The sequence below is a fragment of the Phascolarctos cinereus genome, unplaced genomic scaffold, assembly GCF_003287225.1.
Source record: "Phascolarctos cinereus isolate Bilbo 61053 unplaced genomic scaffold, phaCin_HiC Scaffold_5;HRSCAF=322, whole genome shotgun sequence".
Taxonomy (NCBI): Eukaryota; Metazoa; Chordata; class Mammalia; order Diprotodontia; family Phascolarctidae; genus Phascolarctos; species Phascolarctos cinereus.
Genome location: NW_027555958.1, coordinates 211085101 through 211194209, shown reverse-complemented (window position 1 = coordinate 211194209; position 109109 = coordinate 211085101). Strand labels below are relative to the sequence as shown.

Sequence of the window (109109 nt, the reverse complement as noted above, 5' to 3'; positions counted from 1 at the left end):
ACTCTCCTTAAAAAAAAAAAAGATGAATATTGACAAATGAGGGATGACTGAACTGCTGCAAATAAAACTATTTCAAACAAGTAACATTAATTTTGTGTTAAATATTGGTAGGTTAAGCACTTCATTGTATGGCAAATGTAAATATTCTTGTGCTCTTTTAAATATTTTTCAATAGTATGTTATGCTTTTTAATGCTTTGGGGAAAAGTTCCATTTCAACCTCGATGAAATAATGGACTAACAAAAAGTCAGTTTTTAAATTAATTTATTTTTTACTTCTTCAGATTTGTCATGAAATTATTTCATGTGATACATTTCAAATTAATTGAGGCCATAATTGTAATCCAACAATTACATACAATGGTTTTCTCATTCAAATGCACAAGATCATGTCCAAATAACAAAATTATTAAAGGGGCTCAATTTTCCTTTTAGTCCTGACACTACTAAATTTTAATGACCATTAATCAGCATCCCACTACACATCTCTCAAGATGAGAAGGGATGGCCAAATTATTTCAGTAGTGGTGACTGGAGTTTAATGACATTTAAAAATTTTGTTGATGGAAATTACTCAAATGGATACACTTCAGTGTTTTGAAAATAAAAATCTAAATGTTGACATCTTGTTCTCCAGTGCAAATGGTATTCAGTTCAATCAATAATTAAGAGTATTTGATCTACATGTTCATTAGACCATTATGCAGTGTTTCACAATTCTTCTGAATGTTTTTACCCAGCTAGTTAATTTTATTTTTGGAGAAAATGGATATCCTAATGTCATATCAATGGCAGCATTTTCAGCAAGTAAACAATAATTATTTCAGAGGTTCAGAAACTGTGAGGCCAACAATCAATGGTATTACTGTTATACACTGAAATGTTCACTTAAAGTAGTACAACACTTTTAAGTGGGAGAATTAACTCCTAAGGCCAATTTACTATTTTGAAATCTAAAAAGATCATGATTCTTAAAATTCAGAGGCACAATGGAGTACATTAATGAGAGAAATTTCTCTTTGAGCATTAAAATTGCCCAGCTTGTAAAAGCCAACCACATTTTTTCATCCCATAAATATGGAATATCACTCACCCTCTTTTTGTTAGTGTTAGCTTGTATTTTAGTTTTTCCAAAATACAAGTGTGCTATAAATTTGAAGTAGATAAAAAAAAAGTAGCCCGTTTGAATGAGGCTTCACTTAAATTATATTGTCCTATACATACCATTCTATATGCTATTTAACCAGTAGACAGACTATTCCTGACAAGGAAAATGAGTACCTGAGGAACTCTCAAATATGGCAATTTTTCCTCAGCATGTCAGCATGCTAAGTATTATTAGTTAAGTTTAATTTAAAAATTAGTTTAGCAGCACAAATGTACAATAACCTGGAACCTGAAAAGGGCTGTTTTATTTATTATCTGTGCTTTAATTTGAAGTTTTAAAATAAACTTAAAGAAAACAAAATATATGTTAAAGATTTTAAAGTTCAATTAATTTGGGAAATGTTTTCACAATCTGATTTAAACAGTTTTTACCCTACTACAAAATCGAAGCCAAGATTACATTTTGAAGTAATGACAGATATAGTAAGAGAAAAGTATAGTAGTACAAATGAATGTTCTTCTGCTTTTGTAAAAAGAAAAATAATACATAAAATCTTATTGCAAAAAGACTATGGATAAATTGGAACCCTCATCAGCATGTGCATTTAATACATAGCAGAATAAAAAAAAAACCATACATATTCAATTGCTGCTACCTGAAACAAATTCAATATGTTCTCGTGTGTGTATGTGTGTGTGTGTATATGTGCATACGATGAATGATTTTCTTAAACTCAGATAATTTCCCACAAAAAAAAGACTCTGATGTAAAAAATTATATAAGGGAAGACAAAACACTGTAACAAATATGAAATTTTTAATGTTGGGGACTAAAGTTTTCTTCAATGCATGTCCCCACTGCCAGCAATGGGCTATATATTATTGACAACTGCCATAACAAGAATTAAGTATTTTATTACTATGTTAATAGGTGTAACTCCAGATTATTCTAGTGTTTGTAGAGCAAATAACCACTTGGCATAAGATGCTTTTGAAAAATTCCAAACTGTCAGTCTAGGATTTCATTGATTTTAGGGAAAAGGTGTCAAACTCTAAAAGAAAAGGATCTCTGCTGGCTACATAATAATTTAGAAAACCACAAATTAACACTGTTTATGTTTTACTGTATTTTTATTTGTTAAATATCCCAATTACATTTTGATCTGATTGTGGGGTAGGAGAGGAGGAAGCCCACCCTGGAATGTTGCAGGTACAGTATGACACATCCAGTTTAGGGAACTCAGCAAAGACCCTCTTATCAAAGCAGGTCTGTCATTGTTCTGTAATTTATGATCTTAGAAAACTGCCTGGGGCATCGAGAGGTTAAATAATTTGCTGAGGGTCACAGAGTCAACTTGTGGCAGGTACAGGACTTGAGACCTTCTAGACTCCAAGGCTAGTCCTCTATCCAACATACCATGTTGCCTTAAAATATCAAACATACCATATGAAAACCTGGGATAGTAAGTTCTCTTTAAAAAAAAAACAACCAAAAAACTAAGTACAAGTAAATGTAAAATGACTTCAGGACACATATATTTTTTCAAGAAACCTTCTTTCCTAGTACCACTGTGAAAGCCTATAACATTCGACTATGTTAAAATGTTATACAGAGAGAGTAAACAAGCCTGTTAATATCTATCATTAACTTATAATGACAAATATTAATAGGATATACCTTATCTATGTAAATAGTCTCTAATCACAATTTTTATACTCTGGCACTTACTGTTTACAATATTAAAATATCTCTTAAAGGAAATTATTTTTGCTTTTTCTGCCAATGGAGCTTTCCAGAAGAAAGGTGCTATACAAATTTGAGATTTTATTATAGAAATTCTTAAGGGATAAGCTTAAAACATCTTACAAATTGCATAAATAAAGGGAAGCTTCTGAGATGTTAGCCATTAAAAAACAATTTGTAAAAAAAAAAGATCTTTTGTGGAATTAAAATTTTTTAAGCTGAGACTTATTTTTAAATTATGCTCATAAATTCAGAGTTTTCAATTTGGAGCTCAGCCAGCAGTTAAATATGCTAGACACGGCATATCACTTCACAGAATCTTATGGATAACCATAGATATGCATGAATCTTAGTAGACACTCTGCCAACCTGTGATGGTACCAGTGCCTCACTATTACAGATGACTATATGAAATAACTATTACATATGTTTTCAAAAGCAATACTATTATCCTGAAATAAGCTCATTATTACTGAAGTATATGTTCCTCTTTTTATACAACTTTTTTGACTAGAAAACTTTTAAAAAGATATCCTTAATCAATAAAAAGTAAGATAGTTTGAAGCTTTCACCTCAAGAAAATATATGTCTTTTTTTTTTTTTGGCACAATGAATTTTTAAAATCCAAGTACAGGAAGAAGGGATTTCATTTTGCAGAGTATAGGCTTGGAATTTTTCACTTGAAATGAACAGTTAAGTGTGTGTGTGTAGCAGTAGTAGTAGTGTTTTATGCATGTTGGTCAGAAATTTAGTGTCCTTAAGTGAAATACTATACTTACATTCAGCTTAACTTTAGTACCAGATATCTACATGCATACCTCTGATAACATTCATGTATTATACAGATATTGCACAAGTAAAGTTGCCAACACACTAATGCTGTCTGGGCAAGATTCCATTAAAAGAATGCTGCTCCATTTGGTCCATACTTAATATGAAGATCTGTACCAATGTTATTATGCATTGTTTATGTTTTTAATAGCCTTTGAAATTCAGCAAAACCTGTTTTTCATATTTTTAAAATGTTCCTTGAAAACAGGAAAAGCATCGTCTAATTATATGTATGTGTGTGTATGTATGTGCATGTGCGTGCATGCATATGTGTGTGTGTGTGTGTGTGTGTGTGTGTGTGTGTGTGTGTGTGTGTGTGTGTGTATAAAAATTAAAATGAGTGCACAGGGGTAGCAATGATTCCAATTTTGCCACCAGAGGTCTCCCTGTACACACTAAAGAACATCGCCACAACAATATTTAAATTCACCATCTATCAGAAATCAAGTAGGTGCAAAGTCCACTAGAAAACACATTAACATACCATTACAGCTGAGTGTACTCCTTCATTGCACAGCCTAATCCAATTTCTGTCAGTTCTTCCCTCCCTTTCCCCCCCTCTGCTCCCCAAAATGGCTTTAGGGTATACTGCAGCTGCTAAAAGGGCTTCTGTTTTTCTTGGTTCTCTGTTTGTTAGGTCTGAGATTGATGACATCTCCACCATTAAGTGTGCTAGAATTCTGGCCAGAGTGACTTCCACCAGCTGTGTTAAAGACACCTATATAAATTGAGGGGAAAATGCACAGATTATTCTGGGTCAGCTAGGCAGCATACCGATCATCTGACTAAAAAAAGCTATGACTATTGTTATTAGTAAATGTATTTTTGAAAATGCTAATTTCAATGCTCTGAATTATGTATTCTATCCCAAAATTTCAGATGCTACTTTTGAAGGGCAGTTGATTACATTACAGTATATCTGGAGTTCAACTTCATAAAATGTTATTGACAGTTTTTGTTTTTAAATTTTAGTTGAACATTAATAAAGATACTACGGATTTAAAACTTGGTTTTAATATAAACTATTCCCACAGAAACTAAAAAGTGGCTACAAAATTGCTTACGTAATATGTACATAATAAGAAATTGAGGGGATAGACTGAAAAAAAAATTCAAGTAGCCTAATTTCTACTTTCTTAGATAAAATAACTTTAAAATGGGTTATCAGTAAAGTTCTTCCCTCCAAAAAGACAATCAGGATTATATGAAGGCTCTTGTAAAAAGTTAAGGTATCTCACATACCTCTACTGTTCAGATTTCAAATGTGTTAAGAAATTAGAATAAATAAAATCCAGCTAACTGCTCAATATATATATACATATATATAAATCAGGGAATCTATGTCTTTATCTTACATTTAAACATAACTAAGTTTGTACTTTCCTATTTATATTTTACAAAGGGAAAATAAACATATTTTTTAAAAAAGGTAAATGGTCAATTAATGATGAAATAACAGGATGGAAAATAAGGTTATCAAACCTAATATTTCATGTTTAGCACTTACCTATTTTGTTACTACTTGTATGCATTAATTCTGGGTCTTCAACTATTTGCTGTTTGAGTTTCTGAAGATATTTTTCTGCTAAATATTTAAAAACTAAAATGCAAAAAAATGTATTCAGTCAATAAGATTGTGTGAATAAAATATTTCACATATACAATAATCAGCAGAGGGGTAGTTGTAGAAAAAGGGGCACACCAATTCACTTTTGGTGAAGCTATGAATAGGTCCAACCATTATGGGAAGCAATCTGGAATTATACAAAGGGCATAAAATGGCCACATAATTTAACCAAGTGGTTCCACTGTTAGGTATGTATTCTGTTGTTCAGTCATGCCTGACACTTCATGACCCTGTGGTTCATACTGTCCATGGGATTTTCTTGGTAAAGATAGTGGAGTAGTTTGCCATTTCCTTCTCCAGCAGATTAAGGCAAACAGAGGTTAAGTGACTCGCCAGGGTCACATAGCTAGTAAGTGTCTGAGGCCAGATTTGAACTCAGGTCTTCCTGACTCCAAGCCCAGCACTCTATCAACTGAGTTAGCTGTCCGGGTCAGAAACTGACTCAGTTTCCTCAACTATAAAATGGGAATAATAATAGCACCTACCTCCCAACATGGTTGTAAGAATCAAATGATATAACTGAAAAGCACTTAGCACAATGCCTGGCACACAGTAGTTGCTTCCTTCTTATCTCTGTTTCTTGATACATATGATAGAAAGTCAATGTAGTATAGTGGGTAGAACTCTGGATTTGGAGTCAAGAAAATTTGGGTATTTTTAAATCCTCTACTTGACACTGAGCAAGTTACTTCAATTCTGTGGGCCTCATATGTAAAATGAAAGGATTGGATTTGATAACTTTTGAGGTACCTTCCAGCTCTAAATATATGATTCTATGATAATTTACTAAACTAGGGCTCTGTCAGTGAGAGCAAGCTTAATATAAGTGAGTACCTCTGTACTCTGCCTGAATCAAACAACTTCTGGAGATTTTAGAAGGGAGTCCAGAAGAGAATAACCATGGTCACCAGCATGAAGTGAAGTATTCTCTTGTTATGCAATTATACCATATTATTAAGTAAGATTGGATAACAAATATTACTTTGAGGGTTCTTAATTATTTCTTGATGTCCCTAAACATTTCCACTTCTTTAAAACCAAAAGATCCTAATTATGCCATATTTGTATGGAGTGACATAATGTGGAGAGAAGAAAGGATCAAGGAAAAGAGTGCACTATCTAGTGCAAAGACTACAGAGAGTTCAAGAAGGATGAGAAAAGGTAGTTAGATTTGGCAATTAAAAGATGACTGTTAACTTTGGCAAGAGCTATTTCAGCTGAAAGATGAGGTTATAAGCCAGACTACAGAGTTAAAAAGAGTGTAGGAAGAGAGGAAGTAGAGGTAGTAGCTATTGTAGATGGCCTGCTCAAGGAGTTTAGCCCAAAAAGGGAGAAGAGATATGAGATGATAGCTAGAGGGGATGGATGGATCAAGTGAAGGTTTTTGAGGACAGAAGTGACATGGACATATCTGTAGGCAGTAGAGATGCAGCAAGTAAATAGGGAAAGACTGATGAATGAGAGCAGGGATGACAGAGAGGACAATCTTCTGGAGAAGATGGGTTGGAACAGGCTCACTTATTCATGTAGAAGAGTATGCTTTGGCAAGGAGAAGGACCAACTTTTCACGTGGGATAAGTAGAAAGAAGAGAGATGTAGAAGGCATCTAGGTGATGTGAGATGAGGAGGAGGAAATGAAAGAGAACTCTCGGAGAATTTTTCTGAAAATTTTTTCCAAAAATAGGTAAAGTTCTGAGCTTAGGGGGAACTATGGTAGATCTGAGAAGAGATGAAAATGTTTGGAAGATCTGCTATGGTGAATGGAATAGTGAGTTAATCAAGGAGGTAAAAAATAATTGCCTTGAAAAAAAATGAGGACTTAGTTGAGGTTATGCAACATAAATCTGTGGTGGACTTTGTCAGCATGGTTTTATGATTTTCTCTAGCTTTATTCAGCAGCATGTATCTAGGGGCAAAGGAAGTGGATGGTGGGAGTAATCCAAGGCTGAAGCTTGGCAGGAGAAGATTGGGATTAAGGGAGCAAGGGACACAAGAGAAGAGGACAGTCTAGATAGTCAAGGGCTCAAAATGGGGAAAGGAGGAAAAGTGCAGCTACTAAAGGGGTATTATAACCTGGGAAAGAACTAGGGGGTTGAATGAATGCAGGTAATAATATGGATGAAGAACAGAGTTTGGGATTTCAAGGTAAAGTAGAATGACAATAGAGTGTGATCTGATAAGGGAATTTCAGATTTCAATTTCAGACGTGATAACTTGTGAATGATGGCAAGATTAAAGGCATGACCACCTTTGTGTGGGGCTGAGGTATGGGTGGAGGAGTAGGTCATATGAAATGAGTAAGCTGAGAACTGTGAGATTAGGGCAGTGGTGGGGAACCTTTGGCCTCAAACCCACATATGGCCCTCTAAATCCTCAAGTGCAGCCTTTTGACTGAGTCCAAGTTTTACAGAACAAATCCTTTTATTAAGGAGATTTGTTCTCTGAATTTTGGATTCAGTCAAAGGGCTGCACTTGAGGACCTGGAGGGCCATATGTGGCTTCTAGGCAGCAGGTACCCCACCTCTGGGTTAGAGTTTTTAAGGTAGTATCAATATGCATGTTAGTATGAGGGCAAGAGCTGAAGAAGAAAGAAAGACCATGAGCCAGGCAACTGAACTTTGAGGAAAGAGGAAAAGGGTCCTGGAGGTCAGTAGACAAGAGCTACCAGGATGTGGTTAGGTGGCAGATACAGATTGAGTGAACCTTAAACAAACAGAGGTTACTGAGTGATGGTAGTAGAGGGAACAGCCGAAAGCATAGCAATGGGGAGCTAGGATTAGTCCATCACCCCCATCTCAACTATGAGTCAGAAGGAATGAATGAAAGTGTAGATTGTCCTAGAAGGGGAGACCATGTAATCAGAAGGTGGCCGAGTGAGACTCGGAAGATAGAAGGAGCGGGAAAGGAAAAAATTTAACATGAAAGCAAGTTTGTTGCCTATGGAGGAGTCATCATAGAGAACGTAGCAGAAGGGGAGGATAGCTTTAGAGTAGGACATTGTGGGAGCTGGGATGAAGGGAATGGGAATGAGGGATCAAGTGAGGGAGGACAAGGTTTGAGCAATGACAAGCCAGGGGTATAGAATCATTGAGATGAGCAGGGTATGACCTGGGCTGGGCTGTGGGGGCAGAGTTTGTTAATTACTGAGGAATGAGTTCAGGTTGGTTTTCATTATCCAAAGAGATTTCAGGGAGAACTTCTCTCAGGGGCTTAGGCAGTTTAGCCAGTGGACAAGTGCTAGGAGCTGAAGGAATACCACACATTTAAAGCCCTCCACAACCTAGCTCCAACCTGCTTTTCTAGGCTATTCACTATCCTACTTTATGAACTTAATGGTCCAGTAGTCAAACTGACCTTTTTCCTATTACTTACATAGTTCCCTTGCCTCCATGCTTTTAGGGGATTCCTCATCTTAGAATCTCTTAATTCTTTGAAAGCTCAGTTCAAGTACCACCTTGTACCTGAGCCCTTTCCTCATCTCCACAGCTTTTGAAACCTATGCTTTCACTTCCACATTTTTGTATTTATTCATAACAGAAGCAGTCTGGCTTAGGAAGGAGTAGAGTCAACCTCTAAAGTTAGGAAGATCTGGGTTCAAAATCCCATCTCTGGGTTTTTTTTGAGGGTGAGGCAGTTGGGGTTAAGTGTCCAGTGTCTGGTCTCAGACAGGATAAAATCCCATCTCTGACACATACTCAACAAGTCACTTAACTTCTTGGTGCCCCAGGCAACTCACTGAAAGTATTAACTGCAGGGAAGATGCTGATATATATTAGCAGAGGGTTTTTTTCTCATCAGAAATTCCTTATACTGATAAAATCACAGGTTTGATTAAAAAAAAAACCCAACTATTTTGTATATATTTATATTTATTACAAGTTTTTCCCCAAATAGAATATTATCTCCTTGGAGGCAGGGGCCGTTTCATTTTTGGTTTTGCATCCCCAGTGTCTAGCTTGGAGTAGAAGCCTAACAGATGCTTGTTGATTAAGCACTTAAATTGAACTTAAATATTTCTACCTCCACGAAGCCTTCCTTAATTTCCCCCTTGTTGACAATAACTTTTTCCAGCTTCAGTCCTCTTGTAGCAATTTATTTTGTACCTTTCTAATGTATTCATCATTTTATATTATGTTTTATAGCTATAGATATAGCTATATCTATTTATGGCTAATCCCCCTACTAGACTAAGCCCATTGAACACAGGAGCCATGTCTTCTCTAAACTCTGTATCTCATTATCTAATAGAGTCCACTATATATATACATCCTTTAATAAATGCTCATTATATCATATTTTTAGTCGCACAACAAACCCCTGCCTGATGAGTTTAGGATACAAATATAATTTCAATCTAGACTACAAATCTTTTCCAACCTCCCCTCCCCCTCCACAATCTGCCATCAAACTGAATATCAGTTGGGATAGTTAACCTAGAGAAGTAAAGCCTTGGAGCTGAGGTGGTATGGAATATGACTTGCAGGGGTGGAAAGGTATACAAAACATCTAGACAGAACTTCAAATCTTTTTATAATTGTATTGGTTAGCATAGAAACTGGCATATATTTAATCCTACTGACATTCAGAATCTCAAAATGGATTCACTCACAAGTATCTGCTTTATGTGAAAATTGTCCAGATTGAAGACTTACTCTAGCCTAGAGAGCTATCAAAGTGAAGGACAAGTTCAGGAATATATAATGAATCCACTATGCTAACTTCATCATTTTTTTTTAATTAAAAAATTTTTTTTTTATTACTTTTCTTGAATGGGATTTACTTATAAGAAATTGATATGGCAGTCAATTTATTACTTTTTCCTGGAATTTAAAGTAATTCAGTAATCTTTGGTACAAAAGTCTAAAAGAGGCACATTTTTGGAAGAAATATACATCACATACACTATTTATATTATTAATCCACCACTAACTAAAAGAACCAACATTTGCTTTCAAATGTCGTTTAATGATGTATGCTGTATGCCAACTACAAAACTAAGGAGAAAATACTGTATACTTATCAATCAAATCTGCTTTGTTTTAAAATAAAACACAACAGATATATTACTGCTAAATAAACACCAAAATAAAAAATATTTATTAGGTCAATGTAATTATATGAGTAAAACATTTCATATTTAACAATGATACTATAGTTCAGGCTGGAGAGGTTGTGGAAAGACAGGTACATTAATGAATAGTGACAGGAAGGATAAAACAGACATTAACACTGTATAATGAATTTTTTTGAAAAGCAATTTACCTTCAGTTACATTTAGGTCCTCTTTCACTGAAGCTCTGTAGAATCTTAACTTTAATTTTTTTGCCAATGCCTCAGCTTCTTCACTGCACATAAATTCAGAAAATAAAGCACTTATAAAGACATTATTTTCTAATATGACAATTATCATTAATTTTTATTGTTGTTTAGTTGTGTCCGACTCTTCATGACCCCATTTTGGTGGTTTTCTTGGCAAAGATACTGGAGTGGTTTGTCATTTCTTTCTCCAGCTCATTTTACAAATGAGGAAACTGAGGCAAACAGGATTAAGTTACTTGCCCAGGGTCTCATAGCTAGTAAGAGTGTGAGGGCAGATTTGAACTCAGGTCTTCTTGACTCCAATACTGGTATTCTATCTACTGCACCACTCAGCTGTCCCATCAATTTTATACTACTTGCTGAATATAACTTGGGAAAAATGACCAGACCAAGATCTTATTTTAGTCATTAGATTTTAGAAAGGTTTGAGTTTTGAAACCCAACTAAATGAAAGAAATTGAGTAACTACACTGTTAGTGGTGGGGGTCAGAAGTTTTAGTAGTAACACCTTTCTTCATTCTTTGCTATGCCTAAACAAAAGTTTATGTATAACCTAACAATCTCCATTCCCAGTAGCAACAACAATTCTACAAAGCCATCACTCTGTATGTCTGTGACCCTAAAGTCAATTATAACCGGTATGTTCTCATTTCATTTTATGTGAGACTCTTACTAGCAACTCTTTCTAGTCTGAAAAAAGGCAACAAACTAAACTGAAAGTTTCAGGCACAATTACTTCTTATACTCATTCTGGCCACAAAGCACACTGCTTGGCAAAAGGTAAAGTCAGCATCTTCACTGCAATGTACACAAAAATACCAACAAGGACTTCCGATTTTTATTTTACTGGAAACTGTTTTAAAAAGAAAACAAAGCCAAGATTTTTCAAGGTTATCAATAACGATAATTAAGCTATGTTCTGCAAATCTATTTAATAGTAGGATCAAGCTGACTACCAAATTCCATTTGTAGATTTGAATTCCATAGTTCTAAATTGCATAGAAAGAGGTCTTATAAAAAAAATCCCTGATATTCAGATAAGTGCTTTAAGGTTTGCTAAGTGCTTTACATTTTTATTTTATTTGGTCCTCAAAACCACTCTATGAAGTAAGTACTAAAGGTATCACTATCTCTATAATCCAGCTAAGGAAACTGAGGCCAAGATGAAATTATTTGGTCACACATTTAGAGCAGAATTTAATTTTTTCCACTAAACCATAGTACCTCTCATTTATTTACCAAACATCATAAACAATAAGTGACTATTTTGAGAAATAAAAACATTTGAAATAATTTAATATTTCAACATCCAGTAAAAGTATTATAGGATCTGTGGTATCTAAAATGTCTTCAACCACAGAATACTGCATAATCATAATGAAAAAGCTTGGCCCAGAAGAGCTGAGAAAATACAATGTTTGCTTTCCTCTTTGCATAAGTGAGCACTATGGGGTGAAACTGTAATATAGTCTCAGACTGGTGATGGGCTGATTAATTTTGCTGAAGTGCTTCCCCACTCTTACCCCTGTTATTTGTTACAGGGGATAGCTCACTGGGTAGAGGGGGGTCATATTCAGAAATTAAGGTGGTATAAAAATTAAAGATATCAATACATTTTTAAAAATGTCTTCAACCTAAGGATATTAATCATATTATCCTTGCCTATTGACAAACAGAATGCTTTGTAAATCTTAAAGTACTATATGAAAGCCTTCCACCCAAAGCCTTCCTTTACTTTATTGAGGGCTCACAACCTTCCTGATAACTCCATTTTCCATCAGCTGCTCAGCTTGGCTTTGACTCCACAGAACAACATGCCCTTGTGCTGGGTACCCCTCGTGATCCCTCTCTGCTCCCTTTGGTATGTTATCTTCTCCATTAGACTGTAAGCTCCTTGAAGGCAGGGACTATCTTTTCTTATTCATATTCCCAGTACTTAGCATAGTACCTGGTACAAAGCAGGTGCTTAATAAATGTTTATTGAATTAAAACTGAATTGAATATAAATATGAGTTATTAGTATTTGAATTCCTATAAATAGAAAGGATTGAAAAAAAGGATTTAGCATCTGAATGCAAAAGGACCCCTTAAAATATACTTAATCCCCCTCCCCCCATTTAAAATTCAGCACTAACTAGGCAAACCATTCACAGAGAGTCCACATTGATTTCTGTTGTAATGTAGTCTTTAAAAGCAGCTTTCCTAAATTTTATAAGCCAAAGTAATACCAAATTTAATTAATGCTTGGCTTCTGTAAAATTAAAAGAGGGTAGCCATCTTACTTCTTTATACAAGAATCATCCAAGAGGTCAATCTTGTTCTGTACAAGTACTGTTGGGATATCACCAACTTCAGCTACTACTTTCTCTCTCCAACTGGAAATTGCTTCAAAAGATTCCCTGTCTATAGTAGAAAACACAAGTACACAAGCTTGGGCTCCTATAAATGCCAAAAACAGAAATTGTTATTAAAATTAACGAAATCATCATTGAAAAGGAGATTTTATTTTACTTGTACTTAAGTTTGGTTATTTAAAATGTTTTAAGCAGGTTATAGTTTTACACTTTTAAAAGAATAGTTCAAAGCATTGTTCTCTCCTCCCCTCCTCATCTAACAAGTCTTGAATTCCATTTCAAGAATTATATTATGGGAAAACATCTAATTAGTCTAGATTTACTTGTTTACTTGTACCCACTTAACTCACTCTTCCTCCAAAAAAAGAGAACAACCCAAAACTGGGCAATTCACCTCCAGGGAAAAGAGTGTTTTTTAATTGAAGCTGATATTAGGATGGACAACTGCTGCTACGCAAGAAGTTCCACTCCACTGATGGAAGCAAAATACTGTTTCTATGAATCATGACATTTTCTTAGAATTATTCCAAACTTCCTATTAATAGCCAAAACTTTAACCTGACTACTTAATATGCTACAAGAAGAGGGGCTTGTGTTTCACGAGAGAAAAAAGTGTAGAGAACAAAGGGATAGATAATAATAATAATAATAAGAGGAATTGGATTGTAGAAGTGGAAGCTTCAGCAGTAAAACTCTTATCTACTACAGCGGAGGGCTGAATGGTTGTCAAGGAAAGATGAGGAAATTATGCAAAGATAAAGCATTCCCACAAAATTAGGAGAAATACATGTGACATATTAGCATAAATATATACACTTATTTTTAATAGACATTCGTAATTTATTTTAAGGCTAACTATAATTTAAATTCAATAAACCAACTGCTTGTTTTTAGGACAAAGCTGTGTTTATATATTAACAGATACTATAATTAAAATTCATATAAATAATGTGGAGAAAAAAATTGTGTTAGTACATCATTTCTTGGAATCATGAGGCCATAACAGGTCAGTTAACTCATCTTCCTGTTTCCATAGAGTTATGTACATATTTCATGACCGCAGAAAGATAATATTTCAGCTAACATTAAAATCTTTAGGTAGGCTTCTTCAATCTTCCGAAAAGTACAATATAGTTTAGGGAATACAAATGACTTTTGAGAATCGCAAACACTGTTAGATTTCCTAATATGAACTTTTAGTTACCTAGAAAGAAATGGACAATTACTAAAGCTCAACAAACAGTAAATATACCTGCAAAAACAAACAAAAAATAATAATCCCTGACAAGCAATTAAATTCCTAAGAAGCCCAAGATGTACATTTAATAACTATGGGCCAAAACAAAGATTAGAGCATAGGAACAGGAGGACCTGAAATTTTATGGATATCTCCCTCTACCAGTGCAGGTCAGTATTTTCTCCATTAACTTAGAAAGTTGGGGGAGGCAGAGTCAAGATGGTGGAGTAAAAAGCAGGGCCTCGCCTGAGCATTCCCCAAAACCCCTCCAAATCCCTTTAAAAATGACTCTAAACAAATTCTAGAGCAGCAGAACCCACAAAAAGATAGAGTGAAAGAACTTTCCAGCCCAAGACAACATAGAAGGTCAGCAGGAAAGGTCTGTTGCACCAGGGTGAGAGAGGAGCACACTCCAGAGTAGACCAGGCCCCAGAAAACCAGGAGCAGACCTTATACTGAATCAGCAGAGGCAGCGGCAGTGGCTGCTTTCCAGAGCTCTCAGCCTACAGATGGTAATAGGGTCAAACAACTGGTCAGAAGGAGATTATATTTTGCTAGCACTGAGGCAGAACTCGCTTGTTTTGCTCATACTCTGATCCAGGTCACAGTCCTGCGTAACAGTCCCAAGGCAAGGAGGAGCACCAACATAGGAGAACACGTGGCAGCAGTGGAGCAGAAACCCTCCTTATAGTTCCAGGACAAAAAAAGAGCATTTGTGGTCACTCACAGATCAGAGCACAGGCCAAGAGAGTAGTAAACACACCTCTCCTTAGATCATACCACTTTGGAAGAACTGAAAGCTTACAGCTGCCTAGAAACTCTGAAAACAGTTGCACAAAACCCCCTGAAGCTCCCTGGAAGCAGAGCCCTACTTAACAAAGAGTTAAAAGTCAACTAATGGGCTGGGGAAATGAGCCAACAACAGAAAAAAAACTGACTACTGAAAGTTACCATGGTAACAAGGAAGATCAAAACACACACTGAGAAGAAAACGAAGTCAAAGCTCCTCTATTCAAAGCCTCCAAGAAAAATATGAACTGGTCTCAGGCCATGGAAGAGCTCAAAAAAGATTTTGAAAATCAAGAGGGGTAAAGGAAAAATTGGGAAGAGAAATGAAAGTAATGCAAGAAAATCATGAGGGGCGGAGCCAAGATGGCAGAGTGAAAGCAGTGACTTGCTTGAGCTCTCCTCCAAACCCCTCCAAATACTCATAAAAAATGGCTCTGAACAAATTCTGAAGCAGCAGAACCCACAAAAAGACAGAGTGAAACAAATTTCCAGCCCAAGACAACGTGAATGACTGATCAGAAAGGTGCATCGCGCTGGGCTGGGAGCGGCGCGCTCGCCACAGGGAACCTGGAGCAGGCCTCAGAGGACTGAATCTCGGGCAGCTGTGGAGGTTTCCAGATTCCTCAATCCACCAATGCCAAAGACAAATTAGAAGGTCAGCGGGAAAAGTCTGTTTCTGTCGGTGCCTGAGAAAGGAAGGCGGGGTTTCAGCTCCATTCCCCAAGAGCGTGGCCCTGTGGGGGGGGGCTGCTTCCCGAGCTTCCGGCCCACAGACTGAGGGGGAATCCAGTGGCTGATCAGAGAGGGATTGCAGGGATCTCTTTGCCAGTGCTGAGGCAGGAATCTCTTCCTTTGCCCATGTTTGGATCTGGGCAGCGGTGCTGGGGTGAGGAGGAGCGCTGGCTTGGTGGAGCTTGTAGTGATTGCGGAGAGAAGCCCCTCCTCACAGTTACAGGACAGAAAGGAATACTTGTAGTCGCAGGCCAGGAAAGGAGTAAACACCTTGCCCCTTATCATACCACCTTGGAAGAACTGAAAATTTACAGGTCCCTCCCTACAAGTATCTCTGAAAACAGCTGTACAAGCCCCCGAAGCTTGGGACACTACATTCTCCACACTGGAAGCAGATTCGTACCTTAACAAAGAGTTTAAAACTCAGGTAATTGGCTGGGATCATGAGCAAGCAGGGCAAAAAGAGTCAGACTATATTATCTTACTTTGGTGAAAAAGAAGACCAAAATATACAACCAGAAGAAGACAACAAAGTCAAAGCCCCTACATCCAAAGCCTCCAAGAAAAATATGAATTGGTCCCAGGCCATGGAAGAGCTCAAAACCGATTTTGAGAAGCAAGTTAGAGAAGTAGAGGAAAAACTGAGAGTGATGCTAAAGGAGACCCAAAAAAATACTGAAGAAAATAACACCTTAAAAAATAGCCTAACCCAAATGGCAAAAGAGGTCCAAAAAGCCAATGAGGAAAAAATGCCCTAAAAAGCAAAATTGGCCAGATGGAAAAGGAAGTCCAAAAGCTTACCGAAGAAAATACTTCCTTAAAAATTAGAATAGAGCAATTGGAAGACAGTGACTTTATGAGAAATCAAGACACAGTAAACAAATCCAAAAGAATGAAAAATTAGAAAACAATGTGAAATATCTCATTGGAAAAACAACTGACCTGGAAAATAGATCCAGGAGAGAGAATTTAAAAATTATTGGACTATCTGAAACCCATGATCAAAAAAAGAGCCTAGACATCATCTTTCAAGAAATTATCAAGGAAAACTGCCCTGATATATTAGAACCAGAGGGCAAAATAGAAATTGAAAGAATCCACAGATCTCCTCCTGAAAGAGATCCCCAAAGGAAAACTCCTAGGAATATTGTAGCCAAAAATATTACAACTGCCAGAAGAAACAATTCAAGTACTGTGGAAACACAATCAGGATAACACAAGATTTAGCAGCTTCTACATTAAAGGACCACAGGGCATGGAATATAATATTCCGGAGGGCAAAGGAGATAGGATTACAACCAAGAATCACCTACCCAGCAAAACTGAGTATAATCCTTCAGGGGAAAAAATGGTCATTCAGTGAAATAGAGGACTTTCAAGCATTCTGATGAAAAGACCAGAGCTGAATAGAAAATTTGACTTTCAAATACAGGACTCAGTGGAACATGAAGAGGTAAACAGGAAAGAGAAATCATAAGAGACTTATTAAGATTGAACTGTTTACATTCCTGCATGGAAAGATGATATTTATAACTCATGAGACCTTTGTCAGTATCAGGGTAGTTGGAGGAAAAAAATTATATGTATGTATATGTAGATAGATAGATAGAGGGCACAGGGTGAGCTGAAGATTAAGGGGTCATATCTGGAGAATAAAATGAAGGGATGAGAGAGAATTATATTTGGAGAAGAAGAAAGGGAGAGGTAGAATGGGGTAAATTATCTCACAAAAAAAACAACAGAAAAGTCTCTTACAGTGGAAGGGGAAACAGGGGAAGGTGAGAGGGAATGAGTGAATCTTATTCTCATAGGATTTGGCTTAAGGAGACAATAACATACACATTCAATTGGGTATGGAAATCTGTCTTACCCTACGGAAAATAGGGGGGAAAGGGGACAAGAGAGCAGGGGGATGATAGAGAGGAGGGCAGATTGGGAAAGGGGTTAATCAGAAGTAAATACTTCTGAGGAGAGACAGGATCAAAAGAAAGAATAGAATAAATGAGAGGGCAGGATAGGATTAAGGGAAATAGAGTTAGTTTTTCACCACATGTCTACTATGGACGTGTTTTGCATAACTGCACATGTACAACTTATATTGAGTTGCTTGCCTTTTTAATGAGGGTGGGTGGGGAGGGAGGAAGAGACAATTTGAAACCTAAAGTTTTAAAAACATATGTTTTAAAAAAAATGTTTTCACATGCTACTGGGAAATAAATATAGGAAATGGGGTACAGAAGTCTATCCTGCCCTACAGGAAAACAGAAGGGGAAGGGGATAAAAGAAGGGGAGAGAGATAGAAGAGAGGACAGAGTAGGGGAAGGGATATTCAGAATGCATGACATCTTGGGTGGGGGGAGGGGGAGATGGGGTGAAAATTTGGAACTCAAAAACTTGTGGAAGGGAATGTTGAAAACTAAAAATAAATAAATTTCTATTAAAAAAAAAAAAGAAAATCATGAAAAACGAGTCATTGGTTTGCTAAAAGAGACCCAAAAAAATACGGAAGAAAATAACACCTTTAAAAACAAACTAGGCCAAATGGTAAAAGAGGTCCAAAGCGAATGAGGAGAAGAATGCCTCAAAAAGTAGAACTGACCAAATGGAAAAGGAAATATAAAAGCTCACTGAAGAAAATTAATTTCTTAAAAATTAGAATGGAACAAATGGAAGCTAATGACTTTATGAGAAATTAAGAAACAACAAAAACAAAACCAAAAGAATGAAAAAACAGAAGACACTGAAATCTCACTGGAAAAACAGATGGCCTGGAAAATAGATCCAGGAGAGATAATTTAAAAATTATTGGACTAACCATGATCAAAAACAGAGGCTAGACATCATCTTTCAAGAAATTATCAAGGAAAACTGCCCTGATAGTTTAGAACCAGAGGGTGAAATAGAAATTGAAAGAACCCACCAATTACCACCTGAAAGAGATCCCAAAATAAAAAAGGAATGTTATAAGCAAATTCCAGAGTTCCCAGATCAAGGAGAAAATACCGTAAGCAACCAGAAAGAAACAATTCAAGTATCGTGGAGCCACAGTCAGGATAACACAAGATTTAGCAACTGCTATATTAAAGTATCATAGGGCTTGGAATATGATATTCTAGAGTGCAAAGGAGCTAGAATTACAACCAAGAATCACTTACCCAGCAAAACTGAGTAGAATCCTTCAGGGGAAAAAATGAACATTCAATAAGATTAGATGACTTTCAAGCATTCTTGATGAAAAAACCAGAGCTGAATAGAAATAGACTTTCAAGACTCAAGAGAAGCATAACAAGGTAAACAGGAAAATGAAATCATAAGGGACTTAATAAGGTTAAACTGTTTACATTCCTACATGGGGAAGATAATATTTATATGAGTTATATGAGTTTCTTGTTAGGGTAGTTAGGAGTATATAGACGCAGAGGGCACAGGTGTGAGTTGAAAATGAAGGGATGATATCTAAAAAATACAAATTAAGGGGCGAAAGGAATATATGGGGAGGAAGAGAAAATGAGAAGTAGAATGGGGTAAATTATCTAACATAAAAGAGGCAAGAAAAAGCTTTTACGGTGGAGGGGGAACAGGGGGATGTGGCGAGGGGGAGTGAGTGAACCTTACTCTCATCAGAATTGGCTCAAAGAAGGAATAACATACACACTCAATTGGGTATAGAAGTCTATCTTACCCTACAGGAAAGCAGGAGGGGAAGGAGATAAGAGAAGGGGGGATAATAGAAGGAAGGCATATTGGGGGAGGGCATAGTCAAAAATAAAACATTTTTGAGGAGGGACAGGGTGAAAAGAGAGAAAGAATAAAATAAACGGGGAGAAGACAGGATGGAGGGAAACACAGTTAGCAATAGTAACTGTGAAAAAAATATTTTGAAGCTAGCTTCTCTGATAAAGGCCTCATTTCACAAACATATCAAGAACTGAGTCAAATTTATAAAAATGAGAGCCATTTCCCAACTGATAAATGATCAAATGATATGATGAGCTTTGAAGTAATCAAAGCTATCTACAGCCATATGAAAAAATACTCTAACTCACTACTGATTGGAGAAGTGCTAATTAAAACAATTCTGAAATACTATCTCATACCTATTAGATTGGCTAATAGGACAGAAAAGGTAAATGACAAATGCTGGAGATGAGGTGGGAAAAATGAGATTTTAATGCACTATTGGTGGAGTTGTGAACTGATTCAACCATTCTGTAGAGCAATTTAGAACTATGTCCAAAGGGCTATAAAACCATGCATACCCTTTGATGTAGCAATACCATTACTAGATCTGTATCCCAAAAGAAATAAAAAACAAAAAAGAAAAGGACTTATATGTACAAAATTATTTATAGCAGCTCTTTTCTGGGGGTAAAGAATTAGAAATTGAGGGGAAGTCCATCAATTGGGGAATGGCTGAACAAGTGATGGTGATTATGATGGAATACTATTGTACTATAAGAAATGATGCTATCCATCCCCAGAGAAATAACTGATGGTGTCTGAGTAAAAACTGAAGCATACTTTTTTAAACTTTCTTTATTTTTCTTGAGTTTTTTTGTCTATATGTTCTCTCACAACATGACTATTATGGATATGTTTTGCATGACTATACATGCATAACCTATATTGAATTACTTGCCTTCTCAATGGGTAGGGGGTATGTGGGGAGGAGGGGAAGGGAGAGAATTTAGAACTCAAAAAGGAATATTAAAAAAAATTTTACATATAACTGGGGAAAAATAAAATACTAATAAAAAATGAATTTTTTTTTAAAAAAAAAGTTGTTTTAGTCACTGAAAGGCTAAGTGCCCTGCTCCAAGTTACATAGCTAGTCTATGTCAGAGGCAGGACTTTGCTAACTTAAAAGCAATATATAAATGTTAGCTACTACTATTAACTGTATACAGTTTAAATTATTACACAGCATTAGAAACCCTTCAAAAACACATTAAACACTGGAACATCATCATAATACAATCTCAAATTACATGACATTTAAGAATAACAAAAGATTCACCTTTTATATCCCAGTAAAGTGATTTGATTTCCAAAAGTATCAGAAAATATTTAGTTGTAATGTTTACCTAGAAAGAAGTATAAAGGGAAAACTGCTGATTCAGGAGTAAGATCTAGCCTCTGCTCCAATTTTGTCGAGTCCCAAAAATTATGTACTTATACATTTTTTTCTTTTCTCCATACTATTTATATGAAGTTTAATTATGGTAGCTGTTAATGTATAAACACAGCTTTGCCCTGAAAGTAAGGAATTGGCTTATTGAATTTAAATTCATGATTACCCTTAAAATGAATTATGAATGCCTACTGAAAATAACTAGCTGTACACTACTGCATAAGTCACTTAGCCTCCATCTTCTTTTTCTCATCAGCAAAATGAAGAAGTTTGGCTTTCAAAATCACTAAGGTCTGTTACAGCTTTAAGGTTCTATCATCTACCTAAAACAATTAATTTGCTGTAACTTAGAAAAGTATAAGATGATAGAGAATAATGTATAACCTTGTGAAAAGAAAATCACAGCAGACCAATAGTTTCTTTCTAGAATAAAGTAAAAATGAAAACAAGAGATGTGATGCTCTAAAATGATTTTTTATACAATATTTTTTCCCTTCCATTGAACTAATTGAGAAAATGGTAAATTTGATATCAATATTTTTATAAAAAACTATTTTCCTCATCAATGATAGATTATTTTTCTTAACAACTGTTACTTGTTTTATTGATGGCTTTTGTTTTTATATCACATTCACTTCTGAGAATAGATTATTCCTGAAAAGGCTGACTTCCACAAATGATATTCTATATCAGATCAAAAGTATAAATGGAAAAATGATTTGCTAAAGACGGTGGAGCATCCCTGCAGATGTTCCTGTTTACAGATGATATTGTATCGATTACATCAAGTTCCAGAACGTTATAAAGACTCCTAAATAACACTTATAACAACTCAAAAGAATTGAGCCTAATGATCCACACAGAAAAAGGAAGCTAATGAAGAATACTTTTGTTCAAGCTTTGATATGAGCTAGATATGAACAGCTTGTTTTTTCTATATATAATGTAGCTGAACACTAAGCTGAGGCCAGAATTGAAGTTAACAGGCTAGATAGCATTTAGAAAATTATGCATCACTTTCAATGACACCAAGCTTCTCCATGAAACTGAAACCATCTTTTTTGTATAAATATTCTTTTTTCCCCCCAGGCAATGGGGTTAAGTGACTTGCCCAAGGTCACACAGCTAGTGAGTGTTATGTGTCTGAGGTTGAATTTGAACTCAGGTCCTCCTGACTCCACGGCTGGTGTTCTATCCACTGTGCCACCTAGCTGCCCCTATAAATATTCTTACAGAGATACTTTTTGTTGTTCAGTTGTGTCCCACTCTTCATGAGCACTTTTTTGGGGGATTTCTCGGCAAAGATACTGGAGTAGTTTGCCATTCCTTCTCCAGCTCATTTTATAGATGAGGAAACTTAGGCAAACAGGGTTAAGTGACTTGCCCAGGGTCACACAGCTAATAAGTGTCTGAGGCTGGATTTGAACTCATGAACAAGAGTCTTCCAGATTCCAAGGCCAGTGCTCTATCCATTGTGCCTTTTAGCTACCCTTACAGAGATGCTATACGGCTACAAATCATAAAACAGAAAAAACTGAATCAAAATGAAGGTAAACAAAAACACAATAAAGAAAAATAGTAAGTGTATACAGACATATTATCAATCAGAATTTGGCAATATAAGTATTAATAAAGTCTACAAATTTTTTTTTCCAATTTTGATTCTATTTCCAGCTTCTGTGGGAGATTATGGGAGAAGGAATAGAGGAAGAGAATTAAGGCAAATCAAAATAGACTAGGGAGTACAACCTGAAGTGGTAGATTCAAGAAGAAGGAGAAGATATTTGGAAAGGCAGAGTAAATTAGAAAAAGATAATTAAGAGGATAGTGGGTTGGTGGGTGGGACAAATCGGTAAGAGATAACAGGCTGAAAGGGAGGTAGATGTGGAATTGTTATCTAGACTAGGTAAAAGAAGGTAAGTGGGCCTGTCAAGTTGAGGGAGGTATTAATTAGCTATAAAAGTTTTAACCAGGTACTTAGGGTTGAGGTATAAACATACTCAAGCAGTTTAAAAAAAAAAGGCTGAAAGTCTCAATCATCATGGAGAAGAGGGAAAATTGTGCAGTGCCTTGAATCAAATGAGCAATATTTATATCTCTGCCATAGTCAAGTGACTGTTATTTGTGTTCCTTGAGTAGGATGATCTTCCTGGAGAATATGCAGGGACTCAGAAAGCTTCTCCATACCTTCAGGTTGTCAGAGAGAATGAAGGGTTTCTAAGGTAAAGAGAAATGAAGCTTTAATACAGCAAAGAAGGGGATCTGAGAATGAGCAGAGGAGATAGCATACAAGAGTGTTTATACAGAAAAAAAAGAAAAGGACAGCTACATAATTAGAGCTTACAAAAAAGTTTGAGACTCTACCTAAAGAGGAAGGAGCTAAACACTCTGAGTAGGAAGTACCTGTCTGTCCTGCAATGAACAATTATTAAAGAAAAGATGGCTGGCAAACATTCAGAAAGAGAAATAGTGATTATAAAGAGCTAGCACAACTTCATCAAGAATAGACCATGCCAGTCTAAACTAATCTTCTTTTTTGACAAGATTAGTAAACTAGTAGATGAGAATGCAGTGAATAAAGTTTGCCTAGATGTTAACCAAGCTTTTGCTAAGCATATCATACTATCATTGTGGACAAATGGAGATATATGGAGTAGAGATGGATTCTGAGAGGATTAGATGGTAAGACTCAAAGAGAAATCGTTAATGGTTAAAAGGTAGGAGGTCTCTCAGATATCTATGGTTGGCCCTGTGCTGTTTAATGTACTCATACATGACTTGAATAAAGATACAGATAGCAAGCTCAGATAATTTCAAGATATCACAAAGCTAACAAACTGATGATACTCAGGATCCAAAAGGATTTTGACAGACTAGTGAACTGGGCTGAACCCACAAGATGAAATTCAATAAGGTAGGGGACCTCCTTTTAAGACTGTAACATGAAAGCTCCTAGAACACTCCAACTCTCACACACATGCCAGCACAGATCTAAAAGAGCACCAACTTAACAAACACCAGATGGAATAAGGGAAACAACAGGAACTGTACCATTTAGTCCAGGACTTCATACATAGATAATTAGAAGCTTGAAGGCACTCAGAGAAGGATAATAATGTGGGAATCAGAAGCCAGTGCAAATTCTGGTATAAAAGGGTCTGAAGCCAGCCCAGTCTTTAGGACTTTAGCACTGGACCCTCAGGACAGCAGCAAGAGACAGAGCCATGACTCAGAGCACTTAAAAGTAACAGCAGGAGGCAAGGCCAGTTTAACAATAAGAGATACAAGAGGCAGCCTTCCAAGAGGTCCAAGATCATCACAATCTCTAACCTCAGATTAAGACTGACAAGGCCAAAGCAAGGGATAAAGTAAATTCTTGATTGTGTATTGTGCAAGAAGTAGATAGAGACTGGACTTGCATTGGGCCAATGGAAAAGAGAGGCAGAAGGCAGGCAATGAAGTAGAGGATGGAGCCAAGTAAAAGTGAAAACGTTCAGAACTACAGAAATATCCAGCGGTGAGAAGGGATAGGCTAAGCAGAACCCACCTTCCCCATCCAAGAGTATGAGAAAGGTGTAAAGCATGGCTCTAGGACAAAGTCCTAGTCCAAAAACTGAGGCTGGATAGAAGAAGAAATAGAGGGAAAAAACCATAACAGAAAATGCAAAAGGTAAATGCATTTCAGCAAGAGGAGATGATTAAATGATGAAGAAGTGCTTAGATTCTATTAGAGGGAGAAAAGATAGGTATCCTTTTGGAATGGCTCTGGCTTCAGAAGCCATAAGGAAGAAAGAAAAACACAGGATCTGGGGATTAGTTTTGTTTGTTCTTATTGGTTTTAAGAGAGAAAAGAAAAAGGAAAGAAAAAAGAATACAGTAGGGAAGAAATGAAGAAGGGAGAACTTATATCTCATAACTGGGGTGCCTGAGAAAAGTATAAACATGGAGGAGTGGGAAACCAACGAACCTCCATTCTTATTTAGCTAGGCAAAGGAGAATTTGGTGTAGAAAAACATGTGAAAAGTAGACAAGAGGTTTAAGAAAGAGAGTTCATTAGAGAAGGAATAGTCACAAGTTTCCAAACTCCAACTCATCATAAAAGAGAAATTAAGAGAATAGAAAAAGTATAAGAACCAATATTTGAAGTCCAGATGAGATTAAGAGAACAAGAATAAAGGAATAGGATAAGTCTTTTACTATCCTCTTTGCAAAGAGGAGGGTAAATAAAGTAAAAAGTGGAAGAGAATATGATAGAATGGAAAATTACAATGAGACAATACACCAAAACATTTGGCACGTAGCCAAAGCAGTCCTTAGGGGAAAATGTGTATCTCTAAATACTTTCATCAAAGAAAGAAAAGATAGTTCATTAAACTGGACACAGAACTAAAAAAATGACAACAAATCAAAATACCCAGTTAAACACAAAAAGAGAAAACTGTGAAATCAAAGTACAGATAAAATTAAAACAACCAAGAAAAACCTCAACTGAACTGGCAAATAAAACTAAGAGCTAAAAAACTAACAAAATATTAGTTAATATAATCAGAAAAGTACAGGAAAATGAAATTGTCAGAATAAAAAATGAAAAAAAAAAGAATTTACAACAAATAAAGAGGAAATAAAGGAAATTATTCAAAATAATTTTGCCCAATTATAAACCACCAAAACTGATCACTGAGATGAAATGGATTGAATATTTACAGAAATAAAGAATACCTCTACTATATAGGAATAAAACATAGAGAAAAAAGCAACGGAGCAAGGCATAAAGAGGTGGTAGGTTCCCATTCCTTGGGGTGTTCAAGCAGAGACTGAATGAACGCATCAGGTATATTACAGCAAGGGTTTCTTTTGTAGATGTTTCGGACTTGATGGCCAGTTAGGTGCATTCCAACTCTGAGATTCTTTAGGTCTGCCCCACTAAGAAATAGTATAAAAGATGTAAGCCAAGAAATGTCTGCCCAGAAAAGGAGGTGGCTCAGTCATATAGCTTGGACAAGACATAACAGATAAGACAATTTGATGGTACACTGGTACCCATACATTATGAAAAGATGAAGAAGTCTGCTTCTAGCGTACTGGCAGGACATGAACAAGAGCTGTATGAGATAAGAGAGCACTTATGGGTTGAAATCTAAAAAGTTGAAGGAAAGGAGTATCTAAACAGATTAGATGAGATTACAGATTGACTGAAGAATTTACTTAGTGTTAATAGGCTGCATAACATGATACTGAGTACGTGCTAAATAAATTTATTTAGTGCTATGCTATTACAAATACATTATAGTCACTGTTGAAACAAACTAATCCAAAAAAATAACATTTTAAAATTCTAACAGTAAAAGAGGTATTTTACAGGAAATCATTATTCACCTCAGCCTCATTTAGAGACCTGAAGTTTTTATTACTAGCTCCTGACTTTGAAGTTCTAATCTTATAGTTATTGCTCTTTCCACCCTCATTTATCTTCCTCTCCTTTGAATTTATTATTTATAGTTTATATTATCTAATTTAATACTTAGTTATAGTTTCTCTCCTTTTTTGGCAGCTATTTCAAGAATACTAGGTTTATCTTTTCAACTAGAAAGGGAACATCTTATACTTTTATTATGTTTCCCACAAAGCCTAGGATAATGTTGAATAAACAGTAGACACTCAGTAAGCACTTATTGGTAAGGACAGTACAGAAACTTCTTGCTCGAAGAAGACTCCCTTTGATAAGGACTAGACTAGGTCTTATAAAGGATCCCATATCTTTATAATTAGCTATTACTTTTACTAAGCGAGAACCAATACTTTTGGACAAGTAAATTTTGTTCTGATTTCTTGAATAAAAATTCACAGCTTTTCTATGATTTACAAAATTTAGATAAAATAACTTCAAGATGTCCGTATGATTTTTTTTTTTGTGAGGCAATTGGGGTTAAGTGACTTGCCCAGAGTCACACAGCTAGTAAGTATTATGTGTCTGAGGCCACATTTGAACTCAGGTCCTCCTGACTCCAAAGCCAGTGCTCTATCCACTGCACCACCTAGCTGCCCCAATATGATTTTTACTATAAAATAAGGTACTACTAGTCACCTACTTAGGTGTGAAGAACATTAGGAGCTTGGGTTTCTAAAATATGTTGATATTGTAACTACTCCTAAAGAGAAAATATTAGGCAACAAAACTGAATTTTCTTATTTATCCATAAGAACCAGACAAAAGAAGAACAAAACCAAAATTTACCTCGGTAGTAAGCCTTTGTTATTGCATCAAACTCTTCTTGACCTGCTGTATCCCATAACATTAGCCTGACATCTTCATCATTAACCCTGAAAAAAAAAAAAGACATGCTAATTCAAATTTTAAGTGGAAAAATTCAATGAAGTTTCAATATTTTGATTTTTTAAAAACTGAAGTTCTTAAAAATATTACTTGTTTTTACTGAATATCAGCCAACTTAGTAAAATCAGACTTGTCAAGGTTAAATTTCAAGTTTTTTAGCACTTTTAATACTAACTTTGTGTTAACAAATATGTATTGTTTGCTTCCAATTAATCCTTCATTTCATAAAAAGGAATGAGTAAAATAAGAAAATATATAGTAAATAAATATATAATAAATGAACTACCTTTTTAGATAGATTTTGGCAGTGTTGCTTTAACATTAAGTCTCTCATAAGAATCTTTCCCTTTCTTGCCTCTATTTTTGCTTTTACCCTGGCTTTGAACACACTCATCTCTTTTCTACTCCCATCCCTCCCAAAGCTTGCCCTTCCCCTCCTAGCTTATTTATATCAGTTCATGGTACTGCTACCCTACCCATTACCCAAGCTTGAAATTCCAGAATTCTTTTTAAAAAATTATTGATATCTTTTGTTTTTGCTTCTTAACTTTCCCCCATATCTCACCTCCTCTCTCCCTCCTCGATAACAATAGCAAAGAATTTTTTGTTTTCCTCAAAGTCCTCTTTAATTCTTCCTTTACTTCCTGTATACAGTTAATCACCATGTCTTACCACCTGTACTAGCACAACCTCTTTCAACTCCTTCCTCCCTTTTCCACTTCATACTGCTACCATCTTAATTGAAGTTCTCATATCAGTTTGCTTAAACCACTGTAACAGCCTCTTACGTACTCCTCTGCATCTAGTTTCTAACCCTCTTCAATACATCTACCACACATTTCCCTTGTCACTCTCCTGCTTCGCTGCCTACAGCATAAAGTGCAAACTCCATGGTCTGGAATATAAGAGTCCCCACACTCTGGCTCTGACTTAGCTTTCTACATTATTTTACTCTGCCCCTCACTCTGCACACTCTACCTTCCCAGAAAACTGAACAATAGTTCACACTGATTTCACACTGCATTCTTTTGCATCGATAAGCCTGAAAATACTCCTTCGACATCTCTACTCATATTTTCTTCTTACTTTAAGGCCCAATTAATGTGCTGTCCTCCTCCACAAAGGTTTCTCTGATAATCCCAGCTAGAAGTGACTTTTCCCTTCTTGAACTTCTCACAGAACTCTGTTTAGATCTTTCCTGTATACTTATCACACCCCATCTTGAACACAAATTACTATAATATATACTCTGTCACTCTATTCGATTGCATGCTCCCTGAAGACTTGAACTGTTTCTTATTATGCCTATTGCCTACTATGGTTCCTTATACATAACAGGTATTTAAATGTTGACTGGATTTCTATATGATTAGCTATAACCAGCTGGTCGATACAAACTCTTGGGGACACCCAGGAAGGGAAACAGGCTCCTTTATTCACATGGTATCTCCACCCCTTTCCTTGCTGCCCTACTCAAAACTGGGTAGGATCAACAAAAAGTGTTATCTTGTCAAAGTGCTATCTTGTCTTCTCTTTAAATTCAATCCTTAATTAAATTAACTATTCTCTTAACCAACAAGTTTTTAATCCTCTCCAAATCTGTTTTTTACTACCAAATCTTTAACATCAATGTGTTCTCTGCCAACAAAAGGACATCCTATGTCGGTGCAGGTAAAACTTCTTTATACAAGTTATAAATTCATTTTTCTGAGAGCCAAAAATTAACTAAAGTAAGTCAAGTGTCATCAGTGAGTATGCTGCTGGTAGGGGAAAAGAAAAAAGAAAGGAAAGGAAGGAAAGTGAGAGGGGAAAAAAGGGAAGAGAAAAAAAGAATAAGGAAAGAAGTAGCAGAAATAGAGAAGAGGCGCATACAGATAATAAATAGTATAGCATCAACAAATGCCTCATGTGCCATTACTCAACCACTGCCATAGGAAACCTGCCCCTGAACATGTTTGTGAAATTAGTGTTACAGTAATAACTGACCTATATACACAGCACTTTAAAGTTATAAAACACCAACATAAATTATCTCATTTTATTCTTACAACTGCCTAGTAAGGTAGGTATCATAGACATCACCTCTATTTTACAGATAAAGAAATTCAGACTGTTATTTGCCCATGACCACACAGCTATTAAGGGCCAGAAGTTCTAACTCAGACATGTTCCAACTTCAAATTCAATGTTCCCACATCATACTGCCTCTTCATAAGGATATCCAAAACCGAAAGGGTGAAAAAAAAAGTACATACTGGATTTGTCTCTCCAAAAAATCAACTCCAATTGTTTTCTTGTAGTCTTTTGTAAAAATGCCTTTGCAATATCGTTGAATCATACTTGATTTCCCAACAGCTCCATTCCCAACAACCACCACCTTGATGGCCACTTCCACATCCTCTTCCAACATTCTGAGTTGAAGATAAATTTTTGTATCAACACTAATTTCAGATACTTAGATTTCTTCTCCCAAATCTGTAATAAAAAAATTATGGTCATCATGAAGTCAGAAAAAGTTACTAAAAAGTCCACAAAGGAAAATAACTCTAACTTGTTTATCAACATTTACTGACACAAAAATATTACTTAGCTTTATCACGCAACACCATAATGTAGAACCTACTTCTACTCAGTTTTTCTATGAAATCAAATTTTTAGGCCATATTTTGAGATACTGGCAACAAGAACAGGGAATGAAAGTCATTTTTGAAAATCCTAAAATCAATGCTGCTGAAATTCCATTAGAATGAATATCACCACCAAGAAAGGTTCTATAAAATAAAATTATATCCATCTGCTGGGGATTAGGTATTAATAATACTTCTTTGCCAGTTTAGTTTCAATGAAATGAATTTTCTACAAAGAATAATCCACTCCAAGTGCCTTCTCCAGTTCTAGGCCATGCAAGTAATGATTACTCTGTATAACCTAATTGTGTACTATTTGCATAATTGGCAAGGAAAAGAAGAAATCTCAATGCTTTAGTTTCCTTTGTCTTTCTACAAAGCTAAAGTGACTCTTTAATTCCCTCTTCCCTAATCAAATATTCAAATAACCACCACTAGAAAAACTTTACCAACTTATAAAACTGCTCAATAAAATAAATGATTCCAGAACTTAAAAGGAATGGAGATACAAAGCAGACAACAACCCCCTAATTTCCACAATGAATTCAAAGCACTTTCCCCCCCACTTTGCTAATTCAATATAATAAATTATATTTCATCTTAAGGTTCTGAAGTTATTTGAGGGACTGAATACATTTAATATAACAAAAGTCCACTTCAGTAATACAGTAACCAAGAAAACTCTATATAATTATTTTTACCCACATCATATAGTAATTTTAAAAATTAATAACTTTTAAAATATTTCCACAGACACTCAAAGCCTCATATATGCTCAAAATAGTATGCAAGTATACATAAAAGAGAATAGTTTTTATCATAAGTATAGAGAAAGAACAAATAAAATACACAGAGAGGGGACATTAGAATTTATATAGCACCCTGGCTTTATGTACTAGTATACTATTATGCCACAAGAAATAATTAAGGAGATGATTTCAGAGAATCTCAGGAGACTTGTATAAACTGATATGGAATGAAGTGAGCAGAACCAAGAAAACAATTTATACTATTAAAAATTGTTTAAAAAAAAAGTAAACAATTATGAAACATTTAAGAACTTTGATTAATGCAGTGATTCCAGAATTCCAGAGCACTTAGGATGAAGCATGCTATAAACTTTCTCATAGAGAGGTGATGGGACTAAATGTGCAGAATGAGACACATTATTTTTAGACATGGTCAATATGTGAATTTGTTTTGCTTGACTATGCATTTTTTTTTTTGCATTTTGGTGAAGCAATCAGTGTTAAAAGAACTATGCATATCTTAACAAGAGTTTTGCTTTTCCTTTCTTTTTTTTTTTCCAGTGCGGGAGGAGATGGGAGGGAGAAAAAAATATTTAAAAAAAATAAAATTTGATTTTAAAAAGGCATAAAGTCCACCACATCAATGTGTGGATATATGAATACACACACACACACACACACACACACACACACACACACACACACACACACACACACACTCTCCCCATGTATGTAGATAATATGTGTAAGACCTTAAATGACAAGTGAGGCAACTTTCATAGCAGATGACAGATAATAGAATACAAAGAGAACAGAGTTCATAATACCTTATGAATTCAATTGAGTAAGTATTTATTAAGTGCCAATTCCGTTAAACACACTGAAATGACAATTCAGATAATGCAAAGAACTCCATGCCCTCTAGGAACTACAGCTCATAACAGATTAGTATATAAAATAAATATCAAGCAAATGAGTTCGGAGTGGAGTGTTAACAATTAGGAGATAAGTAAAGGATCTTTTGCAGGAAGATCAGCTGAGCCTTCAAGGGAGGTAAGGATTCTAAGAGAGAGAAGGGAAGAACACTCCAGTCCTGGGTGTGCACATGCATAGCCTGTGCAAAGGCAGGGAGATAGAATGCCAAGTTCAGGGAATGCCAAGTAGCCCAATTTGGCTAGAATATAAAATGCACAAAGTAGAGTAACATGAAATCAATCTGGAAAAGCAGGTTAAAGATTGTGAGAGATTTTACATACCAAAAAAGTTTATGTTTCATTCTAAAAACAATGAGGTTCTAAGTGAAATGATATGGCCAAACCTATGCTTTAAGACTCTCACTTTGGTAGCTATGTGGATGAAAGACTGGACAGGGGAGGTACTGGGGCAGGGACACCTATCTGGAGACTATTACAGTCCAAGAGAGAGGCATGAAGACCTGAATTAAGTTATCACTGCTCGTGTAGAAAGGAGGGGATGGATGAAGAGATGTTGCAGACTCAAAACGACTGGGCAGTGAGTGGATTATAAGGGGCTGAGGAAGAAAGAGTTGAAGATGACTTTAGGATTGCAAACTTGAGTGACTAGAAGAATGGTGTGCCCTTAAAAGAAAATGGAAGTTCAGAATAGGGGTGGGAAAGGGGGAAAAGAAAACAGGCTCCATTTTGTACATGTCTTGTATAAAACCAGGGGATATTCAGATGTAAATACCAACAAGCAGCTTATGATGTAGAACTCAATCCCAGAGAAGAGAGGGCTGAACCAGTAGATTCATCTACCAATAACATCTACAAAGAAAAGATAAGTGAACTCAGGTGACAAGACCTCTCTTTATATCTTCTTTGTTAGTGAAAAGGACCCAGGGCATTTTCCTATAGTATAACCAAGTATCATGGGTAAACACAGATGATGAGCCAGCAAAGATGGCTGAGAAGCAGTCAGAGGAAAACCAGGAGCAGGGGGCCTCAAAAAAAAACCCAGGGAAGCAAGAGTATACTGGAGGATGGGGTGATTAAGAGTATAAAAGGATGCATAAATGTTAAGAAGGTTAAGGTAAGAAAAAAGACTATCTGATTTAGAAAGTAAGGAGTCATTTGGTATTATTAGAGCAGTCAAATGGTGAAGTCATAAACCAGTTTGCAAAGGGATGAAAAGTGAATGGGAAGGAAGGGAATGGAGTTTATTTTTTTTCCTAAGAGATTGCTATGGATGGGAAAAGAGGTACATGTATTTGATGACAGTTTGAGATTATAACAGGATCAAGTGAAAGTTTCTTTTAACGATAAGGAAGCTACAGTTACATCTGTAGGCAACAGGAAAGTAAAATATGAAAATTCCTAATTTGCATGTCATCCTTGTTCAAATAGTGTTTAATAATGCTTGTTTAACAGAACTGAAAGCTGATCATGGACAGGAAATGGCAGCTAAAAAGGTTTTGAAAATACAGAAAATGAATATATAAAATATATATTCTACAGAGATATAGACAGAAAGAGGACTGCATAATATTATAAAACCCAACAACTGGAATAAAATAGCAATCAGTACATGACTTAATGGATGAGTCAATAGCCTAGCTCCTCCTTTAATATTTAATTTTGGGATGAAAGTAATACTAAATTCTCACAGGTCAAGCTCTGGCATGCCTTGTTGTTCGTCCTTCCTTTTCGAAGGTGACCAATGACATCATGGTGATGTCTTGATTTATGCATGAACCGGATTTAAGCCTCACAAAGTCATCAGCAGCACTCACTCTTCCTAAGTCATTTTGGTCCTGTGGCAAGACAGAAGTCAGGACTACTGGCAAAGGCCTGGGATGCGGTAAATTGACCTTGGTGTCTTCAATGCCATACCAAGCTCCGAGTGCTCCATAGCACCTGCTTTAGCCACCTTCACGGCCCTTGGAACAAACTGTTCTCATCCACCTATACCATCAGGGGAAGTCTTCACACTCTTGGGATAGACACTCCCTTAATTCACCAAGTGGTTTATGGTCTGTCAGTTACCCTCAAGCTGGTTTAGTCTCTCTCTCAAGACAGTTTACTGGGGTGTGGCTTCTTGGAACCACAGGGGAGAAATGAGTGCCAGGTGGACACCCAAGGTAGATAAGCAGCCTTGAAAAGTCCTCAGCAAGCCCTCATACCAGAGGTGCTATTTCTTCCTTAATACCCATACCCTGGAATACCTCACACCAAACTGCAAAAGTTTCAAAAAGACTCAGGTGACAAACTGTATACTGGTCATCCTGGAACAGTCTAGATGGAGAAACTGATCATCAGAACAGCCACAGCATAATGAATTTTTCAGTCACAAAATCCCTCAAAAACCAATTTTACTGTGTTACAGGAAGGGTATGTAAGGGTATGATTTGTGTAAGCAGAAGGAATTCATATAAAAACAAAATCACCAATACTTCAAGTATTTAAGAAATATTCTCCACAGTATCTATTAGGCCTGTTGCAAATTCTCAATAAAGTTGATGAATATATGAAGTGGCTAAAGTTCTGAGTAGCAGAAACACAGGATGGATGCCTCAGGTAGCTCAGTTCACCACACTGAGGACCTGTAATTTCACTGGTATGAATATTCCCTTCACCCACGCAGATTATAATCCTTCTACAATTTAACAGGCCTGTAGGGGTGAGGGTGGGGTGCTATTTCTGAAAAATTCTTCACCATAAGGCCAAAATGATCATGGAGCCTGTTGAAATATAACTAGGATGGTCCTTAGACAAAAGATATATAGTCTTTCTAGCCTATCCCTGAATCTTTTTCAGCTTGGTAAATCATTAACTCTTTATACTTCAGTATTTTCATCTGTAACATAAAAGGATGAAACTAGAAGACCTGTAACTTCCAACCTTTCTAGCTCAACATCTATGATACTATCAGTGTCCAGAACTTTCACTCTACTGGAATAGCCACTATGAAACCATGTAAGACATGAGCAGAACTTTAGTGAGGTCTGATTTTATGGAAATAGAAGAATTCCTAAAGACTTTTAGGCACGGATATTTTGCAATAATAATCACAGATATTTAAAAATCCACTGTTTTAATTCAGATATTCTTTAAACACAGAAATTATGCTAGAGAGCAACTTAATTTTACATTTAATACACTCCATACATTTATAATAATCTCTCAGATTTACAACCTCTAAATCACTTTGGCATGTTAGAAGTTTTCCCACTGAAATGGGGATCACCATTCATGGAGTGTGCTTCTTTACTGTAATCTCCTTTAATCCTTAACTTTTTTCAAAGCACAGTTGAAGCACCACTTTCTACATAAACTTTTCCTGATTCCTGGCCCCAAGTTAGAAACTCTATTTCTCTTGAAATTACTTTAGATTATTTTATATATACTTTGCATTTACTTACTTGTGTATACGTTGTATCTCCCCAGTAGAATGAAGGCTCTTTGAGGACAGGGATTGTTTCATTGTTTGTCTTTGTCTCCCCAGCACCTAATACAGTGGTTGGTGCTAAATAAATGTCAGCAGAATTGAACTCAAATATCACTGCTCCAAGCCTGAGATACAGGAAGAAAAAAAGCCAAACAACTGGGTCAGAAAAGTAAGACTTAAGAGACTTATAATAGAAGCCAACCAAGCACTTACACTTTAAATGGAACCTAACACATTAAATTGCCAAGTAATTTCAATTCTAACCCAACAACTCCCACATCTGTCCCTTTTTCTCTACTCATCCTGAACTATCCCAGTTCAAGTCCCTTTCAACTCATTTTTTTCTTTTACTATATTTTACTTGGTAATCTCATCAGCTCCCATGATTTCAACTATTATCTCTATGCAGATGATTCTCAGATCTACTTGCCTAGCCCTAACCTCTGTTCCAATCTCTAATCTTCTAATTCCAACTGACTATTAGACATCTTGAACTGGATGTCTTCTAGACATTTTAAACTCAATGTATTGAAAACTGAACTCATTATCTTTCCCCTCAAACCTTCCTCTTCCCAACTTCCCTATTACTGCTGAGGGTACCACCATCCTCTCAGTCACCCAGGCTCATAACCTAGATGTCATTCTACATTCCTCACTCTCACTTCACATTACCAATCACTTGTAGACTCCTGTCATATCTACCTTCTTTCCCTACCTTTACAACATATCTCAAAAATACTCTCTGTTCTATTCTAGCACGAACATCCTCAGCACTACTTACCTTTGGTTCTATTTCCTAGTGCCTCCCCCCACCCCAAGGTAAGCTCCCTGAGAGCAAGGACAAATTTTTTTTGTAATTATATCCCCAGGGCCTAGTACAGTGCTTTGTACATATGACACTGAATACATACCACATGAATATATTAGGAACATTTTAATTTCTGAGATCTTATTCAAAAGAACACTAAATCTGGTGTCAAAGGACCTGGGTTGAATCTGGGCTTTCCTAATTAACATTTGTGTAATCTTTCGATAAATCATCTCTGAGTCTCAATTTCATTATCTATAAAATGAAGAGGTGGGAGTAAATGATCTCTCAGGTCCCTTCTAGCTCTAAATCTATGATCCTATCTCCCTGCACCCTCATCCAATCCTACCCCACCTCATTCCCAGTCCCTATTGTCCTCTGCCCTCTCTCTTCCATTGAGCCTCTGGAAACTACTTCTTCTCTAACCCCACCAATTCTTAACAGATTTCTCTTCAACAAAGGTCTTTGTCTCTCACATTTTTCCCCTGACCACCCTCTACAATGTTATTTGTTCCTTTCATGCCTCAGAACACTAAACCAAGGCCAGGAAGAGGAAAAAGAATACTCCTTGTCCCTTACTGCCCCCTTTCAGATCCTCCCTCTACTTTTATCACTAAGCAGTCTCTCCTGATTTCAGGCTCATTCTATCCAGCTACTTGGCCCAGATCCTTGTTGCTGTAACATAGGTTCTTCCAGGTTGTTCCTCCTCCTTTCCTAAGTATTTCAGTACCTACTTCACAGTTTTCTTTTCCACCTTCACTCTGCCCTCATATTTATGGGCTTCAGTAAACACCCTGATAATCTCTTTAACTCTTTGGGTTCCCAGTTCATTAACCTCTTCAACTCACATGGTTTATATCAACACTCTACCTCAGATTACAAGAAGGTTGACAATCTCACCAACATCCCAAACTGTCCCCACCGTATCTTGAACTACAAAATCCTCCTCTCTGATCACTATTTCCTGTCCTTCCATTTCCCTCTGCCTCATTCCTAAACCTACTTTTTTATCCTCACCTTTCAATCCATCACCTCTCCTCTTGCTTTACTTTCTTCCCTTCACAAGTTTTGCAAGTATAGTTTACAGAATCTCAGAGTCAGAATGAACCTAAAAGGCCATCTAATCCAAAGAGTACAGGAACAGGAATCTCCTCTCAAATATCACCTGTCTTTGCTAGCCTCAAGTCCTTCTGTGAAGATTTATAGTGAGAAGGAAACTACTACATCCTGAGGTGAACCATTTCACTTTTGAATAGCTCCATTCCTGTACTGATGAACAGATAATGTGGAGAGATTTTGTCATGTAGAGAAGGGGAGGTGAGGCAGATTTCTTTTGTAAAGTAGAAGATATGGCCATCTGCTAAGAGACAGAGGGATTGTGGTTATGTTGGGACTTGAAGAGAACTTCTGGAACAGCCATTTTGTTGGGTATGACAGTGAGTCCCATATCAAGCAAGCAAGGAAAGAAAGCAACAATGAAGACCCAGTTAAGATAACTTTTTTTCATTTTAGTGTACCATCATTTTCCATTCCTCTCACTGCCAATGTCTTCCTCCACTTAGACTTTTTTATCCCGTTCCATTTTGTTTTTCTGGGAGCTTAGCTGATAGTTCATTGTCTTTTACTCTACTGTCTTCTTACAAACACATCTGGGGATCTCCTACTCTTTAAAAACTTGACTTGACCCTATCATCTTTTCAATCGATTGGGCTTATACACACTTTCCTAGCAAACTCCTATAATAGAGTTTCTACCTTTATACTTACTTCTCACTACCTCACCCCAGCTGGATTTCTGATGCCACCACTTAACACAAATTAATCTTTTAAGGGTTACCTATGTTCTCAATTGCTAAAGTCATATCCTTTTCTCAATCTTCATTCTCCTTGACCCCTCTGCAATTTCTGGGTGTCAATCAGACCCTCATAGATACACTCTCTTCCTTTGGCTTCCCTGACACTGCTCTTCTGGTTCTCCTTCTACATGACTGCTCTTAGTCCTTGCTGAGTCATCATTCGCTTCCCATCACTCTAAACAGAGGTGTCTCCTAGATCTTTGTCTTAGAGATCTTTTCCAACTTAGTGATATCATCTACTCTCATGGGGTTAATTATTATCTTTCAAATGATGCCTAAAACTATATGGTAAGACTTAATCTGTCTTCTGGACTCCAGTTCCATATCTTTAACTTCTAGATGGCTATCTCTCTCAGCTGGATTTTATATTGGCAAATCCACTTTAAATGATAAATTAAACTAAATTTAACAACTTCTTTTCAAAAAAACCTTCCCTCTCTCCTATGCTTTCCCACTTTTTTTAGCTGTTGCTCAGGTTTGAAATCTAAGTCCTCTTTAGCACTTCCTCCCCCCCCCACTTCCCACATCTAAATAGCTGCCAAATTTTACCACTCTCATCTTGGATCATTATTACAGTTTCCCCGACTCTTTACTTTTTCTCATTGTCTCTAGGTCTCTTCTCCAAGTTATCTTCCCTACTGTTTCCACTCCACTTCCTTACTCACTAATAATAATAGCTAGCACTTACATAGCATAGCGCCTGTTATGTGCCAAGCACTGTGCTAAGCTCCTTGTAAATATTATCTCATTTGAACTTCACAACAACCCTAGGAGGTAAGTACTATTGTTATCTCCATTTCACATTTGAGGGAAACAGGTTAAGTGACTTGCTCAAGTTTACATAACTAGAAAGCATCTGAGGTGTAATTTGAATTGAGGTCTTCCTGATCCTGGCCCAGCTCTCCATCTACTGCACCACCCAGCTGCTTTTCACTGTCTAGACTAGGGGATAAAGTACATACACCTTAGCCTAGGGCTTTAGGTCCCCTACAATCTATCTATGATCTACTTTTCCTTTCATTCAATCCCTTTTCACATATATTACCTTCTAGCCAAATGAACTACTAAATTGTTCCCTAATCTCACGTTACATTCTCCTTCCTGCCCCCATATTTTCACAAGAGTCCCAAGTCCAGAAAATACTTTCTCCACATCCCTACTTGTTGACAGTCCTAAAAACAACAAAAACCCAAAACTAACTACTTTATTAAAAACAATTCGACTATCAATGTAATCAACTAAACTTCACTTTCAATGATAAAGAATCAAGGGAATTGTTCTGTCACTCCTAAGTCTTTATCGGTATTCTTTGTCCAAACATTCTCAGTCATTTTTTCTCTTTCCGTATATGATCTTAGTATACCCTCTTTTTCTTGTTCTGCTTTTTTTTTTACTTTGCATTGACCTACAGAGACTTCTCTTCCTTAGAGATCCAGCCTAGATGCTACTTCCTCCATTAAGCTTTCCCAAACCCCCTAATTGAAAGAGATGTCTCCTTTCTGCAATACAGTACTCCATCTCTATCCTTCATTAGCTGATATTACATTCTACTTTTTGTACATGTCTTATTCCATATATGATTGTAAAGTAGAGACTGTTTTTATCTTTGCATCCCTAACACTAATACCATTCTTTCCAAATGGTAGGGACTTACAATTCTAAATGAAGTAGTAATCAATCAACAAGCGTATCTAAAAGCACCTATGTGCTAGAAGCAATGCTAGAACAAACCCAAAAATGAAACAGTTTCTGCTCTCAAGGAGCTTACACTCTATAAGGGAAGAAAATATGTACTTGTATAAGAACATACAAAATAAATACAGGGTAATTTCTTTTTTTGAGAGAGGAGGAAAGGCAGTAGCAGGTGTATATGTGTGTGTCAAATCAGGAAAGGACTCAAGTAGAAGTTGGTGTTTAAGCTAAGCTTTGAAGGAAATAGGATCCAAAGAGGGAGAGGTGAGAAGAGCACTTGAAAGTACCAGAGAGGAAAGGTCAGTTTAGCTGGACCATAGAGATTATTATATAATATAGCTAAAAAGACAGGTTGGACCCATGTTGAGAAAGGCTTTAAATTCCAGAGGAGGGTATAATTTGATATTGGAGGTAATAGTCCCTGAAGTCTGAATAAAGCACTATCATGGTCAGCCCTCTGCTTTAGGAAAATTACTTTCTCATACCTGTGTGGAGTAACAATATTTGTTGTCTTCAATGTTGAATACTGTATATAAAATGGTATGTCAAAATAACTGAATATGGAATAACTAAAGTTCCTAGGTTGACAGTGACAATTATTTACATAATCAAGTTTATTAATCTTTACAAACGTTAAGAAAGTTCAGGATATTCCCATTTTACAGATCAGTAAATTAGTAAAGAAAGGCAGATCATCTACCTGAGGTGCCACAGATTGCCTGATTTCTAGCACTACACTTAGCATTAGGCTAGGCTGCCCCAACTCAGGCATTGTCCTTATGAATGCAGACAGATTTATAGTTGGGGAAGGTGTCAAAATACTTCTAAGGAATAAACGTTGCCGGCATCCATAAAGCCACAGGCCTGTTTTGGGGTACAGACTGATCTTAAAACCATCCTCCACAGCCACCTTTACCAACTGACCAGAACATGGCTGGGAGCTCTACTAAACGGAGAAGCCGCAGTCCTCGGGTGGTACAAGACTGGTACGCTGATGAAACTTTGCTAAGCATTTACATTTAATCTTTGTTCCCCCTCAGTTCCGCCGTCCTAGGGAAGTGAAGGGAGAGCACCGCAGTCCCCCGCCAGCCTGCGGCCCACGCACCGCCCCCGGGGCAGGATTTTTCACACCCCGGGTCCCGAGGGAAGGCCGGCCGGCCTCAGAACCTCACTCATATTCTCTGGGCTCCAAAGCCCTCGGAGGGTGGGCGAGCGAGGGAGAGGAGGAAGCCGGGGCAGGGGAGCCTTTTCCCCATTAAAGACGCCGGGAGTGCTCGCTGCTTTCCGGGTGACACCGCAGGACGGGGGGGGGGTAGGACCGAAAGCCGCGGCGGGCAGCCCCCGCCCAGAGGGCACTGGATGCTGGAGCCGCCGCAGGTGGGACCAGGCAGGCACCTAGACGCCAGAAGCCCGGCTGCTAGGCAGCGCAGGGCGCGGGGTTCGGGGGCGGGACCGCGGCGCCTGCAGCTCCAAGGGCCGGACCCCCTGCCCGGGCGCCCTGGGGGGTCTCGGGGGGCGGGGGCTGAGCCCCTGTCGCCACCCCGCCGCCACCTCGGCTTCCCTCCCCTCGAAGATTGGCCCCTTCCCCAGAACCCCGCGAGAACTGCAAAGCCCGGGGAATGCGGGAAAGCCCGTCAGGGGAGGAGGCCCCAGTGGAGGAAGCAACCCCCACGGAGAAAAGGGCCGCCCCCCGCTCCCTCACCCAGCGGCTGCGGACTCACCCGCCCCAGCGAGACCAGCTCCTTTCAGTCGCGGTCGCGGCGCAACCACTGCCGCCGCCGCCTCGAGCGCCCGCCTAGACCGGCTGGCTTACTTTTTTTGAAAAAAATGTTTAACGATAACTTTATTAATACCTCGGGAACGTGAACAGAGATGTTCAGGGGCTGCTCCAGCTGCGGCGGCGAGAGCGGGAGAACCTACTCCTCGCCATCAGCAAACCTGCCCAGACGCCCGAGCATGCGCGATGCTTCGCGCATGCTCAGAGCGAGGTTGCTCATTCTCTCTCTACCCCCTCTCCCATTGCCCCCCCCACTCCCCCATGCCTTAAGAGGCGTTGTTGGGGAGGAACCCAGGAAGCTAGGATTCCTCTTCCCGGGTTGGGGTGTGGAGAGAGAGGAAAAAGAAAGCGAGACCTGGCTGGGAGTGGAAACTGGCAAGGAACTGGGAAGGGCTGCCGAAAAGGTAGTGGAAACTTCAGCTGAGATAGGCTTTGCCCAAGTCCCCCGAGGGGTAGCTTGCTCTCTAGAGAAAGTCATAACAAGACACCTTCTTTCCAAACACCGAGTAGCTCTGACCAGCAACATCCGAGAAAGTGGAAAGTATGGCGGTGTCTAAACACAAGAGTGAAATGGGGGAGGGGGGAGGTGGAGAAGCCCTAACAAAACAAACCAAACATTCAGCTTGGTTGCCAGGGTATTTCAGGCTAAAGTGTGGGTTTGTTTCTTTTTGCCTTTTACTTGTCAGAGTTCCTTTTGTGGAGATAGATACAAAAGATAAATTATGTCTATTGCATAGTTAAGGTAGAGTGCAAATACTTCTATCCCTGGAGGATACTACACTGATGGATGGATGGATAACTAGGGGGTTAGCAGTGTTTAAGTCCATTAACGTCCGAATTTCTGTTCTTGGACACAATGGATATTAGCTTTTAGGAGGGGAAGAATCTCCCTTCTCGACCTCCCCCAACTTTTTTTCTTCTTTTGCACGTTGATGTTAATCATTTTACTGTAATGAAGATCCGCTCTTTGTTTGCCTCAGTTCTGTTTACCTGCAGAAATGTTTTGTGTACCCTGTTGAGACCAAACAAATCTACGGAGAAGGGGTCCTCTGAATTCTATTTACACTGTAACTAAAATGTCCAAAGACTCTTTATCAGTGCTCTTGAAAGAATGCTGTGTCCAGTAATGAGATATTCCAAATTACTTCTGGAAAAATGGGTAGGGAAAAGTCAATTTGAGATAATTATTCAACATTACTGCACTGCTCTCTAGGCTGACACAGCAGAGATTTCCGTTGACTTTCTGCTCTATACTATTTAGGGTCACAGAAGGTAGCTGAATGACAAGGAATAGTATATTTTAAAAAAATCAGCACTACTTCAGCACTTCAAGAGAACATTGTTTCAGTTGTGTGGGTACTTCTTTCACCTATGCAGACTCCAACCCCTCTAAGACTGGTAGATAGTCCTCAAGAGTTGTGTCAGAAAAATTCACCATCCTGGTACAGTCTGTTCCCAAGCCTTCTGAATTTAGCCAGGATGGTCCTCAGAGGAATGACTCCTCATGCAGCCATCCTCTCTCCACTGGAATCTAAGTGCAAGACCTGAGACGTTCACTCTGCTACTATAGCCTGGGAGAACTCAAGAATTCCCTCTATGTTAAAATGAAGCCTTCAAGTAGGATTTTAGTGGTGAAAGAAGTCTTAAGGAAGAACCAACCACATTTTTCTTTTTTAAACGATTTTTTTACTGATTTCTTTCATATGTCAGTAGAATTTGTCTCAATATGTCTCCCCCTTTCTCCTCCCACAGCCATCCCATATAACAATTAATATTTTTGAAAAGGAAGAGGATGGGCCCCTAATTCATTGTTGGTGAAATTGTGAACTGATCCAGCTGTTTTGGAGACCAGTCTGGAATTGTGCCCAAAGAGTTATTAAACTGTCTATACCCTTTGACCCAGCAATACCACTACTAGGTTTATATCCAAGGATGATTAGGGAAAAAGGAATATAACCTATATATTCTAAAATGTTTATAGCATAGCACCTCTCTTTGTGGTGGCAAAGAACTGGAAATTGCAGGGATGGCCATCAATTGGGGAATGGCTGAACAAGTTGTGGTATTTGATTGTGATGGAATTCTACTGTGCTAGAAGAAATGATGAGCTCAGTGATCTTAGAAAAACATTTAAAGACTGGCACGAAATAATAAAGAGCGAAATGAGCAGAACCAAGAGAATATTGTATATAGCAACAGTAATATTGTTTTAAGAACAACATAGCAAATAAGTCATTTTGACTATTATAAATATCCGAATTAACTATAAAGGAAATATGAAGAAAGATGCTATCTGCATCCAGAGAGAAATGGAATTATGTAAAGAATAATTTTATATATATATATATCTATTTGTGTCTAATGGTAGCTATCTCTAAGGTGGGGGGAGAGGGAAGAAAAAAAAAGAAATTTACATGATAACTTCATTATATATTTAGAAAGAACAGCAATTGTACATAATAGCTCAACAATTTCATATGCAATCATTTTTTATCATACTATGTTATAGAAATGCTTGTTTTATTCCATAAATTAAAAATATAATAATTGTGGGGGAAAAAAAGAAAAAGAGGAAAAGACAAAATCAGTAAAACTGAACAATATGTTGAAAAAAGTCTGAAATGTACATCACTTTTGGACCTTCCACCTCTGCAAAGCAGTGGAATGAGGGTGTCTACTTATATTTCTTCTTTGGAGTTATGCTTGTTTTTTATTATAAGGATTTAGTTGAAAATGTAATGGCCTGCTTATCAGATATACATATGATGTGTGATTTGCTGGATTACCAATTTGGAAACCATATGATTTTTCAGGAGAGGCAGTATGGTGCAGAGGATAAAAGTTTGGATTCAGAGTCAGGAACACCTGAATTCATATCCTACTTCTGACACCTTCTGATAATGGACAAGGGACTCAATTTCTCTGGGCCTCATTTTCCTCACTGGTAAAATAGAGATAATAATACCAGTAATACCTCTCTTACAAGGTTGTTGCAAGACTTAAATTAGACAATATACATAAAATGAATTGTAAACTTTAAAGTGCTATATAAATAAATGATAATTACTATTATTGTAGTAGTGGTAGCTAGCTGATGAGTAGTCAAGGCTGTCAGTTACTTTTACTCATTCCCACTTTTTTTTTTGTGAGTCAAGCTATTCCTCACCTTGGGCATGATTTTCTTTTCTAGCCCCACTCCCTTTCCTCTGAAACAAAACCCAGGGGGAAAAATTGGCAGATGCCGAAGTTTTGGGAAAGTGCTCTGGTTATAATGGGAATGATTTAAAAAAAAAATATTAGTTGCAGGAATTTACATTTATCCTTACTGACTTTTATCTTGTTAGAATTAACCCATTATTTTTGCCTTAGCCATGCTAAGCAGTTCTCTTAAGAAACAGATTTTCCCTAAACCCATCTTCTCCAGAAAAGGGGAGGTGGATGAAAAGGGGAGAAGGAAATAAACACTCCCCATCTTGGGTCAACACTGTGTGTGTGGAAGAGGAAGGCATTGCTAAAGAGATCAGGAGGCTACAAACCAAATGCTTGATTGGAAGGGGGAGATGGTGGGGAAGAGGGGAGAAAAAGGATATTTCTCATCTTCCTACTCCTCTTTGACTTCTACGGAGTTTTGCTGTAACCTTTGGACAGGAAGAAGAGGCTGATATCATTAGATCTGTTTGTCATCCTAAGGGGTTTTGGGGAAAAGAGAAGCCCTCTAGAGCCCAGGAGGGGAAACTGAAGAGACATGTGCCCCTGCCATGAAAATTGCGAAGGGGCTGTAGACATGAGGTCATCAGTGTCAAATTCCAAATCCAAGGTAGCAGTGAGCTCAGAGAGTGTCAAGGTGGCTTCTGTCTCCCTGGAAAGCACTACCCCTATCCCCTTATGCACAGTGTTGACCCAAGGGGAAACTCTTGGGGATTGCTCATCCCTTTCTCCCCTTTTCCTCCCTCTCTCCTTTTCCGAAGAGTATGAAAGCCTGAGATCTTTCCCCTAGGTTTACAGAAAGTCTCCTTAAAAGCATTGCTAAACCGTGTATCATTGTTTGAGCATAGCAGAGAGAAACAACTGGAGAACAGCAGGGAAGGAAGAGAAATTTAAAATTGTAATATTTTGCCCAAACATTATCTCTGGCTGAGGGCTTGGAGCTTTGAAAGTGAATTATTTATTCATTTTTACAATCTCTTTGGGCAGAGAGAATATTTCATATGAATCAAACAATGACAGAAGTTTTATGTAGTTAAAAATGGAAACTAAAAACAAAATTATATGAGCGAAAAATACCTTGTCTAATGAGAGAAACCAACCACTACAGATTTTAAAGTTTATGCTCACAAATTTGTCATTTTAAAGAGATGGAATAATCAGGCTGGGTGACCAGATAGCTTATATTGTCTGTTTTTTCCCACTCTTCAACAGTCCTTTTGACCTTAAATTACTCTTCGGGTAGCATTTTAAAATACTGATAAGATTAACTAAGAAGTGAGAAATATTTAAATTTTTTGAACTGAGGTCTTTGGGACATCATAGCAAAATAATTGAACTCAAACATAAATTAAGGTTAACAAAACTATCGAATAATCAACAACTTTCCTTCCAAACTAAAAGTGTCCAAATATGTACTTCAAAGATAGAATAAGCGTAATTTTAAAATGCTTAAAAGTTATCTTGCCCAGACTAGTTAAATCTAGACTTGTAGTTTGAATTAGTATGAATACTTCATATTTTTATATTCACTGAATACTTTCTGTTCTTATGAATAGATATGATAGACTGCTATTAAATATACTCAATTGCCTTTGTTTTTAAAACTATTCTCTACTTGCAGTACAGACTTTGGTTCGATATGGTTTCCCTTTTTTAAAATTATGAATGATATTACTGAAAAAGAATGTTTTTAAAAGTTCTTTGGAAATGAATTATTCCTAAAAATAAAATTTCATCTGATTAGTTTAATGGGTAGAAAAATATTGAAGACCATGTGGTATGCTATAAGGGATTGGACTTCAAGTGAGGAGGTTCTTAGTTTGAATCCTACATCAGACACTTATAAATTATATGACAATATGCAAGTCACTTAACCTGGTTGGGCCTCAGTTTCCTCATCTATAAGATGTGGGAGATAGACTTAATAATCTCTAAGATAACTTCCAGCTCCAAATTTATGATTCTGTGTTCTAAATTGGTCCTAGATTATTTTTTAACTTTCATTTATGTGTGTGTGTGTGTGTGTGTGTGTGTGTGTGTTTTAAGGCAATTGAGGTTAAGTGACTTGCCCAGGGTCACACAGCTAGTAAGTGTCAAGTGGTTGATCTGAGGTTATATTTGAACTCAGGTCCTCCTGACTTAAGGGCCAGTGCTCTATCCAGTGTGCCATCTAGCTGCCCTTTATTTTTTAACTTTTAAACTGAAGCATGTGTAACCTGAGTCCAAAAGTCCATTTGGTATGTGACTCTCCTCTCATTGGTAGAGATCAGTGCCCTGTGACTACATGAGGGGAGGGGAAGAATTGGTAAGAACAAGAGAAAGGAGAGCTCCAGGCTTTTGATCTCCACAAGTCTTCTTTGAGTTCTACTGTCTTATCTTTGATTTCTGGCTTCTAGCTTCAAGAGAGAGAATGAAAGATGCTAAAGGAAAAGACTCTGGAAAGAAGCCAACGAGAGAGGAGCTGGCAGTCTTTATCATGTCCCTATCCCCAACTTGCTACAGTAGAGACATGTGAAACTTCCCTTTGGGTTGAGCTGTTACCTAGCTCCCAATGGAAGAGCTCCTTTACTCTGTATTATTTGGTATATATTCTCCTGTGTATATTTCCTTTGATTTCTGTTTTGTAATCAACTTGGGTAAATAGGGTTGGTTTGTTTTTTTTGAAGGGGGTATTTTTCATTTTTGTTTGTTGGCTACTTTCTATATATGTCTTATTGTGGAACTGGTTATTTGGTGGGAAAGGAGTCAAACCTTAGATATAGAGCTTGAGGTCTTGCTTCCCCAATGATGAATAGTGATCAGGAATTTAATTTGAACCTGAAAATCACATGCCCTTCACAGTGCTTCTTAAACTGTGGGTCATGAGCCTATATGAGGTCCCCCGACCCACAGTGTAAGAAGTGCTGAAGGCTTCCTTCCAATGCAAAATGTTTAAGAAATCTTGCCCTAGACTGATAACATTTAAGGGATTAGGTAGAGCCCAGTACTCCCTTCTGTCTGAGGAGAGCAGAGTGGCCAAGCTTCTGGCTCCAACCTTCTATATTCCCTTCTGGGAGAAAATGAAGTCTTCCTTGAACAAGAGAAATGCTAGAGATGTCAGTTCTGCCTCCTTAAAGTCACGCAATGAAACTCCAATGCTGCACTACACATGGTTCAATAATTTAATAAAAATACTCAATAAACTTCAGTGGTTCCCTATTATTTACAGGATCAAATACAAAACTTTCTGTTGGGCTTTTAAGGCCTTTTAATAACCTGGCTCTTCATACCTTTCCAATCTTCTATTTTCTTCTGTGTACTTTATTATACTATTCCTTCATCTCCAGACCTTGACTGTGTTTTTGTTGTTGTTGTTGTTGTTGTTGTTTTTGTTTGTTTTTTACTGACTGTCTCCTATTCCTGGAATGCTCTCTTTCCTACCTTCCTTGGCTTCCTTCAAGTCTTAGCTAAAGTGTCACTTTCTGCAAGAAGTCTTTCTTAAGCTTTATATCTTCTAAGACTACCCCAGTTTATCTTGTATCTTTTAAAAATGTATATCTTATTTTCCCCCCAATTACATGTTAAAACAATTTTTAAACTTTTAAGAAAAAGTTTTGAGTTCCAAATTCTATCCCCCCCTTTCTGCTCTCCCTTCTTCCTGAGATGGTAAGCAATAAGATATAGGTTATACATGTGCAATCACGTAAAACATTTCCATATTAGTAATTTTGTATAAAAATATTCAAATAAAAGAAAAAGAATGAAAGAAAGGGAAAAATAGCATGCTTCAGTCTATTCAAACAATATCAGTTCTTTCTCTGGAGGTAGGTAGTGTGCTTCATCATTAGTCCTTTGGGATTTGCTTGGATCACTGTATTGCTCAGAGTAGCTAAGGCATTCACAGTTCTTCATCAAATAACCTTGCTGTTATTGTGTACAGTGTTCTCCTGGTTCTGTTTACTTCATTTTGCATCAGTTCATGTATGTCTTTCCAGGTTTTTTTGAAACCATCCTACTTGACATTTCTAATAGCACAATAATATTACATTATAATCATACTGTATGTTTTTTTTTGCTTTTTGATGAGGCAGTTGGGGTTAAGTGACTTGCCCAAGGTCACACAGCTAGTAAGTGTGCAGTGTCTGAGACTGCATTTGAACTCAGGTCCTCCTGACTCCAAGGCAGGAGCTTTATCTACTGAGCTACCTAGCTGCCCCCTGTAGGTTATCTTTTTTGTGTGTAGTTTGCAGGTTGTATCCCCATTAGACTGTGAGTTCCCGGAAATCAACTTTGTCTTTCTTTGTATCTTCAGTGCTTAGCACAATACCTGGCACATAGTAGGTATTTAATAAATGCTAGTTGACTGAGTAGTTTGTTAAGTGCTGCAACTGTTGTAGGCATAGTCACGGAATCAAGAACATCCTTCCTAAAATGTGGAACTCAGATCTGAACACAGTACTACTAATGTGTGGTCTGATGAGCAGAGTACCCCAGAACTATCCATTCCTTATGCCTGAAAGCTACATCATTTTTAATGCAACCTAAAATCTGCTTTTGTTTTCTTGGCAGCTGTATCACACTGTTGACTTATAATATGAGTTTGCAGTCCACTGAAAACCTCAGATCTTTATCAAACAAAATGTTGCCATTTCTCTTCTATTTCTAAATAAGGTATACTCTCTTGGACTCCTGGATAGTGTCTTAGCATCAACTTGTGCAGTGGGTCCCCAGACAGCCCTAAAGTGTCATTTCATTGAGCACATGCAATTTTGTAAAGCAATTATCTCCACACCCTCCACATCATACATACATCCTCTCTTATTGCAGATATCTAATCTCAAAAATCTAGGGTAGAGGGGAACAACCTAATATTTTAATTTAGAAATGATATTTAATGGCTGAGTATTTTATAACTATTTGGTTGTTCATCCTAATATGACTTTATTCAATTGGTGGCATAATTTTGTCGTTCTAATGAACCAGCCTATCTCTAGACATTTTATGCATAGACTAAATTCATTTTGCTAATTCCCAAATTTTTTTCAGTTCTGGTCACAAGCCTGGTTTTTTGAAAAGGGAAGCATTAGATATTGAAGTACAAACACTCCTATTAGGTTTTGTTTCTTTTTAAAAACTATTTCCTGCTAGTGTTATTAGCAGATTCTTTTTTGATGCACTATCATGCAGTGTATTTGGTCCATTGCCAATCTGTACACTGGAGTTGGTAATACAATTTTGTTTTGAGTGGGCATTATACTCTCTCTCTAAGGATGAGGCAGCTATTCCTGTCCAATTGGGCTCCTAGGGTCAGGTGGAAACCAGGTAATACATGTGGCCAACAACCTGGTCTTAACTGGCAAAATGGAGCTTAGCTCACCTCATTGTTGTTAAACAATTCTGTTTGTGGGCAAGTAATAAAGACTTGTTTCATACATGATCCATAGTTTAACCTTTCTTCTCCCCACCATAGGGAGACCATAGACATGAGCCAATACTTAAGCCTTAGGCAATTTTTTTCCTGGGGTGCCTGGTGGGGAACGTAAGGAGCCAAAGATTGTGAGAAAAAGGAGTTTGATACCCTCTTCTAGATGGCTAGATTCTCCTGAGACTGAACCTAAGATGATGTATGTGGCCAAAAGAGGCTCCTTAGTGGAGAATGGAGTAAATACAGTACCTTATATATATATATATATATATATATATATATATATATATATATATATATTTGTTTCATGTTGCCTTTGAGCACATAATGAAAACAATTAAACACCTGTTATGTGCAAGCACTATGCTTGCCACTGGGCATATAAAGACAAAAACAAAGCAGTCCCCAACCTTAAGGAGTTTCCATTCTATTGAAGGAAAAAAACATTCACATAGACAAGTAATTGCAAAGTATATTCAAAGTAATATAAAATAATTTTAGGAGGGTGAGAGTGCCAGCAACTGGGTGTGAAGGGGAGAGATCAAGAAAGGTCTCATATAAGTGGGTCCTAAACTGTGCTTTTAAGGAAGTTAGGTACTCTGGGAGAAAGGCAAGAAGGAAGTGCATTTCAGATATGGGACAATCACTTATGCAAAGGCATGGAGCAAGAAATGGAATGTTGAATACATTCAGGAATATCTATCAGGCCAAAGTATATGAAAAGGAAAAAAATATGAAATAAGACAAGAAAGGGAAGAGCGGACTGAATTGTTAAGGGCTTCAAAATAATTGGTTGAAGATTTTGAATTTTATCATAGGAGTAAAAGGGAAGCATAAAAGATCTTTGAAAAATCAGATAACATGGTCAGATCTATGTTTTAGGAATATCAGTTTAGCATTGCTGTGGAAGGTGAATTGAAGGGTGGGGGGAGTAGAGGCAGGCACCTAAATTAGACAGCTATTGTGATGATGACAGCTTCAACTAAGGTAGAGGCTGTGTAAGTGGAAAAGTAATCAAGTATTTTATTTGCCTTTTTTGAAGAGAACATGTGAGTCATTCTTGCATGCACTTTATTTCTTCTGATTTCATTTTCAGGGAGAAAGTTAATATTAATATACTTGTATTCCTCAGGTTTCAGCTCAACATTGGTTGCTGGACAAAGCCATTTTAATTTTTGTCTGTTTTATGAATTACTATGAACATCATCAAGTCCAGTGTTTTTCAAATTGTGCTACAAGGAACCCTGAAGCACCCTATTTTTCAGATGAACCTTGTGGTATTAGTAGATATTAAAATAATTTTAGAGGATTTTACCACAAGCATTCTGTCAAAGTTTTATTTAAACTGAAGGGTTCTACCACTGTGGAAAAGCATGAGAGCGATTGGTCTAGTCTATCCCCCTCTTTAAAGATGAGAAAACTGAACCACAGAAAGGTTAACATTGGTTCATTGACATTGTGCTTAACAGTATAATTAATACTGTGACTGTATCCCTTTGACCTCCTATGAGAATTTATGATGACCATTTTGGTGATTGTATCCTCAGTATAACCCTGCCTTCTAGGCTATGTCTGTGGAAGCTAGTTTCATTATTTAGATTAGATTCACCTGAGGGAGAGAAGCCTCGATGACAGAGTAGAGGAAGAACTTAGCTGAGCCCTCCCCATCTTTTCCCTCCAAACAACTTTAAAATAATGCTTCAAATTGTGAATTCTGGAGTGACAGAGCCAACAAAAAGTCAGGAAGAGATATTCTTCCAGCCCAAAACACTTAGCAGAAAAAGTAATCTGTGACATGGGGGTAGAGGTTGGCCCAAGCCCACATAGGTGCAGCCACAGAGGTGGGACTAGATGGTGATAAAAGCAGCAGCAGCAGTAGCTTTGAAGTTCTCAAGACAGAGATGGTAAGAGATTCTGGCAACTGGTTAGAAAGATTATAGGGGACCCCTGTGACAGCACTGACACAGGATCAGATACTGTTTAGCAACTCCATTGTCTATACTCTGTTCTGAGTCATAGTTCAAGGGTAGAGAGAAGTGCTTTCCTTTAAGAGGGAGCAGGACCCTGAGGAGCAGTACCACTTAATTCTAAAGGAGCAGGGACCCTGAGGAGCTATATTAATTTCAATCCCAAGGGTTCAGAGGTGCTTCTTGGATAAGTACCAGAGTGCAGACCAAGGAGAAGCAGTGACCACACATCTCCCCAGATTACCAACTTGGAAGCACTGAAAACTTCCAGACCCCCAGAACTAGCTCTGAAAGCAGCAGTGCAAAAAAACCCTGAAGCTCTAATCAGTGCCTCTCTACTCCTTAACCTGTCCAAATGCTAGGAACAGAGCCCAACTTTAACATAAAGTTCAAAAGCAAGAAATAGGGAGGGAAGGGGCAGCTAGGTGGCACAATGGATAGAGCACCGGCCCTGAAATCAGGAGTACCTGAGTTCAAATCCGGCCTCAGACCAAACGCTTGACACACTTACTAGCTGTATGACCCTGGGCAAGTCACTTAACCCCAATTGCCTTAAAAAAAAAAAAAGAAAGAAATGGGGGGGGGGAATCAGCAAACAACAACAAAAAAGAAACTGACCATAAAAAGTTACAATGGTAAAAAGGAAGATCAAGACACAAACTCAGAAGACAATGAAGTCAAAACATCTACTAGCAAAGCCTCAAAGAAAAGTGTGAATTGGACACAAACACAACATGAATTCCTGAAAGAATTGAAAAAATCATTTTCAAAATCAAGTTAAGAGTGGTAGAGAAAAAAATTAGGTAAAGAAAAGAAATTATTAAACTATAACAGCTTGGTGAAAGAAGCACAATAAAATACTGAAGACAATAACTTTGAAAAGTAGAATTAGTGAAATGAAAAAGAGGTACAAAAGCTCACTGAAGATATTCATTCTTTAAAAATTAGGATTGAGCAAGTGGAAGCTAATGACTCCATGATACAATAAGAAACAATCAAATAAAGTCAAAAGAATGGGAAAATGGAGGAAAATTCAAAATATCTCACTGGGAAAAAAATCTGGAAATAGATTGAGGAAAGGTAATTCAAGAATTATTGGACTACCTAAAATCCATGATTAAAAAAAAAGAGCTTAGACATTATAGTTCAAGAAATTATAAAGGAAAACTCCAATATCCTAGAACCAGAGGGTTAAATAGAAATTGCAAGAATCCACTGTTCACCACCTGAAATCGATCCCCAAATGAAAACTCTTAGGAATGTTATTGCCAAATTCTAGGGCTCCCAGGTCAAAAAGAAAATACTTAAAGTAGCCAGAAAGAAACCATTCAAATATTGTGGAGCCACAGTCAGGATCACACAAGACTTAGCTACTACATCAAAGGAGCAAAGGCCTTGGAATATGATGTTCTAGAAGGTAAAACAAGTAGGATTACAACCAAGAATTACAAGAGGAAATAGATCACACTAAAACCACACTAGTGGGGACCTCAACTTTTCCCTCTCAGAGCTAGATAAATTTAATCATAAAATAAGGGGCAGCCAGAGCAGTATTTAGGGGGAAATTTTTTTTTTATCTCTAAACACTTACATCAATAAAAGAGGGAAAGAGCAGATCAATGAACTGAGCATGCAACTCAAAAACCTAGAAGAAGAACAAGTTTTAAATCACCAGTTAATGCCAAAATGGAAATCTTGAAAATTAGAGGAGAGATTAATAAAATTAAAAGTTAAAAAAATGATCGAACTAATAAATAAAACTAAAAGCTGGATTTTTTTGGGGAAAATAGATAAACTATTAGTTAATTTGATTTTTTAAAAAGAAGAAAACCAAATTATCAGTCTCAAAAATGAAAAAAGTGAATGGACCACCAAAAGGAGATAAAATTAAAGCAATTATTAGGAGCTATTTTGCCTAAGTATATGCCAGTAAAACTGACAAGCCAAGTGAAATTGATGAATATTTACCAAAATATAAATTGCCCAGATTAACAGAAGAAAAAATAGAATACATAAGTAATCCTGTGTTAGAAGAAGAAATTAAACAAGCCATTGTCAACTGTACCAAACCGGCCTCTAACCTGTGGATGGTCAGAGCCAAATAGAGCACGTTAGAGAGAGGAGAGGAGAGGAGTCAAACAGAAATTTAATTTCAAAGTGAGGGAAACGGTTTGCAAGCAAGGAGGCAGATTAGACACATGTGCCAGGACATCACCCCTAGTTGGGGGGGGGCCCGAAGCAGTGAGGATGAACCTTAATTTATATGCTTGTGGCTACACAAAGAGTCAGTGTAGCGTAGCAACAGTAGTGAGGTACAACAGCACCAATGAAGCACAGTAGCAATATCAAGGCAATGTTGTCTAGCAGGGCTTCATGTCTGGGCCTGTTGGTGCTTGCCTGAGCTCAGAGACCATTAGTTCCAAAGGGTGAGTGCAAAGGATTGTTGTTATGTCAAGCTTGTTGGGCCTTAGCTCTAGAAAACATGGTGTCTCCTAATAGTATCTTGACACCATAAATGGTCTCCCTAAGAAAAAATCCCCAGGACCTGATAGATGTACAATATAAGAAACATTTAAGGAACAATTAAAGCCAATACTATATAAACTATTTGAAAAAATAAAGGAAGAGTCCTTCTAAATTCATTTTGTGACAGATATTTTGATATCTAAACCAAGGAAAGCAAAAACAGGAAGAAAACTATAAACCAATTTCCTTGATGAATATTGATGCAAAAATTTTAGAGAAAATACTATCAAAGATATTATAGCAATATATCACAAGGATTATACACTGTGACCAGTGGGATTTATACCAGGAATGCAGGGTTGGTTCAGTATTAGGAAAACTACTAGCATAATTGACCATATCAATAACAACAACAACAAAAATCATGTGATCGTATCAATTGATTACATGAAACTGAGGACCTAATTAACATTGGGGAGATCACATTAGAATGGGGACTCGAGCCTATGGCATTAAACACCACTTCAAACCTTTGAGGGTACCACTAGAACTCAGAGACAGAGATGTAGCCTAGCTCAGGGAGTCATCTGTGAAAGTGGGCATTGGGATAAAGAGTTTATAAGAGCTATATTGCCATATGTATTTTTAAAAGGTAGGATGCTATAGAGCTCTGGCCTTGGAGTCAGGAGGACATGAGTTCAAATGTGGCCTCAGACACTTGACACTTACTAGCTGGGTGACCCTCGGCAAGTTACTTAACCCTGATTGCCTCACCAAAAAGCAAAAAAAAAAAACGTAGGATGCTACTCAATATTTGCACAGTTGTTCTCTGATTCCTCCTTGTGATATGGAAAGAGCCCATGATTCTGCCAACAGAGTATAAATTCTGGAAGGTTCTGCCATGCTGGAAAGAGGTCATTTATGGTCTTGGTAATAGACTATCTGCTTTCTGAGGACAAGGCCTGTTAAGTATGGAAAGGATCATCATCAATGATGTGGCAACCTATAAAAAAAGGAAAAATACAAAATGTCCCTCAGTTCTGTGTAGTCCTTTTTCACTTCTGCAGTGACTAAGGTAGAGAAACAGAAAAGGCAGCTGGGTGGTGAGTAGATAGAGCTCTGGCCTTGGAATCAGGAGGACCTGAGTTCAAATTCAGTCTCAAACACTTGACACTTAGTATCAAGTCACTTAACCCCAAATGCCTCACCAAAAAAAAAGGTTGACAGAGGTCAGTTTTTAATACTATCAATTTTAATTTAGCTGTTAGTGCTATAAATGTAAGATTGTAGTCCAAAGTTCATGAACACTACTGAAGGAAATGAATTGTATAAATCTTGACTTTCCCAATAGAAACAAAGGTAGACAGAAATCAGTTGAAGTTAAATGAAAGGGTGGCTCATGGGCTGTCCTTGGAGAAAGAAATAAAGTAATTTGCAAGGTTGGTTTTATCATTTGCCATAGGCAATAACGAAACATCATTTCATGGGACATTTGATTATTGCATATTGCAATACTTGAGACAGGTATTTAAAAAAAAATCCATGGAAATAATAGCAACTTCTGATTAAAATGTCCATATCACTTGACCTAGATACCCACTGGTAGGTATGTATTCCAGGGACGTAAAAAATAGAAAGTCCCATATACACCAAAATACTCACAGTAACACTTTTTGTGGAAGCAAAGAACTACCCATTGATTGGAGATTGGCTGAACAAATTAAGTAATATTTCTGACCCTAAGAAATGACAAACATGAAGAATTCAGAGGTAAAGGAAAAGCTTATATGAATTGATAATAGTAAGCAGTAAAACAATATATAACATGACTACAGCAATGTAAATGGGAAAAAACAACAAAAACACCATTACTGAAAACAAATTATAATAACTGAACATGGCCCCAGAGAAGCACTGAGAAAATATACTCCCCTCCCCACACTGCAGAGGAGAGAGACTATGTGGGTAGAATATTGCATATCAAACTTAGGTTCATTCTACTAACTTTTTTTCCCATTTCTTTTCTTTGATACAAGGATTGGTTCATTGGATAAGTGAGTGGGGAGGAATATATTCAGAAATGAAAGTAATAAAAATGATTTAAAAACTTTTAGAAGAAAAAAAGAGTTTATGAAGCGACATCTGCTGCAGGAAATGAAAAAAATCAAGAAGTTCTTTTGTAACAGTGTGTCCCAGTGAGACTTCAGAAAAGCTGAAGGTCAGGAGGGACAAAATGACAGAGAAGCTGAAATGTAAATGCCCCAGGGCAGAGGTGCTAATGAGATATGAGTTCTGGGGCTGAAGGGATCTTGTAGGATGAAGAGGTTCTTGGGGCATGATGGAAAAGGCCAGAGGAGTACAATTGGGTGGGAAATTTAAAATTAAAAAAAAAAAAGGAACCAGAGTAAAGGGTATGATCAAAGAAATGCTCAGTTAAAAAAAGAAGATGGATAGGTTCATCTCGTGAGATTGATGGATAACAGATGGACAGATCATGTTTTCTACTAATAATCTCACAATGTTGGGGAAAAACAGGGAAGATTACCAGCATATAGAATGGACCTCCTGTGGTGAACTTATGGGAGGATATGAACAAAAATTACAAAGGATGGGCAGACACCAATGAATTGTTAATCTGATTCATTGGAGGGAGAATTCACACTAAAGAGATGGAGCATGGATTTATTAGAATATTTGAGTTCAGTGTTTGGGCTATTTGAACATAGAATATAAGGAGAAGTTTGTGGAATAGGGAGAGCCTGGTCTGAGAGTAAATGGATAGAAAAATTTGAGAACCACTACTATAGGGCTCCCTTTTGGAGCTTGGTATAAAAATTTAAAAATAAGATAAAGCAAATATTTTATATTCTAATCTCTTAAAATCTTGAAGTGAGAGATCAAATCTGGTAGAGAAGGATAGCCAGTGATAAAAAGAAAACATTTAAAACAATTGAAGAGAACATATCACTTTAAAAATAGACAATACAAAAATCTCTGTAAAAAATATCAATGTTAAAAATAAGCAGCCTAAAACCCAAGGGAAAAGAAGTTTTTTATTCTTTTTATTCTATTATATAAAATATCATCTGCTAATTAGAGCAATTATAAATGGTAGTATCATTATTCAAGCTTCTATTTCCAGATGGAGTCATCTAAATAACTGCATTCTCTGCTTCAGAACTGGCTGAATTAGAATGCCTCTCAAAGAAAAGGAAAAAAAATCAGAAAAAATTGGATTGGGTCAGCTAGGTAGCACAGTGGATAGAGCACCAGCTCTGGAGTCAGGAGGACTTGAGTTCAAATCCAGCCTCAGACACTTAACACTAGCAAGTCACTTAGCCCCGATTGCCTCGGAAAAAAAAAGAAAAGAAAGAAAAAATTGGATACTTGCTAACCTTATCTTAATAATAGGAGGATTATGTATTGCCATATTTACCATGAAACTTTTCTGACATTCCCTATTACTTCTCCATACAGCTACCTTCAAAAATAGCTTTCATATATCACATCTCATGGTATTTGAGTGTTAAGTGTTGTAAGGACAGGGCTCCTCTCTCTCTGTCTTTCTCTCCCTCTCTCTCTCTGGCTGGCTCTCTCTCTCTGTCTCTGTCTGTCTCTTTCTCTCTCTCACTGTTGGGGGAAGCTGGGTTCATGTCCCACTTTTGTTGCTTGCTTGCTTGCTGGCTGTGTGAACATGGTTAGGTTACTTAACCCCTTTGTTTATCAATTCCCTTCTGTAAAATGGATATTAATAATACCTATAATACCTCTTCAAAGGGATGTTGTGAGGCTCAAATAATAAATCATTTGTCAAACCTTAAAGCATTATGCAGGATGTCCTTAAAGTCTTAACATAGTTTTAGTTGTCGTTTTCTTTCTTCTCCTTTTCCTTCTCCTTCTCCTCATCCTCTTCTTCCTTCTCTTCTTCCTCCTCCTGCTCCTCCTCCCCTTCCCAAGAGTTCAGCACAGGGTTGTACGCAGAATAGCTACCTTATAAATATGTCTTGAATTTATAAAATTATGTTTTCAGTTGCTCCTATTTTATTTGGTTTTGGGGTTTTTTTTGGCTAGGCAATGGGGTTAAGTGACTTGGCCAGGGTCACACAGCTAGTAAGTGTTATGTGTATGAGGCCAGATTTGAACTCGGGTCCTCCTGACTCCAGGGCCGGTGCTCTATCCGCTGTGCCACCCAGCTGCCCCTAGTTGCTCCTATTTTAGAACTCAATTTTCAGGAAATTAACTAGTGGAAATAATTTCTGTGTCAAATTATGTAAAGGGTCATTATTACTCTGATTGGGTCATTATAATCAGTTTCTAATCCATTTTCATGATGACACATTTAAATTTTGGTGTGAATTACAGGAAATGATCATATTTAGCAAGTCAATTCTCCACTGATTAAAAAAAAAACTTATCCCACCACCTGTTACTTTTGTAAGACTTTAATTTCAACTGTGGTATTGTTTTTAGTGATAATATATAGAGGTCCTTCCAAATTTAAGTTAATTTGTATTTTAATTCTATGAGTAGAACTTCAAGATAAAAATTCCAGCTTGAAAAAATATACTTTTTTAACCTTACAAGAACAGTGAAAAATTGAGAGTAGTCTGATATCTTTACTCAACACATAACATGACTTCTTTCTGGGTTGCTGCACAAAAAGACATTTGATGCATAGGTTGGGCTTAATGAATAGAAACAGTTTATTGCTAGAAGGTGAGGGGGATGAATGGGAGCAGGGAAAGGGGTTTGTTCTAATGGCTTTCTACACTAATAGAATCATAAATGTTAGGGTAGGAAAAAACTTTAGGGATTGTCAAATTTCACTCCTTACACACCCAGAAAGGGAAAGTGATTTGCTCAATGATCAATCAACAAGTATTTATTAAGTACCTACTATGTGTCAGGCGTTGTGCTAGGTGGTGCTTGGGATACATATAAAAAAAATTAATGCTCCCTCGTTCTTGAGGAGCTCACGTTCCAAATTGTATATGATAGAGCCAGACCTTGAATGTAGTCATGCTTTTCCATTTACATTCACATAGTCACATAAATACTGATAAATTATAGCTCAGCTTCTTTTGCTTTATCCATCATGATAAATTACTTCATTTTTAAAGCTGGACCCAGTAGTAGATTTCTGGTCTTGTTTTGCTATATCTTGGTACCCTGTCCTCTTTCTCCCAGGACTGTAGCCATGAAATACTCCCTCCAGTCCTGAGAATAGATACCTGCTTCTGAAACATAGTCCCTGGCACTGATTGTCCTTCTGTCTCTTCTTTTGCCTCCTAAGATACAAGGCTACTTATTTGGATCTCTGCTTATTGCTTCATTCTCTGACAACACTCACTTGCCCAGAGTTAACTTCTACCTCCTATTTCTGAGACCTGCCTCTATTATCTACTCATCCCTGGGAGAGGGAGGAGGAAGGAAAACGGGAGTAGCTGTTCCTGTCTGATAAATCTCTTGGTACTAGTAGAAAAGAGAGGGGAGGGCAAATAGCAAAAATGAACACATGGAGTGGATATGGAAAGGAATGTTTCTGTACATATTTACACATTGCTTACATTGTGAAGTCATGTTGTGTTTGTATAGTATATTACTTATGCCTGTCCTTTCTGCCTTTGTGAGCTACCTATAGAAAGGATTATGTCTTTAACTTCCTTTTTCTTTTTCCATGATATCAAGTGGACTCCATCGCACTTGGTGAGTACTTAGAAAATGATGTAAACTAAATGTCTGATACCAAAATTAATATAATTTTAAAAGCCCAAAGAAAAATAACCAATTTTTAAGGCAAGGAATAATTTTTAGAATAGGATGTTTTTATAACTTTTAAGTAGTATTGTATCAATATGTCAGCTCTATTGTACCCATTTAAATGATGTACTATGATTTTTTTAGGTGAATAATAAGTGGGATAATTAGGATTTAAAAGAAATATAGTAATCTGTGGTCTCACTAATATAATTTGCTCTTTCCACAATTTAGATTACAGACCATCCATGCCTTCCCATCCTAAATGATTTTTATCAATGTCCCTCCACAAATCCTCTATATGCAGTCTAAACTAATGCCTGGTGGACTTAACTAGATCTTTTAATGTTTCATAGATGCACTCCATTTGTCCATCTCTTATCCTCAATGTTAATTCATGGCTAGACTCCTTCCTTTTTTGGTCATATGTATCTGTGATGCTGTCATTCACATAATTTCTTGTATGTAAATCATAAGTAATATTTTATTCAAATGAGATCATGGTATTTCATGATTTGTAACCATATAGTATTATGTAGTACTCCCTTTGAGCTACTCCTCAAGCTACACTTGCAGTTTTGGTTTGGGTTTATAGAGGGGTAACTGCTACTTCAAATTCTAGAGGTAACCTTGCTGTTACCTATTCCTACTACTATAGCTCATAAGTGTATTTTTCTTTAACAATTAGTACACTTAATTAGCTTTTGGAAAAAGCATTTATCAAAATGGTATAGTAAGATGAGTTGGTATAAAACATTTTCCCCCAAATCCCTGGGTATATTCTCACAAACGTGCATAGCCTTCATTGGGAGAGTAGGTTCAAAGTGCATTGGATTGAAGCATCCTTGTAGCATATGCAGTTGGCAAAGAGTGACTCACAATTCCTGGTACAGCATTACCCAGAAGTCCTTTATCTTTTTGTGGAATCCTCCTTACAAAGTTCCCCTATATGTGCAATATCTGTACTGGGCAGACCTCTCAGCTGGGCTCTCAGTGTCTGCTCCTTTCTTAAGTCCATATCTGTCATCTTCTTTGCTACTGTGTATGGGGGGTCAGTGTCCTTGAAACTGCCTTCTTTCTTGGGTGACTATATATTTATATCCATGACTGTCTTCAGCTGTATGTCTCTGTCCTTAGATAGATATGTTGTTTTCTCCTAGTCTAGTAGCATTCGTGACTTGGTTGAAGGTGAGAGAGTGGGAGGGAAGAGGAACCACTTGTCTCCAAGAGGGATTCTCTTTCAGAGGCCTGGTTATTCCTTCACTTTTGGTTTCATACATCAACCCCTAGTTGCTGAAATTCATCCAGTTATTTAAAGCCCCCAAAAGTATAGTTAGTTGTTTGCTCAGCCAATATGCTACTCCCTTCTTGACCCAAAGAGGTTTTGCACCTCATAAAGAGATCACAGAACAGAGATATATCTTGTTTTCACCTTAAAACCTTATCATGTGGGATTATGTTGTGGTAGTCTAGGAAAATCCCTTAACACTGATTTTATACTGTGATTACAGTCTGGGCCTTCTGTGATTATATTAATTGAAATGGGAAGGGAAACTGTCTTACATATAGATAATAAGAGAATAATAAAGCCAAAACTCTAAAAATTCATTTCTCAAAATATTTTCAGTGCCTGAATGTCAGTAGATAATTTTTAGATTCCCCTGCTGTAGTTTAAAAAAAAAAAGATTCTCTGTCTTAATTTGCTCATGTACATTGTTTATTCCATTTTCATTTCCTATTTGATCTTATTTGCATATATCACCATAAACTAAATTCCGAACAAGAAACCTATCTCCATTTATTTATGAATTCCATTCGTGATTCTTTCTTATTCTAATCAACAGATTAAACATGATTATATGGCAGTAATTATACTTTAGCCATCATTTGATGCTCTAGGGCAAACTAGATATTATTCAGCAGCAAATTTCAGATAGATTTGTTATGGATGAGAAGAGAGCTCCATTTTATGTAGAACTAATTATAGATAAAACTGCAAAAAACCCTCAAACCAACTAGAAAATATTTTATCCTTTGGTAATCATTTGGGGTTGTAATAGGTTTATCCCTATTTATTGAATTTAATAATCCTTGTGAGAGCTAGAAGACAAAAAGGACTTCTGCATGATTCTGTAAGGCAAGGAAATACAAAACAATAATACAAAATATTTTCACACTGACAGTTATAGAATTAGTATTACTTGATAAAATTGAGAGATTAAAATACTATCATCTCCAAGCTTATGATTGAGTTTTCTACAACTAATACTTTTTTTTATTATTATTTCCCTTAATAACAAGTCATTTATTTAATTTACAGGTGGAAAAAAAACATAGATTGACCCACTCAAGGACACATAAAATATGGTCTAATTTAATTTAGCTACTTTATACTGTAGTTTTAACCACACCTATATGTCAATTTTGCATTATTGATTTTTTTCTATTTCTTTCCCTATGTTTTCCCTCTTTGTTAGTCAAGCAGAATTCCCCCTTCTCTCCTCCTTTTCAGTTAGTCTTATTTATTCATTTTTAAAATTTCAGTTTCTGTACCCCTTTTCAGAGGAGATTCCTCTTTTTCACTCTCTTTGCTATTCATCTTTCTTTTCCATCTGCTGTAGACACTCGTTCTTTGGTTCATAGCCCCTATGCTTATCTAGTCCTTCTATTTTCTGTATTCCTCACAGAATCAGAACTTCTGAGATGCCCATTCTGGATTCTCCTCTCTAAGCAGTTTCTACCACTGCCTTGTATAGCTTGCCCCCCTCCCTCCTTTTCCATTGTACCTCACTCCCAGAAAAATGTTAATTCCTACAGGTTGATAAAGAAGATGCAGGCCTATGGCAAGACTGCATCCTGATTATACAGCCCATCACTTACTTATGTCACCTATGTGACCCCCTGGTCATTTTCTTTCCTTGTTTGCTTCAGAATCTCCTTCCAGGGTCCATGCCCTCCAACTGTTACAGGAAGTAGTTACACATACCACTCCAACTCCCTACTGCCCATGCCAGAGGAAGGATGAGTGATCTATCTAAGCACCAAATCCCTACAGAAAACGTCAGACACAGGGTCTCCATCTCCCTTCACAGAGAGATATTTAAAGAACATCTCTCTTGACCCACAAGAATAGTGTTCATTAATGACACCTTCCCCCCAACCATCCCAGGCTTGCCATTTTCCTGCATGTTTTCAATCTCTCTTTACACACTTCCCTGAAGGCTGTCTTCTGCCTGAGAAAGCACAGGGGTCAACTTCTCCTCATTGCTAGCCCTCAACTTGACCAGGACACATTATGCTCTCTTTTCTGTCACTCTCTTTCCCTCACCCTTCTGTACATCCGCCCATTTTATAATTCAGTCTCACAAAGAACATTGATTGATTCACTTGTAGGTAGGGTTCTGTGAAGTTTAATGTGTAATGCTCCAGGCCCACCCCTTCACATTTACCCCCTTGTGTACATTTTGAAAGAAGTCTGTTAATGGTTTCTCTGATGTCAATCTGTTGCTGTTGTCCTGGGCTGCTGCATTTATTCACCCCTCCTGCATTTCTGTTGTCTGGAATGTTTGAGAAGCAAATGTTTTCGGGTCTGGATTTCTTTCTAAGAATGTTTCAAATGCCCCTTTATTAGTGAGCATTCAAATTTTTTTTATTTATGGTTAAGTTTAGATTTGCAGGGTAGGTCACCTTAGGCTGCTCTTCTTCCATGGCTCTTTGGAACACATTATTCTGATCCCTCTTGCGTTTTCTAGTAGATGCAAAATAATCTGATGTTAGTTGAATTTCCTTTCCTTTGTATTAGAAGTTCTTTTTCTGAATCGCTTCTAGAATTTATAGTTTATACAATTATTAAATTTAACGACCGTGTTTCTTGGTTTGTAGCCTTGGGGTTTTTTTTTTTAAAGAGACCTATGGATTCTTTCATATGGCGCTTTGTTTTCTGTATTCAGAAATTCTGAGCAGTTTTCTTGTATTATTTCTTACATTATGGTGTTCAGATTTTTTGACTTGTGTTCTTTTGGAAAACTTAAGATCCTTAAATTATCTCTATGTGTCTTGTCTTTGAGATAAATATATTTTGTTTATGTGAAGAGCATTTTTTTCTTTTAATGTTATTGTATTCCTTCTCAGATTGTCTTTTACTTCTATAGGAGTATTTGTATTCCTAATCAGTTGTCCTTTATTTTTTTATTTTTGGTGAGACTTGTTACTGTAGATGCAAGTTTATCTATTTTGCCAATTATTTTTGCTGTATAGCACAAAAATTCTATTCTCATCATTCCTGTTTATCTTTTAAGCCACTCAAGAACAGTATGTTGTGATTCCATGCTTTCCTCAGAGTCCACAGGGTCCTGTGCTTCATGTGTTAAATCATTTTCTTTTGTTTTCCAGTATTTATTCATAAATGCTTGAACTTGTTTACTAGATCTGGAGGCCATATTTCCTTTTGCTGTTAATGTCTTCCCTGTTTGTCTATCTGCTTATGTTCAAGATCTTTGAATTTTCTTCCTCCTGAGATCTTTGGCAAATTTAGGCTTCCCCCCCCCCTTATTTCCCCCTATTTTTCATATTTTGATTCCCTCCTTTCTGATGGCGGTTTCTTTGAGGACTAGATTTCAAAGCATCTTAGCCTCTCTCCACATAGTTCACCTGCCCAGGTCTCTCCACCAAGTGATTTTTGGGAAGACAGAATTGGTCCCAGCTAGATGCTGGATTCTTTCCCTCAAGCTTCGTGTAGTGCCATATAGCACTTCATACATGGTATCTTGCCCCAGTTCTTCTGTTCCTTATTTCTCTGACCCACTGGTACAGAGTGCAGCCATGCTGTTACTGTAGAAGCCTGAGTCAATTTCTTCCATTTGGAGCTTGGATGTCCACAGCAGTAGGAAGAGGTAGAAGTCAGGGTGTTGAGTTGACCTCTATTGCAAGCCTAGATACCTGCTTTGCCCTGTTCTCTCTGCTCCTCCATTCTCCTGCAGGGCTCTGTTGCAGCACAGAATTCTACCACTTGGCAATTAAAAAAAAAAACTCAGCAAATTTGCACAGAGCTAGAGAGAGGGATTGGAATTCAGGGTGTAGCATTACCTTCTGTTTCTGGTTGGGTTAGCTTGCAAGGTCTAATCCTCAGAGAAGCCACCATCAGTAATATACTAGGTGATGGAGGGGAGTATTGAATAAATTCAAGTTAAGCTTTAGTTCATGTAATTTTTATCTTCTTTGGTTTCTTGGTGTCCTAGACTGTAATACTTTCTGTTTTGGAGAGGTTCGAAAGGTGGTGAGGAGCAGAGAGAATGTCTAGTCCTATATTGTGTTGGTCATGTGACCTGGAATAGCTAAGATTCATGTAGTGCTTTAAGGTTTGTACTTTACAAATATCTCATTTGATCCTCAAAACAATCTTGATAGGCAAATGCTATTAGTATTCCCATTTCACAGATGAGGAAACTGAGGCCAAGAGAGATTAAGTGACTTGCTCAGGGTCACACAGCCAGTGTCTGAGATGTAAACTCAGGCCTTCCTGACTTCAAATGCAGCACTCTATCCATTGCACCACTCAATAAATTGATGCAGCTGTCTTTTTTTTTTTTTTGGTAGCTCAGGAGAGAGTTTTATGACAAATAAAAAAAGTACTACTTTCCACAGAGGCTAATAAAGATGTATAACTCATTGCTCTAGGAATAGAATAGGCTAAAAAAATAGGATTTTAAGAAAGGCTTAGGAAAATTCATAGAGGGTAGTTGTTTTATGAATTATAAAGGAACTCAAGGGTTGTGCTTACCTACAAAACATCCCTTGATACCACTGTCAGACATTATATTAACCTACATAGACTGAAAGTCTGACCTGGTACAACATTTCTCATGTACTTCATATTCTTTGCAAAAGTCTCATTGCGATATTTTATTGTTTCCCTTTTTTTCTGCAGGTATTTTCTACTTAGTTGGAACTGGGAAGTAAAAGATCTATGTGTGTGTATGTGTGTATACATATACATGCATATATTTATACATATACATATATGTGTATATGTGATTCTGCAAACTGAAATAACTGCTCTGCAACCTATCCAGCATGCTATATAACTGTTAATCTCCTTTTTAAAAAATGTCCATAGTAAGAAAAGTTACTAAATTGCCCATGTTCTTTGACTCAAAGATTATGTAGCCTGGTACCTAAAGGAAGTTATTGCCAGCAAGAAAGTGGGAAGGGGAGGAGAATAAGCATTTCTATAATGCTCACTCTATGCCAGACACTGTGCTGAACTTTTTACAAACATTAACTTATTTGAGCCTCATAACATCTTTGTCAGGTAGATATTATTATTATCCCCATTTTACAGTTGAGGAAACTGAAGCAAACAGAGGCTAAATGACTTGCCCAGAGTCACACAGCTAATAAATATGAGGCCAGGGGGTGGAGTCAAGATGGTAGGGAAAAGGCAAGGACTTGCCTGAGCTCTTCCAGATTTTCCCCAAGCAACTTCAAATAGCACCTCAAAACAAATTCTGAAGTGGCAGAATCCACAGAATGACAGGGTGAAACAGTTTTCCAGTCCGACTGCTTAGGTTTGTGGGAAAGGTCTATTGCACTGGGGTGAGACTGGAGTGCAGTCCAGTACACGCTGCAGCCTCAGCCATACCACAGGAAACCAGCAGCAGGCCTCAGGGACGACTGAATCAGCAGCTGTAGCAGCTACTTCGTGTGCTCTTAGCCCGCAGAAGGTCAGAAGGAGACTTACAGGGGTTCCTTTACTGGCACTAGGTACAGGGCTCTGTTGCGTTACCCTTACTCAGATCTGGGTTGCATTGCTGGGTTACAGTCACAGGGTAAGGAGGAGCACTAGCATATCAGAGCTTATGGCCACAATGGAGCAGGGATCCTGGTCACAATTCCAGGGCAGAAAAGAGTGCTTGTGGTTGCTCACAAACCAGGGCACGGGCAAGGAGAATAGTAAATACACTTCTCCTTAGATCATACCACCTTGGAAGAATGGAAAGCTTACAGATCCCCAGAACAGCTCTAAAAACAGCTGCACAAAAAAACCTGAAGCTTGGAACAGTGTCCCCTCCACCCCGAGAGCAGAGCCCAACTTTAACAAAAAGCTAAAAGTCAAGAAACAGTTTGGAGGAATGAGCAAACAACAAAAACGGCCCTGACCATAGGAAGTTACTATGGTGACAGGGAAGATCAAAACACACAAACTCAGAAGAGTCAAACTGCTACATCCAAAGCCTCAAAGAAAAATGTGAATTGGGCTCAGTCCCCAAAAGAATTCCTCGAAGAGCTCAAAACAGTTTTAAAAAATCAAATGAGAAGTAGAAAAAAAAAGTTGGGGGAAAAAAAGGAGAGTGATGTAAGGAAATACTGAAAAAAAGAGTCAACACCTTGGTAAAGGAGGTGCAAAAAATACTGAAGAAAATAACAGCTAAAAAACAAAATAGGCCAAATAGTAAAAGAGACACAAAAATTCACTGAAGAAAATTTTTACAATCAGTGTTTCTGATAAGGGCCTCATTTCTAAAATATATAGAGAACTAGGTCAAATTTGTAAGAATACAAGTCATTCCCCAATTGTTAAATGGTCAAAGATATGAACAGGCAGTTTTCAGATGAAGAAATTAAAGCTATCTATAGTCATATGAAAAAATGCTCTAAGTCACTATTGATTAGAGAAATGCAAATTAAAATGACTGAGCTACCACATCACACCTATCAGATTGGCTAACATGACAAAATAGGAAAAATGATAAATGTTGGAGATAAAGGAAAATTGTAACACTAATGCATTGTTTGTGGAGATGTGAACTGATCTAACCACTATGGAGAACAATTTGGAACTATAGCCCTTTGGCTATAAAACTGTGCATATCCTTTGAGCCAACAATCCCACTTCTAGGTCTGTATCCCAAAGAGATCATAAAAAAGAGAAAAGGACCCACATGTACAAAAATATTTATAGCAGGTCTTTTTGTGGTGGCCAAGAATTGGAAATGAGGGGATGACCATCAATTGGGAAGTGGCTGAAAAAGTTGTGGTATATGAATGTAATGGAATACTATTGTGCTATAAAAAATGATGAGCAAGTGGGTTTCAGAAAAACCTGGAAAGACTTATATGGTCTGATGCTGAGTGAAGTGAGCAGACCAAGAATATTGTACATAGTAACAGCTACATTGTGAGATGACTAACTTTGATAGACTTAGCTCTTCTCAGTGATGCAAGGTTTTAAGACATCTCTGAAAGTCTCTTGATGGAAAATGCTATCCACATCCAGAGAAAGAACTATGGAGTCTTAATGCAGATTGAAGCATACTATTTGCTCTTTTTTTTCTGTTTTGTTTTGTTTCTTCTTTCTTGTGGTTCCTCCTGTTGGTTCTAATTCTTCTTAATACATGACCCATGTGAAAATATGTTTAATAAGAATGTATATGTAGAGCCTATATCAGATTGGACTCCATTTTGGGGAGGAAGAGGGACAAAATTTGGGACTCAAAAGCTTGTGAAAGTGAATGTTGAAAACTAAAAATAAATTAATTTTTAAAAAAAGAATAAAATGCAACAGAGAAAGAAAAAATTCACTGAAGAGGAAAACAAAATTGGACAAATGGAAAAAGATGTGCAAAAATTCACTGAAGAAAAGAACTCCTTAAAATGTAGAATTGGTCAAATGGAAAAGGAGGTACAAAAACTCACTGAAGAAAATAATTCTTTAAAAATTGGAATCGGGCAAGTGGAAGGTAATAACTCCATGAGACATCAAGAAGCAATAAAACAAAATAAAAAGAATGAAAAAATAGAAGAAAATGTGAAATGTCTTATTGGGAAAACAAGTGACCTGGAAAAGAGATCTAGCAGAGATAATTTAAGAGTTATTGGACTACTTGAAAGCCACGATCAAAAAAAGAGCCTAGACATCATCTTTCAAGAAATTATCAAGGAAAACTGCCCAGATAGTCTAGATCTATAAGATAAAATAGAAATTGAAAAAATTCATCAATCACCTCCAGAAAAAGATTACAAAATGAAAACTTCCAGGAATATTATAGCCCAAAATCCAGAGCTTCCAGGTCAAGAAGAAAATATTGCAAGTTGCCAGAAAGAAACATTTGAAAAATCGTGGAGCCACAGTCAGTAAAACATAAGATTTAGCAGCTTCTATATTAAAGGATCAAAGGGCTTGGAATGTGATATTCAAGAGGGCAAAACTGAATAAAATCTTTCAGGGGAAAAAATGGACATTCAATGAAATGAAGACTTCCAAGCATTCCTGATGAAAAGACCAGAGCTGAATAGAAAATTTGAATTTCCAAACCAAAGTTATAAAAAAAAGAAAATTTGACTTTTAAATACAAGACTCAAGAGAAGCATCAAAAGGTAAACAGGAAAGAAATCATAAGGAATTCAATAAGGTTAAACTGTTTACATTCCCACATGGGAAAATGATGCTTGCACTCCTAAGAGCTTTCTCATTAGGACAGTTAAAAAGACAAAAGGCACAGGTGTGAGTTGAATATGAAGAATGATCTTCAAACTAATAAAATTAAGAGTTGAATCAAGGGAAAGAGGAGTGCACTGGGAGAAAGGGGAAGGTAAAGGTAGAATGGGATAAATTTTCTCACTTAAAAGAAGCTTTTCCAGTGGAGGGGGATGTGGGGGAGATGGGCAGGAGCACTTGAACCTAACTCCCATTGGAATTGGCTCAAAGAGGGAGTAACATACATCCTCAGCTGTGTATAGAAATCTATCTTACCCTACACGAGAAGGGGATAAGAGAAGGGGGGAGCTGATAAAAGGGAGGGCAGATTGGAGAAGTTGGTAGTCAGAAGCAAAACGCTTTTGAGGATGGATAGGGTGAAACACAGAGAGTAGGATAAATGGGGGGAGATTGGATGGAGGGAAATATAATTAGTAATCATAAAATATGCTAATTTATAATAAAATCATAACTATGAAAAAATTTTTTACAGCAAGTATCTTGATAAAGGCATCATTACTCAAATATATAGAGTACTGAGTCAAATTTATAAAAGTAAGAGCCATTCCCCGATTTATAAATGGTCAGAGGATATTAACAGGCAGTTTTCAAACAAAGCAATCAAAACTATCTGTAGTCATATGAAAAAATGCAAATTAAAACAACTCTGAGGAACCACCCCATACCTACCAGATTGACTAATATGACAGAAAAGGAAAATGTTGAATGTTAGAAGGGATATGGGAAAATTGAGACACTAATGCCCTCTCGGTAGTTGTGAACTAATTCAGCCATTCTGAAGAGCAATTTGGAACTATGCCCAAAGGACTATAAAACCATGCATACTCTTTGACCCAGCAGTACTGCTACTAGGTCTGTATCCCAAAGAGATAAAAAATAAAAAGGAAAAGGTACCTATATGTACAAAAATATTAATAGCTTTTTTAGTGATGGCAAAGAATTGAAAATCGAGGAGATGCCCATCAGTTGGGGAATGGCTGGTGAAGTTATAGCATATGATTATGATGGAATACTATTGTGCTATAATAAATGATGAGCAGGATGTTCTCAGAAAAACCTGGAAAGACTTACATGAACGGATGCAAAGTGAAGTGGGCAGAACTAAGAGAACAATGTACACAGTAACAGCAATACTGTATGATGATCAACTGTGAATGACTTAGCTAATTTAAGCAATAAAATGACCTAAGACAATTCTGAAGAACTTATGATGAAAAATGCTATTTACCTTTAGAGAAAAGAACTGATGGAGTCTGAATGCGGATTGAAGCATACTTATTTTAACTTTATTTTTCTTGTTTTGTTTTGTTTTGTTTTGTTTTTGGTCTGTGTTTTCCTTCACAACATGACTAATATGGAAATATGTTTTACAAGACTGCACACGTATATATCCTATATAAAACTGCTTACCTTCTCAATGAGGAGGGGAGGAGAGAGAAAATTTGGAACTGAAAAATTTTAAAAAACATTAAAATTGGTTTTACATGTAATTGGGGGAAAAATAAAATGTTAAGAATGAAAAATAATGTCTGAGGTCAGATTTGAACTCTGGCCTTCCTGACTATAGGCTCAGTGCTCTATCAAAACTTTTATGTACAAAAATATTTGTAGCTGCATCATATGTAATAATAAAAAGTTGGAAGCAAAATATGTGTGCAGAAATAGAAAATAGCTGAGCAAATTATGGTAAATGGATGTAATGTAATATTACTGCACCATTAAGAATGGTGATTATGAAGAATTTAAGAAAACATGGGAAGACTTGTATGAAATGATGCAGAATGAAGAAAGCAAAGTCAAAGATATATACATAACATCCACAGCAATGTAAATAATGTCAGCGCTGAAAGATAACAAAACTTTGGTTGATTGGAACAGGCAGTTGTTGTGTCAATGTCTCTCTGTGCTCATTGCCTCCACTTCTGCACTTCTGCATCACTTCTCCATTCTGACAATGTGGCCTGTGACCCACTGCTCAACTGAAACTGCTTTCTTCAAGGTTACAAACGATAGTCTAAATTAAGCTAAATCCAATAGCATTTTTTCTTCATCCTTTCATTCTTCGTCTTGACTTCTCTGTAGCTTTTGACACTACCAACAACTTGCTCCTTAGAGATTCTCCGTCCTTCCTAGATTTTTATGCCGCCCACGCTCCATGGGTTTTCCCTCCTGTCCAGTCATCCCATCTCAGTCATCTTGGTTGGATTATCATTCGTGTCCTACACCCTTTGCCAGGGAGTGACTCGTTCTGCCCTGGGCCGCCTTCTCTTCTCTCCTTATTATGCTCTTTTCTTTAGTCACCTTCCCAGATCTCATCAGTTCAGTTTTCACTGTTACACAGGTGACCTCCGTATCTATTTTCAGCTATCACCAGAATTTCAAGGAGCCGTGATAACTGTATAAATATAATATTATGCTTTGTGGCCTCAAGCAATGAAACTGTGTGCTGTGTATTTAGAAATGGCTATGGGGGCAGCTAGGTGGCACAGTGGATACAGCACTGGCCTTGGATTCAGGAGGACCTCAGTTCAAATGTGGCCTCAGACACGTAACACTTACTAGCTGTGTGACCCTGGGCAAGTCACTTAACCCCAATTGCCCCCACCAAAAAAAAAAAAAAGAAATGGCTATGGTCTGTCTTGTTCTAGTAGAGTTCATTTCAATACAAATAGTAAAAGAAATAATATGATATAGGATTAGAATCAAGAACTTGAAAGAGAAATTTTTCCTTAAACAACTATGATTTGATTTCTCTGTCTCATAATAATAATTATGACTATTATTAGCTAAGTACCAAGTGTACTCATGTGATCTGAGACATGAAATGAAGCTTTCTCCCTCCCACTCCAACCATCCTCTACAGGTTGCAATTTAATGCACTTGCTATAAGTAACTTTTTGTATTCCTATATACATACATGTGTTTTATGCCTTGTGAAAATAGTTGCCATACACTGAAATTTTTAAAATTTATTTTTATGTTGAATTTAACAAACATCAAATAAAATTGGCATTTCCCTATACATAGTAGTACAGAATAAGAGGATTGTAAGTGAAACTACCTCTGTAGTTTCGCTGTTATGTACAGCTTGTTTTTTTTTAAGTATATAATAAGTTCAACCTGTAACTTTCAAAGCTAACCAGCTTGTCTATGCTTTTTTATGGTCTTTTTCCTTCTCTTCCCTGTGCTTAAAGAAAAAAGATGCCTCAATGACCCACTTTTAAAATTTTATTTTGGCTACTCTATCCCTGTCTCCTACTCCATTTGGAAATGGAAAAAAAAAGAAAAAAAATGAAGCCCTTGTAACCCATATGCATAGTTACAAAACAAATTCCCCCTAGGTGGCTGAATCATTGCAATGTGAAGAATGCCTTGCTAAGGAGGAACATAAATTCTTAAATAAGTTTTATTAAGTTTTATTTCTTACTGCTTTGATTCCTTCTGTTAAAAAATGGAACCTAAAATAACAAATTAAAATTATCATTGGTCCAGAATTCAAACAGAAGGCTAATTTCTTTTCTTGAATCATGTTCAAGGAGATTATGACATAGCATGATTAAATTTATGAATCTAGCATATTTTTATTTTACATTGATTTCAGCCAAAAGGTAAAGGGTTGGGAGAGAGGAACTATAAAGAAAAGCTTTTTGAATGAACAGTTATTGTTGTGTGTAGTTGGGCAAATCACTTAATCTTTCTAAGCCTCATTTTTCTCATCTATAAAATTATGATAATAGCTACAGTATTCATCCTAGAAGATTGAATGAGATAATAGATTAGCATCTATTTTTATATCAATTTAGATAGCATATTTACGTTTTGCAAACCTTAAAGCACTATATAAATGCTAGCTATTATTATTATTCATTAGTTATTATTGTCTCTGCTATTTTGACAAAGAAAGCAAGTACTAAAGAGATTAAGTTACTTGCCCCAGTTCATGTAGCTAATAACTGACCGAGTTTAATTTCCAAAACAGGAGGTTGGAGGATTACTATGGTTGGGAGGAGCCCATAAAAATAGGGTCAAGAACACAAAAGTTCAGTATGGAGATGAGTACCAAGGCAAACCAAAGGCAAAGTCTTTTTGTTATATTTATTTTTTGCTGTGTTGGTGAAGGTATGCTATGTAAGGGAAGATCAGAGAAGAGATAGCGTTATTGCTCAAGGAGAAGAGAACAATGATGATTGGCAAGAAAGGCAGAAACAGTGAGCTCTTCTACTCATGGTTTCTCCATCAAGGAGAATGAAATTATCCTAAATGGCAACTAAAACAATAGGTGAGGAATCCTGACCACCTTAAAGAATAAGAACCAGTCATAAGAACTGTTCAAAAGCTTATGTAAGAAGGTTCATAAGGGGAACTGGGCAAGCAGAATGATTTTGTTATTATGTTAAATTTAATCTATGCCTTATTATATAATCTCCAAATTCTTTTGTGTACAGTGAAAGATTCACATTTAGTTTTCCAAGTTCATAATTAAAAAAAGAGAAGAAATAGAAAATTATACTTAATGCAGACAGACCAGAACAGCAGAAGTAGGATACTATGGCAGTATGATGAACTCATAGTCCAGTCCAGGAGAAAGTTAAATATTAGTTAGGATAGGATTTCTTGAGGTCAGGGATCATTGTTTTCATTGGATTAATTCTTATGAAAGATAAGGTTAATCATGGGGAAAGAATAAAAGAAAGAAAAGAAAGTTTCAGTATAACTAAGTCAAGTCAACAGGAATTAGTACAGTGCCTAGCACATAGTAGATGCTTAATAAATGTTGTTGACTAAGTATATACAAAGAAAAGCAGAAACAGTCTCCAGTGTCAAGGAGATTACACTCTAAAGGGCTAGACAGTATGCAAAAAGCTATGCACAAACAAGATACATACAAGGTAAGTCTGAGACAATCATAAAGAGGAGGCACTATTGTTAAAAGGGTCCACAAAAATTACAGAAGGTGAACTTTTAAATGAGACTTGAAGCCAAGGAGGCCAGGAGATGAGGATGGAGATAATTCCAGGCATGGAGGACAGTCAGTGAAAATGTAGTCAGGACATTTAAAGGAACAGCAAGAAGCCATTGTCACTGGATTTCAGCATTCATGCTGAATCTAGTGTAAGAAGACTAGAAAGATAGGAAGGGACCAGATTATGAAGGGCTTTAAAAGCCAAAGGGAGGATTTTATATTTGATCCTGGAGGTAATAGCCCCCTCAACCAGCAGAGGTTATTGAATAGAAGAATGACATGGTCAGACCAGTGCTTTAGGAAGATCAATTTGACAGCTGGGTGGAGGACGGATTAGAGTGGGGATTAGGCAAGGAGACCAATTGGAAGGCTGTTCTAATAGTCTGGCTTGCATAATGATATGCAAATGAAAATGGTGATGGCTGTGTAAGTGAAGAGAGGACCAGAAATGTTAAGACATCTGATACAACTGATTGGATATAGTAGGTTGAGAGAGAGTGAGGAGTGAGGATGACACCTGGGTTATGAGTTTGGGTGACTAGATGGTCATGCTCTCAGAATACTTCATAATTTTTCGTCCTACCCTTTACCTCCAAGTCAATGTTTATGAGGGAAAATCACAATCAAAGTGATGCCGGATAACCCTGGGGAAAGCAGGGTATGGAAGGAAGGTGATCAGTTTTCGGAACTGCCATGTGACTGGTAATGAATGATATCCAGCAGGCTGGGTATTCTGGTGATGGATGGGTTGGAAAGATTGTGGGCAGCATGGGTTGTAAGAAATTGTGGTAGAGATGGTAAAATGACTTAAAGTAAACCCAGTGATGGTGCTACAGAGCATTCAGGGACAATATTTTTCATTCTTCTTCATTCCTGTGCTTCTTAAACTGTGGGTTGCAGCCCCATGTGGGGTTGTGACTCACAGTTAAAGAAGCACTGAAGGGGTCACAAGTGGAAAAAGTTTAAGAAGCCCTGCACCTATCTCAAAATCAGTCACCAAGTTTGTTGATTTTTCTTTTAAAATATCTCTTAGCAAAATGTACTCATCCCATCCTTTCATTTCTGGCTTTGGCTAAATAATCCTTTCATTAGACTAAGTCAGGCCTTCATTGTCTCATGTCTAAATTATTGTAATAACAATAACTGATCTTACTGTCTCTGCTCTCTCCTTGATCTTTTTCAAGTAAACTTACGTATCAATGACAGGTAAATCTTTCTGTTCTTTTTTTTTGAAAGGCATAAAGTATGTTTTATTAAAGTAAATATCTTTCCTCTGCTAAGGCCTACAATATTATTTCATCATGATATAAAGTGAGCCTTGGTTTCTTGAAGCTATGTCAGAAAAAATTCAATAAGGCTAGAAAGGTTTTGAGTATCAGTGAAGTTTGTGTCTTTTGTCTGGGAAACAGCTTACATATATACAGAGAAGCTAATCATTAGTAGGTTTGTTGTCAGATAACAAATTTTAAAAATTATAACAGCCCACAACGACTGCGGGTGCTGAGATGTAGAAGGCGTTGTTGTTCAGCTGTGTCAACTCTACGTGTCTCCATGGACATTGTCCATGGGGTTTTCTTGGCAGTGATGCTGGAGTGGTTCGCCATTGCCTTTTCTGCTGTGTCTCCGTTTTACAGATAAGGAACTGAGGCAACCAGGGGTTAAGTGACTTGCCCAGGGTCACACATTGGTAAGTGTTTAAGTCACATTTTTTTTCTTTCTCTTGGTTTTCAAAGGGGGAGGAAAGGTTGACCATAGTGATGCAAAAAATAAGAAGGTCATTGAAACATTATTAAAAATTCACAGATGAGAACAGAAGGAATTTTAGAGAAAAGTACAGACAAGTAGGGCAGTTTTGAAGGTAATGTGTAGAATGTATTTTATATATACATATATATATATATATACACATACTTATTATATTCTTATATAAGGCAGCTGGATGATGATGTAGATAGAGAACTAGACTTAGAGTCAGGAAGATATAAGTTAAAATCCTGCCTCAGACATTTACTAGCTATATGCTGGGAAAGTCATTCAGACTCACTTTCTTCATTTGTAGAATGAGGACACTAATAGTACCTACCTCATAGTGCTGTTGTGAGTATCAAGATAACATATGTTCTCTTGGAATAACTTTGGTAATCTTAAAGTGCTGTATAAATACTAGCTACTATTATTATTATTATTACTTTCTTTAAAAAGCAGTTGGTATGAAATACAGATTCACAGTTTCTTTTTTTTCTCTTTTCCTTCCTTCCTTCCTCTTTCTTTCTTTCTTTCTTTCTTTCTTTCTTTCTTTCTTTCTTTCTTTCTTTCTTTCTTTCTTTCTTTCTTTCTTCTTTCTTTCTTTCTTTCATGCCCTCTCCTGGGTCTAATTCCATTGCTCGTGGCCAAGGGAGCTTTAACCTGCTCTGTTTCAGACTTAACTCTGATTGTTATTCCTTAGATCCACTGGTGGCTTCCTGCTCCCAGGATTCACCATGTTCATGCTATTCTTAGTGTAAATACCTGATAGGATTTAATTCAGTCAGTCCAATAACTCTTGAACTTGAGCAATCCAACCAACCAACCTCAGCTTCCCAGGTGTCAGGGGTTATAGCTACGCATCACTATGCCCTGTTAGACTTACAGTTTCATAAAGAACCTTCTTTTTGTGTTCCTCTGTATGTATGACAGTATTCTTTTTAGTGTTTAAACTCAAAATTGAAAAAAAAAACAGACATTTACTCAAAAGGCAAAGTGAGAATAATTATATAGCATTCCATCTAAGAACCTGAGGCATACTGTCCCACCAACACACATGATATCATTGGGGGAGAATAGACACAAATATAAATTACCATGGTAGTGAGTAACATAGAGGGAACACACCATTGCCAGGGCAACTCACAGTTGTGTTACTGCAGACCTTGATGTCCTTTCTCTTTTGTAGCAACTATTCTTTTTTTTTTTTTTTGGCAGTAACTGTTCTCAAAAAGTTGTCTGATGAACGTAGCATCTATGTTAGATGTATGGTTCTATATTCAGGGTGCTTCGGTCTCTTCTTCAAGGTTCCCCTTCAGCTGCTCTGACAGGTGGTGCTACTGGGATAAATGTTCTGCTGCTGGGCTAGGTAGTTTCTCTAATGGTCCTCACCTCTTCACTGCCAGGTCCCTGCTGTCCTCTTTCATAAAGGCCAGTGGTTCTTAATTTGGGTTTTGTAGATGCTTCTTCAATTTACTTGGTTTTTATTTCCCAGGCAGTATATGAGCTCTCTTCCACATAGCACTGAAGTCTTTTCTTAGACCAACCTTTACTGATTCAGGTCTGGGTCCTCTCAGTGGTAAACTTTACTTTAGCTGAGGGTATGTAACCAAATCCTTCTCTCTTCTACCTAAGATATAACCAGATTGAATTGATAATTTGTGAAATTGTGAAATGGGGGCAGGCACATCTTATTCTTTGGGTACTGACTGGGAAAACCCACAATGGCAGTGTGTAGTAGAGCTGTAATCACACTTTAATAACCACAGAGGATGTGGGGGGCAGTAAACAGCACAGAAAGCACAGAGACAAGTGACAAAAGGGGTACCGAGGCAGACAGTGTGAGGGCAGAGGATAGGATGGTGAAGCAAGGTAGGCAGCATGATGAAGAGGATGGGGAAGGAGAGTGGCAGAGAGTATCCCATAACCATGGATTAGATTTGGGACCATTAGACAGCATGGACCTGATGGAGATGGAAGAATACTGGGAGGCAAGAGTTTGAGACCTTATTTTTATAGGATTTGGGGGAGAAACAGACTAATTCTTATCTGTGCCACCTTGGGGTTAGCATATTCAAATCATTTCCAGGTTGTCAGTAAAAATTTAAAGTTAACATGTCCATATCATCCAAAAATTATCAGCACCATTTGGTGATCTGCTGGTTTTTGCTGTAGAAGTCTGGAATTTGTCTGGGATTTCAAAAGGCCCTGACAGCAAAGCCCCATATGGCTTCTGCTGATTCAGCACATATGAGGACAATAATAGTGCCTACTTCATACTGTTGTTGTATCAAATAAAATAGACTGGCTATGTACTAGCTTCTGGCTACTTATAAACTTATATCCTGGCTACTTATAAACTTAATATACTGAGTAGAAGTGGGAGTTAGGGTGGTCAGGGGGTCCAGAACAAGATAGAACTTTAACACATAGGTAATAGACATTTGTCTAATAATCACAAAACACTTTGTGCGTTCAGAGTTCACCAGTTATTAACCTCAAAGTTCTCTGGTTAGTCATTTGCAAATGAGCATCTGGGAAACAAGGTACTGAGGCAGACTTTGCCTTGTGGATTACCATCTTTGTGGTTTTCCTTCACAAGTCTCACATTTATCTTTGTCTTTACCCCCCTTTCATTCATTAAAACTGCCAGAGTCAGAAAGGGTCATACTCTTATGCAAAGTCAAGAGAGGTGATTGTTGTCTCTTTCCTACTCCCTAATGTTAATGTAAATTTAAATAGATAGTTGTGTTGTAAACTTTATCACAATTCTTCAAATTAAAATTCTATAGAGGAAAATGGCTGTAGAGTGATAGGATAATCTTAAGAATTAATTTTAACTAAACAAACAAAAATGATTTCAGTAGGAAAGAACAGTTGTACATGTCAGGCAGCTTTGACCTAATTCAATCTTTAAAAAAGATAAATACAGAATATGGAAGTAAGGACAGGGATAACCACAAAAAAATGGAAAAATACTCTAAGGATAATGTCTTGAGATTTAAAGTTCAGTATAAGCTGATGTTGAAGATGAATACTAAGAAAATAAAAAAGTGTGAGGGAATCACTTTTTGTTGATACACATGCATATGTTATATTGAGGTAAGAAGAAGATCAGAGAAGGGGTAAGACTGCTACTTACAGTGTATGGAATAATAAGAAATCAAAGGAAGGAGAAATAATGAAAATGAAAATAGTTAACAAGGAATTCAAACATGAACTAGGTGAGGACATTGTAAGAAATCACCTAGTTGTTTTTAGGGAGTTCACATCACCTCTCTTGGACAAAATATACCCCAGTATATTCACAGAATTCACAGATGTGATTGCTAAGTTGTTCTGAACTGGTCTTCCCCGCCCCCCCCCCGCCTTCTCACTCTATACCCTCTCCCTTGTTGTTTTTTTTGTTCTCATGGGTTCATTTATGAGCTTTATGTCTACGACTCTAAAATCTATACCATAGTTAGGGGGTAAAGTGAATAAAACACTGTACTTGTGGTCAGAAAGACCTAAGTTCATATCCTATCTTATTAGTAGTGCCACCCTGGGCAAGTCACTTGGCATCTCTCAGTCACAGTTTTCTCATCTGTAAAATGGGGATAATAATATCACCTACCACACAGTTATTAGGATCAAATGAGGTAACATGGGTAAAGTTAATGCATAATATAAATGCTAGCTATTATTATTGTTATTATTATTATTATTATTATTATTATTTATATCAAAGTCCCTAATGATTCTGACCTTCAGTCCTGCATCCTCAACTGCCTGCTAGACATGGACACTTGGATGTCTCATTCATATCTCAAAACTCAATTTGTAAAAAATAGGACAGTCTGCCCCTCACTAAACTTACTCCACCTCCAAAATTTCCTATTTCTTTTGAGAGTATCCATATCCTCCAAGTCAAGGTTTATAATCTTGAAGAAATCTGGGATTCTTCCCTCTCCCTCAAACCCCATATCCAAAGAAATGACAAGTATTATACATCTACATCCTCCATTCACAGAGTTACCACATCCATTACCTTTTGCTTATTCTTATTTTTTTCATCATTGTATCATCAGTGCTTTGTACCTAGCCATCCTCAGAGTAAACACTTAACAAATACTCATTGAATTTAATTGAATTGACCACCTTCCTTCCCTGTCTGGAATTTTCTTCTCCCTTGCATCTTTGACATTATGACCTCTCATTCTACCTCTTTTCTCCTTTGCTGGTTCCTCTTCCTCCTTCTACCCCTTAAATGTACATCTCATCTCCACCCCAACCCCTAACTATGTTTATGCTTCTCTGTGCGCCTTTCTTTAAGTTGACTCCAGTGATGATTTTATAGGATCATAAGATCATAGATTTGGAACTGGAAAGAACCTCAAAGGCCATCAAGACCAAGCTTCTCATTTTTCAAATGAGGTAACTGAGTCAAGGGAGGTGAACTGATTTGTACAAGGTTGCACAGGTTGTATTGCCTATGCTATTCTAATAGGCCCTTCCTCATCCTTCTCAAAATAATCTTTAGGATGATAAGATCCTGGATTATAGCTTGAAGAGACCTTTGAAATCATCGAATTCACCTCTTCTTCAGTTTACAGATAGGGAAACTGAGGTTCAGAGAGATGAACTGACTTTCCCATGGCCACATAACTAATGAGTGGCAGAACCAGGAAACAAGGGCTGCTTCCCTTAAACCATGATGCCCCAGCATGTTCTTCAGAGTCCCCTTCACAAAATCTATAGGGGATCCTGAGGGCCCCACACTCCACGCAGAGTGCTCCCCTAACCTCCACCCACCCACCCCCACTGCAAGCTTGCAGACAGTTTCCTCCCCAGGCCCCAGCTCAACACAAAGGAGTCATCGGCAGTCAGTTCCAATGATAAAGCATGGGATGGTACTGGCCACTGCAGCTGAGGAGAAGCTGATTTAGTAGAGAGAGAACCCCTGCCCCCCCGCCCCAACCCCCTTCCAGCCCAAGACCTCTTCCTCTGGAAAGGTCCAGGGGACTGGGGAAAGGGTCTTAGGCCCTTAGGCAGATGAGCTGGGTTTTAATCTCTGGTTCTATATGACCGCAGGCAGGTTACTGCTCTGTTCTGGACCTCAGAGTCTGCTTTTGACTATCATACTAAATGCATTCCTGCTGTCAAAGAACTGTTGTGAGGAGAGCGCTTCAACCTATATTAAAAACTCTCATTTTTCTTCAGTGCTTACCTTGGGTAACAGCAGGGTAGGGGTTTGGGAAATCATTTGGTATTTTGCTTGGTTTCGTCGTTGCCATGGCTAAAGAATTTGTTGCCAAGTGTCCAGTAGACTGCTGATGAGAGTCTAGGATCAAGCCTGTTGAGCCTGTAGCCTCGAGGCCATATGTGGCTTTCTAGGTCTTTGGGTATGGCCCTTTGACTGAGTCCAAATTTTACAGAACAAATGCTTTTATTAAGGGGACTTGTTCTGTGAAGTTTGGATTTAGTCAAAGGGCCGTACTTAAGGACCTAGAGGGCCACATGTGGCCTCAAGGCCCCAGGTTCTCCATCCCTATAGATACTTAGCTAGTCCAAACTCCAGAATAGAGACATAGTCTCCATAAGTCTCCAAGACCACATGGTAGAACCTGCACCAAGGGTGATAGACATTAAGAACCTAGTAAATTCCATGCCATGATGTGACTGGGTTGCTCAGAAAGCAGAAATGGTCTTAAGAATGACTAAGCAATGAAGGAGCTATTACTGGACTTTTTGTGTTCAGTTAATGCTCTGAAGTTATTTTGTGAAAGACATTGACAAGACAAAATATGTCCAAGGGGGCAATTGTGGTGGTGAGGGAATTGTATACAATGCCATGTGAGGGTAGGTTGAGTGAACAGGGTAGGTTAATGAGGAGAAGGGGAGACGCAATGGCTATCTTCAAGCATTTGAAGACTCTTCTATGGAAGAGGGATTAGAATGTTTTAGTTCAGTCCCAAAATTCAGAAACAGGAACAAGGAATAGGAGTGAGAGTCAGTCTTTAATATAAAGAAAAACATCTTAACAAGATCTGTCCAGAAGTGGACTGAGCTTCCTCATGTGACTGGAAGTCTTCAAGCAGAGTCTGGATGCCTGCTTGTTGAGATATACTAAAGAAGATTTCCTGTTCAGGATTGTGTTGTATTAGTAGATCATCTCTGATTTTATTTCTACCCTCAGGTTCTATGATTCTGTGGTTCATGTGATTCCTGACTTGCTGCTGTGGTTTGTTGTTCAGTGATGCCTGAGTCTTTGTGACCCCATTTGGGGTTTTCTTGGCAAGGATACTGAAGTGGTTTGCCATTTCTATCTTCAGCTCCAGCAAACAGAGTTAATGACTTGCCCAGAGTCACACAGCTAGTAAGTGACTGAGGCTGGATTTTAACTCAGATCTTCCTGACTCCAGACCAGTGCTTCATACACTGTACCATCTAGATGTCCCCTGACTTGATGATGCCTTTGTAATGTTCTATTTGCATAATAACCTTCCCCTTATCCCACCAACCTAGATCCTATGAACTGTTTACTTTTTCTCTATTGTTGTCCTTATTGTATTCCAACTCTCATTAATAAATTATTATCTTTTGTGTTCCAGCTAGATTAAGGCTAGGACCATTTCATTTACTCATCATCACAATATTTTCTAAATAAAACAGTGAATTTTTCTTAATTTCATTAAAACTCTCATTATGTTGTGCAGGTGACCTGATCAGTATCATGAAGGCCTTGCTAACGGACTGCAAATTCTGGAAGGTTCCACAAAAACCAGAAAAATATAAAATAGAGAGGCAATGTGGTACAGAAATACCCCTGGATTTGGCATTAGAGAACCTGGATTTAAATTCTGGCTTTATTCACTATCTGTATAACCCTCGGTGTATCATTTCTCAAAGTCTCAGTTTCTTTATCTAAAAAATGAAGTAGTTAGACTGGATGACTTCTAATATTCCTTTTTTTTTATAAATTTGTGATCCTGTGAGTATAGACCTTTCAATCATCATTTGAGAATAATGAAATTAATGATATAAAGACATAAAGTTCATTGAAAAGCTCATCATACAGTAAAGTAAATGAGCAGTTAGAAAAGGATCCCATGTCATCTTTAGGTCATCACATTTAGAATACTGGTAGAAGATATCAGCATTTACTACTTTTGATGTTTTAAGTAATTTACACAACATAGAATTTCATCATTTCCTGCAGTGAACTCATGCCTCAGGATGTCAGATCATGTAGCTCATATAGATTGGGACTGATTATTTGTGGCTCCACAATAATAACAAAATAATGATTGACTTCTCATTTATGATCCAGACCTGGGAACATCTGAACTTGCTTCATACCTCTCTAAGAATTTTGTTCCCTATTTCATAATTACTTTTAGAGCAATTGAATAAGCACAAATTTCTCAGGAATACAGAGTTGGTTTAATATTAGAGAAACTATAAATTTAATTAACTGTATTCATAACAAAAAATAACAAAAATCATATGATTATATCGCTGGACACAAAAAAAAGCTTTCAAAAAAAATATAACACCCATTTTTATTAAACACTAGAAAGCATAGGAATAGATATTTAATGTGACAGCATGTAACCAAAACAAAGACCATTATTCATGTGTAATGGTTATAAACTAGAATCCTTTCTAATAAGATCAGTGGTAAAACAAGAATGCCCATTGTCATTACTTTTATTTGACATACTAAAAATGATGGGTATAGGAATAGGACATGAAAAAGAAATTGAGGGGAAAAAACATAGGTAAGTAAAAAACAAAATTGTTTTCTTGCAGATGATATAATGGTGTATTTAAAGAACCCTAGAGTATCAATTAAAAATTAAAACAATAACTTCAGCAAAGTTGTGATATATTAAATAAATCCACACAAATCATGAGCATTTCTGTATAATACTCCTAAAACCCAACAAGAATATGTAGAAAGAGAAATTCTGTTTAAAATAACTAGAGATTTGGGATTTTACCTACCAAGATAATACACAAGAACTGTATAATTACAACTACGAAACAGTTTGTAGACAGCAAAGATGTATCTAAATAATTGGAGAAATATTAATTGCTTATGGGTGGACTGAATCAATATGATAAAATGACAGTGCTGCCTAAACTAATTTACTTATTCAGTGCTATTCCAATCAAATTACTAAAAATTACTTTATAGAAATAGAAAAAAAATAATAATAAAATTCATATAGAGGCATAAGAGGTCAATAATCTCGAGGGAAATAATGGAAAAAAGTGGGAAAGATTGAGGTTTAGCAATACCAGATCTTAAACTATATTTATAAGGTAATTCTCAAAAAAACTGGTACTTGTTAAAAATAGATTGATCAGTGAAACCGATTAGGTATACAACCTACAGAAGCAAATTAATCTAGTAGTCTAATATTCAGTAAACACAAAAATCCCAGCTACTGGTCATTATTTGATGAAAATTGTTGGGAAAATTAGAAAGCAATATGAAAGAAATTAGATTTGGACCAATGCTGTGTAGCTTGTACCAAGATAAGCTCCAAATGGGTATTTGACCTAGATATAAAAGGTTATATCATAAATAGATTAGAGAAGTGAGGAAGAAATTACCTATTAGACTTATAGATAAAGGGAGATTTCATGACCAAACAAAGGATAGAGAAGATAATAAAAGATAAAATATATAATTTTATTACATAAAATTAAGAAGTTTTTGCCCAAACATGCAGCATCACTAAGATTAAAAGACGCAACTGAGAAAATTATTTGCAGCAACTTTCTCTGATAAAAGTCTTATGCATGTGTGTGTGTGTGTATGTGTGTGTAGGACCATTTCAAAATTATAAGAGCCATTCCCCCATTGATAAATTGTCTAAGAATGCTAATCAGCATTTCTCAAAGGAAGAAAACTGGGCAATATAGAGCTTTATGAAAAAAATCACTACTAATTAGAGAACTATAAACTAGGTTCTACCTCACACCCATCATATTGGCAAAGATGACCAGAAAAAATGATGACAAGTGTTGGAGGGGCTTTGGGAAAACAAGCACATTGATGCACTGTTGGTAGAGTTGTGAATGGAACCAACTATCCTAGAAAGCAATTTGGAATTATGCACCAAAAGTAATTAAATAGTGTGTTTCCTTCCTTCCTTTCTTCCTTCTTTCCTTTTTCCTCCTTTACTTCCTCTCTTCCTTTCTCCCTTTCATTCCCTCTTAATGGGTGGGGGAAGATGGGCATGACAAAAAAAAGAATGCTTGAGAATTGAAAAATATGAAAAAGAATAAGTATATCAACGGTAGAAATAAAACTTAAAAAATGTAGGAACTTCCTTTTCCAAGAACTCTTTTCTAAGTTTCATCACTATTTGCTCAGGGACTCACACTCCAATACTTAGTAAATGGATTCAACAAAGGAATAGCATTTCCCTGGTATGAGTTTCTGTTTTGCTCTGACATATACTCAGTTTCTTCCCTCTTCTGCTCTACACTCTTGCTTTTGTGGAAATGAATGCCTACATTGTGGAAGCAGGGGTTGGCTCTCCCCACCGAGGTACTGTATCATTGTGCATGTTCTTTTTATATTTAAAATTGTTTTATTTTTAACATTCTTTTAAAATTTTGAGTTCTAAATTCTCTTTCTTCCTCCCACCCCTTCCCCTACCCACTGAGAAGCCAAGCAATAAGATATCAGTTACACATCTGAAATCATGCAAAACATGTTTCCATATTAGGCATATTTCAAAAACAAAAGCAAGAAAAATCAAGTGAAGAAATTATACTTCAATTTTCATTCAGAGAGCAACAGTTCTTTCTTTGGAGGTGGATAGCATTTTTTCATCATGAGTCCCTTTCAGAATTGCCTTGGATCATTGTTTGAATCAGAGTAAGTCTTTCACAGATGATCATCATTACAACATTTCTGTTACTACGCACAACAATTTTCTGGTTCTTCTCACTTCAATTTAAATCAATTGATGTCTCACCATGTTTTTCCAAAACCATCACCCTTGTCATTTTTTTTTAATAGCATAATAGTATTCCATCACAAAATCGTATGCCACAACTTGTTTAGTCATTCCCCAATTGATGAATGTCCCCTCAATTTCTAATTGTTTGCCAACACAAAAAAAGCTGCCATTAATATTTTTGTATGTGTAGGTCCAGGATATAGACCTAGTAGTGGTATTGCTAGGTCAAAGAGTATGTATGCACAGTTTGATTGCCCTTTGGCATAGTTCCAAATTGTTCTCCAGAATGGTTGGACCAGTTCACTATTCTGCTAGCAGTTCCTTAGTATACCTATTTTCCCCTCATTTCTGATAGTTGTGAGGTGGTAACTCAGAGTTGTTTTAATTTGCTTTTCTCTAATCAGTAATAAGTTACAGCAGTTTTTATATGACTATAGATAGCTTTGATTTCTTCTGAAAACTTCTGTTTATATCCTTTGGCCATTTATCAGTTGAGGAATGGCTCTTATAAATCTGACTCTTCTGCACTCAGTATGTATTTGAGAAATGAAGCCTTTGTCAGAGAAACTTGCTGTAAAAGTTTTTGATATTACTTCATTGTCTATGGTTGTTGTTGTTGTTCAGTTGTGTCAGACTCTTCATGATGCAGCATTCGGATAGCAGAAAATAAAGAGGAATTAAGAAGCCTCTTGATGAGAGTGAAAGAGGAGAATGTAAAAGCTGGCTTGAATACTAACATCTGCATATCTGAGATTGTTGATATTTCTCCCTGCAACCTTGGTTCTGACTTTAGATTCCTCCAGCCTGGCATTTCACATGATGTACTCTGCATATAAGAGATAATCGGGGAAACTACATTGTCTATAGTACCTTTTAGCAAAATGTAGTCTCCCTGATTATCCCTTTCAATTTGGTCTATTTTTGCTTTGTCTGAGATCATGATTACTACTCCTGCCTTTTTTTTTTTACTTCAGTTAAAGCCTATCAGATTCTGCTCCAGTCCTTTATTTTAACTCCATGTATGTATTTCTGTTTTAAGTGTATCTCTTGTAAAAAACATATTGTTGGATTCTGGTTTCTAATCCATTTGGCTACTTCCATTTTGTGGGTGAGCTCATCCCATTCACATTCACGGTTATGTGTATACTGTGAATTACTGTGTGTTTCCCTCCATCCCATTATATTCTGTTTCTTCCCTTCTCTCTCTTTTTATCTTGTCCCTCCTTAGAAATCTATTTTGCTTCTTACCACTGCCTTCCCTAATCTTCCCTCCCCTTTATTATCATTCCTCACTTTCTCTTATTCTCATCCCCTCCTGTTTCCCCATTGGGAAAGTTACATTTCTATACATAATTAAGTGTGTATATATATTCTTCCCTCTTTAAACCAATGTAGATGAGAGTAAAGTTCACACATTGCCTCCTTCCCCCCCATATCCCCCTCCATTGTAAAAGCTCTTCCTTACGTGCCTCTTTTATGTGAGAAAAATTTTTTATGTGAGAAAAAATTTTCCCATACTACCTCTCCCTTGCCCTTTCTTCCTGTGAATCCTTCTTTCTCATACCTTCATTTGTTTTGGGGATTATTCCAAAATAATCACTCACACCCATGCCCTCTGTCTATGTAAGCTCCTTTTGACTGTCCTAATAATGATAAAGTTCCTAGGAGTTACATTTCTCATCTTCCCATATAGGAATGTAAACAGTTTAACTTTATTGAGTCTTTTATGATTACTCTTTCATGTTTACCTTTTTATGCTTTTCTTGAGTCTTATGTTTGAATGTAAAATTTTCTATTCAGCTGTGGTCTTTTCATCAGGAAAGCATGAATGTCTTCTATTTCATTAATATAATAATTCATTTATTAATACATAAATTCATTAATGTAATCCCCTGAAAGATTAACACTCAGTTTTGCTGGGTAGGTGATTCTTGGCTGAAATCCTAGCCCCTTTGCCCTCTAGAATATCACATTCCAATCTCTCCATTCCTTTAATGTGGAAACTGCTAAATCTTGTGTGATCCTGACTGTGGCTCCATGATATTTGAAATGTTTCTTTCTTACTGCTTGAAATATTTTCTCTTTGATCTGGGAGCTTTGGAATTAGGCCATAATATTCCTGGCAGTTTTCATTTTGGGGTCTCTTTTAGGAGGCAATTGATAGATTCTTTCCATTTCTATTTTATCCTCTGAATCTGAGATATAGAGTCAATTTTCCTTGATAATTTCTTGAAAGATGATGTCTAGGCTCTTTCTTTGACCGTGGCTTCCATGTGGTCAGATAATTCTTAAATTATCTCTCCTCAATCTATTTTCCAGGTCAGTTATTTTTCTAATGAGATATTTATCATCTATTTTTTTTCATTCTTGTGACTTTGTTTTATTGTTTCTAGATGTCTTATAGAGTTATTAGCTTCCACTTGCCCAATTCTATTTCTTAAGGAATTATTTTCTTCAGTGAATTTTTGTACCTCCTTTTCCATTTGGCCTATTCTGCTTTTTAAAAAAGTTTTTTTTTTCAGTGAATTTTTGTACCTCCTTTAACATTTGGCTTATATTATTTTTTAAGAAGTTCTTTTCTTCAATGAATTTTTGCGTCTCTTCATTGTGCATATTCTTTACTGATGCTTTTTGCAATCTCTCTCAAACTTCCTCTCCTCCTACCACCCAAAGAAAAAAATTACACAGTTTGGGAAAAATACTTGTTAGTCATGAAAGCAACACTCCAAGCCAGGAGTCATCACTTGGCGTAATCCCACAGTTATATCACAGAAATCCAGACAACCTTCAACAAGGCCCAGAACTCAACCTCATGGACAGATGAAGAGGATATGGTTTTAATTTCTCTGTACTATATATCCCCAGCTAACACTAGCATCAAGCAAATGTCTTATTACAAAAACTGAAAAATTCATGAAATACTGCTTTGCTACCTATGCAAGTGATATTTTGACAAGAAAATCTGAAAGCAATGAAATATTGCCTAGATCTGATTGAGCTAATCATATGACATCAGACACAGGCTCTCTATTCTCAGGTCCAGCTATCCACACTACAGAGGCAGGAGTGACTCTCTATTAGGGAGTGAAGCAGTATTTGATGGACTGTACCATCTGTGGTCATAAATTCATATCTTTTCCCCTTCCCCTAACCCTAACCCTAATTGTGCTTGATGAGTAGTAAAGGCACACTGGACTGTTCGAAACCTTCTACACTGTTGATGGAGATTTTAGTGGCCTCATCTCAAGTGTGGTGTTAGCCAGTAAGTTTGTATGATATGCACCTGAGTGAAGGATCCAGTGGGGAAATCACCAGGACTGTTATAACTACTTCTAATCCCTTAATACTTATGGGTAATAGTAATGATGGACTTAATGACTGAGTTCCTGGATTCACAAGGGCATGAATCTATACCAGTGGTGGTTTATAGCCCTCAAAATAAATGACTCACTTCATCCTATGCACATGCTCTCCCATGGTACCTGAGTCTGCTTAGTTATTTCTCAAGGAAATCTGCTTGCATTGCCCCCTCACAAAGGATCAAGGTCCCCAATTTGTATGGTTTTTGTCTGTCTTGTTCACTGTGCACCAGGTTAAGGTTTATCTCTACACTATCACTCCCAAACTATTATATTGCAGAAACCAAATACTATAGCAGTACCTCTGCTGTTATAACTCCTACCACCAGGATGACTGGTGGGCCCTTCTCTTACCTACAGAGTTCTCCTATAACAATGCAATCCACTCTTCTATATTAAACACTCCCATCCATGAGACTATGGATTTCACTCGTTTTTTTTTTTCTCCTGTGCTCATTCCTTTACACAGCAGTGCCAGTGATATGGATGATTGCATGAAGATAACTGGAGGTAAGTCAGGACAACTTACAAGATACATTGCATACAGCCAAAAAGCCCTGCAGGAAATGGATATTTGATTATTAAACTCTAGAGAAGTTTTGAAAGTGGAGGATCAGGTTTAGCAGAAGATCGGTATCCTAAGGATTGGTCAAACTTCCAAGAAACTGGGAAATTGAGCAGTAAGGCCCTTTTTCTTTGTTTTGATAGTGAGCCCAGCAATCTACTGACAACCAAGTGGTTATCCTTTTATCCCCCTCCTCAATCTGTGTACATTTACCTGTGTTCTACTGGTCTCTACCCCACATTATATATCCTGGTCCATCTTTCCACCCTCTGAATTAATTCCTTTCACCAGTGTTGGTTGGAAGGTAGAAGGAGTTCCCAACAAAAGAAACTCTCAACTCCCATAGGGAGTTGTGGGGATAGAAAGGATATGGATAAGAGGAGAGGCCCTGGAAGTCAGTTTTCCATTTTTATGTCCCAGAATGGTAAAGGAGTTCCATCACTGGCATTCCACCAATCACAGGTCTTAGGAAATGTCTCTGAGTGAAAGAATGATGCCTGCTTCCCTATGAATTCCATGGAGATTAACTAGGGCAGGAATCAGCATAGAAACTCAATGCAATAATGATACAGGCAAGTTTGGACTCTTTAGGTTCTTGGAAAGCTAAGGAACCACTAAAGATGTGACAATGATGGAAGTTTGCATAAGTTGGGAGAACAAGGCATTCCAATATGTAGCAAGCCTTACAACTTGCATGACCAATCTAGTCGTTGAGCACATCAAATTATCTTTACACATTTTTTTTCTTAGCTCAGTCTCTGTCTCTCAGTATTTAACTTTATAGTTTAAATATCTGGACATTGACTCTTATGAGGCTTCTCTTAGACCTTATGGTTTTTAAACCCCACACTGAACTTGTTACAACCACTGCTTTCTGCTTCTGATCCCTTCCATTAATTGCCAGATTCACCATGGACTCTGCTCAACCACACTTTGTGCCTGACCCTAGTTTTTCCCAGATGTAATGAAACAATGTGTGTTTTTTTGTGTACTTTGCTTTTCCATTGTGGATTAAAAGGTCAGTTTCTTGAGAGCAAGGTTTCTTGTTTCATTTTTGTCTTTGTATTCTTAGTGCCTAGTAGAAGGTAGGCACTTAATAAAACAAAAGAAAATTACTGAATTCTAACCAAATTATCCTCCATCATACTGATCATTTCCTGTGGTGAGCTTATGGATCCCTCTTTTATGCTGTGCTTGATGTTATTACTCAGTGGGTCATTCAATAAAGTTTTCTCTTGAGATCACATTTGTCCTACGATCTTGTACAATTTAATGTTTGCATGAGGAGAGCCTTTGAAGCTGTATCTTTATTTATGCTGAATAAATAGTTTATTGAAATCAATCAACCATAAGAAAAAAGGACTCATATTCTCAGAAATTATTTGCTATTTATCCTGTACATAGCTTGTTTTTTAAGTGTATGTTGTCTCCACTAGATTGTAAGCTCCTTGAGGGCAGGGACTATCTTTTGCCTCTTTTTGTATTCTCAGTACTTAGCATGGTACCTGGTGCATAGTAGGCGCTTAATAAGTGTTTATTAATTGATTGAAGTCACATCCCTGCTCTGCTTCTCAATTTCTTCATCTGTAAAATGGGGAGAGGTGAGGAAAGGGAAGGTTTAGATTAGATGACTCAAAAGGGTCTTTCTAGCCCTGTTGTTCCATAATTCTGATTCTGAGTTTACTTATTCAATTACCTCATGTTTATTTTATAATTATTCTGTTTATACTTATACATGTGCATGTTGTCTCTCTGATAGTATATAAGCTTCTTGAGAGCAGAGATCCTCTCACTTTTAGTCTTTGTAATCATAATGCATTTTAGTGTTTACACATCATAGGAACTTATTTCTTGTTGTTTTTTTTTATTGTTACTCAGATACTTTATTATGCTCAGATAAACATTGCAACCTTAGTAGAAAAAGGGAACATTAGCAAGAAAAAAAATTGGTTGACCTCCAATCTACTTTATATACTAAATTGGCTGGTCAAAAATATGGTTACATCTTTTTTTTTTCCCTATATTGCTGTTCCATTAAAAAAAAAACCACATAATTTGATACAAAGTTTATATTGTTGGAAGAATCTGGAGATATTCTTAGCACTCAGGATTGTATTGTAGTTGATGTTGTTTTTCATCCTACTCTGGAAAAGGACAAATGAACCTGAATTGGATTTGAATGAGGCAGTCTCCCTCTCTCCTCCAGAGTTATCAGGGTCCAGTGGCAAGACAAAGGACAAGATGACTGGCTGTAAACAAGTGCATAAATTTGCATAAATTTGGACCTACAAGCTTGACACTAAAGAATTCTTGCCAATGAATTCTAATATGAATAGCAAACAGAAATGGGTTAAATAATTTAAAACTGGAGCCATTATAATTATGGGGTATAATAAATAGATGTTTTGTTAAGTTTTCTAATATCAATATTTTAAGTACATTGTGAATGGAATGTGATGAAAACCCCTCATAAAATCTAAACTCAAAATACAGGCCTTTTGCCCAACTGTGTGAACAACTGGTTGTATCGCGTCTGCAGGGGACCCTGGGTGGGGTGGGAACAGGAATTTTGCAGGGATTTGCAGAATTCGAACATTTCAAGATAACCACATCTGTTTGTTTGTCACTGTCTCCAGGAAGATTTACCTTCAATTCTGGGGGGGTGGGGAGATGAACTGTGGGGAGGGCCTTATAAAAACCTGCTGTATCTATGTTCAGCGTGCCCTGATATTGAGAGGTTTTTCAGTGCAGGTGGCCCTTTCTCGCGAGATCGTAATAAAGATTCCTTTCTGCCTTCTACCTGGAGAAGCCTCTGAATTTACTGGAAATAAGGATAGCTGTCCCACACAATTGTTAAAACACAAGTTGTTATATCCTTAAGAACACAGCATTATAGCTCATTTAACAAATATTTATTTAGGACCCATTAGGAGCAAGGCCTTTGTGCTAGGTACTGTAGGAGATAGAATAAAATATGTTCACATCCAATATTGAATTAGAAACTGACTTGTTAAATGTAGTTATTTTATGTATCATGTTCAACCACTAGAAATACTTAAAAAAACCCATTAAATTGTATTCTGATTTTGGGAAATAGAATTATTTAGTGCCTTCCATAGCTAATGTGATAGTTACTAAGCCAGAACAAAAGAAATTCTAGTTAATCATAGTCTTTAGAGTTTTTTCCTAATATAGTATAAACAATTCTAACGTTCTTTTTGTATGACATCTTAGGGTGTGTATTTTCTGAACTCTCAGAGGAAGATTAGTAATATGTCATGTGCCTATTTATTCAGTAAGTTGTGATCCAATCTTTATTCAGAGGCAGAAACAAATCAGTTTAAAACCCTTTACATGATAATTAAGCAATAATATAAATTTACCTATTATTGTATATAACAATGTATCCTATATAACCACAAGGAAATATGTCAGAGGTGAAATTCTTGTGCTTTTGTATATAGAGCAAATTCTCATGGAGAGGAACAAATTCTTAAAAGTCTGTTAAAATTTTCTTTGAGAATCTTGTACCATTTTCACAGAAAGGAAACATTTCCATCAATACTGGATGGTTTGTTTATTTGAATGTGTGTGTGTGTGTCTTTTGCTATAAGGGACAGTTCTCTGGGGAATGGAGGGGTAGACGGAGGGAGAGATTTATTTGGAAATGGTGTTATAAATACAAAAGATATCAATAAACATTTTAAAAAGAAGACTTACTTTTCTCAGGTTCTCACTTAGCACAATGTCTTCCATACAATAGACATTTAATGAATGCTTCTTGAGTTGGATTAGATTATCTACAGAGACTGCCACGCTAGGACTTGTCACCTATAGTAGTTTGATTTAAGAGATGAGTGGGATGAAGGTTGAATTCCTAAATACTTCCTACATATTGTCTGAAATTCTTCACTTTCCTAAGGATATATAAGCAATTATAACATTAGAAATCTATTCCTTTGTCTTAGCAAACTTCTTTTAAAATGCAAATACCTCCAGGGAGAGATAATTGCATCACCATTTATCAGACACTCATCTCTTAATATGAATTAATTTAATCATATTTTCTCCTATCCCAGTAAATTGAGAATGTTGGTCCCTGCAGTGATACAGATAGCAATACCTTTGTGTCTTAGGAGATGTCCTTCTTTAGTTACTGTGACCAAAATAATTATAACCTGGTGGCTAACCTCTGTTGATGTGTCTCTCTGCATTTATCTAGGCTAGTTTTCTGATATCAGGTACACAGTCTATCTTGGGGCCATACTTGAAGCTTTTCCTGCCTGTTGGGACCTGATAGGGCTTTCCATTCTAGCAGAGTTCATCCAGAGCCCAATGTCACCTCCCAGAAATGACAGTGAATATTCAGTTGAGTGCTAATATCTTTAAAAGTTTAGGGGGAGTGGCACTCAAATCTCATCTACCTACTCCAGAAACCCTCAAGTTTGCACCAGACCAAATACTAATTGAGAAGTACAATGACAAACTACAGTTAGTGGCATTTTTCACATCAGAAAAATCAGGCTAGAGATGAGGAGGGACGTCTGTGCCATGTACCTGCTGCTGGTGCTGCTGCTTCCTCGTCCTTGCCCCTGCCCCAATCATCCTGGTGCTCTGCTTCACTTGCAGCAAGATAGTAGGTGTTAGAAATAGGCTTGACACCAAAAATTTAGTATCAAGAAAATTTATTATAAAGAAAGTCCAGAGGATTTAGACATTTCTGGCCAGAAGCGGGCTCCACCCCTCTTCAGGAGGGGTGGGCCCTGAGTGCAAGGGCAAGTGTGCTTTTATGCAGTTGAATTCTCACGAAAACCTCCCAGGCCAGGATTGGTCCACCCCTTCCCAGGTTACACCTTTCCTTACATGTTTCCCCTTGATATGCTCAAGTATGTTCCCCCTCCCTTGGTCATATGTCCCATGACTCATTAATGAGGCTCTAATTTTATGCAGGGTGTGTCAGATAATAGTAATGAAGCTCATTAAGCAGGCGCACTAACACTTTTCAGGTGTCCTCAGGTTGACCCTAACTGGTCTGAGCTGGCTTGATACTTATCTTGATTTTGGGGTCTTTATGGAACCATCAACTTACTTTTTATTGGCTAAGCCTGAGTCCACGTACAATGTACTACTTCCTGGAGCTGTTGTTCTTTAAATCTCTGCATTATTCTACCTGTGGAACTGTAAGCCCTTCTAACTCTAACAGTAGGCAATAAGTGGGAGGCCTACCTGGGCCTGCTGCAGGTGGAATACAGCTAAGGATATGCCCTGGAGGTGCTGAGCCTGAAGTGCTACTGCTGCCATAGGATGCTGCTGGCCCACTTGGACCTGACAGAGAAGCTTCTGAACTACGCACCCCTGGAGAAGTGAGCTGTCATCCCTGAAGGCCCCACTCAGCCACTGGCCATCTGGAGGAGCCTCTATCCCTGAAGACCTTGATCAGCTATCTGTCACATGGGAGAGTCCCCATCCCTGAAGTCCCCCATCAGCTATCTGTCATATGGAAGAGTCCAAGGAAAAGAGCCCTCATCTCTAAAGATCTTGATCAGCCATCTGCTACATGGAGGAGCCCCCATTCCTGAAGACCTTGCTCATCTATCTGCTACATGGAAGAGCTGCCATCAGCTCTCTGCCACAAGGCCTCCAGAGAAGGCAGTAAACTTACTATTGGGGAAAAATTCTGGCTAGAAACCTACAGGTAAAAGGGAAAGGAAGCTGCTCAAGCAAACGGACAGTCAGCTTGACCAGAAATGGGGACCATTTAGCTGGCAAGACTGTGCCCAGAAGCAGTAGGAACAGAAGGTTCATCTGAGGAAGCTCGACAGTGGACATGTAGGGGTAGTTGGCATGGTTTTGGAGTGCTCAGATCAGGATAACCCAAGCCAGAGGTTCTGAGGTCTCTGACATTCTGTCCTGCTACATACCAGAAGGCCCTGGAGATCCAGTCATTTTGTGATGAAAGAAACCTGAAAGGCAGAGGTGGAGTGAGAATCCAGGGGACCCAGAGTGAAAGGCCACCATATCCAAACACTCATCAGGGGGAAAAGCCTGGCTCTGGCACAAAACCTCAATTTAGGAAATAATTTAGAACTGGAAAGATGAGTAAGTCAGAGAAAACACGGATCAATATAACAAACCAATGTATATGGCAGCATCATTTATGTGAATTAGTTACTTAAATATCAATCACAGGACAATGAGGGCATTCTTGACAACTTAGGATTAAAAAATAGGTCCTTATTTGGCATGAAAAGTAGAAGATAAACTTATTTTGGCTTCTGGTTCTTCAAATCTAAAAATTTTCTTTGGAGTTAATGAATAATGTCAGTATTGTCATTTAATGGACATATATGTGTATACATATACATATGTGTGTATACAGTATGTATATGGTATGTCTGTATACAATATATGATTATATAAACATATGTATATAAGTGTAACACCCACACACATACACATTATCTATCTATAATCAAATCTTGAGTCTAATGCAGTACAAAGGGCCCTGGATTTGGAGTCTGGGGACCTAGGTTTGAACCCACACTTTGCCACTTAACTTACTACATGCCTGACCTGCAACAAGTCATGTAAACTCTTTGGATCTTTTCTTGTTTGCAAAATGCTGGGGTTGGACTAGATTAGGGGTTTCTAACCTTTTCCATTTCTTCGACTATCTAGTACTATTTGGGTTTTAGCAAACTTTCTCCTACTTCCTATTTAATATGAAAGGAAACAAATCCTAGAATTTATAATGTATGTTATGTGTACATAATAGGTTAATTTTTTCATAAAGAAAACCATATGAGTTACATAATGTTTAATATAAATTTTTAAAATGTTTGTTAGAAAATGACTTGTTTCTTTTTCTTATCAATCAATAATCTTATTCTTGTTATAGTTTTTGAAAGAAATACTCACATGTTGTATTTACCTACCAGTTTGTTTCTTGTTTTGGATTTGATTAAGAATAAGATTGGGGCAGTTAGATGGTGCAGTGGATAGACCATGGGACCTGGATTCAGGAAGACCTGAGTTCAAATGTTACCTCAGATACTTAACACTTACTAGCTATGTGACCCTGAGCAAGTCACTTCACCCTATTACCTCAAAAAAAAAAATCTTGGGGGCAGCTAGGTGGTGCAGTGGATAGAGCACTGGCCCTGAAGTCAGGAGGACCTGACTTCAAATGCGGCCTGAGACCAAATGCTTGACACTTAACCCCAATCGCCTTTAAAATAAAAAGAGAGAGAATAAGATTGACTACTGATTCACAGAAATAGGTTGTTATAATTAGAATTAAAGCTTTGGGAGCACATTTAGTAAGAATTGGATACACTTCTGCAAAGGCACACTAAAAATTTTGCAATTTCATTATTTGGAAATCAATTTGGAATTACCAGTTGCTTTGTAGAGATTAGTTTTCTCATCTCTTATTTCACTGGGTTGTTGTTGCTGATTTTTTCCCAGTATAATATGAAAAGGTTTCATGTACAAACTTGAGACTATATCACGCTCTTGGGTGGGCAGATTGTAGGACATTATCAGAAATAAACCCTTCTTTAGAGGGTGAAATAGAATAGCCAACTGAGATAACCAGGAGACAGTGAAATATCTAGTTTGAAAAGTAATATTCAGAAAGAGAATGTTACATGCAAGGCTATCGGTGAATGAGGATTGTTTGGTCGGTGTATATTCTACAGATTCAGATATTTTACGGGCTGTAATGGAAGAGTAGATTCATACTGTGATAATGAGGAGAAATATGATATGTGTAAAACTGAGCAAATACTGTCCCAGCTGTTTAATGTCATCTACTCAGGAAAAAAAAATATGATCATTTGGAGCCCATAAAGGAACTATGCCAGTGAGGCATATACTCTCTAAATCAATGTTGGAGTTTGTGTATGTAAAGCAGAATAAAATGCCAAAACAGAAAACCAACACTGATTTCTTCTTTTCATTTGATGATAAAAGAGTAAAGCAAGAAGAAAAATGATATATTATGATGCACAGATGAAAAATGGAGGTATTATAATAACATGTTTCAATATCTGTTTTCCATAGGTCTGTCTAAAGTAGGGGGTCTTGCTTGTTAGAATAAGTGCACTAGTTATACTGTTGGTAAAAATAAAAAAAGACACTGAAAGATAAAGTATGCTATTCTCCAAAAATAAAACACTAGGAATGTTTAGAAACATCAAAATTTAGAAATCAGAGCTATGTCATTTCTGTTATTCCATATAGTTTTGGGAGATTGGGGGGACCTAGGTCTGCAGTTGTCCTAGTTAGAAACTCCTTTCACTGATAGATATGGCTAACTCTTCTGTAACCTGTAATGTAACCTGTAATGTTAGGGAGTTTCCTGAGGTATTGAGAGGTTAAAGTGATAGAATGTATCAGTGGAAGAATTTAAGTCAGGTTTTTTCTGCTTCTGAGGCTGACATTTTATCCACCTCACCAGGCTTACCCTCAGACTACACAGTAAAGAAACTTAAACGAGTCAAGTGGTCAGCTCCCTCACTGTGGTTACATGCATAACATATGGTAAATAACGAGTGTTATATGCTCTTCCAAAAGGCTATGCTTTCAAGTCTAGATGTTAACACCAACTCAATGAGGTGAGTTTAATTCTGCTTCCCTGCTCGCAATCATATACCATTTCTCTACAAAATTCATTTACTTTCTCCTCTTGGGCCTCTCTAAGAGCCCAGCCTTGGCACGGGGAGAAACAGCAAATTGGGAAGCAGTGGGACAGGACTGGGCCAGGAGAGAACTGGTCTAGTTCCTTTTGCCCAGCTCCAGCTGTATCTCATTAACAACCTAGGAAACCCAGAATACAAAGTCTAGAGTAGACTAACATTTTCTTCCAGCAAGTGGAGAAACTTTCTTTTGGTCTCTTGGGAAAAAGGAAATAAAATTATTTCCCTTGCTTTGTATGTCTCTTGAAGGTATATTTCTGGTAATAAGAATAAAAACAGTTAATTCCTTCAAGCGCTATGTAACAAAATATTTTCTTGAGAGCTAGTAAACTTTTAATTATATGTGTGTAGGACAGATAACAATCTCTTATAGAACATTTAATTAGCAGTTAAATAAACCACCAAAAAGAATCTTAGAAGGGATGCAGTTCTTTTGATGTAAAAGTTAGGAAATTAAAATGTATTCACAAGAAAATAGTGTTAAAATGAGTGACTTGAGTGTAGTAGCTAAGCAACCACTAAGAATTGTGGAAACATTTTGAAACAATCCAGGAAAAGAATCTTCCAGTGTTTGAATTGAGCAACTCATTAAAAAAAAAAAACTCTCTCTGATTTTAATTACCTTGGTTTAAATTTTGGTTACCAAATCAATTTTCAGTTACATTCTAGGAAGTATGAACTGCATGTCTCATTTTATTTAACCATATAAGTTCAAGTGCTTGCTTTAAGATAAAAGTTCTATTACTGTTTCTCACAAGTGAATTTATTGTAGCTGCATCTACACAAATCAAAACATACAGTTAAATAAAGAAAAAGTAAACAAAATTGTGAGACCAGTTGTTTGGCACCTGTGGTGAATTGATTATGTCCCCATGTTAGAAACATGAAATACGTTGATATTGCAGATATTGCAATATCAACAATGCATAATAAAAAGGTATACTATTTGGCTTCAACCTACCTTTCCAGACTTATTTCATATTACTCCTTTCATTCAGTCTATATTCCTAACAAAATGGCCTATTGGCTGTTCTCCAAACTTATTATTGCATCTCCCACCTCAGTCCCTGTTAGAAATACACTTGACACCAAAAATTTAGTACCAAGAAAGTTTATTATAGAGAAAATCCAGAGGATTTAGACGTTTCTAACCACAAGCGAGTTCCACCCCTTTTCAGGAGGGGTGGGCCATGAGTGCAAAGGCAAGAGTGCTTTTATGCAGTTAAATTCGGGTGCCCAGGCCTGGATTGGTCCTTTCCTTCCTGGTTCCGGAACGCCCCCTCTTCCCACCCTATCGTGCGACAATTGTGCTATTGCCCCCCTCAGCCTGGGTTGAGAAGTTACTATGCCTAAGGTTCACTGAGCATGCGCAATAGTGATTTAACTTTGTGACCAGATCGGCTCTTATCTTGATTTTGGGGTCTTCTTGGAACTGTTGCGGTGTGAGAGGTCGAGAGGTTGTGACCCCACAAAGACCGGAGTACAGGACAGGTGGTCTGGAATGAGTTCACAGACTCAAGCATTCTTTAATTCAAGGTGGCAAAGATTTATTGTTACACTTTTCAGCGGGCAAGGATTCTTAAAGGATCCTGCGAGAGACTGAGAATGCAGCTAGGGTTTATATGCAAAAGAGCATGGGAAAGAAATGCCAGGAACACTGATGAGGTAATCCAAAGGTGCAGATGTCTTTGGGGGCTATGGATGGGAAAGTACAGGGAGTATACCGGACAGGGAGGGAGATGACAGAGGTATGGATCTTTGGAGTCTGGCAGGAGGAAAAGTCCTTGGGCTGGCCAAGGCACCCCTCTCCCTCTGTCTTGATGAGAGAATGTTCTGCAACAAGGGAAAGCTTTCTTGCAAGATAGGAACTACTAAGGAATTGGGAGGATTCCAGAGACATGATCTGAGGGCTGGAGCCTGAGCAGCCCAGCTCTGTGTAGCTGTACCAGGGAGAGAGATAAGGGTCCTACTGAGGCCCATGCATGAATAACTGCTAGGCACAGTGTCCTTGGGCTGGGGAGTGTTTGTCAGAGACAGTGTTTCTGAGGCTAGGGAGAAATTGGGGACAAGTACAAGCACAAGCACCAAAGCACCCCATCAGAACCATCAGCTTTTGGCTAAGCCCAAGCCCACCTTCAGTGTAACTGCTTCCCTGAGTTATTTTTATAACCCTTTGCACTATTCTACCTGTGAAAACTTAAGCAGTCTAACTCTCACAGTACCTTTGCATAGGCTGCTCATTGTATCTATAATGCACTTCTTCCTCACCTCTTCGTCTTATAATCTTTAGCTTCTTTCAAGGTTCAACTCTTACAAGAAGCTTTCTCTGTTCCCCTTACTTGTTAGTGGTTTCTGCTAGGTCAAATTATCTTTAACTTACTGATCTGTTTAATAGTGCATTGCTATTAGAATGTAAGCTCCTTGAGGGCAGGTATTGTTTTTCATTTTATCTAATTCGGTGTGTATTACACATGGTAGATGCTAAGTAAATACTTGTTGAATGAACAAATGAATATACCAGGAAGTTTTGTTTGAAATTATTACAAACAAACAAACAAATATAGTCTATCAACCCTCTGTTGGGAAGATCTCCATCAGGAGCCTTGACACCACACTAAATTAGGGATGTAATTTTAGCTAATAGTTGAAAGCCAGGAAAGGTATTAAGTGTACAAACTTGCTCTAAGGTAGGTTTTCTTAACCTGGAGGCAGTACATTTTCTTTAAAAAATATATTGATAACTGTATTTCATTATAATCCATTTCTTTTGTAATTCTAAGTATTTTATGCATTTAAAAACATTATTGTGAGGAGTCCATAGACTTTACCGGTCTGAAAGGATCCATGACAAAAAAAAAAAGATTAAGACTTTCTTTGTCAGTGGGTAAGTTAGGGAGAGTTCTCCAGAGAGTAGAGAATAAGGAAGATTGATTGGGAAGTCTGTGAGATGAATTATGTGATAATAGAAACATAATAGGGAAATCTAACAATAGTGTGGAGAGTGGATTTGAAAGGAAATTGTTTCCTGGAGTTGATGTATGGGGCCAAGAGTCAGACATAAGGGACTTTGAAACTTGTAAACTTAACTCATTTTATCTGTTGTTGTACTTTTAAATGTTTTCTGTGTAGTAACCCCTCATAAATTACCAAAGAATATGCTATCAAGGATAAGGGGAAAGAGGAAAGCCCACAGAAGGGAATCTGTGTTTTAGGAAATAAAGGGGAAGTGGTGACAGCATGAATCCATTAGGATACTTGGGGAGAATGGGAAGGGTTAATTTTCATGGCTCTGTTTTACACCATCTAAATTATTGGGGTTTTAAAACTATGTAGTTTTAGAATAATCTTTTGAGGAAGATTGAAATTATAATGAAATAAATGAGTTATAATTCAGACTTATCTAGACAAAAATAATTTAGACTATTTTGAACACTAGCTATCTGTGAAAAAGCACAAATTAGAAGTGAGTACTGCTGAGAAAGCATAATGGAAATGTATAATTATTGTAGTCCAGATGGAACATTCCCTAAGAACATGAAGGGTGGGAGGAATTTTCTCACAGAACAGGATGAATGTATAGAAACTGAGGTTCAGATAAATGAAATGATTTGTCTAAGACCACAAAACCAGTAAGTAAGTAGCAGAGCCAGGATTTAAAGTCAGATTCTAGCAGCAAGTGTGTGCTCGTTCTACCATACCGTAATTCCTCACCTTTGGAAAATATGGGGGCCAAGGGTGAGTTTGCCACCAAAGAGAAGTCTTGGTTGTGTTTACTCAGTAAGGGAGCCTAGGGCTAAGCATGTTACAGGCATGATAATCAGAGCTGTGTATTATTCAGTAAGAAGGCTAGAATTTGGACAGTAGCAGTCAATTTAGAAGAGCTAAGCTCCAGTGTGAATCAAGAATAGAAGGCCAAAATGTAAAGTTAAATGGAGCATAGGATTTTAGAGAAGGTTGGGGTAGAGTAAGGAAGGGTCTTACACATCTCTCCTTTGTTTAGGTCATGTATCTTCAGTTCTGTCTCTCAAGACTCTCCCCTTTCCTCTCCCCTTTTGTTTTCAGCTCTTACTAAATTTGAATACTATGTTTATTTAGCATCTAAAATCTTATGTGTAAGACACATTGCATTTATAATTCATCTAGAATGTTTCTTTATGGTTCCCTCCATCTACCTGTAACTTACTCATTTTCCTTCCGTCTTTAGGTCAAATCCATTGTACATATTGATTCTGGCTTTTGGTGTTTGATGTTCGAAAATTACGCAGTCATATCTGTGTTAAATCCTGGCCAAAGATCTCTAGTTGGCAAAAATTTGCCCTGCCAGATAGAGTAAGTAATAATATCATGTTTTTATGTCTTATATTTTTGGCAAGTTGAGTAGATTGCCCAAACTCAGTGTTTTTCAGATGCCTTAAAAATCTGCCTGCCAATGACTCTACCCACCTGATAACTCTATATTATGTCAGGAATGCATTTTACTTTTAGTTCCGATTAACAAAAAGGAAAAGTTGTTTTTAGAGTTGTGGTGGAATATAGGTTTTCTATGACTCTCTGTTTCATGTATGCTTAAAATTCTGCACCATATTACAGTTAAGATTTAGTAAAGCCAAGAAATTCCAAGCCACATGTCCCTTGAGAACAGTGGCTTAGACTCACCGGACTTGCAGCATGTAATCTGTGGCTGGAACTTTCCTGCCATAAGATTCCAGTGTATGTGCAGTGTCATCAAGTAATGTCTCATCTGGGAATTATGAGTGAATTTTCTGATGCAAATGTGATGAAGATCTTGACTTAACTAGTAGTTTTGGCACTTTATTTCCTTGTCCATTTTTGAAAAGGAGAAAAAAAAAGGTGAAACCTCTTGCCAAAATGATGTTGACACAATTTCAAATGAGTGAAAATTAGCTGCCTGTCCAGTGGAATGAGGTGGGTGTGAGTGTGGGTAATAAAGGCTGTACTTAGGCACCAAGAGTAACATTTTTCAGGGTGTTATTAAAGACTATGGTAAACACAGGAAAAAAAGAAAGAAAGAAAAGTAATGGCACAGGATTGTATTTGCACTTGCATACTGTTCCCTCTGTTCTCTTTTTCATCTCATGCCTCTGAATGTTCAGGGAATATTGGTTGTTTTTTGTTTTTTTTTTGACAATGGGATTAAGTGACTTGCCTAGGATCACACAGCTAGTAACTGTTATGTGTCTGAGATCGATTTGAACTCAGATCCTTCTGAATCCAGGGCACGTGCTCTCTCCACTGTGCCACCCAGCTGCCCCTGTTTTTGTTTTTTTTTTTAAAAGAAAATACTTAGCAAAATTTAAATAGGAGGTAATTGATGGTTTATCTACATGGACCATTTAGGTGATTAAGGCTAAATTACTGTCACTGTAAGGAGTGAAACACCATTATAGTACACAAGGCCACCCTACTCATCATCAGGACCTCCACGATGATAATGTTCCTGTGCAGGAGAGCCTCTTGCTACAGAATTAGCTGATACTTCAGGACCTATGCTTCTGTCATCACTTTCACCAGCTTTTTGATCAGGTTGCCTCACTGGATCTTGATGCTTTTGGAGGTTCGTAAATAGATCTATATTTGCTGGATGTATGGCTACCAGATCCATAGGTGCCACAAAGCTAGTATACTCCTCCTCAGTAGGGTCTGCATCTAGATTGGGCCTTTCCTGGGACTGAAAATAGATAGCATCCACCGTATCACAGTTATGGTGACCCTCCACAAATCCTCAATAGTTGGACAATGTTTTATCCCCACTTTCTATTAGAAGACACCCACATGCCCACGATAGGCTTTTAAAACAAGTAGAACACACATGTAATAAATCACCATCGTATCTGTAGTATGAATTGTTCTACAATAACCCTACAACATGTAGGGCTGTTACCACATTTTCCCAATCCTGAAGTACACTCTTTGTGGCAGATGCCTTGGAAAATCAAGGTATCCAAATAAAATATAAGCTTTCACATTGAGTCTAGTAAGTCCAGATCCAGCAGCCTAAGTCATAATTCTTAGCTATATTGCTGGTGCTCATATATATTCCAACCAGCAATGAATCATAGATGCAATATACCTATTGCCAACTAAATGACCAAAAGTGCACTATGTGACTGTGATATTAAGTAGTTGCTCAGCAACATTCAGTTGTTAGCTATACTAGGTCTTGCTGAAGACGCATTAACTTAGCTTATGATATCTTCCCTCTATGAGAAAACACAGCAGACACAGAAGAATAAGATATAATGCTAGTCCCTGGGCATGATCAGACAGATTACACACAGGTCTAAAACCTCTAATTTCTGAGCCAAGGTAACATTAACTGTCCAAGACCCTTGATTTTGATTCCACAGATTAAAGGTTTGAATATTATTAGCTTGATTTGCTACCCTTAATTTAGCCAGTATTTCGGAGCACCACAGTTCATCAAGTATCATATTGGTATCATTAAGGATATTCTCCAATGGTTCCTGAGCTTGTGGTTCTGTGGTTCTAGAAAGAAAGGCACCAGAATTTTTGTGATTAGTTACTGTCACCAAGACTCTTGTGATTGTAACCACATGCTGCAAATACCTGAAGCTAAGAAAAGCCCATTAATATCAACAGTATTATTTGTTATGGCTTCCATAGTGAATGGAGCCACATGAACAGTTCTTAATATCACTGGAAGTGCACTGCTTCCAGTGCCAGCAAGACCTCTGAACGCTAAATGGTTGTCTGCAGTGGCGTGTCCTATAACACTTCAACACAGTGTAGAAACTGGTGCCTTTTCAATATAGACCTTCCACCAAGATGAATACATTTTTTTTTTGCTGCAGATTAATTCCACACTGCCAGTTGCTTGCTATGTAATTTCCAGATGTGCTCAGAGATGGCCAGCTCCTCTGGCATAGAGCCTTCTTTGCTGTGACCTCCTCTAAGTCTGGAGAAGAAGGATGCCATGGTTGCACTACACAAATGACTGGTTTGTCTCTCTCAGGGAATGTTTAGGGAACAAAAAGAAACAGCTGTTCATCACTCTGATGATGACTCTTCATGAATCCATTGGGGGTTCTCTTGGCAAAGATACTGGAGTGATTTGCCATTTCTTTCTCCACCTCACTTTACAGATGAGGAAACTGAGGCAAACAAGGTTAAATTATTTGCCCAGGGTCACACAGCTTAGTAAGGATCTGAGACTACATTTGTACTCAGGAAAAGGGGTCTTCCTAACTCTAGGCCTGGCACTCTATCCACTGTGCCACCTAGCTCTCTGCAGTTAGGACCTATCCTTCAGGCATTATTCAGCTTGGGAAAAGCAGTGAACCTGAGGTCAGGGAAAGAGCTTCTTCGCCTGAACTCCCCTTTCTTCTCCTCCAGTCTTATAGATGTCCAAGGGTAGACATAGAACAAAAAGAATAAATGAATGGTGAGTCATTCATTCCTGTTGCTCCATGTCTACCCTTGTGAGAAGATGGCACAAGGCTCAGGGCCCTGTGTAGATCAATTGTTAGAGCTGTATGGAACTGGTCTGAAGCACTGAGAGTGGTCCTCCAGTTTGATTAGACTCGTAAGAACTGTTGCAGAGTGAAGTGGGTAGAACCAGTAGAACAATTTAAACAATAACAACAACATTAAAAAAAGACAAAAAACAATAAAAACTTTGAAAGACTTAAGAACTGATCAATCCAGTGACAGATCATGATTCCAGAGTATCAGTGTCAAAGAATGGGACTCCTTGTCTTAACAGAGAAGTGGTGGACTTATAAAAGAGTGATCATTTTGTAAATTGTAAAATTGTAAAAAAAATCATTTTATAAATTATTAAGAGTGATCATTTTATTTTGGACGTGATCAAAATGGGCCTTTGTTTTGCTTGATTATGTATATTTGCTACAAGAATGATACTGTTGTAACTTATTTTGCAGACTAGATACGTCCTTGAAGTTTGTGAATTAATTAAAATTTTGTAAGTTGAATGTTTTAAATGCATCATATGTGTTTGTAAATTGAATATATTAAATGTATTATAGGAACTTATAAGTCCTATAGAGAAGCAACAATTCTCAGAGTAGGAAGAGACCACCAAGTTAATCCTTTCATAAAGAAAAGAATGATTTTACGATGTGAACATCACCAAATAATCCTTATGTTTTCTGTGCTTTGTCTGCATGTATTCAATCAAGTTTTGTTTAAACCTCTACATTGAGTACTTACTATGTGCTAAGCAACCTGCTTTACTTTTCTTATAAAAATTGTTTCATTATATTTAGCCACGTACAAAATTTTCCCTAGATTTTTTTTGTCCATAGATATGTTTTTGTGAATGTCCTTTATATCAATTCAATATTTATATGAATTGCAATAGACTCAATCACTATATAGACAAGATTTGGGAGGAGGATTTGGGTGGGTGACTTTTGAGGATATGATATATACTTCAAACATTTTTATGTTGTTCATCTTTTAATATGACCCTCATGTGCAACCTGTACACAATATATCAAACTTTATGTATGTGCTAGTAACTGTTTGTACAGTTAAAACTGTTTTGTTGATCCATTTGTAAGTTTACAATACTGCAGGTAGGTATCTCTTGTCAATAAAATTCATCTTCTGTTAAAAAAAGAAAAAGTTCTCACGGCATTAGTAGCAGCATGATAGAAAATCTTTTGATTTCATAGTCATTTGATTAATCATTTTTATTGTCTACCATTTTATAGAAGGTACACTAATGAACCCAGAGATTAAGTGACTTGTCACAGGTCACACAATGAGTGACAGGAAGAGCTGAGACCAAAGCATTCACCGCCCCCCATCCCCGCCTCGTTCAATATATCAGACCATGTTGTCTGCCTAAATGGTAAATTCACTTGTTATTTCCATCTGTTTTCAGTTCTTTGGTTGACTTTTTTCTTTGGCAGAATATGGATCAAGTGGCTGGTTTGGACTAGCTAACAGTTCAAATTATTGGCTATTGCCTGCCTCACTCAGATGGTTAAATACTAATATTTTTGGGGTCTTAGCACTGGATTCCCCTCTCACAGGAGCAACAACCTTGTTTGTCTCCATTTTTATGGCTCTTTTTTTTCCTTCACGTTTTTCAGCATCCTGATGATGTCCTTAGTGATAGTTGCTATGATGGTATTTTAGTATTTTCACAAGTGCTGGGGTGGTATGGTGCCTGGAGACTTCCTTAGCACAAATTTATGATGTTGGCTGTGTTAGGTTGGGTTGCACTGCCTCAGCAGCCTCTGTATATTTCTTTTTTGTGTTCGCCTTCTTGCCTAATAAGCAAGTGTCATCTGGGGAGTGATATGCATTTATTTTGGCACACCAATTTATCATGCTGACTTTGTGTCTTTTAATTAGTTTTGATGCATTTTCTATTCAGCAGCAAACTGTTGCCTCTCAAGCACTCAATCCATATTTTATAGAGAAAATTAGCAAAGCCATATTTTTGACGCTAAGTAAACAAATTCACCGGCTTTTTTTTTTAAATAGAGGATAAATTTTATTGGCAGCAGAGATTCCTACCTGCAGTAATGCACAACTTATAAATGGATCAACAAAATGGTTTTAACTGTACAAGTTGTTGCTAGCACACACATAAATTATTTTTATATGTTTCGTGCAAGTTACACATCATGTTCATTTCACTTGTGATCTTACATGGTGAATTTGGACCCTCTAAAACATTATGTAAAGCATATTGAGGAATTAAGATGTAAACACTTCTCTCATTGTTTAGCTCCACAATATAAAGACAGCATTTTTCTTTAACTTTATGCATTGGTGCTCATCTGGTTTTTTGGATTGTCTAAAGCAAGGATATTCTGAAGCATGTTGTTGCAGAAATAATAAAATCATAAGATTGGTTCTGGAAAGGATCTTAGAAGCTATCCAGCCCATGTTCTGTCTTACAGACAAGGAAACTGAAGGCCAGAGAAGTGAAAGTACTTGCCCAAGGTCACACAGGTGATAAGTAACAGAGCTGGGATCTGAACCCAGGTTTTCAGATTGCAAATCCAGTGGGAGTGAGGGGGCTTCCATGATATTGTTGAGTCAAATCCAGACACCAAAGTTGGAGGGAAATTAGAACAGCTTTATTATGAGATTCAGCTAATTGCAATCACCCATAATATGTGCATGTACAACTAGTCTACATGGGATTCCGATTATGGGGTCAAAGGGGCGAGCTTTTGTACACGGGGTAAAGAAGTGAGGGACTTTCCAGGTGGATCCAGGCTATCTCATGGTTATCAGGCACACAATTAAAACTTTCCACAATTTGGGGAGAAGTTGTGACATCTGTTAGAAAGAACTTTGACTGTTAGAACATCTGTGGGGTCATAAAAGGGGGTAGTACCCTGAGGTAGGTAAGGACTAGGGACAAGATGGAGGAACT

At 37.3% G+C, this 109109-nt stretch overlaps 1 protein-coding gene and 1 long non-coding RNA gene across 3 annotated transcripts; one reads left to right on the top strand and one right to left on the bottom strand.

Moving 5' to 3' along the window:
• Positions 1–247: 247 nt before the first annotated feature.
• RAB23 (RAB23, member RAS oncogene family) lies at positions 248–41307 on the bottom strand. 2 transcript variants are annotated; one of them, XM_021000501.2, is made up of 8 exons: positions 41193–41307; positions 34959–35109; positions 29460–29679; positions 27106–27191; positions 12910–13066; positions 10571–10653; positions 5189–5281; positions 248–4399 (listed from the first exon to the last, which is right to left on the bottom strand). In XM_021000501.2, exons 3-8 carry the CDS (start codon positions 29612–29614, stop codon positions 4260–4262), a joined length of 714 nt encoding a protein of 237 aa, XP_020856160.1. In that variant the 5' UTR covers positions 29615–29679; positions 34959–35109; positions 41193–41307; the 3' UTR covers positions 248–4259. The 2 variants fall into 2 exon arrangements, with proteins under 2 accessions (XP_020856160.1, XP_078011430.1); XM_078155304.1 differs by lacking the exon at positions 41193–41307 and adding an exon at positions 41061–41169.
• An 83-nt stretch (positions 41308–41390) lies between these two features.
• LOC144457578 (uncharacterized) lies at positions 41391–108601 on the top strand. Its single transcript, XR_013487002.1, has 3 exons — positions 41391–41520; positions 102912–103036; positions 105541–108601. It is a non-coding gene; the product is annotated as an uncharacterized LOC144457578 (long non-coding RNA).
• Positions 108602–109109: the final 508 nt, after the last annotated feature.

Coding starts and splice junctions, on each gene's coding strand:
- RAB23 (XM_021000501.2), bottom strand. CDS start 29,614: ATGTTGGAAGAGGATGTGGAAGTGGCCATCAAGGTGGTGGTTGTTGGG. Junction 13,067..27,105: donor AACAAAGGCTTACTACCGAG/GTAAATTTTGGT, acceptor TGGCATTTATAG/GAGCCCAAGCTTGTGTACTT. Junction 4,400..5,188: donor TACAAGTAGTAACAAAATAG/GTAAGTGCTAAA, acceptor CAATTTATATAG/GTGTCTTTAACACAGCTGGT.